At 43.9% G+C, this 138774-nt stretch overlaps 1 protein-coding gene across 1 annotated transcript; it reads right to left on the bottom strand.

Annotated features, from left to right (window-relative positions):
* Nucleotides 1–17856: 17856 nt before the first annotated feature.
* LOC145354503 (ectonucleoside triphosphate diphosphohydrolase 4-like) lies at nucleotides 17857–101926 on the bottom strand. Its single transcript, XM_080205927.1, has 13 exons — nucleotides 101843–101926; nucleotides 97396–97568; nucleotides 91053–91232; nucleotides 69794–69999; nucleotides 62008–62158; nucleotides 58081–58184; nucleotides 51227–51286; nucleotides 43462–43616; nucleotides 38817–38983; nucleotides 35705–36029; nucleotides 31754–31839; nucleotides 20441–20602; nucleotides 17857–18584 (listed from the first exon to the last, which is right to left on the bottom strand). The coding sequence occupies exons 2-13, from the start codon at nucleotides 97419–97421 to the stop codon at nucleotides 18377–18379; spliced, it is 1830 nt and encodes a 609-aa protein (XP_080062053.1). The 5' UTR covers nucleotides 97422–97568; nucleotides 101843–101926; the 3' UTR covers nucleotides 17857–18376.
* Nucleotides 101927–138774: the final 36848 nt, after the last annotated feature.

Raw genomic sequence — 138774 nt, 5'->3', positions numbered from 1 at the left:
TGGTGCTGTTAGCAAGAATATTCAGCTATGCCCTGTTGATCGATATAGTGAAATATCTACCTTTTGTCTACACTATTTCATGTATATACAGAGACAACCAGTCTACAGTGAAGGTACTGCTAATTTTTTGGGCCCCCTCGCCAACCCCTAGCTGAGTTCAGTTCTCCTCTCCCACTTGTGTCATTGCTGCATTTAGCATTTGTTTATGTTGATCAGTCTGGAAGAGACTTGCCTTCTGGGGACTTACCTTCAGATCGGAACCCTGCATAATTGAATAATTCACTCTCCAAGCGAATACATGATCGATGTCAGGCTCTGGGAGATGTGAAACTGCATCCTAGAAATTACCATCAATGAGGAAGGTTAGGCTAAAACTTTATTTATCCATTGTTGATCAGGCCCCAGCTGGACTATAAAAGCAAATGGATGCTGGAATTGGAAACAAAAAGAGAAAATGCTGGAAAATTTCAGCAGATCTGTGAGGAGAGAATAGAACCAACGTTTCGATGTCTAAGATGATCCTTGGTCGGAATTGGTTGGGCACCAGACCTTTAAAGGATGGCAAGGTTTTGGTGAGGGTGAAGAGGAGATTTGCCAGAATGATATTACCAGGGCTGGTGCAAGAGTATAAAATGCCCTCAGCGAACTGTCAACCTAGCCCCCATCCACCACATCCCCACCCCTTTTCAAAATGAACATTGTGCATTAGTGTGGATAAAAATTCTGCGCCTATAATTACAGCTTTATCTTACGTGACAAAGGGGAATATTCTGATAATACGTTCTCATTATTCTACACATTTTCACAGGATGTATACTGGAAGAATGTGTAATAAGCAGCTGGAGTACTGTGTGCAGTTTTGGGCACCGCACCTGCGCAAGGATATTTTGGCCTTGGAGGGAGTGCAGAGGAGGTTTACTAGGCTGATACCGGAGTTGAGGGGATTGAGCTATGAGGAGAGGCTGAATAAACTAGGCTTGTACTCGTTAGAGTTTAGAAGAATGAGGGGAGATCTCATTGAGACGTATAAGATGATGAATGGGATGGATAGGATAGAGGTGGAGAGACTCTTCCCGCTCAAAAAAGACAGTAGGACTAGGGGGCACAGCCTCAAGATAAAGGGGAGGCGGTTTAGAACGGAGTTGAGGAGGAACTTCTTCACTCAAAGGGTGGTGAATCTCTGGAATTCTCTGCCCGTTGAAGTGGTGGAGGCTGCCTCGCTAAATATTTTTAAGAAGCAGGTTGATGGGTTCTTGATAAGAGAGGGGATTAAGGGTTATGGGGAGAGGGCGGGAAAGTGGAACTGAGCCACGACAGATCAGCCATGATCTTATTGAATGGCGGGGCAGGCTCGAAGGGCTAGATGGCCTACTCCTGCTCCTATTTCTTATGTTCTTATGTTCTAAGACTCCCATGTTGCAATACTATGTATTCCAGATGATTTTATGTGCAATTTATTCAAACGATAACCATTACAATAGCATGGGCAAGATTAAATTACATTCTTCGATATTACTTACTGGGTCACAGTTTGGAATAATGTAGATATACAATTGTTGCATAAACAGAATGAGGAATATAATAGGGAATTTTGGGAAAGATTGCAATGTAACTACGTGGAAATCAATGTGCATGTCAGTACATGTATAGCGCAAAACCTTTCATTCCCGTTGCTTAAGCCTTTTAGTTCACTTATGGGGCAGCACAGTGGTTAGCACTGCTGCCTCATAGTGCCAGGGAATACGGATGCAATTCCGGCCATGAGTCACTGTCTGTGTGGAGTTTGCACGTTCTCCCTGTGTCTGCGTAGGTTTTCTCCAGGTGCTCCAGTTTCCTCCCACAGTCCAAAGATGTGCGGGTTAGCTGGATTGGCCATGCTAAATTGCCCCTTAGTGTCAGAGGGCTAGCTGGGGTAAATGCGTGGGGTTATGGGGATAGGGCCTGGGTGGGATTGTGGTTGGTGCAGACTCGATGGGCCAAATGGCCGCCTCCTGCATTGTGCAAGTTAGGTGGATTGGCCAAGCTAAATTGATCTTTAGTGTCCCAAGATTAGATGGATCAATGGGATAAATGCGTGAGGTTATGGGGATAGAGCAGGAGGGCTGGCCACAGTGGAATGCTCTGTCAGAGCGTCAATACAGACTCAACTGGCCAAACAGCCGCCTTCTGCACTGAATGGATTCTATTCTATAATTGAGTCCTTTGCACCCCATACCCTCCACACCCCCATCCACAATTTGTTGCTCTAGACAACTGCTTAGTTTGCCTAGTGGTTGCACCCAGCTCTACGATACCAGGGAGTGACAGGAGATGTTATGATTGCTCTTTGAGCACAGAAGGTTAAGGGGAGATTTAGTAGGGTTTTAATAGAGGAACTGCAGTAGGGTTTACACTCTGTGCAATTCCATCTGATATTGGTGTGACCTACGCAAAATATCACATCGTTCTAATCAAAAATGGGGAAGCTGTGGTGAGGAGAGATTTCTTCACCCAGAGGGTGGTGAATGTGTGGAATTCACTACCACAGGAAGTAGTTGAGGCCAAAATGTTATCCGATTTCAAGAAGAAATTAGATGTAGTCCTTGGGGCTAAGGGGATCGAGGGATACGGGAGGAAGGGGGATCAGGATATTGAGTTCGATGATCAAAATGAATGGTGGAGCAGGCTCGAAGGGCCAAATGGCCACCTCCTGCTTCCAGTTTCTATGTCTCGATGTAAAAATCACATCAGGGTTAATAGATTTTCTGTGACCCTATTTTCATTGTTTAGAAAACCTGATACTGGACCCTATCCCAGGGTGAATTAATCACTGTGTGGAGTTCAACTGCTGTTTCTTCCTTGATGGTAGATTAGAGCATTTTCCCTTCTATAGAAGTTAAGCTAAAGTAAGCTATAGTTACCCGCCTTTTGTCGACCTCATTTTTTTTAAACAGTGGCGTCACATTTGCTGTTTTCCAATCTGTGGGAACCATTGCCAGAGTCCAGCAAATTTTGATAAATTACCACTAGTGCATTTGCTATTAGCCCACCATCTCCTTTAGTACCCAGGGATACATTCTATCAACACCAGGAGACTTGTCTACCTTTAGCCCCATTAGCTTACCCAACACTACCTCTTTAGTGATAATAGTTTCTAGGTCCTCACCTGCCATCATCCTCCAGACATCAATTTTTGACACTGAACTAGCCATATTGTTGGAATTAAATCTAGATTTAAAACACATGCAAAAAGACATTAGAATATCAAATAATTTAGTAAGGGGACAGGTCTGGAGATTGATTCCCTAACTTTTAATCAAATGAAGCTTGGGTTTATGAATAGGACGTGAACCTTTACAACAGAAGGTTGAAGTTTTAGTTACAGAGGCTAAAGCATAAAATCAAGGGAGGGAGTGCTGCACTGTCACAGATGCTGTCTTTCATTGTGCAGCACTGTGGTTAGCTCTATTGCCTCACGGCGCCAGGGACCCAAGTTCGATTCCTGGCTTGGGTCACTAACTGTGCAGAGTCTGCGCATTCTCCCTATATCCATATGGGATTCCTCCGGGAACTCCAGTTTCCTCTCACAGTCCAAAAGACACGGTGGTTAGATGCATTAGCCATGCTAAATTCTCCCTCAGTGTACCCAAACAGGTGCCGGAGTACGGCAATTCAGGGATTTTCACAGTAACTTCATTGCAGTGTTATTGTGATCCTTGTGACAATTTTAAAATAAACTTTAAACTTAAACTTTCAAACCAAGGCCTTTTCAGTTGAAGATCCCATGGCAATAATTGAAGAAAAGCAGGGGAGGTCCATATTTCCCCTTCACCAATACAATCAAAATAAAATAACTGGTCATTCATCTGATTCCTATCTGTTGGAGCAATATCAACAGTAATTGGTTGTCATGTTTAGTAATTTGCAAAAGTAATTCATTGACTATGAAGTTCCCCAAGATGACATGAGGATGAATCTACATTAAAATAATTTCTAAAATTACATACGAGATTAAGAGTCAACAAAATATTTTTAAATTAGGAACAGGATGTGGAATGCCTGTAAGGTTGCATTTGTAAGGGATAGGAAACACTCCAGATATAATACCTGGTCAATGTTTAATTAGCTGATCTCTGCCAAGGCAACATTGGGTTATAATTGTGCTTGGGGGAGTCAACCTAGTTACCATTCTTGATCGCTATCATGTAATTGCCACTGGAAAGCCAATTATAAAGTATTTATAAACACGGAAAAAGACCATTCAGCCCTAAAGGTCCAGCCTGATGCTGTACTCCATACCAGTCTCTTCATAGACTTTTTTTCAAATAATTCATGGGATGTGGGCATCGCTGGCAAGGCCAACATTTTTGCCCATCTCTAACCCTTGAACTGAGTGGCTCGTTTGGCCATTTCAGAGTAATGTTAAAAGTTAAGCACATTGCTTTGGGTCTGCAGTCACATGTAGGTCAGATCAAGTAAGGATGGCAAATTTCCTTCCCTAAAGGGCATCAGTGAACCAGGTGGGTTTTTTACAACAACTGATGATATTTCATGTTCATCATTACTGAGACTATCTTTCAATTCCAGATTTCCTTTACCTGAATTCAAATTCCATCAACTGCCATGATAAGATTTCAGCCCGTGTCTCCAGAACACTAACCAGAGTTTTTGGATTATTAATCCAATGGCATTGCCACTGTCTCCTTCTAACCCCAGTCACATGGTGTTCCACTCCATTTTCCCTTAAGTGTTTATCTAGCTTTTCCTTAAAAGCATCCATACTATACACTTTAACTACACCATTTAGTAAGAAGTTCCACATTCTCATTATTCTCTGCACTGAATTTATATTGACTGTATAGGTGCTAGTTCTGCTTTAGCTGTGCAGATGGAAGCATCTTCTCTGCGTCTACTCTAACAAGCCCTTTCATAATCATGAAACCACTACTGGGTCACCCCTCAATTTGCACTTTTTCAGAGAAAACTGCCCCAGCGTTTTCAATCCTTCTCAATAGCTACAATTTTCAGTTTCCTTATCATTCTGGTCATTTTTTTATTTGCATCTTCTCCAGTGGAGAAGATATGGAGAACAGAACTGTTCACAGTACTCCCAGTGTGGCCTAACCAAGATCTACATAAATGGAGGTTAGTGAAGCACAGGAGAAGCCCTCTCATTGGAACATTCTAATGATCTTCTATAGTCTATGATTGATAGTCTGTGTGGAGTTCGCATGTTCTCCCCATGTTTATGTGGGTTTCCTCCCACAGTCCGAAAGATGTGCAGGTTAGGTAAATTGGCTATGCTAAATTGCCCCTCAGTGTCCCCAGATGTATAGGTTAGATGGATTAGACATGATAAATGTGTGGGTTACGGGGATAGAGTGGGGTAGAGTATCTGGATAAGATACTCAATCTAATCTACTAAGGTACTCAGCTACTCTACCCAGAGAGTGGATGCAGACTCGATGGGCCAAATGGCCTCCTTCTGCATTGCAGAGATTCTATGATTCTATCTAGGCCAATCTGTGAAGAATGGCCTCTCAGTTCCCTGCATTCTAACTTGTCCTCTCACCCATCATTCTGATGTTCACAGTCCAACATTAGCTCCCACCTCCTTCAAATTTAGAATTCTCTACTTGTTTTTAAATTCTTCTTTGGCCTTGCTCCAACCTCTCCTCCATCTCTACAGATGTGATGTGGAACGAGGAATGTGGCCTCCAGTTAGATCCTTTGTTGCACGCCCACATTTTTCACCCATTACTGGGGGCCATGCCTTCACCTGACCAGACCATAAGCCCTGGAATTCCCTCCCTAAACCTCCCAATTTAAAAGCCTCCTAAATAACACTTGGAGCATGCTTTTATTTCCTCTCCTGATATCTCCTACTGTGGCTTGGTGTTTATTTTTGTCCAATTACACTTTGTGAAGCATCCTTGGGACAGTTTAGTATGTTACAGGCATTATATAAGTAAAGTTGTTGTGGATGAGGTACTGGAAAGTAGCTACTGCTTTGGAATTGCACCCTGGATGGTAAGTACCCTCTGAAGATAAGAATAGAAAACTAGAAGGGGAAAATAACAAGCCAACTCTTTATTTTTAATGGCCACTGTCTATTCTCTGAAATCTAAATTGCCCAATTCAATGTTTTTTGGCATTATAATTCTACTTGGATGCACTATTTATGTATTTATTAGTCACGTTAACACTGCAGTGAAGTTACTGTGAAAATCCCCTAGTCACCACACTCTGGTGCCTGTTCGGGTGCACTAGATAGAATTTTGCATGGCCAATGCACCTAACCAGCATGTCTTTCAAACTGTAGGAGGAAACAGGAGCACCCGCAGGAAACTCATGCAGACGTGGGGAGAATGTGCAGACTCTGCACAGGTAGTGACACAAGCCAGGAATCGAACCCGGGTTCCTTGGCGCTGTGAGGCAGCGGTGCTAAACATTGTGCCACCGTGCTGCTAATATGATACCTGAGCGTACAGAAAGGTCTTTGATTTATCAGTAGACTATACACAATTGATAAAATGTCAACCAACAGTAGAGTTAGAAATCTGGCCACATAAAATTGGCCTTTAATGATCAGTAAGCGAATATTGCAGTTTTGGAGGAAGCTTCAAATGTAGAGCAGGCAGGATTTGCAAATGAAAAATGCATGAGACATTTGGCTTCCTTCTCTAGTGAGAATCATTTCAATTCTGTGTATGACACCTATCTTAAATGGAAATGAAACAGCTGCTGAACCAATAGCAGCTGTGCTTATTTGAGTCTACCCCATCTTGACACAGCTCACAAACTAGTATGAAATGCTAGGGAAAAATGGGCAGACAACTTAGATTGTATGGTTGTTTTGTTATCCTTAAAGGTGCATTGCCTTCTTTGTATTGTCTTGTAATGTACTTCAACACATTTTTAATGGATGACTGTGTGCATCCCTTATTATTAGTATCAACCCATGGATCAGGGCCAAGACTCCCTCCAGTGCACAATAAGGGAGTGCTGCATTGCCAGGGATACTGCAGCGTAAGACCATAAGCCATAGGAGCAGAATTAGGCCACTCAACCCAGCGAGTTTGCTCCACCATTCAATCATGGCTGATACTTTTCTCATCCCCCATTCTCCTGCCTTTTCCCCATAACCCCTGATTTCCTTATCAAGAACCTACCTATCTATCTCTGTCTTAAAGACACTCAATGCCTGGCCTCCACAGCCTTCTGTGGTAGCGTTCCACAGATTCACCACTCCACAGCTGAAGAAATTCCTCCTCAACTCTGTTTTAAAGGATCGTCCCTTTGGCCTGAGGTTGTGCTTTCTGGTTCTAGTTTTTCCTACTAGTGGAAACATCCTCTCCAAGTCCACTCTATCCAAACCTCGTGGCATCCTGTATGTTTCAATAAGATCTCCCTCATCCTTCTAAACTCCAACAGGTACAGACCCAGAATCTTCAGCCATTCCTCATATGACAAGCTCTTCATTCCAGGGATCATTCTTGTGTGTTGAGATGTTGAACCAGGTCTCTGACTTATTCCCAGAGTGTTATTGAAGAAAGAACGAGTAGATGTGCTTTAGTTGCAATATGTTCCTTCAGATGATTGACAATGAGGATTACAATAAGGTTAAAGATGCTGGAAGTATTCAAATTCAGATCCAATTGGAATGAGCCTTGTGGCCAGAATTCTCCCAAAATAAACCTAAGTGCCCAACAAGTGGGAAAAGAGGAGATTTTATCACTCTTTTTTTGGGCATACTTAGTTTCATGACTCTCCCGCACTTTATGTTCCAGAGTGCCTCACAGAGATTCAAACTTTACAGGATACCACGAGGCCTGGATAGAGTGGTCTTGGAGAGGATGTTTCCATGAGTTGAAAATTGTAAGTTGACGGCCTGGCACGCTGGCACTGCTTACTGGGCACTGTGGTTTGAGGTAGGACTGATTGGTGATGAGGGGGAGGAACCCGCTGTGCACCCTGCAATGGGATTGGTGGGAGAGGAAGGGGGCTGAACATTGGGATGGGGGGGGGGGCGCAATTGGGGCTGGCCGCAGGGGTGGTGGTGGTGTGGTAGAGTCAAGACTGGCCATGGGGGGTGCATTTGGCAAGCAATGGGGGGAGGGGTGGGGTGCAGTTGAATAGGCCACTGATCGTGGTGTGGGGGGGGGTGGTGGGTGGTTTTGGGGAAACAATTGGAAGACCAGCAATTGGGAAACAGGTGATGGGGCAGGGGAGGGTTGCCAAAGGGCAGGTGCCAATCTCCCCACTGGCATTTGTGCAATGCCCACTCATTTCTGCCTCACTCACAGGAAGAGATCCCTTCCTCTCTCTCTACACTCGCATAGCGCAGCAAGCTGAGAGAACCTCGGTTATTATTTTCGAGGACTGTAGGATTGATTCCCTTGCTGCGACTGCAGGCTTTAAAAACCTCAGCCTGACATCAACCAAACATTACTCATTATTTATAGATCCCCTTACGCACCTTTTACTGTTTGTGTTTGTTATACAAGATATGGTTGCAGCCTGAAGAGTGGTGAACTCCTTGTAACCATGTATCTTGGTCATGAGTACCTCCTCACTCTGACAGCACTGTCTTTAAGGCCAGATCTGTGGTGATCACACAGTCAGTGGTGATTGGGGATGTCTGCCATGGCTCAGTTGGTAACAAGGAGTCTCTGAGTCCCAGTAAGCACAGAATCTGGGCTGGCACTGCAGCATAGCACTGAGGCACCATCGGGGGTAGTCGTTCCAATTCGATATTGAACTGAAATCGTTGAGAAAGTGGGTGAGATTTTCCGCCACATGCTTCTAATGGTGGGAAGCAGTGCACTGTTTGCCAGTGACAGGATCTTCTGGTCCCTCCTCAATCAATGGAACTTCCCACTGAATCCAGTGCACAGCAGCAGTAACTATATGGCAGAGGGTGTGCTGTTGGCAAGACCTGAATATCCCACTGGTGTGAATGGGCAGAAAGTTGTGGCCCTTGTTTTGAAAAACAGCTGGGAAATACGCTGGCCATTAACCCTCAATCGGAATTGTTTTTAAAAAGTATCTGATTATTTATTTCACTGCTGCTGCTTGTGGGAGATTGCTTTGCAAAAATTAGTTCCTACATCACAAGTGATGACATGTCAAAAGTACTTTAGTGGCTGACAAGAACTTTGACAAGATTATGCTTTATTTTTCTTTGAATGTAAATGAAATGTGTTGCCATGTTTAGGTTAAAAATGGAACGGTAAGGTCACTTGCCTGTTAATAATGGAGCGATGAGAGAGCCTGGAACATTCTGTTCTGAACACAGAAAGTCAAGGGAAGATTGAACAGTAGCATTAAGAACTATTAAGAGCTTTAATACAGCAAATGAGGTAGTGAAGGAGGGTCACAAGACAGGTTTCAGATAATTAGCAAAGAAGCCAGTGGGACAAGAGGAGAAATTTGTTTTTATGCAGCTAGTGTTACGATCCAAAAATGCAGAGCTTGACAGGATAGAGGAAACTGACTTAGTTGTAACTTTCAAGAGGGAATCGGATACACCCCTTGCGCAATGGATATAAATGCAAGGCTATGAGGAAATCATAGAATCCCTACTGTGCAAAAGGAGGCCATTTGGCTCATTGAGTCTGCACCAACAACAATCCCACCCAGGCCCTATCCCTGTAATCCCACATATTTACCCTGCCAATCCCGCTAATCTACACATCCCAGGACACTAAGGGGCAATTTATCACAGCCAGTGCACCTAACCCATATATCTTTGGACGTGGGAGGAAACCAGAGCATCCGGAGGAAATCCACAGAGACATGGGGAGAACATGCAAACTCCACACAGACAGTCACCCAAGCTGTGAATTGAACCTGGGTCCCTGGAGTTGAGGCAGCAGTGCCACCCGTAAGAGCAAGGATTTGGGACTAACTGGATAACTCTTTCAAAGACACATGGTAGAGTGGTGTTGGGCGCTGTTGAGTGTAGAATTCTTTCAGCTTTCCCTGTGGGGTTAAGGCCTTCAGCTTGCTGTATTTTTCAAAAGAGAACATGTTTACTAAAACAGAACCTGTTGTTTTGGAATCAACAAATGTTAACCTGGATCTTTTATTTGGTCACTTTTTTCTTCAAAATTTTTTACAAATGTACATCATTAATCAGACTGGTTGATCAGGCCCAACCAAACAATTAATACAAATCAAAAGGAAATGATTTAACCTAGGAATCAACCAGTCTGAAGACTCAACAGAGGTAGGATAATCATTCAGAAACCTAAAGCACATTGCTTAAGGCGGAGCTAGCCAAGGGATATAAAAAGCACAGCAGGGCCACCAGCTCGGTGGTCTAGGGATATAATTCTCACTTAGAATCTTTCCTTGAGTTAATTGGCGAGTTATCTCAGGTTCAAATCCTAGACCATCACTCACTGGGGGAACATCTGATTTGTGATGTGAAGTGACTCCAACAGCGTGGGTTCAATTCCCACAAAGACCTCGCCTTCTCAAGCTTGCCTTTCAGGTTAAATCACCTCCACTCAGGTATCTCTCTCTCTCTCTCTCGAAAAGGTGGAGAGCAACCTATGATCTGCTGGGACAATGGTGACTTCCAATCAATAATTGGCGTAGTTGGTTAAGGTACCTGTCCAGTAAACAGGCTTGGGTTTGAATCTCAGCATTGCCTTGATTGATTTGGGTGGCCATTTAGCTCAGATGGTTAGGGAGTGGTGTTAATAATGTGAAGGTGGCTGGTTCAATCTCACCTACTGGCCAACAAATTGAGTCCATGTGAAGCAGTTATGTTCAGTTGCCACTGGTGGATGTGCCTCAGCAAGAGGTTTTCTATCAGGGACTTTTAGGAAAAAAACCCAGTGTGCAGTGGTTTGACTGGAAATACTTTGTACTGCCTTGGCTTTGCATATTGATTAGCCTGTAGCAATAGTTACAGATGAAATGGGGTACACTTTGAACCAAAAATCAACTGGAAACATTTCGGGTATCTGCAAATTTGGTTCTCTATAGGGTTGCCATGATGACACTGTTATGAAATAGAATCCTACAGTGCATGAGGCCATTCAGCTCAGGCACTGTACGATCTCATCAAGGACCGATCTCCATAACCTCATGTATTCACACTAGCTAGTCCCCCTGACCCGAAGGAGCAATTTAGCATGGCCAATCCACCATCTTTTGGACTGTGGGAGGAAACCGGAGCACCCGGAGGAAACCCACACAGACATGGGAGAACGTGCAGGTTCCACAAGGTGACCCAAGCTGGAAATCGAACCTGGGTCCCTGGCGCTGTGAAGCAGCAGCGCTAACCACTATGCCCACTGTGCCATCCTAGACAGTAGCCTTTGGATATTTAACTTCTGGAGACAGGTCCTTAAATCTTGCTCCTATCAACTGAGGAGGACTGAAATGATAAGACTGGCACTGAAGAATGATAAGAGAGTTGGGGGAAATCCCAGTGCAAAATTTGAGCGATCAATTATAGATGGGCAATAGATGTTGGCCCCCAGCTGACACCTACATCACATTAATGAATTTTTTTAAAAAAATCAAAGAAAATGCATTGTTTGTTCAATAAATACATTATTTGATGTAAGACTAAATACATTTCACATTTCAAATAATTTCATGACCCTTGATCCAAAATATGCACATGTAATTCTTATACAACTAAAGCACACCTGTTTGACTTTACATTGAATCTCAGTTTCAGAATCAAGGGCAGCATTGCATAATGCTGGACTACATACAGATGTGGGTTCTGTTGAGTTGGAATCTCAGACATGTGAGTGGACACACTTGTATCTAACCAGTATCCTAATATATATACATACATTGAACACACTGAGAAACATCAGAATTTGCCATTTATCTTTCTTTGAGTGCTAATTGGGTGGAGGTTTGCTCTCAGCAGGAGAGATAGTTCTCTCTTCCGCAGATAGTTCTATCTCAACAGGAGAGAGAGTTCTCTCGTCTGCAGAAAATACCAAACGGTGAGCTGGATTCAAAGGAGAAGCAAAATGTAGCCCTACAACATAGCATTTACAGTCCACCACTGACTGTTCAGTGAATCTTGTGTTAACTCCCACTGAATTTCAACTACAAACCCAACCATCAACACAACTCAATGACTGGAACTGTTACTTGTTTGGGCTGTTATGCAACACATTAACAGTAGGAGTGGGATCTATGCTACACAAAAGGAACATTAGGCTTTGGAACCATTCAAGACTGCCTACTGTTAGGTCAATTAAAGAGCCAGCATGAGCAGTGGTCAATTGCATGGAGAACTCAAAAGCATCCAATTTATTAATGAGATATAGTTTAGTAGAGTGCACTGGGAATAAAAAATTGGAGTTGAGTAATGCTTTTTAAACCCTCCCCTCACTCACTATCTTCATTCCTCTCCTGCAGCTTGGGGCTCTAGTGGGACGCGGATCCATCAAGCTTTTAGATGTCCAAATCATCAACAATCTGTCCTGGTTTCCGCCCCCCCCACCCCCATACCCATATTATAGTTAAGAAAGCCCAACAATGCCTCTACTCTCTCAAAAGACAAAGGAAATTTGGCATGTCAGCTACGACTCTCACCAACCTTTACAGACGCACCACAGAAAGCATTCTTTCTGGTTGTATTACAGCTTGGTATGGCTCCTGTTCTGCCCAAGACTGCAATAAACTACAAAGAGTCATGAATGAAGCCCAATCCATCATGCAAACCAGCCTCCCCATCCACTAACTTTGTCTACACTTCCCGCTGCCTTTGAAAAGCATTAATTAAGGACATCATGCATCTCGGGCATTCTCTCTTCCACCTTTTTTCCATCGGGAAAAAGATACAAGGTCAGGTACAACCAACTCAAGAACAGCTTCTTCCCTGCTGCCATCGACGTTTGAATGGACCTACCTCGCATTAAATTGATTTTTCTTTCCACCCCATAACTGTAACACTACATTCTGCATTCTCTTGTTTCCTTCTCTATGAACGGTATGCTTTGTCTGTACAGCGCACAAGAAACAATACTTTTCACTGTTTACTCATACATGTGACAATAATAAATCAAATCATCAGCATGGCATATCTTCACACGAACGGACATTCATGTGAGTTTTGGCAGCAGCCATTAAAAGATGCAGAGCACCATAGCTGAGTGTAATCCTTTCCTGCAAGGGGTCTACTGCCTATCAAGCAGAACCAAGCCATTTCCTTTCCCCAGTCCCTTCCCAGCTTCTAGGTCCAATTATACTGCTGACTGTGTAGATTGGACCATCCTGATCTGAATGACTTAGTGCTCTTGATACTTCATTCATCAACAGAACTAAAGAGGAAGTCTCCAAATGGTCTGCAGCTGACCTCTAGCAGGTTTGGTAATTCCAATTGGTTTCCAAGAACAAACACTACCATACAATTTCTCCATCTAGTTGTTACAGTTTAAGCAGGAAAGCAAATTTGGGTTCTTTGACAGTAGCAGTATAATGCTGCTTTTGCACAGGTTAAGAGGACGAGGATATTCTCCAGTTTGGTGAGCTCCTGAGGTCAATAGCCATGGGGCATGAGAAAGCAACAAAATGTTTTCTCACTGGAATGTTGAAAGGGAGAGGAAATACCTCAGAGCCAAGCTTGACTGTTGTCACTGGTACACTTTGTACTGGCTGGACAGAGAATAACCATTGGGAAAACACAGCATGGGTTCATGAAAGGTAGGTCATGTTTAACTAATTTAGTGGAATTCTTTGAGGACATTACGAGCGCAGTGGGCAACAGGGACCCAGTGGATGTGGTGTATCTGGATTTCCAAAAGGTATTCGGCAAGGTGCCACACAAAAGACGAGATAAAGTTGCAAGGTAATGTATTAGCATGGATAGAGGATTAATAAAGTAACAGAAAGCAAAGAGTGGGAATAAATGGGTGTTTTTTTTCTGGTTGGCGATCAGTGATGTGCCTCAGGGATCAGTGTCGGGTTTGCAATTTACAATTTACATAAATGATTTGGAGTTGGGGACCAAGTGTGGTGTGTCAAATTGCGCAGCTAACACTAAGGTGAGTAGCAGAGCAAAGTGAGCAGAGGATGCTGAAAGTCTGCAAAGGGATATAAGTAGTTTAAGTGAGTGGACAAGGGTCTGGCAGATGGAGTACAATGTTGGTAAATGTGTGCGCACCAAGAGCACAGTCTGCCTATGGTGAGAACAAAGGTTGCCAACAGGGATTTATACTTATTACTGCACTGTACTTTGCTTCAAGAGGCAAGCAGTGAAATCAATGGTCCCTACATTCTGGCCTCTTGTGTAACAAACAAGGGATTAATAGCTCCACTTTACATAAGGAGGAAAGAAAAGAAAACTTGCATTTCTATAGCACGTGCCACAACCTCAGGATGCACCACAATGCTTCACAGTCTTTGAAGTGCTTTTGTTACAAAGCAGGAATTGGGGCAATCGATCAGTGCACAGCAACATCCCATACACAGAAAAGCAGCAATGATCAGAAGGTCCTTATGTTTTCAAAGTGATAGTGCTTGAGGGATAAATATTGGCCAGGACTTGAGGGAGATCTCACCTGCTCTTCTTTGAAGAGTGCCACTGGGATCTCTTTGATCTGTCTGAGACACTAGGCTGAACCTCAGACAGATTAACATATTATCCAAAAGACGGCAACTTTGACAGTGCGGCATTAAGTACTGCATTGCAGTTTTGGCCTGGATTGTGCGCTCGGGTCTTTGGGCTGGTATTTGTAACCCCAACCTCCTGACTCGGTGCCAATAGTGCTCCCAACTGGACAAAGGCTGACACCCAACGTCAGCATTCCGTACCTTGTTCTAAACTCCAACGTCCTCTGGATGGTTCCCAGTAAGAGGAGAGATAAAATGGGAACTAGTGCCTGCTGGGAAATCTCCCGTGTAGTGACCCAAGTAGAAGAATCCACAGATAGAGATGGAGCAGTCCTAACCGTATGTTCACACAGAGTCTCTGCATGGAGTGGCCTTGTTAAACTGCAACTCGGACATAGTCTCTTCCACCAGGAAAAAGGTACAAAGGTCTGAGATCATATAGCAACCAACTCAAGAACAGTTTCTTCCCTGCTGCTATTAGACTTTTGAATGGACTACCTTATAATAAATTGATATTTCTCCACACCCTAGCTATGGCTGTAACACTACATTCTGCACCCTCTCCTCCCCTATGCACTCTACGAATGATATGCTTTGTTTGCATAGCACGCAAGAAACAATACTTGGCTCTGTATACACGTCACAATAATAAATCAAATCAAAATGGGGGAATGATATCTTGGCAAACCAGCCTGCAGGAAGAAGGTGATGAGCTCCAAATCATAATTACTCTTCTGGTTAGAAGGAGAAGGTTGGAGTGGGACATCTGTGCTGGGGGGTAGGGGGGGGGCAATGTAAAGACTGGTGTTTGCCTAGCTAAGGATGATTGTGCTGTAGGATGGAACAATGCACATCAAGCACTCTCAGACTAGATAGAGCAGAGGTTAGATGGAATATAAAAAACTTCAATCACAACATTAAACTATCATCCCTTTCCTGCATCAGTTCAGCTTATCTCCTATGGGTGGCACAGTGGTTAGCACTGCTGCTCCAATGCCAGGGACCTAGGTTCGTACCAACTTGGGTCACTGTCTGTGTGGAGTTTGCACGTTCTCCCCCTGTCGGCATGGGTTTCTTCTGGGTGCTCCCATTTCCTCCCAGTCTGAAAGACGTGCTGGCCCGGTGCACTGACCCGAACGGGTGCCAGAGTGTGGGGAATTTCACAGTAACTTCATAGCAATGTTAATGTAAGCCTTACTTGTGACTAATAAATAAACTTCACTCTAACGGTAACTACACTTCAACAGTACCTCATATTTCTATGGCGTGCTTTGGGATGCAGATTCTTTCTTTATAATTTGTTTTTAATATGCTTCACCCTGTAGCTGAACTGGGAAGTTTAGTGCTGTGGAGAGAACAGCGGGATTGTAACTGCCCCAAACTCTCTTCACACAGGAGTCTTAGAGAATGTACATTCTCATCCTATCTTCTTTGGCCGCATTCAGGAACTCGAGTCCCAACCTAAATGCTTGATTATAAATTCCTAATGCACTAAACCTCCTCCACTGACAGAGGTGCTGCCTTTCAGATGTAATGCAGAAAAGATACACTGGGTCTAAAGTGAAGAAGGGTAGGGAAGCAATCTCCAGTGTGCTGGTAAATATTCAGCAGCCCTCAGTCAACATAATCACCAACAGATTATCTAGTCAATATCACATTGCTGTTTGCTGGACTTTCCTAATGAGCAAATGTTAAAGTTTATTTATTAGTCACAAGTAGGCTTGCATTCACACTACAATGAAGTTATTGTGAAAATCCCCTAGTTGTCACAATCTGGCACCTGTCCGGGTACACTGAGGGAGAATTTAGCCTGGCCAATCCACCTAACCCATGCATCTTTGGACCAAGAGAGGAAACGGGAGCACCCGGAGGAAACTCTCACAGACGTAGGGAGAATGTGCAAACTCCACACAGAGAATGTGCAAACTCCACACTGAGCCAAGCTGGGAATCGAACCCAGGTCCCTGATGCTGTGAGGCAGCAGTGCTAACCACTGTGCCATCATGACGCCCCAAATGTGTTATCTACCTTGCAGCCCTTCACCAGTACTTAACTGGCTGAGAAGCACATTGGGATGTCCCAAGAACAGGAAAGTCATTTGATAAATACAAATCCTTTTCTTTCATTCAGATCCAGAAAATGCTCTGTACGATGAACATTCACAGATTTATAAAAAAAACCTTGAGACAAATCGCCATTTGGTTAGCAGTAAATTTTCTTAAAAAAAAGTCTAATTCCTGGAAGAAAAATGACGCACAATTTAGCGGCAGCAGCAACTGTAAGTGTGCAGTGTTATCTCAGATCACACACACACTGCAGGGGTCAAATCCAGAACAATGGAGTACTGGATCTGTACGGCTCTCGCCATTCCATCACAGGAAGTTTCAAAGTAACCAGAGCTTCTGTGATGTGACAATCTTGAGCCTGAAGTAGAGAAATCATTTCAGGAAAAACAATGTAGAATGGTTCTGTCAGGCTGTGATAACCTCCCTGCAAGATTGTGCTTATGTGTGCTAGGATGATTTCCAAGAATGATACGGCAATAGTTTAAAAGGAATGCCCGGTCCTAGAATTCTTCAAATTTTAAACAGCTGCTCATAATTCACACTGCAAAGGCTTGTGACACTTGGAATTGGGCCAGGGCTGTGAGGTCGCAAACCCAAATCCCACCCCCCTTCCTCTGCCGCCTCCTCCCCAACATGAGTTGCTCAACATCTCATCTGTTAACTTGGCAGCGATGGGAGCCGGCAGCTGCAGGCTGAGCCTTTGGATTACATTCTCCTCCCAAGCCCAGGGTCCTCAACTTTAGTGCAGAAATCGAGCAGGGATCAACAGCAAATGTAACTGCCCTCAGACAAGAGCAAGATACCACAGTCTTAGCTCTGCGCACTGTTGCAACTCAAGGCACCAATTCAGCATTGATGATTGTCCCTGGCTTCTGAGATTGCACATTTAAATGGGAGACATTTTTATCAAAGATCTATCATGGTCAACAAGAGCACTGTATTGTGGGATTGAACGAGTCAGATTCTGATTTATTCAGGAGTTTTCACCAGTAATTTGGAAATCATCGTCCAGAATTCTGAAATTTAGACCCCTTTGTGAAAATTATAAATCAATGGTTTTATTGATTATGGACATTGGAAAACTTCAGTCCATTTCCTCAGTTTTATTCCATGTTAAGTGGCTCCCTCATTGCAGCTGCAGCGTGTCCCCTCTTAGACTAACTCTGACAGTGTGAGCTTGGCTCAGTCAGAAGCGCTGAGTCAGAAAGTTCAAGCCTCACCCCAGGGCTTTGGAATTGGGCCAGGGCAGTGAGGTCGCAAAGCCAAATTCCAAAATGAAGAGGATATGGTAGACATTTTCCCAAAGTATCTGTGAGAATCTGAGCACCATCTCCTCACTCTTGCTATGGAAGGGAATCCCAAAACCTTGTTGCAGATAGTAAGGACAAGACCAGGAAAAAAGCCCCAGTGATTCATACAAATCATCGGAACCTCCAATGCATAACTTAACACCTCAAAAGCATACAGTGAATGAAAATACATATATATTATTGTATCTGCCACTTGTTCTGGCTTCAGAAAGGGAGGCAGCTGATTAGAACAGGACTAAAACATCCAAGTTAAGTAATGGGAGGAGCAGACTCCAAATGAAATATAAATAACTGAGGTATCCAAGATAAAATGATGGTCCACGTGCGATTTGACCTGGAAAATGAAGAGGATATGGTAGATATCTTCCCAAAGGATCTGTGAGAATCTGAGCACCATCTCTCCACCTCTCGCAGTGTTACAAGTCAGGGTCCCTCAGTCGACAATTCACCCTCCTCCAACCATAGCAGTTCCCGCTGCGCCCTCCGGTGAATCCGTCGCAGTCGCAGGATGTACAAGACAATGGCCAACAGGACCACAAAGAAACAAGCAAAGAACAGGTAGTGGTTGTAGACGAAGGAGATACGCAGCCAGCTGGAATGATTTGCTTTGCTGGATTCTCGTTGGAGGTCCCTATCATTGTTCGGAGGGAGGGGGTGGCGGGGGAGAGAAGAAAATCATCATTATTATTTCCTAAAGAATCTTGCACAACAAGAGAGAGAAGAGAAGCAGTGAGGGAAGATGGGGAGTGACAGAGAAGAAGTGAGAAGAATTTAGAAAGAGATCGATAGAGGGTGAGTGAAGGAAAGAGAGAGAAAAAGAGAAACGAGGTGCAAGGTTAGAGCTTAAAACTTGATGTGTTCTATATTCAGCAGGGGATTCACTCTACCAGTTTACTAACCAAAATTAAAATTATCCCAAGGATACTCTGATGTATAATGGGCCAGATGTTGACAACAGCCACTCCTTAGGCTTACAAGTGCCAGCAGGCTTTTGCATTGTAAGTTCCTATTTGATAACGGCATCGTGGCGCAGTTGTTAGCACTGCCGCCTCAAAGCGCCAGAGACCTGAGTTCGATTCTGGCCTTAGGTCACTGTTTGTGTGGAGTTTGCACGTTCTACCCATGTCTGTATGGGTTTCCTCCAGGTGCTCCAATTTCCTTCCACAGTGCAAATATAAAGTTTAAAGTTTATTTATTAGTACCACAAGTAGGCTTACATTAACACTGCAATGTGAAAAAGATGTGCAGGTTAGGTGGATTGGCTGTACTAAATTGCCCCTTAGTGTCAGGGGACTAGCAAGGTAAATATGGGGGTTACAGGGATAGGGCCTGGATGGGATTGTGGTTGGTGCAGGCTAAGTGAGCCGAATAGCCTCCTTCTGCACTGTAGGGATTCTACGATAAGTATCCACACGGCAGTGGTCTCTACAGGGCATCTGGGATCACGGCTAACAGGGCAAGCAATTATATAACACTTTAATGAATCAGACAGAAGAACTATTAATGAGCAGAGTCTGAACCAGGAAATGTCTGTTGGAATACTGAATTTGATGTCAAATTAGGTACAAGAAACAAAATATAAGAGAAGAAATGAAAGATTGGATCAGAGAATAATATATGAAACAATAAAGATGTATTTTTTAAAAATCTCCAACAAATATTAAAATTTTAGGCAATGAGACTTCATTCTTGCAAGATGTAATTTTTAGCACCAGAGAGGTTGCTTGGTATTGAAAAGGTACTTACCTTTGAATGGGCAAGTCCTAACATTATCTGGTGAGTTCAGAAGCTTCACGCCATTCTATGTATTTCAATGGTGAGTCTCATATTGGCTTTTGGAAGTGCAGGGTAAATCAAACAGAAACTTCCTAATTTCCACAGTTCATGTACAGTCATGGGAGTTGCTGTTCAATTTTTATGTTCAAAATGGGAAAAGTTGTTAGCCCCATATCCAGCCCACAGCATGCACAACATGTCCCAAGATGTGTAGGTTAGCTGTATTAGTAATGGTAAATGTGAGGGGTTTCAGGGATAGAGTTGGGGAGCAGGTAATACGCTCTGTCAGAGTTGGTGCAGACTCAACGGGTCAAATGGCCTCTTCTGCACTGTAGGGATTCTATGACAAAAATATCTGGAATTAAGATTCTATTGATGACCATGAAACCACTGTCGATTGTCGGAAAAACCCATTTGGTTCACTATTGTTCTTGAGGGAAGGAAATCTGCCACCCTTATCGGGTCTGGCCTACATGTAACTCCAGAGACACAGCTATGTGGTTGACTGTCAACCACCCTCTGAAATTTCCCAGCAAGCCACTCAGTTCAAGGACAATTAGGGATGGGCAATAAATACTGGCCAGCCAGTGATGAATATGTCCCGCGAATGAATATAAAACAAATATAGCATTCAATTCTCATATTCAAACTTTTCAAAGCCACTCTGAGTTTTAATTATTATTCTTTTGTTGATGTAATGAAGCCACATACCTAAGAGGTAGAAAACGAGTTTTATAAAGAATTGCCCCCAGCGTCCATTGTACTTCCTTGTCATAGACCAGTTGGGCTGTCTTCAGGTTGGAATAGTCAGCTGGAAAGTTAAAACCACTGTGCAATACCTCATACATCCACGCAGACTTAAAACATTGATATCTGCAAGATTAGAGAAGGACGGACAATGAAATGCCATCATAACCATACACCATCTCCCCTCAAACAACAACAGTACCTTGCATTGTTACAGCTCCTTTAGTGTAGTAAAACATCCCATGATTGTTTAGAAAGATTGGTCTTTTTCACAGAAGTGCTATGAGAGTTTGACACAAAGAGAATGTGGGGACAGGTGAATAAAAGCTTGGTCTCAGCCTTTTGGCTAAAATCAAGTGTAGTATCGACATGCTGTGCTTGGATGAAGTCATTAGGTTACATTTTAGCTTCATTTGAAGCAACTTTTAAAAGTGGCACCTCGGCCTTTTGGCTAAGATGCAAATGAGATAAAGCCTTGGAGGAGGGGCGATGTCTACTCCAATCAGCTTGGATCATGTGGGTCAAGCCCAAGACAGGAGGTGAGAGCCCTGTCTTGTCAGCTTGGATCAGGAATGTCTCAACTTGTTGAGACTCTGAATTGGGTTTGATTTGATTGAATTGGAATAAAAACAAAAAAAGTCAGGTTTTAATGAACGTTTCAATGGAGGTGAGAAGGGCCTACAGGGGGATTCCAGGGCTTCAAGAAACAATAGAATAAAGGACAGTAATGCTCACAACTGTAGACATGACTACACTCCAAAGATGCTTCATGGAAGCATTTGAAACGTACCACGGTTGTGAAGGGTGCAACCTAAGTACAAGTACTTCCTTTAAAAAGAAGCTTGCTGTCTACTACAATCTGACTTATCTCATCTCCCCCACCCTCTCATTCTAATATTGGTGGACAATAAGACATAGGAACAGAATTAAGCCATTCGGTTGATCAAGACTGCCAGTCAATGAGATCATGGATGACCTGATCTGATAATCCTCAACTTACTTCCCATAACCCTTGATTCCCTTACTGATTAAAAAATCTTTCTATCTTAGGTTTAAACATACTTAGTGACCCAGCCTCTACAGACCCCTGCAGTAAAGAATTCCACAGATTCACTTCTCTCAGAGAAGAAATTCCTCCTCTTCACTGTTTTAAATGGGCGACCCCTTACTCTGACATTATGCCCTCTGGTCCTAGATTCCCCCATAATGGGTAACAACCTCTCAGCATCTATCCTGTCAAGCCCCCTGAAAAACTTATGTCTCAATGAGATCACCTCCTCACTCTTCTAAACTCCAATGAGCATATGCCCAATCTATTCAACCCCTCCACATCTGGGATCAACCTAGTGAACCTTTTCTGAGCTGCCTTCAGTTCCAGGATCTCTTTCCTTACGGAAAGAGATCAAAATATGGGGCTTTGATCCTTATTTTTTATTTTTTAAAGAAAAATCAGTACTCAAGATTCCTCTTGCAATTTTGTCCGTGCCTACTTCAAAATCTTCCATTCAATTACGAATTATTCTCCGTTTCTTGCCATCTATCTGCTTGCATGAATATAATAACCATAGAACAGAACACTCCGACAAAGAAATAATTTCTGCACCAATGCTACTCTCCAAATGAGTCACTGAGTTTAATCTTACTCTCCAGCACAGACAGTCACTGCACAAAAGCAGAGCATTCAGCCCCTGTAGAGTCTTATCACTTATTAATTCATTTCCAGGCACTTTCACAATGCAGTGCAGTGACTTGTAATCTTGGGAGATGTGGCAGCAACTCAGTGCCAGCAGCCATTAAATGACTCACCAATGCGGTGTGTGCTGACGGAGAGCAGATTTTGGCCAGGACACTGAATGGAGTGCCTGGAGACCTTCGAAGCTAATCAGGCAGACAAGACTTCAGCTTAAAAGTCCCATCCATGCACTGGTCCCCATGACAGTGCAGAGTTACCACAGACTGGCTGAGATTAGGAATTCACTCGGAAGAATATTGGACGTAAACCTTCACCTGTTGTCCTTCTGTCAGTTTTGAGGGTTAAATGTTAATTCATATCAGATTTGGATGAAATATACGCTGCGCTTCTCAGAAAAAGAAAACAGTAAATGAAAATAATCAGTCCTCTAAAACTCCCACAGAGAGACAGCTTATGTAACAGTCATGGCAGAACCAAGACAGGAGCTGTACAAATATTCAGAAAACCATCTCCATGGTCTGGAAACAAAAGGGAGAGGCCAGGACCATCCCAGGCAGCTAGCGGACGATTGAATGGTCACCTTGTGTCGAATCTGTGGAAGCCTCTGTGCAGTCACACGATAAAAAGTCTGACAACACCAGGTTTTAGTCCAACCTATTTATTTGATAATATACTCGCAAGCTTTCGAGGGGTTACCCTCTTCGTCAGGTGAATGGAGAGAACTCTCCATTCACCTGACGAAGAGGGTAACCCCTCGAAAGCTTGCGAGTATATTATCAAATAAATAGGTTGGACTAAAACCTGGTGTTGTCAGACTTTTTACTGTGTTTACGCCAGTCCAACGCAGTCACACGATATGCAGCTAAGGAAGTTGTTATATTACAGTTACTGCTGTCCTTATTATGCACAGAGTGCAATTCTCAAATGGTAGGCCCAAATTAAACTGATGATTGTACTTTGTTCCAGATTGCACTCTTAGCCTCAGCTGCGAAGAAGCCTTGCACACTCATTCTGGGATTGCAGATAAAGAGCTCTTTTCCAAGATGACAAATCTTTTATATTTATAGAGAGCACAGATGGGGGGACTGTTAACCTGATTCCTCTACCTAAATACAGGTAGAGTTTTCACCTGCAGTTGTTTTGTGTCAATGTGAAAGCATCTGCATAACTGGAGCCTAATGCTTAAAAAAAGCAAGAATCAAAGAATCCCCACAGAGCAGAAAGAGGCCATTCAGCCTATCGGGCCTGCACCAACAACAATCCCATCAGCCCCTATCCCTGTTATTTACCCCCCTAATTGTCCTAACCTGCACATCTTGGGACACTAAGGGACAATTTACCAAGGCCAATCTACCTAACCTGCACATCTTTGGACTGTGGGTGGAAACCAGAGCATCCAATGGAAACTCAGGCAGACATGGGGAGAATGTACAGACTCTGCACAGACAGTGACTCAAGGCCAGAATTGAACCTGAGTCCCTGTTGCTGTGACTCAGGTTCAGTGCTAACCATTGTGCCACCCAGAGACAACTCTAACTTGTCTTTCCCTCACAGAATAAACGTACTTGCCTCCATTCAATATCAGCAGTTTAGTGATGGGCACCAAGGCCAGCGCTGACAGGTAATATCTATCGAAAAAGATTTAGCAGGTTGGGGCTCCTATCTCCGGTAAGTAAAAGTGAAGAGAGGCCTGGTAGAGATCTTCAAGATTAGGAAAGAGTTTGATTGTGTAGACACAGAAATGATACTTCCGTATGTAGACACGACTAGAACGAGGAACCCAAATATATAATGACTAGTAATGAAATCTTTAGGGAATTCAGAATAAAGATCCTTACCAAGAAAGCAGTTAGAATGTGGAACCCGCTAGCACAAGTTGAGGAAAACAGCATTGATGCATTTCAGGGGAAACTAGATAAGCACATGAGCGAAAACGGAACAGAATGATATGTTGATGGAGTGAGATGAAGATGACTGAGAGGAGGTCTAATTGGGCTGAATAGTTGGTTTTTGCTTTGTAAGTACTTTACCGTACAAAGACATTGAAAATAACGCCAGTCCTAGGACATGGGTCTTACACAGCTTGGCATAGGTCACACATGCCACTGCTCTCCTTGAGAAATTTACAATTTTCCTTTTGTTTTTCAGCTCTAGCATGTAGGACTGTGCAGAACAAGATATAATTTTAAAATTGCAGGCTGCCAGTCAGAGGACTTATGTCAGCAGGCACTTCCTCTGGAACGCTCCCTCTTCAACAACTGGGAGTCATTTGGAAATTTCAGAACTGAAATTGATGGGCATTTGGTAGACAGAGTTATTGAGGAATATGGAACCAAGACAGGTAAATGGAATTTAAGATATGGAATAACCAACATCTAATTGAATGATAGACTAGGTTCCAGAGTCTGGTTGATCAGGTCATGTTCTTTTGTTTTCACCTGATATTGAAGCTTAACTATTGTATGAACATAGATTTCCTAGACACAGTTTCAGGAGGGATATGGGTCCAACGCAGGCAAATGGGACTAGTTCAGTTTAGGAACTCTGGTCGGCATGGACAAGTTGGGCCAAAGAGCAGCATGGTGGCACAGTGGTCAGCATGGAACAACACTTGAACTCTAGAAAATCAAGGGGTATGGGGATTGGGCAGGAAAGTGAAGTTTGAGGTCTGGGATCAGTTTTGACCCTATTCAACATGGATGGAAGTTTGAGGAGCCGAATGGCCTACTCCTGCTCCAATTTCTGGTATAACAGAGCCTCTCTATGCACAAACAGGAGTATTTGTTAAATTTTGAAATAGTGTTCAAATCTTTCAACATTTTAACTGAGTTTCAGCATTTTGTACACGGTAAAATGGTTCAAACGTATTCAAACAGCATCAACATGTTCTTGCTCTTGGAACTGTATAAAAGATTATGGTGTAGAGGCTTGTTGGTATGGCTTTTGGACACAGGACTCCAGATATACTTGGGTACTGCCAAAATGTTGTTAAACAAACACTATTTAAGAGACTTTTATTCTAATTAAATAAAGCTTCACAATGTGAGGCAGTTGTCGTTCTGCTGACACACTGATTCATTAGAGCTGCCAGATTAAATTTACTGAAAATGAAAATTAAAAGGATACGTATAAAGGTTACTTATCAAAGCAACTTCATTAATCTGACACCTACACAGCTCACGAACGTCATTGCAACAATTAAGTTCATTTTTCTCTACACCCTAGCTATGACTGTAACACTACATTCTGCACTCTCTTGTTTCCTTCTCTATGAACAGTATGCTTTGTCTGTATAGCGTGTAAGAAATAATATTTTTCACTGTATGCTAATACACGTGACAATAATAAATCACATCAAATCAACAATGGCTCACCTCTGATCTGTAAGAATTTTGGACTCTATATATCATTGGTGGAACTGACAGCCCCGGTCATTCCTACTCACTGAACAACTCAATCTTCTCACAGTGAGAGTTTCAGGGATGCCATCTTATCTGTTCAAAACCGATTGGGGGAAGTCGGTGGGTCACAGAATTTACAGGATGCAGTGACCTCTCAATCCACTGTTCTTGTGGCTTTTCAAATGGGTCACTTGTTTAAAGAAAAAGAACTTCACCACCTCTTATAACTTCAGGATGCTCCTAAGCACTTTACAGTGAAGCACACCATTGGAATGTCATTGGAGTATCTGCCGAGACTATTTGCTCAAGTCTTTAGAGTTGCCTTACAACTTTGGGGTGGGACAGTGGTTAGCATTGCTGCCTCACAGCGCCAACCCGGGTTTGATTCCAGCCTCAGATCACTGCGTGTGTGGAGTTTGCACGTTCTCCCCGTGTCTTACCTCTGGGTGCTCCAATTTCCTCCCACAGTCCAAAGATGTGCGTTGATTGGCCATGCTAAATTGACCCTAGTGTCAGGGGATTAGCAAGGCAAAAGTGGGGTTCCAGGTACAGGGTCTGGGCATGATTGTGATTGGTGCTGATTCAATGGGCCAAATGGCCTCCTTCTGCACCGTAGGGATTCTAATAATTTGCCTTTATTCTTTTTTTTCAAATACTAGTGCAATTTCCTTTGAAATGTTAAATCTCTGCCTCAATAGGACCATACAATATAGCGTTCCATGTTCCAAAATGCTTAACGTGCAGAACAACTATCCTTCCTAAAGGCTTCCTCAGTTAATGAGCCCTTTTTACGGATTTTCCCACCAGTTGACAGGTTTGAATATAGGGAAGCATACAAGATCCAACGAGTGGCCTCTCCTACATCTACCTGTTTGCCCCAGCCTGTCTGATTTTTTCTGGGGAATAGAGGTGGTGTTTTGGAACCTGCCCACTTGTGGCCTAATGAGGCCCTTACGTAGCCCACGACAATTTCCCCAAGGCAGGTGGTGGGTGGGATGTGGATGAGTGGAGGGAGGCCCATGCCATGCAGAAAATCCAGCAGCTTTAGCTGCACAAGCTGGTATCATGCAAGAGAGGTGAGAACCTCCATTGTTGGTCCCTTGGATCCAAAGTTAGGCTCTCCCTTCTTGAACCCACCCCCCTCGCCCACTGCCTTCACCACTGAGTTCCCCCAACCCTAGGCTTACCCAGGCTTGGCATGCTGGGACTGCCTGCATAGTACGAACTGGGACTGCCTGTATAGTACGAGCCCTGACCACTGCTGGCTGGCACTGTTGGGACTAAACCGATTGGCTGGCAGGTCTCTAAGGTGGGATTTCAGAGATAAGTATTGCCTTGAAGCAATTTACACAGCATTAAATCATTAAATTGCTGCAAGCAACTCCCCACCAACAGACCATCCAGCCAAACCCTTTAGTTTAGGGGGACGGGAGCATGGAGGTCGGCGACCAAGTTGTGGGTGAGCCCAGTAAACTACAGCCAATCTTTTCTCTGTACTCTCAAAATGTTTCATAATTTTTAAAATCTCAATTACATCTTCCCTTAATCGTTTTCAGAATGAAAAAGTCCCCATTTGTTCAACTCTGCTTTCACATTTTATTGATTTTAATGGCCGCTACAATTCTTGTCAATCATCATGGTGCCTGTGCTGTGGCTTTAATGCTCTAATTATTGTCTAACCAATGTCATGTACAAGCTCAATGTTACTTCCCTTGGGGCGGCATGGTGGTTAGCACTGCTGCTTCACAGTGCCAGGGACCTGGGGTCAATACCTGGCTTGGGTCACTGTCTGTGTGGAGTTTGCATGTTCTCCCCATTTCTGCATGGGTTTCCTCCAGGTGCTCCGGTTTCCTCCCACAGTCTGAAAGATGTGCTGGTTAGGTGGATTGGCCAAATTCTCCCTCAGTATACCCGAACAGGCCCCAGAGGAATTTCACAGGAACTTCATTGCAGTGTTAATATAAGCCTACTTGTGACTAGTAAATTAACTTTGACTTTATTTTAGCTTCTTTGTGTAAGACTCAGAATCTCATTTACCTTTATGATGATCTTTACTGCTTGTATTTATAGTTCAGTTAATCAGAAGCCTTGGATGTAATCTCAGTTAGAAATTCACAGTTTCTATCCCTGTAAGCTATTATTTCACTTTTCTCTGCATTGATCTGCATCTGTGGCCTATCTGAGCATTCTGACAATGAGGCCACATTGTTATGTAAATTCCCACACAATTTACCATTAAACTGGCATTGTTGGTAATCTTAAGATATTATTCATCCATTTAAGTATGCTAATATCATCAATTCAAATCAGAAACAAAGGTGCAGCACGAAGTCTTGGGGCATGGCAATACACCTTTCTGAAAAATATCCATTGCCTTACCCCCATGAACGAGACCTTTCTGTCCCTTAGTCATCTGACTATATTCCCCTTCAGACCACATGTCTTCAGTTATATAACAATCTCTCATGGGGCACTTCATCAAAAATATCCTGAGTTGCTACGAGTACAACATCCATCTCATTCCCTCTATTCATGCACCGATTTTCTCAAAAAATCAAACATTTGTCAAGTACGACCTAGAATCACAGAATCCTACAGTGCAGAGGAACGCCATTCGACCCATTGAGTCTGCCAACCACAATCCCACCCAGGCCCTATTCCCATAATCCCATGCATTTACCCTAGTTAGTCCCCCCTCACACTAAGGGGCACTTTAGCATGGCCAATCCATCTAACCCGCACGTCTTTGGACTGTGGAAGAAACCAGAGCATCTGGAGGAAACTCATGCAGACACAAGGAGAATGTGCAAACTCCACACAGACAAAGATCCAAGCCAGGAATCAAACCTGGGTCCCTGGCGCTGTGAGGCACCAGTGCTATCCACTGTGCCCCTGTGCAACCAGTCCTTTACAATGAGTGCTCCCTCAGCCATTCTGTAACACCTCTGTAAGTGTTAACTAATGTCATGCTATATTATGGCTACCAGAAGTTTATTTACAATTGAGTCAGGCCAACTGTGCTATAATGTCCTGTATTGTCCTCTACTTGAACAGAGGTGCTGTGTTTACTAAGTCCTAGTCTTTCAGCACAAATTTTGTTACAAAGATACTTGTAAAGTATTTATTGTGTAGAATTTTAGTTAGGCCACATTTGGAATACTGCATACAGTCATGATTGCCAAACCACCAGAAGGATGTGGAGACTTTGGACAGGGTACAGAAAAGATTTACCAGGATGTTGCCTGGTTTGGAGGGTATTAGCTATGAGGAGAGATTGGAAAAACTTAGTTTGTTTTCACTTAAATGTCAGAGGCTGAGGATTAACCTGATACAAGTTACAAAATTATGAGAGGCATGGGTCTTCTTCCCAGGGTAGAAATGTCAATTACTAGGGGACATGGGTTTAAGGTAAAAGGGGGAAAGTTTAAAGGAGATGTGAGAGGCAAGTTTTTTTTACACAGATGTTAGTAAGTGCCTAGAATGCGCTGTCAGAGGAAGCAGTAGACACAGATACAATAGCAATGTTTAAGAGGCATCTTGACAGATACATGAATAAGCAGTTAATAGAGGGATATGGACCACATAGAGGCAATAGGTCTTTAGTTTAGAAAGGCATCATGTTGGCAGAAGCTTGGCGGGCTGAAGGGCCTGTCCCCGTGCTGTCCTGTTTTTTATTGTTATTCTTTCACTGGATGTGTGTGTCGCTGGCTAGGTCAGCACTTATTGCCCATCACTAATTGCCCTTGAGAAATCTGAGCACTAACAACACATTTGGGATAATGTGAGTTTATGTGTAGCATTCCTCCATGATTCATGTTATCTTGATTTGGTAACCAGAACTAACACCACACCCCTCCCATGTGGATTTGCAGTTTGAATTCCAATGTGTCCCTTTCAGTTGAAGAATAACTGAGAATCTTCACTTGAAGCAACATTGTGGGACAGTGTTTACATTTGTAAAAAAACTTATAGCATCTAGGATTTTGGTGTCAGGTTTGCAAGTTAGAAAATTTGGAATAGTTTGTTCCAACTCTGGACATTGAAGCTCTGTTGGTAGCACAATCAGCTGTAAATGGCAACCAGGGCTTTATCAATAGAGATGTAAAGTACAAAAGCAAGGTAATTATGTTAAACTTGTATAAAGCACTGGTTTTGCCTCAGTTGGAGTACTGCTTTCAGTTCTGGGCACCAGACTTTAGGAAGGATGTAAAGGCGTTAGAGGGCAGAATAGATTCATAAGAATAGTTCCAGGGATAAGGAATTACAGTTACTTAGGCAGACTAAAGAGGTTATTTTCCTTCAGAAACAGAAGGCTGAGAGGAGATTTGATAGAGGTATTCAAAATCACAATGGGGTCTGGATAGAGTAGACAGGGAGAAACCATTCCACTGGCGGAAGGATCGAGAATCGGAAGGCACAGAGTTAAGGTAACTGACAAAGAGCTCAATGAGAAAAATCATTTTCATGCCAAGAATAGTTAGGATCTGGAATGCACGGCCTGAGAGTTTGGTGGAAGCAACATTTAAGAGGCATCTTGACAGATACATAAAGAGGCAGGGAGTGGAGGGACATTGACCACGTAGACGCAAGAGGTCGTTAAGATCTTGATCAATTGGGCTAGTGGGCTGACAAATGGCAGATGGAGTTTAATTTAGCAAATACGAGGTGATGCATTTTGGTACATTGAACCAGGGCACAACTTAGTTAATGGTAGGGTGTTGGGGACAGTTACAGAACAAAGAGATCTAGAGGTACATGTTCATAGCTCCTTGAAAGTGGAGTCATGGGTGGACAGAGTGGCGAAGAAGGCATTCGGCATGCTTGGTTTCATCGGTCAGAACATTGAATACAGGAGTTGGGACGTCTTGTTGAAGTTGTACAAGACATTGGTAAGGCCACACTTGGAATACTGTGTACAATTCTGGTCACCCAATTATAGAAAGAATGTTAAACTAGAAAGAGTGCAGAAAAGATTTATTAGAATGCTACTGGGATTTGATGGATTGAGTTATAAGGAGAGGCTGAATAGATTGGAACTTCTTTCTCTGAAGCATAGGAGGCTGAGGGGTGATCTTATAGACGTCTATAAAATAATGAGGGGCACAGGTCAGCTAGATGGTCAATAATTTTTCCCAAAAGTAGGGGAGTCTAAAACTAGAGGGCATGGGTTTAAGGTGAGAAGGGAGAGATACAAAAGTGTCCAGAGGGGCAATGTTTTTCACACAGAGGGTGGTGAGTGTCTGGAACAAGCTGCCAGTGGTAGTAGTAAAAGCGGGTACAATTTTATCTTTTAAAGAGTATTTAAATAGTTACATGGGCACGATGGGTATAGTGGGATATGGGGCAAATGCAGGCAATTGGGATTAGCTTAGGGGTTTTAGAAAAAAGAGCAGCAAGGACAAGTTGGGCCAAAGAGCCTGTTTCCATGTTGTAAACCTCTATGACTCTATGGAAAGGTGTTGTGTTGATTGGCCGAAGGGCCTGTTCCTGTTCTTTGTTCTTATTCTTTGATTGGATGTGGGTGTCGCTGGCTAGACCAGTATTTATTTAATGAGAATTGGATCACTATCTGGGAGGACTTTGGGGAAAAGTCACTCGGTGAATTGCTCCTGCAGACAGCCAGCACAGACATGCTGCGCTGAATGACCTCCTGCTGTGCAGTAACCATTCTAAAAATACAAGACAGCCTACACTACATTTGTCAGTACCACTCTCCAAACAGATAACTGGGGGGTGGCTTATTGTTCAGGAACATTCCAAATAAAAAATTCTGTTTTTCTTTCTCCTTTTTTCCTCCAATAAAAGGACTGGGACAAACACAGCGAAGGAAGAAAGGACATACTTAGAGCATTTTTTAAATATTTGCTGATGGGACATAAACATCGCTGGCAAGGCCAGCATTTGATGCTCATCCTTAATTTCCCTATCAAGTCATGTCCTTCTCTATTCCTGACTCGAAGTCTGGATTTACCCAATTGTGTTGGGGGGATTTGGAAAATAATCTTTATATGTTTTCATTTAATACAGTTTCTCAGTTGATATTCTGGTGCGTACACACACACACACACACACACACACACACACACACACCATCCAGAGTCCTTGAAAGTTTACTTGGGCAGAGATTTATGTCAATCTGCTCAAGCTTCTGCACCATTAAGATAAGTCTTTGGCACAACTTACTTCAATCTGTGAAGGTCGGCGTGGGATGAAAACAAATTGAGATCAAACCGCTCTTTTAGCGTCATCCATTTGGTAGCACAGTAATCCTAAAAAAAAAGTTGGGGTGAAATAAAATTAATCTTAAAGGCTGTCAGTTATCACAAAAATTTGTCATGGAACACACTCCCATCAGGTTTGCATAGATGATAATCCACAACTATACATTCAGTACAAAACTGTTGATGTATTTGCAGATACAATGGCAAATTCAATTTGTTGCTTTACTGTTCCCTGCTTTTCTCAAATGTCAAATTTGGAACTGCTAAATTGTAGTCAACACAATCTAACTAGCTCATCCTTGCCAGTTGCAGGCTAATTCTCAAAGTGATGAATACAAAGTCACAGGAAATAAATACCTTGCCACTTTCATCCACATTCAGAGGAAAAAAAAAGCAAGACTACTGCCAGTGAGGCTCGGTAAGGAGGCCGTGCCTTGTCACCTATTCATTGTGGTACAAGCCTCATATTTATTTCACACCATCTTCACCCAAGAGAATGAGGACAACGGTATGGAATTCAGGGAGAGATACTGTGAGGTTCTTAAGCAAATTGACATAGAGAAGGACAAGGTATTGGAGGTGTTGACAGCCTTAAAAATGGATAAATCTCCAGGTCCAGGTGAATGTGTCCCAGGCTGCTGTGGAAGGCAAGGGAGGAGATTGCAGGGGTTCTGACCCAAATTTTCAGCTCCTCTCTGGCCGCAGGGGAGGTGCCAGATGATTGGAGGACAGCTAATGTGGTTCTACTATTTAAGAAGGGTTGTAGAAAATAAATCAGGGAACTAAACCATCAATGATAGGGAAACTATTGGAGAAACTTCCGAAGGAGAGCATCTATCTCCACTTGGAGAGGCATAGCTTAATCAGGAACAGTCAGCATAGCTTCGTCAGGAGGTCATGCCTCAAATTTGATTGAATATTTTGAGGTGACCAGGTGTGTAGACGAGGGTAGTGCAGTCGATGTACTTTATATGGATTTCAGCAAGCCTTTGACAAGGTCCCATATGGGATCTAGGGTAATTTGATAAATTGGATTCAAAATTGGCTCAGTTGTAGGAGACAGAGGGTGATGACAGATAGCTGCTTTAGCGACTAGAAGCTAGGGTCCAGAGCTTATCAAGGGATCTGCGTTGGGCCCCCTATTATTATCTGACAGTCCAAACATATGTGGTTAGGTGCCCTGGCCATGCTAAATTGCCTCTTAGTGTCACGCGATGTGTAGGTTAGAGACATAAGTGGGGTAAATATATGGGGTTACAGGGATAGGGCCTGGGTAGGATTGTTGTCGGTGCAGACTTGATGGGCTGAATGGCCTCTTTCTGCACTGTAAGGATTCTATGATTCTAACCTGTCCTATTGATGAAACGTTACCCATTTCTGTTCAAGAGGGTTGGTTAGGAATGTGGAACTCTCTATACAAGTGCAGTTGAGGTAGATAAGCATACAAGGGAGGAAAGAATAGAAGATGGTGCTGATGGGTTGACGAAGAGGAGTGAGAGAAGGCTCATGCGGACCATATGCTTCAATGACTTTCCCTCCAACATTAAGATCAGAAGTGCATTTTTCACTGATCACTGCACAATGTTCAGCACTATTTGTGATTCCTCAGATACTGAAGCAATCCCATCCATATCCAAATGCAGCAAGATCTGGACAACGTCCAGGCTTGGGTTGCTAAGTGACAACATTCACACCAGATAGAAAGCAGGCAATGACCAACTCCAACAGGAAGGTATCTAACCATCTCCTCTAGACATTCAATGGCATTACTCACTGATGTGGGAATGCCGGCGTTGGACTGGCGTAAACGCAGTAAAAAGTCTGACAACACCAGGTTTTGGTCCAACCGATTTATTTGATAATACTCACAAGCTTTCGAGGGGACTGCCTCTTCGTCAGGTGAATGGAGAGTTCTGGCCTCAGACACAGTGCTTTATATGCTGTGTCTGAGGCCAGAACTCTCCATTCACCTGACGAAGAGGCAGTCCCCTCGAAAGGTTGTGAGTATTATCAAATAAATCGGTTGGACCAAAACCTGGTGTTAGAACATAGAACACTACAGCACAAACAGGCCCTTCGGCCCACGAGTTGTGCCGATCACATCAACACCTACCAACCTACAGACCTATCTATAACCCTCAATCTCATTAAACCCCATATACTCATCCAGAAGTCTTTTAAAAGACCCCAGCGAGTTCGCCTCCACCACCACTGACGGCAGCCGATTCCATTCACTCACCACCCTCTGAGTGAAAAACTTACCCCTAACATCACTTCTGAACCTCCCTCCCCGCACCTTAAATCTGTGTCCTCTCGTAGCAACCATTTCAACCTGGGGAAATAGCCTCTGAGAGTCCACCCTATCTATTCCTCTCAACATTTTGTAAACTTCTATCAGGTCGCCTCTCAACCTTCGTCTCTCCAGGGAAAAGAGTCCCAGCTCCCTCAACCTAACTTCATAAGGCATGCCTCCCAGTCCAGGCAACATCCTTGTAAATCTCCTCTGTACCCTCTCAATAGCTTCTACATCTTTCCTATAGTGAGGCGACCAGAACTGCGCACAATACTCTAAATGAGGCCTGACAAGGGTCTTATAAAGTTGCAGCATTACCTCCCGACTCCTAAACTCAATCCCTCGATTAATGAAGGCCAGTACACCATACGCCTTCTTGACCACCTCCTCCACCTGCGAGGCCGATTTAAGAGTCCTGTGGACCCGGACCCCAAGATCCTTCTGCTCTTCAACACTACTCAGACTTCTGCCCTTGATAGTGTACTCGTTCATCCCGTTGGTTCTGCCAAAATGGACGACTACACATTTATCTGCGTTGAAGTTGTCAGACTTTTTACTGTGATTACTCACTGAATCGCCCACTATTGAGGCAGCACGGTGGCACAGTGGTTAACACTGTTGACTCACAGCACCAGGGACCCGGGTTCGATTCCTGGTTTGGGTGACTGACTGTGTGGAGTTTGCACGTTCTCCCCATGTCTACGTGGATTTCCTCTGGGTGCTGCGGTTTCCCCTCTTAGTCCAAAAGGTATGCAGGTTAGGTGGATTGGCCATGCTAAAGTGATCCTTAGTGTACTTGAACAGACACCAGAACGTGGCGACTATAGGATTTTAAGTTAATGTAAGCCGACTTATGACTAATAAATAAACTTCAACTTGATCAATGTTCTGGGGGTTACCATTGACCAGAAACTCAAATGGATTACAAAAATAGGCTAGATCTATGCAATGAGTAACTCATTTCCTGACTCCCCAAAGCCTGTCCACTATCTTCAAGGCACAAGTTAGGAGTGTGATGGAATACTTCCCATTTGCCTGGATGGGTGCAGCTCCAAATACACTCCAGAAGGTTGACACCATTCAGGACAAAGCAGCCCACTTCACTGGCACCCCATTCACCACCTTAAACATTTATTCCCTCCACCGCTGATGTACAGTGGCAGCAATATGTATCATAGACAAGATGCACAGCTGTAACTCACCAAGGCTCCTTCAACAACACCTTCCAAGCCAGCAATCGTTATCATCTTAGACAAGAGCAGCAGATGCTTGGGAACATCACCGCTTGTCCTCCAAGCCACATACCATCCCAACTTGGGAATATATCGCCGTTCCTTCACCGTCACTGGGTCAAAGTGCTAGAATTCCCTCTCTAAGAGCACTGTGGGTGTACTTACACCTCAGGGACTACAGTGGCTCAAGGAAACAGCTCAAAACTATTTTCTTAAGAGGCAATCAGAGATGGACAATAAACTCTGGCCCAGCCAGCAATGCTCCCATCCCACGAAAGAATAAAAAAGAATGGCTTCTGATCTGTAAATTTTATATTTTAGAACATTGTATATTATTTTATAAAATTAATTTTTCTGACCATGTAAGAGAAGCACTGGATTTCCATACCTGGGCTGCTTTCTTGTACTTAACACCATCATATTGACCTCCTATCCGCAACACGTCTTCAGTACAGTAATAAAACTCAGAGAATCCATAGAATTCACTATTATAGAAGTCAATGGGGGACTGATACATCCCATTGAGCGAAGAGTTTGCCTCATTCCCTTTGCTCAGGAATGGTTTCATTTGCTTGCAACACTCGTCAAAGTTCCCGGTTCCTTTCAGGAAGAATGTCTGTTCATCCTTCTGAATGGTGTCAGTTGTTTCAAGAGACAAGCAGGGATCGAGATAGGGGCTCTCTGCGCTCATACCTATACGGTGGCCAAGTAATCTGCAAAACAAAAGCAACCGTTCTGTATTCCAACATATATTTCCACTGAGTTAAACAATCTTTCTTTCCCCTGTCATTTGTTCCAATTAATCTGTACCTGAAAAAGTGACATCCATCTACATATCGATTTCATGTTTATATCCTGTTTTGCTTTTGATTTGATTTTTGAAATCAGTTTTACATATACTTAGCTTGCCCTGACAACATTTTGGCAACGATTAATAAAAAAAGCTGTCTAAACTGTAATTACAGTGCTACTTTGTCATTGTCCTGGTATTCGCAATTCTAATATATAGGTATTAATTTTAATATTGAGACAGGGGCGTGCACGGTGGCACAATGGTTAGCGCTGATGCCTCACAGTGCCAGGGACCCGAGTTCAATTCCTGCCTTGGTCACTGTGTGGAGTTTGCATGTTTTCCCCGTGTCTGCGTGGGTTTCCTCTGAGTGCTCCGATTTCCTCCTGAAATCTGAAAGACGTGCTGGTTAGGTTCATTGACCCGAACAGGTGCTGGAGTGTGGTGACTGAAGGAGCTTTACGTAACTTAATTGCAGTGTTAATGTGTGCCTTTCTTGTGACTAATAAATAAATAAACTTTAATATATATACATTAATTTAAATACATACACACACGGGTGACTGTCTTTGTGGAGCTTGCACGTTCTCCCTGTGTCTGTGTGAGTTTCCTCCTGATGCTCCGGTTTCCCCCCGCACTCCAAAGATGTGCAGTTTAGGTTGATTGGCCATGCTAAATTACTCCTTAGTGGCCCAAATGTGTTGGCCATGGTAAATGTGTGGAATTACAGGGATAGAGCAAAGGGGTGGGCCTGCTCTTTTGGAGAGGTGGTGCAGACTTGATGGGATGAATTGCCTTTTCCTGCACTGTAAGGATTCTATGATTCTATGACACTCATAGATCCAGCCTGTAGGTCAGCCCAGGTATCCATTATTATTCTGTATTTAAACCGTCTGAACCACTCGACTAATTCTTAAGTCATTCATTTGTTTGCTGTTGTTCCAGACATCATTTGCACAGAAGACAGTAAGAATTATAACCAGTGCACAATGTGGTGCCAATTTCAAAATATATAGCTTTATGATAAATACTTGTCCTGAAATAACAAGAGTTATGTTAGCATTTTGGTGCAGCAGAAATCAAATTTAAATAATATCCACTTAAACCTAGGCAAACAAACAAGTTTATGTTTATTTGTGTCACAAGTAGGCTTACATTAAAGCTGCAATGAAGTTACTGTGAAAATCCTCCCAGTCATCACACTGTTCGGGTACACTGAGGGAGAATTTAGCACAGCCAATGCACCTATCAGCACATCTTTCAGACGGTGGGATGAAACAAGAGCACCCGGAGGAAACCCATACAGACACAGGTAGAATGTGCAAACTCCAACAGACAGTGACCCAAGCTGGGAATCAAACCGAGGTCCCGGGCTCTATGAGGCAGCAACGCTAACCACTGTGCCACCCCAGCGCCTTGAGACATCCCGAGTGTATGAAAGATGCTATCTAGATATAAGGTTCATCCTTTCCCTTCTAGTGATATGTGGCAAATGCATCATTCTGCTTTTCAGTATTGTTTTTAATCAGTTCCAATAAAACCTGCCCACTTCCCCCCAATTTTCTGCTCTTCCTCTTTTAGTGCTGACCATCCTCTACTGTACTAGCCAGTAAAAGTGAGCATGAACAGCCAACGTCTGACCACAAACAGAGGAGTGAATACATTGTGAGAGATGCGTACAGAAACAATCTCTTGAATACTTGCTCTCGTCCCTAGGTCACCAAAATAATACCCTCAGAAATAACCCCTTACCCTCCCTTACAGAAAAAAAGCCAAAAGAAATAAAAGACAAATAAATCTCCTTTTCTGTGTGTTTTGGATGAACTGTATTCTCAGAGGTGAAATCTGTCAGTGTTGGGACTGGAACAATTTCTCAATCCTTCCATCCAGCCTCACCCAAAAGCTATGCACAGGAATTTAAAACAAGGAATGCTGGCCAGGAATCAGGAACATGAACACAATGCGATTCCCGTGCCCTAATTTGGGGCACTGAAGCCACTGCCAACCATCTCCCAGTTCACAACAGATAGCCCCGACCTGCACGGTGAACCACTGCCATGCTTGGGTTGCCGACCATAAACTACCATCCTATGGTATGTCACCTTAACACCATAAGACATTGGAGCAGAATTAGGCCATTTGGCCCATCGAATCTGCTCTGCCATTCAATCATGGCTGATATTTTTCCCATCCCCATTCTCCTGTCTTTTCCCCATAACCCCTGATCCCCTTAACAATCAATAACCTATCTATCTCTGTCTTAAAGACACGCAATGATCTGGTCTCCACAGCCATCTGTGAAAAAGAATTCCACAGATTCACCATTCTCTGGCTGAAGAAATTCCTCCTCATCTCTGTTTTAAAGGATGGTCCCTTTAGCCTGAGGTTGTGCCCTCTGGATCTAGACTTTCCTACTAGTGGAAATGTTCTCTCCACGTCCACTTTATCCAGGCCTCCTGTAAGTTTGAATAAGATCCCCCCTCATCCTTCTAAACTCCAACGAGTACTGACCCAGAGTCCTCAACCATTCCTCATACTACAAACTCTTCATTCCAGGGATCATTCTTGTGAACCTCCTCTGATTCCAGGCCAGCACATCCTTCCTTAGGCACGGGGCCCAAAACTGCTCACAATATTCCAAATGGGGTCTGACCAGAGTCTCAGAAGTACATCCCTGCTCTTGTATTCTAGCCCTCTCATAGTCACGTACCTATTTGTATTAGTGGTATTATTGAAAATGAGATCTTCATAGCGTTGCCGGGCATAATTACCACCGAATCCCAGGAAAGTAGTGACATAAACCCTGTACACGTGCTCAGTATGATGCAAGTCGCAGCCGAGGTTGAATTCAGCCAGTAAACCTTTTGCAGCTTCTTCCTGCAATGATAAACCTGCAGCTTAGCCAGAATGACATGTTTTATAAAGTTAAATTAATACAATCCGGAAGGCACATACAGTCTCTTGAATACTTTTTCTCTGCACTACAAAAGCCTCCACAAAACAAAATCCACAGAAATAATCCCCTATCCTTCCTTACAAAAAAAAAAGCCAAAAGGAACGAAAAATAAATAAATCTCCTTTCATGTTTTTTGGATGAACTGTCTCCTTCTCAGAGGCGAAATCCATCAATGCTGGGGACGAAACAATTTTTCAATAATTCTATCTCGCATCAGAGTCAGTCAGTCCCCAAACTGAAACTCAGATTTGATTTATTATTGTCACATGTATGAGTATACAGTGAAAAGTATTGTTTCTTGCACATTATACAGACAAAGCATACCATTCATAGACAAGGAAAGGAGAGAGTGCAGAATGTAGTGTTACAGTCATAGCGAGGGTGTAGAAAGAGATTAACTTATTGCAAGGTAAGTCCATTCAAAAGTCTGATGTCAGCAGGGAAGAAGCTGTTCTTGAGTCGGTTGGTATGTGACCTCAGAATTTTGTATCTTTTTCCCGACAGAAGGAGGTGGAAGACACTACATCCGGGGTGTGTGGGGTCCTTAGTTATGCTGACTGCTTTTCCGAAGTGTTAGACAGAGTCAATGGATGGGAGGCTGGTTTGCACGATGGGACTGGGCTTCACTCACGACCCTTTGTAGTTTCTTGTGGTCTTGGCAGAGCAGGAGCCATATCAAGCTGTGATACAACCAGAAAGAGTGAAGACTGCCCATGTTGTGATTGGATTGGGGGGCAGGGGTAATCAGGATATTGACTTTGATGATCAAAATGAATGGGCGGACCAGGCTAGAAGGGCCAAATGTTCTACTCCTACTTCTAATTTCACTGGATCACTACCGGTCTCAAAGCTCTTCTTAAAAGAAAAGTTCAGTTTCTATAATATTAAAAATTCTACTCAGAATTGGTGTTAACACTTCTGTAATGAATTCCTTTGTTTATATTTATACTGAAAAGTGCCTGTGTAAACTTGTGCTGTAATTATACCCTCCTGCCAAAGGCAGCACTGTGGTGCCTTCTCTTTGCATCTTCCAATCAGCTGTCTTCAGTCTGATGAGTCCAACATTCTTACCAGTTCCACTGGTTGCTTCCTGAACTGCTGTGTTTTGCTATTGATTATATTACAACAAGAGGCTACACTTCATGAGACATAAAAATACTTTGGGGCCGTCTGAAATCATGAAAAGCACTATGATCAAAGTATTATAGAAGAATAAGGACAGAATGTCAGGCTTTAGAACGAGGCTTGAATTACGTCTCCACGCCCTAGGGCGATTAGTGTTGACACAATGTGTGTAATGCCACAGGAATTTAACCAGTTTTATATAGTGTCAGCTGTGTGACCATATAACCTTCATTACCAATGCTGCCCTTCCATCTTTCCCTTGTCTGTTGGAACTTTGTGTTTAGTACATTTGACTAACAACCAAGTCTGACCCTCGACAGAACCTTGAATTGGAATGTTGTTATCTACAGACAAACAGGTCAAAACAATAGCAAAGGAGCACGGGCTGTAACTGGTCAGGCAGCAGCTCCTATCTCGTCTGGCAAAAATCGAGAGCCATTATAAAAAACATCCCTTTCATCCGACTGACAGCAAATGTCGTTCTGCTGAAACTTGCCAAGTACAAATAGATACAAGGCAATCCTTGGTGCTTCTAGTTTAAAGTTTATTTATTAATCACAAGTAGGCTTACATTAATACTGGAATGAAGTGATTGTGAAAATCTCCTAGTTACCACACTCCAGCACCTCTTCGGATACATTGAGGGAGAGTTTAAAATGGCTGATGCATCTAACCAGCACGTCTTTTGGACTGGGGGAGGAAATCCACGCAGACACAGGGAGAACAGGCACACTCTTCACAGACAGTGACCCAAGCTGGAAATCAAACCTGGGCCTCTGGCGCTGTGAGGCAGCTGTGCTAACCACTGTGCCACTCCGTAATGGGCTCCCTCAAGAAGCGATGCGAAGCTGTACAAATTAAATCTCAATGATAAAACCCTGCAAATAATGCCTGAACAGCACATTCAAAAACAAGCCTCAACCCTGTTTTAAATTTTATTTCAGCCCTTACATCTTATCCCACCCTGGATCAAGGTTGAAGCTAAAACGTAAAGGCTGCCTGGCCAATCAGCCTGCCTGCCAACCATAAAAATAGACAGCCCATGTCAAATTGCTTTCAATTGGCCCCTTAATGGGTTAAGTTGTCTAAATGATTGTTAGCTGACATGCTTCTGGCTCTCACAAACACCCGCCACATAATTAAGGACTCCACACACCCTTAATGTGCTCACTTCCACCTTCTTCCATCGGGAAAAAGATAACTAAAGTCTGAGGTCACGTACCAAATGACTCAAGAACAGTTTCTTCCCTGCTGCTATCAGATTTTTGAATGGGCCTACCTCGCATTAACTTGATCTTTCTCTACTCCCTACCTATGACTGTAACACTACATTCTGCACTCTCTCGTTTCCTTCTCCATGAGCAATATGCTTTGTCCAAATAGCGCGCCAGAAACAATACTTTTCACTGTATGTTAATACATGTGATCATAATAAATCAAATCAAATCAATTGAAATTTCAGCGAGTGTGCAATGATAGTGGCACAGTGCAGCGGCACCAGGCTCACAGGTTCGATTCCCAGCTTGGATCACTGTCTGTGAGGAGTTTGCATTTTCCTTGTGTCTGCGTAGGTTTCCTCCCATAGTCCAAAAGTGTGTGGATTAGGTTGATTGGCCATGGTAAATTGTCCCTTAGTGTCAGGAGGACTAGCAGGGTAAATATGTGGTGTTACGAGGATAGGGCTGGATGGGATTATGGTCCATGCTGACCTGATAGGCCAAATAGCCTCCTTAGGTACTGTAGGGATTCTATGATTCTATGATAATGGGACAGCAGCCAAGGTCTTCCCGCAAGATTTCATGCACTCCTAGGTCAGGCACTCATTGGCCCAAGCAATATAAAACTCCAGCCTTGGTCATTAAGGCAGGATTTAAGGAAGGTCAGTTAGAGAGTTTTAGAGAGGGAGTTTTGAAGCATAGGGCCCGGACAACCAGGGAGGTGGTGGGGCAAGGAAAGTGAAGATCCAAACAATGACTGAGTTACAAGAATGTAAGATTTTCAGAAGACTGTAGAGCCGGAGCAGGTTTCAGGAAAGGGAAGGGGCAATGGAGGGATTTTAACAAGGTAGAGATAAAAATAAAATACCACAGCTGTGGGAATTCCAAAACAAAACCAGAAAATTCTGGAAATACTCGGCAGGTCTGGCAGCATCTGTGAAGAGAAACTCAGTTAATGAGTTCAATGTGATTCTTCCTCAGGACTCAAGGAAGATAGAAATTTGATGGATTACATATCATCTAATGTGTGGGGAAGGACAGGAAGTACAAAGAGGAAGGTTTGGAGTAGGGTAGAGAAAGGGAGAGATTAAATGATGAAGATATAAGGGAGAAATAGACAAAAAGGGTGGTAACAATTGTAGTAAAGAAACAAGGCGTTAGTCCAGAGTGAGTGTAAATGCTCAACTACTGAACAGCTCTGTCTGAAAACAATAACATTAAAAACAAAATTTGAACTAGCACATGCCAAATTAAGAACCAAAATGGGGGACGGGGCTGCACAGTGGTACAATGGTTAGCACTGCTGCCTCACAGGTTCGATTCCTGGCTTGGGTCACTGTCTGTGTGGAGTTCGCACATTCTCCCTGTGTCTGCGTGGGTTTCCTCCGGGTGCTCTGGTTTCCTCCACAGTCCAAAGATGCGCTGGTTAGTTGCACTGGCCATGCTAAATTCTCCCTCAGTGTACCCGAACAGGCACCGGAGTGTGGGGAGAAGGGGATTTTCACAGTAACTTCATTGCAGTGTGAATGTAAGCCTACTTAATAAATAAACTTTAACTTTAGGGTTCATAGCCTGAACTTGTTGAATTCATTATTGAAGGCTATGGAGTACCTAGTCAGACAATGAAGAAGCAATACCTTAACTGATACCCATGGAATACTAAGTGGTATGTTTCTATCATTCCCTTGCTAATAGCATCAACTCACTAGAAGATAGTTCAACATCTGGAAGTTACCTTCCAGTACTTTCCAGTGTGTCTATTGTTCAGGTGTAAATGCCATCTAACTGCATACGGAAATCCCAACAGAGCTCACTTCAGCCTTGACTTTTGCTCATTGATTAAATACTTCCCAGTGGAAATCCACACAAAGACTGAAACCGAAAAACATTGATTTTGATTACTTTTTTAGATTGGAAAGTGGCTTCGTGCATTGGTCAATGAGGGGATCAAGAAAGAGGTGTCGATGTAACTCATTCCTCAAACAATGAGATCATCTAAAAGGAGCCATCCTCAGTAAATACCCTTGATAAAAATTCAAATGAAGTTAGCTACTGACCTGCTCTGGTGAGACGTAGGTTACAGGATTTGTCACCTCATAGGCAATTTGAACAGATGCTCCACCCATGTCCAGTATGCCAACAGTGCGTTTGCGAATCACAGGGCCTTGGTTAGGATTGCTGGACACAGTTACGGCAACACGGGCGTCATCATCTAAAAACAGATCAGAACAGAAGCATTTTGGTAGACTGAACCAGGGTAGGACTTACTCAGTTAATGGTAGGGCACTGGGGAGAGTTACAGAACAAAGAAATCTAGGGGAGCGGGTTCATAGCTCCTTGAAAGTGGAGTCACAGATGGACAGAATGGTGAAGAAGACATTCAGCATGCTTGGTTTAATTGATCAAAACACTGAATATAGGAGTTGGGAGTCTTGTTGAAGTTGTACGAGACATTGGTAAGGCCACACTTGAAATACTGTGTGCAATTCTGGTCACCCTATTATAGAAAGGATATTACTAAATTAGAAAGGGTGTAGAAAAGATTTACCAGGACTTGATGGTTTGAGTTATAAGGAGATGTTGAATAGGCAGGGACTTTTTCCTCTGGAGTGTAGAAGGCTAAGGGATGATCTTATAGAGGTCTATGAAATAATGATGGGCACAGATCAGCTAGAAAGTCAATACCTTTTCCCAAAGGTAGGGGAGTCTTAAACCAGAGGGTATAGGTTTAAGGTGAGAGGGGAGAGATACAAAAGGGTCCAAAGGGGCAACTTTTTCACACAGAGGGTGGTGAGTGTCTGGAACAAGCTACCAGAGGCAGTAGTAGAGGTAATACAATTTTGTCTTTTAAAAAGTGTTTAGGCAGTTATATGGGTGAGATGGGTGCAGAGGGATATGGATCAAATGCCAGCAATTGGGATTAGTTTAGGGGTTTAAAAAAAAAGTGTGGCATGGATAAGTTGGGCTGAAGGGCCTGTTTCCATGTTGTAAGCCTCTATGACTCTATGAAAACAGGAAAAGAAAGGGGCTTGATTAGATCAGTAACCTGTTCAAATCTGATAAGCTTTATCAGCACAGCATCAATGCAACTTCTAAAAAAGTTGTTCTGATGTGGGTGTCACCAGTGAGATCAGCACTTTTTGGCCATTCCCTCAGTGCTTTTGAGAAGGTGGTGGCCAGCCACTATCTTGACCCACTGAAGTCCATGTGGTATGTGATGTAAGTCCAGCCAGAATGCTGTTGGGAAGGGAGTTCCAGGAGGTTGACCCAGCAACGTTGAAGGAACAGTGATGTAGTTCCAAGGCATCATGGTCTGCAACCTAGAATCCCTACAGTACAGAAGGAGGCCATTTGGCCCATCATATCTGAGCCGACAACAATCCCATCCATTCCAATACCCCACACATTTACCCTGCTAACTGCCCTGACATTAAGGGGAACTTAGCATGGCCAATCAACCTGATCCGCACATCTGCAGTCTGTGGGAGGAAACCGGAGCAGACATGGGGAGAATGTGCAAACTTCACATTGACAATGTCCAGGGCCGGAATTGAACCTGGGTCTCTGGTGCTCTGAGACAGCAGTGCTAACCATTGTGCCTCCCACAGTGGAGGGAAATCCACAGATGTTGGTGCTCCCATGCATCTACTGCCCTTGTCCTTCTAGGTAGTAGAGGTTGTGGGTTTGGAAGGTGCTGTTGAAGAAGCCTTAGCAAGTCAAATATGGATATGCTCTTGGTTTTAACCAGATTCAGATTCAAAGTGAAGGATACATTGGGAAACAATTCAATTCTGGCTGCTTTTATGGTGCAAATGGGGTGTTCAGTGGTGACACCAAAGTTGGAGGCTACAACGCTAGCAACATTTTGAGCCCATTCAAATACAGGGCTTGCACATCTGTACAAAAGAAGAATTACAAACAAAAAATTATAGGATAGAAACCTTTTGAGAATTATAACAGGCTGGGAGTTGGGCAATTATGGAGTGACCAAGGGCTGGTTAGAGGTGCTTTAGATGTGACTCGAAATATCATCAAAAAATGTTAAAAACAGTTTTTGAGACAACATGGAAAATACGGAGGTGAGGAGTACGTTACTAACCAATCGGAAAGAATAATCTTGGTCACCAGTCTGGTAATGAGTTTCCTGTACTGATGTTATATCGAGCAAAATATTTCTACTATTAAGGTTTTTTATTCATTCAAGGGCCTCAATAGCTGGGCCAGTTTTTATTGCTTGTTCCTCTTGAACTGAGTGGCTTGTTGGGTCATTTCAGAGAACATTGTAACAGTCAACCACATTACTGTGACTCTGGGATCAAATGTCAGCCAGACCAGGTAAGGACGGCAGATTTCCTTCCCTGAAGGATATTAGTGAACCTAATGGAGTTTTATTCCAACTGACAATGGTTTCTTTATCAACAGACTTTTAATTTTGGGTTTTTATCGAATTCAAATTTTGCCACCTGCTATGGTGGGATTCAAACTCAGGTTTCCAGAGCTTTATTCTTTGGCTGGAATTTTACCACCCTGCCCATCAAGGGAATCAGAGCAAGCGAGGGATGGATCATGGAAACATCCGTTAATCTTGGTCAGGATTTTATGGTTTTGGGACAAGTGAAACTGTAAAATCATGCCTTTTGTTTCTGCACTACTAGTCCAATGATAATATAACTATGATAATACACCAGTAATAAGGTGACAATGCCACTGCTTCTCTTAAGTAAACCTTCAAAGGCAAAGATCCACATGCAGCTGAACATGGAACATAATGAAGCGATTATCTTTTGATAGATTTACAATTTACACTGCCTGGACATCATCGTACACCTTTAATGTCTATTATCACTGGACAGAATGTTAAAGAGGTATTAATGACAGCTGGGAAAAGGAGCTTAAAGGGGAGGAAACGAATTATTGCATCCCTCTGGCTGTGGGTTGAAGATTCTGTTGAAGGATGCAGGAATACTGGATGAGGAATACATGAGTGAGTCTTGTCGAGGATTTTAGTGAAAAATGTGCAATTTCTAAGGAGTAAAGGAGCATGCCATCGTGACCAGTAGCAAGTCTTCTTTTCGCGAGAGACTTTAATGGAACTGTGAACATGGATATCAAAGTATGGAATAAAGTATAAATATTTTTCTCCTACAATTTAGAGATGTAGCGTCCGCCAACAGTGATTTTTGGAAAACCCACCAAGTGATTATCGATAAAGTAATGGAAAGTTGGATAGGAATGGGGCTGTGAGCACAAGCTAAATTCTTCATGGACAGTGGAGGACTATTTACCAAAGACGAATTTGGGAGTATGTGTAAAAATATGAATATTGTCCCATAGATCTTTGGGCCTATAAATGGATATGGAAACATAGAAAGATAGCAGCAGGAGGAGGCCATTTGGTCCTTCGAGCCTGCTCCGCCATTCATCATGATCATGGCTGATCATCCAACTCAATAGCCTAATCCTGCTTTCTCCCCATAACCTTTGACTCCAATTGCCCCAGGTATGTACAGAAAAAGTACCTCCTGATGGTATGTGTGAAACTGAGATCAGATCTCAGCTCAGCGATTTGAGGAACAACTGAACAACCAAAAAGTTAAAGTAGACTGCCCAACAGTGCCCCAATGGGAAAAGCAAGGTTTGAGAATTTTCCTAGCAATTGTAGAGACAATGGAATATAAATCTATTGATGTGAAAGCAAAAATGCAAGGGGAACAATTTCAAAGAGAAAATTTCTTAAAGCCTCCAAAGGAAGATAGAGATATGGGAAATTCTGGAGGCTGAACAAGTGTGTTTATGTGCTGAACGATGCATTGGGGTCTGGTATTTTTCACAGTAAGAAGTCTCACAACACCAGGTTAAAGTCCAACAGTTTATTGGACTGTTGGAGAAAACAAATTATTGCATCCCTCTGGCTGTGGGTTGAAGATCTCCACATCATGGTATTTTTCAGTTAAGTCTGTCCTAAAAGCTGGGTTAAAAGCAGATCCAGCAATGTTTTACTAGTACAATATAGGAAGACTATTTTCTTAAAGATGATTCCTTGTGGGAGCAGTGGTGGCATTTCAGGGTTTTTGGGATAGATAAAATTATAAAGGAGTTCAAAATTGAAAGTCAGGCTCCTGGAATTCCTACGTGCATAGGGTTAGACATTAAAGTTGGGAATTTTTATAAAGTTTATTTATTCATGTCACACTTAGGCTTACATTAACACTGCAATGAATTTACATGAAAATCTCCCAGTTGCCACAATGCGGCGCCTGTTCGAATACACGGGGGAAGAATTTAGCATGGCCAATGCACCCAACCAGTACATCTTTCGGACTGTGAGAGGAAAGTGGAGCACCCGGAGGAAACCCACGCAGACATGTTGAGAATATGCACAACTCCGCACAAACATTGACCCCAAATGGGAACTGAACCCCGGTTTCAGGCACTGTGAGGCAGCAGTGCTAACTCTGTGCCACCCATTTCACTCACAATGGCAACCTGTAGGATGTTGCTAGTGACCATAAACATATAAGGATAAATAAGGCCATTCGAGCCATCTCAGGTTGTTGCTTCTAACAACCCACCAATAACCAGCACCATCAAAGATTCTCCCCTGCTTAGCTGCTTGTGGTGTGGGGATGTAGGACTGGTTTATAACCACAACTGAAAATGCTCACAATAAAGTTGTCTGTATCATCTGCGGCAAGTTAAAGAAAACTGCCAGAATTTCTATCTACGTTTTGTTTGTTATTCAGTTCCAACCCTCTGCTGAAGTTTCCTGTGACCCAGAACAATGGAAACCATAACAGTTCATCTTAGCCTGTTCTTGGAACATTCAGTTCCTTTCTCAATCAGATATTTGTCCAGTTATTTTAAAGCCAGGGTGCAACAAACTTTATGTTGCTCCAACTAACTTCAAATTCAGACTGTATACAGACCGAAGGCAGCTGTCACGTCCAGCCTGGTTAAGCCGACTAATGGAATGAAACTGTCCTCTCTCTCCTTCTCCAGAGGGGGCTCTGGAGCCTAAATTAGGAGCAGAAATTATGTAATATAGGCTAGAATTCCTTGGATTATAGCTTAAGCGATTAAGTAAAGGTTATGAATGAAGCCCAATCCATCACACAAACCGGCCTCCCATCCATTAACTCTGTCTACACTCCCCGCTGCCTCGGAAAAGCAGCCAGCATAACTAAGGACCCCAGGCACTCCGGACATCCTCTCTTCCACTTTCTTTTAATGTAGAATTTTAAAGTTTATTTATTCTTCAGAAGTAGGCTTACATTAACACTGCAATGGAGTTACTGTGAAATTCTCCTAGTCACCACACTCCAGTGCCTTTTCGAGTCAATGCACATAACCAGCATGTCTTTCAGACTGTGGAAGAAAACTGGAGCAACTGGAGGAAATCCATGCAAACACGGGGAGAATGTGCAAACTCCTCACAGACAGTGACCCAAGACTGGAATTGAACCTGCGTCGCTGGCGCTGTGAGGCAGCAGTGCTAACCACGGTAACAGCATGCCCGCCCCACCTCTTACATCGGAAACCAGACACCTAAGTCTGAGGTCACGTACCAACCAACTCAAGAACAACTTCTTGGATTTCATTTGATTTATTAATGTCACGTGTTAGCACACAGTGAAAAGTATTGTTTCTTGTGTGTCCTACAGACAAACCATATCGTACATAGAAAAGGAAAGGAGAGAGTGCAGAATGTACTGTTACAGTCATAGCTAGGATGTAGACAGAGATCAACTTAATGCAAGGTAGGTCCATTTAAAAGTCCGATGGCAGCAGGGAAGAAGCTGTTCTTGAGTCAGCTGGTACGTGACGTCAGACTTTTGCACCTCTTCCCCTTGGATTATAGGTTAAGTGATTAAGTAGGGGTTGTGAACAAAGCCCAGTCCATCACACAAACCAACCTCCATCCACTGACCCTGTCAACACTTCCCATTGCCTCGACAAGGGGCATGATGGCATAGTGGTCAGCACTGCTGCTTCACAGTGCCAGAGACCCGGGTTTGATTCCCGACGTGGGTCACTGTCTGTGTGGAGTCTGACTGTTCTCCCCGTGGGCTTCTTCTGGGTGCTCTAGTTTCCTCCCAGAGTCCGAAAGATATGCTGATTAGGTGCATTGGCCATGCTAAATTCTCCCTCAGTGTACCCAAACAGGCGCTGGAGTGTGGCGATTAGGGGATTTTCACAGTAACTTCACTGCGGTGTTAATGTAAACCTACTTGTGAGACTAATAAGTAAACTTTAACTTTATCAAAAGGTGGGAGAAGTGTGGAACTCTTTTCCACAAACTGCAGCTTGGTTTATTAACCTTCAATTTGAAGTCCATTGATTTTTTGCTATTTGAGAAGATTAATGGATGTGGAGTTAAAATAGGTAAATGGAGTTAGAATCATAGAATCCTACAGTGCAGAAGGAGCCCATTGGCCCACTGAGCCTGCAACGACCACAATCCCACCCAGGTCCTATCCCCATAACCACATGCACTTACCCTAAGCTAGTCCCTCTGACACTAAGGGGCAATTTAGCATGGCCAATCCACCTAACCCGCACAACTTTGTAGTGTGGGAGGAAGCCCACGCAGACACGGGGACGATGTGCAAACTCCACACAGTCAGTGACCCAAGCCGGAAATCGTACTTGGATCCCTGGCACTGTGAGGCAGCAGTGCTCACCACTGTGCCACCGAGTTGGAATAAGGATTAGCCACGAAAAGTCTAATCGAATGATCAAACAGGATCGAGGGGTTAACTGCCTAACTGCTATGCCTATGTTCCTGGATCTAAGCTTTGCTCATCCTTTTGAATGGGGAGTCCTAATGGGCTGCTCACAGTTGCTTGCCTTTTAATGATCTGAAGGCTTTTTATGTACTCTTCAAATCAGACACGTGTGAAATTAGGGGATTCTTAAAGGATGTTGGTGGTTGTGCAGACATTTCCTGCAAAAATAACTTTTTGGAGACTAAAATAAAGCAGTAAACATGAAACAGAAACTGGCCAAGCCAAAATGAGGAAGAAAAACAACTTACACTGAGGTAACACTTGGGCAGAAAAACAAGCCAAGAACACTTCAGAGGAAGACCAGGACAAATGGCAGAGAGAAGAGGAGAATCCTGGCAGCCAACAGCACGGCTGGTTTCCAAATAGTTTCAGAAACAGGAAAGAAAACTAGCCAAGCAGAGAGGTTTTGGGAAGAAAACTCCAGAGGAAAGGGGCTGAAATCTGTCAATAGTGAAGAAAAGAGGAGGCAGAGAGAGAGAGAGAGAGAGAGAGAGAGAGGGGGGGCACTGGAGTCAAGAGTGGAGTGTTGGACATAGACCAGAATAGATAGCAGAGATGACACTGGGTTAATTTGATTTGATTTATTATTATCACACATATTAACATACAGTGAAAAGTTTTTTTTTGTGCACTATATAGACCAAACATACCATTCATAGAGAAGGAAACGAGAGAATGCAGAATGTGATATTACAGTCATAGCTAGGATGTAGAGCAAGATCAACTTAATACAAGGTAAGTCCATTCAAAAATCTGATGGCAGCAAGGAAGAAGCTGTTCTTGAAATGGATGGTACGTGACCTCAGATTTTTGTATCTTTTTCCTGATGGAAGAAGGTAGGAGAGAGAACGTCTGGGGTGCGTGGGGTCCTTAATTATGCTGGCTACTTTGCCGAAGCAGCGGGAAGTGTAGGCAGAGTCAATAGATGGGAGGCTGGATTGTGTGATGGACTGGGCTACATTCACGACCTTTTGGGCCAGAGGGATCCCCACCCACCTGATGGACAAATTTGAAATGTATTATCAGGCGGACTTACCATCTTCAATGTGGTCAAATCGCCCAAGAACAAAGTTGATTCCAATCCAGGCATAGACTCCTGTTAACATAATTCTACAAGTCAGTAACAAGATTGAATAAGTAAAATAAGACATCAGAGAAGATGCTTCGGGAGACAACGCGCTGACGGAGATAAAAGCAAAATACTGCAGATGCTGGAATCCAAACCAAAAACAGAAAATGCTGGAAAATCTCAGTAGGTCTCACCGTGTCCGTGGGGAGAGGATAGAGCCAACATTTCAAATCCAGATCACCCTGACGAAGGATCTAACAAAGGGTCATCTAGACTCAAAACGTAGGCTCTATTCTGATGCTGTCAGACCTGCTGAGACGTTCCAGTTTTTTGTGTTTGTATGTGACACTGATTGGAGAAGCTGGGATTGTTCTCCTTGGAGCAAAGGAGATTGCCAGAGCATAGGGGATGGGGGAGTGGGTCGGGGTAGAGATATGATAGTGGTGTAGAAATTACGACAAAAACCGTTCCCATTGGCTGATGGTACAAGGACACGGAGACACAGATTTAAGGCTTTGATCGAGAAATGTAGTGAGGGGATATGAGAAAGAACTTTTTTATGCAGAGAGTGGTAAAAGCCTGGAACTCTTGGTATGTGAGAATGGCAGGAGCAGAGATGATCATTGATCTAATAGGGAATTAGATAGGCACGCGAAGGGCATATACTTGCAGGGTACAGGACAGGACACAGGATTGGAAATAACAGGACTTTTCCACAGAGAGACAGCATAGGTCTGATGGACTGAATGGCCTCCTTCTGAGTCACAAATGATTCCATGACCTCAGAATTAGTAACACACTCTGTGCTGGATCGGCAACTTTAGGCTTTTGATTATGAAGGGAGTAGATGAGATAGAAGCAGGGAGGTTGTTTCCACTGCGGGGTGAAACTAGAACTAGGGGGCATGGCCTCAAAATAAAGGACAGCAGATCTAGGACTGAGTTGAGGAAGAACTTCTTCACCCAAAGGGTTGTGAATCTATGGAATTCTCTGCCTAGTGAAGCAATTGTGGCTACCTTATTTTTTAAGGCAAAGATAGACAGATATTTGAAGACAGATCTTTGAATTAAGTGTTACGGTGAGCAGGTGGGTAAGTGGAGCTGAATCCATGAAAAGATCGGCCATGATCTTATTGAATGGCAGAGCAGACTCAAGTAGCCAAATGGCCTACTTCTGCTGCTAGTTCTTATGTTCTTTGTGTTATTTTTTGAGGGTGGGGAAAATGGGGGCCTTCCTTAATCGCAGTACAATTGCTTCCTTTTGTCATGGCTTGCTTATCGCACAACATGCACATCATGAAGTCTGATAAGAAGGCTGGAAGATGGCTGCGAATAGCAGAATGCTAACACAAAGCTTGGAGAGACTGACAGAAGCCATCTGAATAGCCCGCTAACATTACTGTGAAGGTTTGAATAAGGTGGATGGTTGAAGCCTATGGAATTGTACTCCAAAGAGTCAGCATCTTGACAAGAGGAAGGCAGTGAAGAAATCAGACAGATGAAATAAAATGCGAGGGAAATGAAGCCATTTAACAATGTGCACTGCAGACACGATGGGCCAGTGGCCTTCTTCGCTACTAACAATTCTGTGGTTTGTAGAAGGCTCGCGTGCTACAATTTTAGCTGGACTCCAATGAAAACAATCCTAACCTAGTCAATCTCTCCTCATACATCAGTCCCACCAACCCCGGAATCAGCCTGGTAAATCTTTGCTGCACTCCCTCGAGAGAAAGAACATCCTTCCTCAGGAGACCAAAACTGCACATGAATATTCTCGGTGTGGCCTCACCAAGGCCCTGTATAATTGCAACAACACATCCCTGCTCCTGTACTCAAAACCTCTCGCAACGAAGGCCAATATACCATTTACCTTCTTTACCGCCTGCTGCACCTGCATACTTATCTTCAGTGACTGGTGCACAAGGACACCCAGGTCCCACTGCACACTTCCCTCTCCCAATTTACAGCCATTCAGATAGTAATCTGCCTTCTTGTTTTTGCTAGCTTAGCTTATTTTTGTCCTAGCTTAGAGTGTAAAGTACGCTATCTTTGTGCGGCTGACCCAGAAACTGATTACACTAACACTGAGGTGCAGTGACACTTGCGATTGTCGGGTTTATTTGGATCAGCACGGGTGCACAGAGCCGCTGTAGCTGCTGATTGCAATTCTCAGCTCACTAAAAATACGCAATTACTCGCTGGATGTCACAAAATCACAAATTCAAATATTATTTTTTTAAAAAAGAACATTGCAATGTATGTATTTTGCTGCAACAAAGCTCAAGACCTCTGAAAACCACAGAAGAACACCAAGCAAGCTGGATCAGTGCCAGACCCATACTGACACCCGCATGTGTTAGCTCTGCAGAACACTTCACTTCTTCACTTCTCTGTCCCCGTCCTTGGCCAAACTCTCAGACTCGGTGCCACAAGTTCTAACCATCCTGCCGCTGTTTAATTTAAGTGATCACTTCCCATGTGGGAACCTAGATACAGTGACTGAGAGATTAGTGGTCGACTGGCAAAAGAAAGAACAAACTTGCACATCAATAGTGATTTTCATGACCTCTAGATGTTCCAAAGTGATTTATGGTCATAAAGGTACTTTTTAAAGTGTCGTCACTGTTTTAATGTAGGAGACGCAGCAGTCAATGTGTGCACAGCAAGACAGCTGTGTTGACCAGGTAATCTGTCTTAAAGAGACATTGGTGCAGTGCCAAATCCATAGAATCCCTACAGTGCAGAAGAAGGCCATTCAACCCATTGAGTCTGCACCAACAACAATCCCACCCAGCTCGTATCCCCGTAACGCAACATATCTACCCTGCTAAGCCATCTAACCTTTACATACCAAGACATTAAGAGACAATTTAGCATGGCCAATCAACCTAACCTGCACATCTTTGGACCAATGTTGACCAAGATACTGGGGATTCTTTCTATTTTAGAAATCGAACCATCCGTGGAGTTTTTCTCATTAACACCCGAGAGGGCAGAAAGTGCCTCATTTTACTGTCTCAAGGGAAAAAGTAGCACTGAGAGTGTCAGCCCCGATTTTGTGCCCTAGACTCTGGACTGGGCTTGAACCCTCAACCTTCTGGCTCAGAGGTAAGAAAACCCCCTGAGCTGAGCCCATGCATATCCTCAGCTGGTATCCACATCTGGAACCAGCAGAAAATTAAACAGAGGGGCTTTCAACAGCTTTTCAACTGGGATCACCTAACTCAGTAAAGGCTGGGAGACGAACTTGGGGCCTGTTTATCTGCAGTGATTTGAGACTACGGCACATGGTGAATCTAGCCTCTCTGCCTTTAGCAGGGCATTCAGTAGTTTGTTAGAGAGCGCAGTAAAAATCCAGAGCTTGCCTTGGGCTAACACTACACATTGCACAGACACTGCAAGTGTTCATAGTCTCACCTACAGAGCTGTGAATTGACACGTACACTACTACAGCGCCGTGGTTCTGTACTCTATAAATATAACAAGCATACACATCTGCATTTTAAATTATCCAAACAGACACAAGTTCAACCAGAGAACTTTGCAAACTGGTTAATTTACAACAACTAATTTAACAAGTCAAAAGCAAAGCTAGCCCGGAACTCCAATTTCATGCTTGGCTAATTTTGACCTGTGCTCCAGCGTCACGTGAAATATTTACAATTCTTCAATTTTAATGATTCAGGTGCAGAATTTGTGCACATTTCCTGACCTGTAATGTGTCCAGTGAGAAATGTAAGCATCACAGCGACTCTGTGTGGGAGAAGCATTAAGTTCAGTCACGTCAAAGCTAAGGCTTGGGAATTAAGTGCGTTTTATAGAGTAGTCATAGAGTCAGAGGTTTACAGCATGAAAACAGGCCCTTTGGTCCAGCTTATCCATGCCGCCCTTTTGTTTAAAACCCCGAAGCTAGTTCCAATTGCCCACATTTGGCCCATATCCCTCTATACCCATCGTACCCATGTAACTATCTAAATGCTTTTAAAAGACAAAATTGTACCTGTCTCTACTACTACCTCTGACAGTATGTTCCAGACACTCGCTGCCCTCTGTGTGAAAGCATTGCCCCTCTAGACTCTTTTGTATCTCTCCTTCTCACCTTAAATCTACGCTCCCCCCCGCTAGTTTTAGACTCTCTCACTTTTGGGAAAAGATATTGACTATCTAGCTGATCTATGCCCCTCATTATTTTATACACCTCTATAAGATCACCCCTCAGCCTCCGATGCTCCAGAGAAAAAAGTCCCAGCTTAAATACTGTTAGAATCATGGAGCAATACAGCACGGAAACGGGCCCTTCAGCCCATGCTGACCACTGTGCCCTCCCGTGTTTGGCCCATATCCCTCTAATGCTTTCCCATCCATGTACTTATCCAAATGCTTTTTACATGTTGCTATTGTACCTGCCTCAATCACTTTCCTGTAGAATTGTAGAATCCTACAGTGCAGGGGGTCATTTGGCCCATCGAGTCTGCACTGGCCACAGTCCCACCCAGGCTCGATCCCCATTTACCTAGCTAGTCCCCCTGATACTAAAGGGGCAATTTAGCATGGCTAATCAATTTAACCCACGCATCTTTGGACTGTGGGAGGAAACTGGAGCACCCACAGAAAAGCCACGCAGACACAGGGAGAACGTGCGAACTCCACACAGACAGTGACCCAAGCCAGGAATTGAACCCGGGTCCCTGGTGCTGTGAGGCAGCAGTGCCACTGTATCATCGTGCTGCCCCAAGCTGCCTGCCAAACTAGCAGCTCATTCCATACACCCTTCACTTTCTGCGTGGAGAGGTTGCCCCTCAGCTGCCTTTTAAATCTTTCCTTTCTCACCTTAAACCTACGCCCTCTAGTATTCAATTCCCCTTCCCTGGGGAAAAACAGCATTTTCATTCATCCTATCGGTGCCCCTCATGATTTTAAACACCTTCATGAGGTCACCCCCTTATTCTCCTACATTCCAAGGAATAAAGCCCTAGCCTGGCCAACCTCTCCCAATAACTCAGGCCCACTAGTCCTGGCACCATCCTCGTAAATCGTCTTTGCTCTCTGTCCTGTTTATCAGTGTCTTTCCTATAACAGGGTGACCTAAACTGTACACGATATTCTTCAAGTCATTGGCCTAGGAATTGGAAAGTCAGAGGCAATTTCCTAGGGTGAAAGTGTCAATTACAAAAGGGGCGCGGTTCAAGGTGAGAGGGGAAAAGTTTGAGGGAGCTGTGCGGGGGAAATTTTTCATGCAGAGAGTGGTGGGTGCCTGGAACACACTGCCAGAGGAGGTGGTGGAAGCAGACACATTAGCAACAGTTAAGAGGCATCTGGATGGGTACATGAATAGGGAGGGAATAGAGGGATATGGACCGAGTAAGGGTGGAAGGTTTTTCTCTTAGTTTAGTTAGGGTATCATGATCAGCACTGGCTTGGAGGGTCGAAGGGACTGTTCCTGAGCCGTACCTTCTTTGGTCTTTGTATTCAGTACCTTAAGCCCGTGCTGCCATTCAATTAGAATGTGACTGATCCGTTATCGCAATTCTATGACCCTCACCCCATTGACTTAAAGAAACACGACGATCAGAGCTTTGAAAGTTTCAACTAAACTCCCAGCTCCAATAGCTTATTAGAGAAAAGGGGATTTCCAGATTCCCATCACCCTTCAGGTGACTGAATCAGAAAAAGCTAAAATCTACAGAAGGCAAAACAAGAACTGTTGCTACATCCTGAATTTCCCTCCCACCGATGCTTACTCATATGCTTATCATTTATAGCTTTTTTCTTTCCTTGTCTCAGATTTCCAACGTTATCAGTTCTTTTTCACCTTCTATTTGTACTTGACACTGAGAACCTGAAATATATTTCATTTGTTTTCGATTGCGCTGCTATCTGACACAACTGGAAACTCACACAGGAAGCTACAGAAGAAGCTTCAATTCCCCTAGTTTGGAGTGGTGTACACACTCTCTCTCTCTCTAAATACTACATTGGCTCAAGGACAAAGAAATTAAGAATAGGCTAGCAAGGCCCAGGACTTAGTGTTAACTGGCTGAAACTGTGTAGATCATTGATGAGTAATTTGTTGTTGGTCCAACAAAGGTGCCCTTACAAGCTGCTTGTCCAATGAGAGTGACCCTATGTGCTGTTTGTCAATGTGCTGTTTGACCCTGCATGCTGGTCGTCCAATGAGGATGGCCCCACATGCTGTTTATCCAATGAGGACGGCCCTACATGCTGTTCATCCAATGAGGTGGCCCCACATGCTGTTCATCCAATGAGGGTGGCCCTCATGCATTTATCCAATGAGGATGGCCCTACATGCTGCTTGTCCAATGAGGGTGGCCCTCATGCATTTATCCAATGAGGATGGCCCTATATGCTGCTTGTCCAATGAGGGTGGCCCTACATGCTGCTTGTCCAATGAGGATGGCCCTACATGCTGCTTGTCCAGTGAGGGTGGCCCTCATGCATTTATCCAATGAAGGTGGCCCTACATGCTGCTTGTCCAGTGAATCTTTTGTTTGGCTGTTGGTAGTGAGGGATTGGAACGTAACACAAAAAAAAATGTATTCCTTCCTCAGAGTTACAAAGCCAAGGCACAGAGAGGACAGGGCAAACCTTTAATCCACCTTCATGCTTGCTCCAAAAATCAAGTCAAATTCAAATTCAATCCAATTCATGGTCCCCCAAAAGGGGGACAAACAAGATCCAAGCTGACAAGCAAAGGCAGTGCACCCCATCTCGGGCTTGATCTTAACCAAAAGGTCCCGCAGCGTTGTGGATAAGAAGCCAGTTTTAAGCTGTGATGTAGAATGAACGAACTGTAATACACACCTTCTTGTTTACCGGAAATCACCTCTGCGTGGGACTCTGAAAACAGGAAGTCAAATTCGACTGGCACATCAGTGTACAGGTCTTCGAGAATGGCATTCTGTTGTCTGCAGAGATTCAACATATATGAATTCACATCAGATTTTGCGCTCAACATTATTTTAATTATAGAATTTATTAATTAATTAAGTGTTAATTACCCTGAGTAATGACAATCCTTCTGGTATACCACGCTGGAGCTTTAGTAGCAAGGCCTGGGTATACTGTGCCCTAGTCTTCAATCAGGACTTTCAGCTGGGAGGCAATAACTTGCTCTAATGGGAGACTCCACTTTCCCAGCCCTCTGCAACATCAGCGGACTGACTCAGCTATACCCTCCTGTGAAAGGTAGATGTGGAACTAAACTGACCAGGCTGATATAATTTTACAGAGAAACATTTTAGAACATGGGGGTTGCTGCCCCCCCTCCCCCTCTCCACCCCAGATGCTACCCTCCATCCCCCCTCCCCACCCCAGATGCTTCTCTACCCCTGTTCCCCAATAACCCCGATGTGGGTATGCCGGCGTTGGACTGGCGTAAACACAGTAAAAAGTCTGACAACACCAGGTTTTAGTCCAACCTATTTATTTGATAATATTCTGTTGTAAGAATATTATCAAATAAATAGGTTGGACTAAAACCTGGTGTTGTCAGACTTTTTACCCCAATAACCCCCCCATGGTACCTACACACCCATTATTGGACAGCAAAGTGGAGAATCTCCCTCCGATAAGGGGAAATCTCCAGAGTTCCTCAGCGTAGTGGGAGACATGCCCCTGTCTACATCAATGGGGACGAAGTGGAATTGGTCGACAGCTTCAAGTTTTTAGGTGTCCAGATCACCAACAACTTGTCCTGGTTCCCCACCATGCCCCACCCCCTATGCTGACACTACAGTTAAAAAAGCCCACCAACACCTTTACTTTCTCAGAAGACTAAGGAAATTTGGTATGTGCACTCTGACTCTCACCAACTTTTACAGACGCACCATAGAAAGCATCCTTTCTGGCTGTATCATAGCTTGGTATGGTTCCTGCTCTGACCAAGACCGCAAGGTTCTACAAAAGGCTGTAAACGTAGCTCAATCCATCATGCAAACCTGTCTCCCATCCATTGACCCTGTCTACACTTCCTGCTGCCTCGGCAAAGCAGCCAGCATAATTAAGGACCACACATCCCAAACATTCTCTCTTCTACCATCTTGAATTTGTCAGCTTGTTAGCTTGGATTTTGTTTGTCCCCCTTTTGGGGGACCATGAATTGGACTGATTTTGAATTTGACTTGATTTTTGGAGCAAGCATGAAGGTGGATTAAGATACAAAAGTCTGAAGGTCAACTGACTTAAGAACAGCTTCTTCCCTGTTGCTGTCAGACTTCTGAATTGACTTACCTTGCATTAAGTTGATCTGTCTCTACACCCTAGCGATGACTGTAACACTACAGTCTGCACTTCCTCCTCTCCTTCTCTACGAATGGTATGCTTTGTCTGTATAGCGCCCAAGAAACAATACCTTTCACTGTATGCATATACATGTGACAATAATAAATCAAATCAAAATCAGAGTTTATAGACTGGTACTTGCATTGAGCAGGCCATGATGAATTTTCAGAGTCTGTGTTAGGTTCTTAATTAAGAGGAAGTTAAGAATATTTGATTTGATTTGATTTATTATTGTCACGTATTAACATACAGTAAAAAGTATTGTTTCTTGTGCAGTATACAGACAAAGCATACCGTTCATAGAAAAAGAAACAAAACAGTGCAGATTGTAGTGTTACAGTCGTAGCTAGGGTGTAGAGAAAGATCAATTTAATGCGAGGTAGGTCCGTTCAAAAGTCTGACAGCAGCAAGGAAGAAGCTGTTCTTGAGTCAGTTGGTACGTGACCTCAGGCTTTTGTATCTTTTTCCCAACAGAAGAAGCTGGAAGTAAGAATGTCCTTCTCACCTCCTTAATTATGCTGGCTGCTTTTCCAAAGCAGTGGAAAGTGTAGATAGAGTCAATGGATGGGAAGCTGGTTTGTGAGATGGGCTAGGCTACATTCATACCTTTTGTAGTTTCTTGCAGTCTTGGGCAAAGCAGGACCCATACCAAGCTATGATACAACCAGAACGAATGCTTTCTGTGGTGCATCTGTAAAAGTTGGTGAGAGTCATAGCTGACATGCCAAACTTCCTTCGTCTTCTGAGAAAGTAGAATATGTTGCATTGGATTCCACAATGAAGACTTAAACGCAATTAGCACCAATAAAAGCTAAATCGCTGATCTAAATATATATCTAGAAGACAGCATACCAGAGGGGCAGAGTTTTATTTAAACAGGAGTGCGAGTCTAGGGGAAGGAGGGGGTGAGGGTTTTGTTTTGCTCAAATATCATTCATCAGCTCACAATGTGGTCTCATCACCCAGACAGCTCCAGTAAAGCCCCCAGCCCCGTCTGCAGTTACAGGCTCCTTGTGTTTGCAGTGGGGCTGCTCCAGGAACACTCCCCACAACTCCAAAGATGTGTGGGATAGGCTGATTCATCTTGGGTAAATTGCCCCTTTGAGTCAGGGAGATTAGCAGGGTATATATGTGGGGTAATGGGGATAGAGCCTGGATGGGATTGTTGTCGGTATAGGCTCGATGGGCCAAATGGCCTCCTTCTGCACTGTAAGGATTCTAGGATTCTGTTCTATGAAATGAAATCACCAGGAAAGTCCAGCGGGGACCTAACATAAGGATTTTCAAGTCAGAAATTAAAATTGATATGCTGGTACAGAAATTTAACCCCTGCTGTAGTAAAGGCATCTTTCAAACAAAAACCTATAACTCAGGATTTCTTTCCCTTTTTAGGTCGGAATTCAGAGCTGATCTGATTGAGTAATTAGAACATTTTCTCCCTTGTAAAAATGTTCAGTACGCGGTGACGAGGGAGGTCTGTACACTGCAGGGAGTTCTCTGTTTTACTCCCTGGTCTTCTGAACATTATTATTAGCTGATTTCAGGCAAGATGTGGAGATGCTGGTGTTGGACTGGGGTGGGCACAGTGAGAAGTCTCACAACACAGGTTAAAGTCCAACAGGTTTATTTGGAATCACAAGCTTTCAGAGTGCTGCTCCTTCATCAGGTGAGTGACTCAAATGAGGAAGGAGGGCAGCACTCCGAAAGCTCGTGATTCCAAATAAACCTGTTGGACTTTAACCTGGTGTTGTGAGACTTCTTACTGATTTCAGGTAAGGTGGCGATAGTGGACCATGGCCCGCCAGTCAAAATGGTGATAATGTTGAAAAGTAATCTAGAAAGCCAGGCTATGGGTTCGAATCCCACCATGGCAGCCGGTGGAATTTAAATTTAAATTCAATCTGGAATTGAAATCTTGTCTCGATAATGTTGATCATGAAATTATCACCAATGGTTGAAAAAAAAAATGCCCTTTAAGGATGGAAATCTGCCATTCTTACCTGGTCTGGTCTACTTGTGACCCATAGCACTGTGAAATGGCCTCACAGTTCAAGGGCAATTAGAGATGGCAAGATATGCTGGATTTGCCACTGTCACCCACATCCCTTGGGGAATGGTTCCACCTCCAGTTTAACAGAGACGGATGCCGGAATACTGTGCAGGCATGACCATAATGCTAAACAACTTTCAAACATTTGCAGGGATGTGGCTGACGGTGAGGTGCACTTTGGCAGGACGTTGGAGGAAAACTACACCTGTCAACCTAACAAGAGTCAACTCAGTGGGAGATGTTGGAACTTTTAAAAAACACATACATGACCAGCATTGGTCTCATTGCAAAGATCAGTACATCCTATGAATGGTAATTGTCAAAGTACTTTTCAACATGTCAGAAATTTGATTTACTGAGAAATACCAGTGAAACTCTTCTATCTGCAATTCCAGTACCTTTCCGGTAACAGCCTCATTCCAGCAGTGCAGAGGATGTACAGCGGTGTCTCTTTATGTTTCACAACAGGAACATGTCCAGCAGCAAACCTCAGGAGAGGATGGAGATAATCCGTGGCTTTCTCTGGGGAGGTGGCCAGTGTTGAGATGCCTGAAATAGCAGCGCAACGAATGTGCATTAAAATATTAATTAACTTCCGAGACAACTCTTGTGAGACCACCACACGAGGCAGGGCACACACTCAATGACGTTCAACGCCTTTGTTGCAGATTCACAGAATGGTACAGCAAAGGAGGAGGCCATTCAGCCCATCATGCCTATACTAGAAAGACAATGCACCTGTCCACTGATACCCAATGTAGCTTTCCTGCATGCTCCCTCCCACTGGAACACAATCACTTCGCCAGACCTTTATCAATTTCACCAGAATTTATTCCAAGTCTCTGGAATGTCCCCCCCTCAACACATACACAAGTCACTGTTCACCTCTCCGTGTCCTTTATGACCTTGGTGAGAAAGTATCTTCTCAACTGTGCATTTAGTCACCCCTTGCTGTTACTCCTGAAAGTCCATTTCTCTTCTGTAAGTGACATAGACAGGCTTTGAAACAACGGAGACAATATAAATATAGGTTCCAGGTATGTAATATTCTTACATTGCTTTTTTTCCCCCTTATTGGATGGACCATTAGGCATTTACTCCTCTAACTCCCCTAACATGCACATCTTTGGAGGAAACTCAGCAGGCACGTGGAGAACATGCAAACTCCATACAGTCACCAAAGGCCGGAATCGAACCCAGGTCACTGGTGCTGTAAGGCACGGTGTTGTCCACAAAAACAATTTTAGCCACAAGCCCCAGCAAGATAGTCTCGACCTCACAATCTTTCTAGGCTGCTGCACCAGCACAGTACTAACTGAGTGCTGCACGGTTTTCAAGGAGATATTAAACTGAAGCTTTGTCTGCAGTCTCAGGCAAACTGAAAAAAATTCCAAGACATTATTTTGAAGATCAGCAGACGCTCCCTGGAGTCCTGATCGATATTTCTCCCAAAATCAACATCACTAAAACCGATTATTTGGTCATTTATTTCACTGCTGTTTGTGGGAGTTTGTTGTGCGTACATTAGTTACCATGTCTCTTCCCACTGATTCACTGAGTATATTTCAAAAGAATTGCATTAGCTTTGGGATGTCCTGAACAGGAGAAAGACGGATTTCTACAGCAAATTTCGGGGTCACAGTCTGAGGATTCTGGGTAGACCATTTAGGACGGAGGTGAAGAGACATTTCTTCACCCAAAGAAAGATGAGCCTGTGGAATTCATTACCACAGGAAGTAGTTGATGCCAAAACATTGAGTGTATTCAAGATAGCACTAGGGGTGAATGGGATCAAAGGTTATGGGAAGAAAGCAGGATTAGGCTACTGGATTGGATGATCAGCCATGATCGTGATGAATGGTAGAGCAGGCTCAAAGGGCCAAATGGCCTCCTCCTGCTCCTATCTTCTATGTTTCTATGTAATGTTCCAAAGCCCTTTACAGTTAATTAAGTGTTTTTTAAATGTAGTCTGTGTTGCAACATAGGAATCTCCCACCATCAGCAATGTGATAATGACCATACAAATGTAGAACTTAAGGGCAGGAGCAGGCCATTCTGCCCTTTGAGCCTGTTCTGCCATTTTTAAGCTATGTCCCCTGGTTCTCGTCTCCCACAAGTGGAAACATTCTCACACTATCCACCCCAGGATCTTGTATACTTCAACAAGATCACCTCTCATTCTTCTAAGCTCAGGTGTATATAGGCCCAACCTGCTCAAGTTTTCTTTATCAGTTAACTCTCAACTCTCCCCGCACTCACTCCCTCTCCCATCTCCCACACTGTTCTTCAACATAGTGACTTACACCCACTTGAGAGAGCAGAGGGTCTCAGTTCAACATCTCAAACGATATCTGAGTTTGTGATAGGTGCAATTCTCTCAAATTGGCTGAGTTGAGAAAGAGGGTCGCCCAGTATAACACAAAGCCATACAGTCTCTCAAATCCGTACCGAGTTACCTACTGTCAGCCAGAGTGCGGGCTTGAGGGAGGAGCAGCTGATACCAGAGGCCTCAATGGCTATTCTCAATCTTGCCAGCTCCTTGCTAATCTCTTGTCTCAGCCTTGTACCCTCTCCAAACCCTCCAGCTTGGTGTCTAATTCTTTCTGTCCTCGTTGGACTGAGGAGTTTTTCTGCGCCTGAGATGCATGGGGCAGCACGGTGGCACAGTGGTTAGCACTGCTGCCTCACAGTGCCAGAGAACTGGGTTCAATTCTTGGATTGGGTGACTGTCTATGCAGAGAACATAAGAAATAGGAGCAGGAGTAGGCCATCTAGCCCTTCGAGCCTGCCCCGCCATTCAATAAGATCATGGCTGATCTGTCGTGGCTCAGTTCCACTTTCCCGCCCTCTCCCCATAACCCTTAATCCCCTCTCTTATCAAAAACCCATCAACCCGCGTCTTAAAAATATTTAGCGAGGCAGCCTCCACCACTTCAACGGGCAGAGAATTCCAGAGATTCACCACCCTTTGAGTGAAGAAGTTCCTCCTCAACTCCGTTCTAAACCGCCCCCCCTTTATCTTGAGGCTGTGCCCCCTAGTCCTACTGTCTTTTTTGAGCGGGAAGAGTCTCTCCACCTCTATCCTATCCATCCCATTCATCATCTTATACGTCTCAATGAGATCTCCCCTCATTCTTCTAAACTCCAACGAGTACAAGCCTAGTTTATTCAGCCTCTCCTCATAGCTCAACCCCCTCAACTCAAAGTCTGCACATTCTCCCTGTTTCTGTGTGCGTTTCTTTCGAATACTCCCACAGTCCCAAAGCTGTGTGGGCTGGGTAAACCAGCCATGCCAGATTGCCCCTTAGTGTCCTAAGATGTGTAGGCCAGGGGGATTAGCGAGGTAGATACGTGGGGTTACGGGGATAAGATGCTTTGTTGGAGAGTCGGTGCAGGCTCGATAGGCCTCATCCTGGACTACTGGGATTCTATGATTCCATGCTTTGCAGATACAAAATCACAGAATCCTTCCAGTGCAGAAGGAGGCCATTTGGTCCACCGAGCCTGCTCTGACTGTCCCCGTAACTCTATGTATTTACCCCACTAATCTCCCTAAACTACACATTTTTGAACACTAAGGGGCAATTTAGCATGGGCAATCCACCAAACCTACACATCTTTGGACTGTGGGAGGAAAAGTTAAAATTTATTTATTCATCACAAGTAGGCTTACATTCACAATGAAGTTATTGTGAAAATCCCCTAGCTGTCACACTCTGGCGCCTGTTCAGGTACGCTGAGGGAAAATTTAGCACGGACAATCCACCTAATCAGCACAGTCTTTTGGACTGTGGGAGGAAACCGGAGCACGCGGAGGAAACCTACGCAGACATGGGAGAACGTGCAGACTCCACACAGGCAGTGCCCCAAGACTGAACCCAGGTCCCTGGCGCTGTGAGGAAGCAGTGCTAACCACTGTCCCACCCATCACCATGTTGTGGTTTAGTCACCAGACTGGGGGAGAATACATTTTGAAGGGTCAGTAAAGCCCTGGCTAGTGAACGGTAGCCACTACCTCTGCTTAGAACTAGCAGGTTAATGAAAGCAAGGGGAAATCAGCAATCAGGTTTGATTTAAAAGCCTCTATAGTGGAAGGAAGAACCAACAAATTTGACTTCATTTAGAAAAGCACGGCCCTGAATAGTCAATCTACTGTTAGCACCAGCAGACTTGGAAACGACAGCAAAGGACTAGGGTTAAGCGTGACTGATGGATCTAAGAATCAGACAAGGCGGTATTGTATTAGAAATCCGGCAACATATGTTTAGATGCAATATAGATTCGCAACCAGAGGGAGGCAGCAGAGCTCCACCAAAACAGTCAGTGCAGATCAGTTACACTCCCCTTGGAATCAAGTGCTTAATGAAAAAGAAACTTACATTTATGTAGTGGCTCATCACATAACTAGTTCTTAAATACTTAACGTGATGTATTATTGAGTCAGTGAAATGAAGACAAACCAGCTGCGTTCAGCACTTTTCCAACAGCTTGCACCAAGATGAGTAACCAATGTATTTCTCTCTTTGGTGTTGGTAGCTGAGGGAAGGTTGCAGGTGAGGACACTGGGAGAACTCCCTGGGCTTCAAAGTGTGACACTGACTCTTTAACCTCAGCAGGAGACAATTCTTTCACTCAGAGGGTGGTGAGTGTCTGGAACGAGCTGCCAGAGATAGCAGTAGAGGCAGGTACAATTTTGTCTTTTAGAAAGGGCGGCACGGTGGCACAATGGTTAGCACTGCTGCCTCTCAGCCCCAGGGACCTGAGTTTGATTCTCGGCTTGGGTCACTGTCTGTACAGAATCTGCACATTCTCCCCGTGTCTGTGTGGGTTTCCTCCAGGTGCTCCGGTTTCCTCCCACACTCCAAAGATGTGTGGGTTAGGTGCATTGGCCATGCTGAATTATCCCTTAGTGTCCCGAGACAGGGACTAGGCCTGGTTGGGATTGTTGTCGGTACAGACTCGATGGGCCGAATGGCCTCCTTCTGCACTGCAGGGATTCTATAAAAAGCATTTAGACAGTTACATGGGTAAGATGGGTATAGGGGTCTATGGGCCAAACGCGACACCTGGGACTAGTTCAGGGGTTTAAAAAAAGGGGCAGCATGGACAAGTTGGGCCGAAGGGCCTGTTTCCATGCTGCAAACCTCTATGACACTATTTGGTTATCAAGAACATCAGCTGTTGAGTTTCTGCTCGCACCTTGGCCTCCGAGTTAGAAGCTTGTGGTTTTCAGCCACACGCGAGCTTGAGCTCATCACCTAGGCCGACACACAGAATCCCTACAGTGTAGGGAGAGGCCATTCAGCCCATTGAGTCTGCACCAACAACGATCCCACACAGGCCCTATCCCCATAACCCCGCCATTCTCTTCACACTGAGCGGGCAATTTAGTACGGCCAATCAACCTAACCTGCACATTCTTGGCGTGTGGGTGGAACACCCACGCAGACACGGGGAGAACGTGCAGACTCCGCACAGAAAAGGCTGGGATCGAACTCCCGTCCCCGGCGCTGTGAGGCAGTGATGCTAATGGAAAACGCAGGAGGAACAGCAGCCACTGGGCATATCTAAAAATGAGGTGTTAACCTGGTGAAGCTACAACACAGGAGTACTTGCATACCAAACAGCATTAGCAGCAAGTGACAGACAGAGCTAAACAATCCCACAACCAATGGATCAGATCTAAGCTTTGCAGTCCTTTCACGTCCAGCCGTGAATGGTGATAGACAATTAAACAACTCACTGGAGGCTTCACAAATATTCCCATCCTCAATGATGGAGGAGCCCAGCACATCTGTGCAAAAGATAAGGCTGAAGTATTTGCAACAATCTTCAGCCAGAAGTGCCGAATGGATGATCCATTTCGGCCTCCTCCAGTGGCCCCCAGCATCTCAGATGCCTGTCTCCAGCCAATTCGATTCGCTCCACATGATATCAAGAAAAGGCTGGAGACACCGGGTACTGCAAAGGCAATGTGCCAAGATAATATTCTGGTAATAGTACTCAAGAGTTGGGCTCCAGTACAGCTACAACACTGGCATCTACCCAACAATGTGGAAAATTGCCCAGGTGTGTCCTGTACACAAAAAGCAGGACAAATCCAACCCAGCCAATTACCGCGCAGTCTACTCTCGATCATCAGTAAAGTGATGGAAGGGATTATCAACATTGCAGTACCTGCTCAGCAATAACCTGCTCAGTGATGCCCAGTTTGTGTTTTGCCAGGGTCACTCAGCTCCTGACCTCATTACAACATGGACGAAAGGAACTGAATTCCAAAGGTGAGGTGAGAGTGGCAGCCCTTGATATCAAGGCCACATTCGACCGAGTGTGGCATCAAGGAGACCTCACAAACTGGAATCAATGGGTATCAGGGGGTAAACTCTCTGCTGGTTGGAGTCATACCTAGTATATAGGAAGATGGTTGAGGTTGTGGAGGGTCGGTCATCTCAGCTCCAGGAAATCTCTGCAGCAGTCCCTCAGGATAGTGTCCTAGGCTTAACAATCTTCAGCTGCTTCATCACTGATCTTCCCTCCGTCATAAGATCAAAAGTGGGGATGTTCGCCAATGATTGCACAATATTCAGCACCATTCGCGACTCCTCAGACACTGAAGCAGTCCATGTTCAAATGCAGCTAGATCTGGACAATATCCAGGCTTGGGCTGACAAATGACAAGTAACATTTGCGCCACACAAATGCCAGGCAATGACCATCACCAATAAGAAACACTCTAACCACTGCCTCTTGACATTCAGTGGTGTAATCATCACTGAATCCCCCTCTGTCAATATCCTTGCAGTTACCTTGGACCAGAAACTCAACTGGACTCACCACATAAACACAGTGGCTACAAGAGCAGATCAAAGGCTAGGAATACTGTGGCAAGTAACTCACCTCCTGACTCCCCAAAGCCTATCCACCATCTACAAAGCACAAGTCAGGAGTGTGATGGAATACTTCCCACTTGCCTGGATGGGTGCAGCTCCAACATTCAAGAAACTTACACCATCCAGGACAAAGCAGCCTGCTTGATTGGCACCACATCTACAAATATCCACTCCCTCCACCACCGATGCTCAGTAGCAGCAGTGTGTACAATGTGTACATTGACCCAAATAGGCGCCAGACTATGACAACTTGGGGAATTTCACAGTAACTTCGTTGCAGTGTTAATGTAAGCCTTACTTGGTGGCTAATAAATAAACCTTACTCTACTTTACTTTTACAATCTACAAGATGCATCGCAGCAATTCACCTAAGATCCTTAGACAGCACCTTCCAAACCCACAACCACTTCCATCTAAAAGGACAAGGGCAGCTGATACATGGGAACACCACCACCTGCAAGTTCCTCTCCAAGCCACTCACCGACCTGACTTGGAAACATATCGCCGTTCCTTCACTGTCACTGGCTCAAAGTCCTGGAATTCCCTCCCTAATGGCATTGAGGGTCAACCCGCAGCACATGGACTGCAGTGATTCAAGAAGGCAGCTCACCGCCATCTTCTCAAGGGCAACTAGGGATGGGCAATAAATGCTGGCCAGCTAGCGACACCCACGTCCCACGAATGAATTTAAAAAAGCCACTGTGCCACACAGCCACCTCTAGGTCACTGGAAAGTTCTGATAAAAGATCAATCTGACCTGTGTTTGCCCACAGATGCTGCCTAATCTCCTGGGTGTTTTCAACACATTGAGTTCAACATTGCACAGCCTTTGCAAATTGATGCTCTGCGCTGGCTCGACACATTGAGTGTCAAATCAAATATGACTTCCTGACTCTTACTTTTAGGCTTTCATTAAGCTTGGCAGCCTGTTTGAAGGGCAGCATCCCTGATAAAGCAATGTTGCCTTAGTGCTGCCTGGGAGTGGCCACAGAGATTGTGTGCCCAAGTCTTTGACAATGAACTTGAACCCACATTCCTTCGACTCACAAGGTTAACAAAGCGAATCAAGCTATCATACAGGACGTGATGAATGTTCGTAAAAAAGGGGGTGGAGACGGGAAGCCAGTTGCCAGTCTGTCAGAAAGTGCTGGAATTACATGAAAAACCTCTTTGCTGTGCAAAGATCTCCTTCACCGTGGAAATACTGAGTTAGACTCCTACCATGACGTGTACGCTAGGTTTGCTCATTGACACTTGCAAAGCCTCTTCCTGTTCCTTGCCCCATGATTATCACCTGGTTTGATTTTCTTAACCACTGGCTTCCTGTTTTTGTCCTTCATCTGCTTGATGTCGAGCAGGTCGTGAGGGTTCCCGTTGTGCTGCGGCCAGAAGTACACAAACACCCTGGACCCACTGCTTCCACAGTCTATCACCACTCCATAGTTCAACTCCTCATCATTGGTATCTGTCGCTTCCATGTCTTCAATCCTGGACATGTATCTACAAAAAGAGAGACTGATTTAAAAACAATACGCAACTTATTAGCTCAGCTAGGTGCCGCAGGGGCGGCAGTCTACTGCGCTGACAAGATCATGTGATTCTTGTCATGCAAAGACAAATAACATTTTTCCTTCCTTATAAAACCAACCAATTTGATCTATTCACTTGTCTGCAGGTTTGCAGTGTCTCCCTTGACAGAAGGGGACACCTGTATAAAAGCTGAAGACAGATTGGTAACTGGCCCTCCCTAACTGACAAGCCAGCAGAGACCTGGAGAAGTTTATTTATTAGTGTCACAGTAGGCTTATATTAATGCTATAATGAAATTACGGTGAAAATCCCCTAGTCGCCACACTTCAGCGCCTGTTCGGGTACACTGAGGGAGAATTTAGCATGGCCAATGCACCTAACCAGCACATCTTTCGGACTGTGGGAGGGAACTGGAGCACCTGGAGGAAACCCATACAGACAAAGGGAGAACGTGTAGACTCCACCCAGACAGTAACCCAAGCCGGGAACTGAACCCGGGTCCCTAGCACTGTGTATCACCAGTGCTAACCACTGTGCCGCCCCACACATTCAGCTCCTCTTCTCAATCGGTGGTCACGAGGCCCAAAATGTCCTGTACACGAAGACGAACAGGGAGAAAGGAGGACAGAACCTCACTCATGATGCTGCAAATTTGACAAAACATTTCTTCTTAAAGTTACAATTCTTTTGGTGTAGCTCATAAAGAACAAAGAGCAGCACAGCACAGGAACAATCCCTTCAGCCCACTAAGTCTGTGCCGATCATGTTGTCCCACCTAGACCAACCACCTGTACCCCTCCACTCCGCGCCTGTTCATGTGTCTATCCAGATAAGCCTTAAATGTCCCTAATGTATGTGCCTCAACCACCTCACTTGGCAATGCATCACAGGCCCCATCTCATGCTGAGATTTTAACTTTCAAAGGTTCTCCTCCCTTTTGGAGGAGATTCTGGTCATTGTTTTGAGGGCACACAACAGGAGAGATTTATTGGGTAGAGCATCGACACGTTCTGCTGCTCTCCCTACAGGCCAAACTGCAGGCCCTGCAATCTCTGGCCAATCAACACTCTGGGCCAAAGCCTTCACTTGGCTGATGGAGGTAACGTCACAAACACAACTTAACAGTGCCTTGAAAACAGCAACAATGCCCCATTCAGAATGAAGACGGACGGGGATGGGGGGGGGTGGCGAGACAAGCAGCAGCAACACAAAGGAATTAGGGTCCAGCTGAAAAGGTGGGTCTTCAATCTGAAACTGCTGCCTTTGGTCTGATATGTAGTCACCATGATTGTGGACTTACTGTTAAAGCTGCAGGCAACTGAGCAACTGTTGTCTTCAATTTAACATCACACTAACTATTTACAAGGAATCTCTACATGGAACCATCTTTCTCCGTGTCCTGTTATGATGTGATTTGCAGCACTGGTGAAAAGTCTACGGGCGGAATTTTCCCATTATTTATCGGTGTCAGACTCTGACTGAAGAACAGCGTGTATTTCTCCCGAGAGACTGATATCAGAAGCACTGCTGAGCTTTCAAACCAGATCTTCAGCCATTCTGAAGGAAAAAAACCGGGGAGGGTGCTGGGAAAGGACAGGATCTGATAGGCTTGGCAAGGCCATCTCCACAGAGATCGGGGCACCATCTTTAAAGGGTACCCTGATCAGAACTGATATTAAACTGCCCAAGCACCCACTATCCAAAGGCATCGGAGCCCCTCTCCACCCACTGCACCATTATTGGGGTCTCTCCTACCTGCTCCCACAATCATTATGATGGTATCACCCACCCCCCCCCCCCCCCCCCACACTGCTCCCCTCCCTCCCCCCCCCACCGCCGGTGTCCACTACCTCCCTCAATGCCAGGCTCCCCCCCCCTCTCACTGGCCCCTTCCCCTGTCACTGCCAGGTTCCCTCTTTCACAGGCCTCAGCACTCCCATTCTCCTATCCCACACAACAGGAATGTCATGCGATTGGGCTCCCCAGAGGGCCTGTCCTTGGCACAGATGGTCACAAGCGGGCACTGCAATGCCAACCTGTGGTCCTCACCCCCAGCCAGGGCACTGCACTTATCCTGGCGCTCTTGGTGGGATCCCCTCGACTGCTTCACCTCCTCAAATAGCGGCTGGAGCCTTGTCGATGTGCAATATGAATATTTGGTGAGGAGGGACATGTGGCTAGGAAGCCCTTTAATCATATTTAAATTTAGTGAAATTTGTTATGTAACTAGCAAGTGGCGAACATAGGGGAAAAATCACCCCTGATATATTTATATTTATATTTAATCTTTATACTACGATCATGAGCCTTTCAAAGGTTAGGAAAGGACGATGCTGGTGATAAGGGTTCAGGGAGAAAGTTCTACGTAGCCTATCCAGCAAAAATGAACATTGTGCATTTGTGACGATCAGACATCTCAAAGGGCTTTACAGCCAATGAAGTCTTTTTGAAGAGCTGTCAATCTTGTGGAAAAGGTGGCAGCTAATTTGCACAAAGCAACTCCCACAAACAGCAATGTGCTAATGAGCAGACAATCTGATGCTGACTGAGGGATAAATATTGGCCAGGTTCTCCGGAGTAACTCCCTGGATCATCTTTGAAATAATAATTTTATACATCCACCTGCAGAGGGGGACCGAGCTTCAGTTCACCATCTGATCTGAAAGACGGCATTTCCCATCAGTGCGGTACTGCACCCAAGTGCCAACCCTTAAATTTGTGCTCCAGCCCTAGCGTGGGCTTCGATGAGAACTTGAGACATCATAGCACGCAATACAACCAGGGAGGTTATGTTGCAGCTATATAAAGCGCTGGAGAGACCACACATGGAGTACCCCTTATTTGAGAGAGGATATACTGGCACTGGAAGGGGTGCAGAGGAGATTCACTGGGTTGATTTTGGAGTTAAGCAGGCTGGCTTATAGGAGAGACTGAGTAGACTGGGACTACACTCATTGGAATTTAGAAGAATGAGGGGAGATCTTATAGAAACATATAAGATAATGAAGGGAATAGATAAGATAGAAGCAGGGAGGTTGTTTCCACTGGCGGGTGAAACTAGAACTAGGGGACATGGCCTCAAAATAAGGGGGAGCCGATTTAGGACTGAGTTGAGGAGGAACTTCATCACCCAAAGGCTTGTGAATCTGTGAAATTCCCTGCCCAGTGAAGCAGTTGAGGCTACCTCATTGAATGTTTTTAAGGCAATGATAGATAAATTTTTGAACAGTAAAGGAATTAAGGGTCATGGTGAGCAGGTGGGTAAGTGGAGCTGAGTCCACAAAAAGATCAGCCATGATCTTACTGAATGGCGGAGCAGGCTCAAGGGGCCAGATGGCCTACTCCACTGTGCCACCGTGCCACACTAGTTGTTATGCTAAAACAAAGGGTAAATGATGAAAAATCAGAAGGTAAAGCATTTCAAGAACCCCAAACATGCGAAGAAAGAAAGAGCTATTGCTGCTATAACTTGTCAATAAGAATGGTGCAACAGACCAGTGGACAATCCTTAACTCTTAAATTACCTTTAAAATAATTAGACAACGCCTGGCTAGATAGTGTATTGATGTGGAGATGCCGGCGTTGGACTAGGGTAAACACAGCAAGAAGAAAGAAACCTGGTGTTGTCAGACTTCTTACTGTAGATGGCACATTAACAGGACTGTACTAAATCAGAACTGGATGCTGGCTCTCAATTGGGGTGGGCTAAAATTAACAACAGGAAATAAAGTATCAATGTGCCAATTCCACTACACAGTGGATGCTGTGGGAACATGCACAACGCAGAGTGAGAACAAGGTCAGGCTTGCTGCGATGTACTCTGTAGTCAAATACCTGCCAATATGCACTGCGCAGGCTAGCAATGTGAAGAGCACTCACAGGTGAGAGTGTCAGAGGACTGGCAGTCAGCCAGCAGACACCTGTAGGAGTGCTGAGGTGAAATTGGGAGTTGTGGGGTTTGGAGGGCAGGGGGAGCAGGAGCGATGGGATGGTGAGAATGGGGTACAGAAGATTCAGATGCCTGGAGAAATTGAAAACTGACAGGTTAAACAACAACGTGCCAAGGATTTTCAGCTCTTGCATGTTGCCTGGCACTGCGGGTGCCAGCTCCTATTGAGTAGCAAGTGGTGCAGAGATTTTGATAAAGCTGTAAGAGATAGGAGCTCCTGCTGAAGCACACCATCATGATAACAGCATCTGAAGGGCTTGTATTAACTAGAAGACAATTGATATTGAATATTGCTTATGGCGTAATAAGTTTAAATCTCCAAAGATTGCCAGCTTTCACATTCGTAAGTGGTGTCAAAAGGTGACGAGTCGTCTCCAGCCCCCTGCCAAAGAACTAAATTGCTGCATTACCCTGTATTAAATTTCAAACAAAAGACAATCCTGCCCTTCCAAGTTGTTGGTTCAACACCACGTCAATTAGTATCTGCTGCCGACAGACTGCAAAATGAGTGGGAATTGCTTCCGATTGCTCCCTATAGATCATTAGAAATCGAGTGTATGTTCGCTGGTAACGCTGTTTATAGCCGCCGTAATTTGTTTCTGTAAGCAGAAATTTTCACTTTCCTGTTGTGGCATGAGAAATTCTATACTCTTTGGTCATAAGATGTTGTGCAATATTGAAGTAAATCATATTAGGCGCGTGGAGATTGACCCTTATCTGCACATTTTCCTTCAATTTGGCCAAATTATCGCACATGAGCTCTGAAGCACGGCTTCACTACAAAGTGCGTAGCTCATCATACTCAAGGAGCAAAGTACTGTTAAGTATGATGTGCATTAGCAAGAAACCAAGAATAATCAATTCAATTAGTCTTCTGGATTCAAATTGTTGAAGGGGCAATGTGGGATTAAATCAGACAATCCTGGCAGCAGAGCAAAATCTCTAAAAATGCAGAGAGCAGTGAGGTACTTATTTTAAAGTAAAGTTTATTTATTAGTCACAAACAGGCTTACATTAACACTGCAATGAAGTTACTGTGAAATTCCCCTAGTCGTCACACTCCGGCGCCTGTTCAAGTCAACGTACCTAACTATTTGTTCTTATTTCCATCATACACTTTATTGGATTGTCCCTCCAAGACTACAGTATCAGCATTTTTCTATTCTGTCCCTTCCAAACTCAAGATACACCCCCTTATTCTGATTTACAATGAAGAATCCTCCAGTCAACTCCTAAGAATTGTCAAACCTACCTGGTTTAAGTCTTCACTCAATCCAAGCTGGGCAGCTATCTAACCTCAGTCTCACTTTCTCCCCACTCTTTACATCCTTGATATTTATTCTACATTATGTGCCACACCCCAATGCTGCACGATCGGGGCAGCACAGTGGCACAGTGGTTAGCACTGCTGCCTCATAGCCAGGAACCTGGGTTCAATTCCCAGCTTGGATCACTGTCTGTGCGGAGTCTGCATGCTTTCCCCATGTCTGCATGGGTTTCCTCCTACGGTCTGAAAGATATGCTGGTTAGGGTGCATTGACCTGAAGAGGTGCCGGAATGGAGCGACTAGGGGAATTTCACAGTAACTTCATTGCAGTGTTAATGTAAGCCTTACTTGTAACTAATAAACAACCTTTAAACTTAAAATTAAATCGAGAAACTACCGGTTGTCAGAAGTTAGGTGGTCACATCTGCCTTTTGAAGTTGGTCAAAATCCTTACTCTAATTGCAGTCTATCTAATAGTAATGGCTCTAATTCCAGTCATGACACAATCAAATTCTCAGACATTAACCAGAGTACATGAGAAAACTCAGCAACAATGACTAACGAAAAATACTTAACATACGATTGCATACAGCAGCAGCACAGTTAACAATTTACAAGTATGAATTTGGCATTCAATAAGCGACGTTTCCAAGATATGCACACAAAGCTCTGGAATGTTCCTTTTAATCATTTTTTTTAAAAATCAAACAAATAAAAACAATTTGAAAATTGTCATGTTTGCAACTACTGGCTCCGTGATATTTAACCCCAACACAGACGCAGAATAAAAGCAGCTGAAGATTTAGTGAAAGCCTATTTTAAGATTGCTGAACTGCTGAATGAAAAAGAAAGAAGTCATTGCGTCAACCCCTGGGTGCATACATCAAAATTTCCAACTTGCAACAATTTCAGAAGTACACATTTGATCAGAAGGGTCCACTGCCAGGCTGCTGCTTGTGGAGACAGTGAACACGGTACCATCCGAGTCTGCGTCACCTATAACTGAGAGAAGCCTCCCCTCAGATTAGCCACTGTGCTGCTTCCATTAGTACAATTTTAGCTCAAAATATCACCTACAAGCACAGGTAATTGCTTTATGCATTGCAAGGCACATTTCAAACAACTGACCGACTGATCGGAAAAGCCAGGCGAATCACCAGAAAGCAATGCTTCCACAGGCAGTGACATGCTTTTGTGACTCATTTTGCTCCTGTTTTGAATCTCACAGAACTGGTTACTGATACTGAAATACACGACATTTGAAACAGAAAATTTGTGACTTGCTTTCCTGATCAAAAGCCTCTCACAATTAGAACTGGAAAATTTAACAGAGAATGACATTAAATACATCATTCTTCCTTTAACAGATGCCCAAGGAGGGGCTCCTTGTTGGTCCAATTAATAAGTTTGTTGTTTAACGTAGAACGACTGTGGAAACCATGGAGGTCCCATGTTTGTTCCTCCAGTTCATGCACGAGTTAACTGATCTCACCCAGGCTATGCAAACGTACTCAGTTTCCCCTAGCACTCCAGGTTAGGGAAGAATTGAGGTGAAAGAAAATCACTAATGGGGACAAATAATGATTCAGCAAATGGACAGCACAGAGGTTAGCACTGCTGCCTCACAGAGACCTGGATTCAATTCCAATCATAGAATTCCTACAGTGCAGGAGGAGGCCATTCAGCCCATTGAGTCTACACCGATCATAATCCCCCCTATCCCCGTAACCCCACATATTTACCCCGCTAATCTCTCTAATCGACACATCGGGCACACTAACGGGCAATTTAACATGGCCAATCAACCTAACCCGCACAAGTTTGTACTGTGGGAGGAAACCAGAGCATCCGGAGGAAACCCATGCAAACACGGGGAAAACGTGTAAACTCCACACAGTCGGTGATCCAAGCCAGGAACTGAACTCACGTCCCCGGAGCTGAGAGACAGCGGTGCTAACCACTGTGCCACCGTGCTGCCCTTGGGTGACTGCCTATGTGGAGTTTGCACATTCTCTCTGTGTCAGTGCAGGTTTCCTCTGGGTGCTCTGGTTTCCTCCCAGAGTCCAAAGATGCACAGGTTAGGTGAATTGGCTACGCTAAATTGACCCTTAGTGTCCCAAGATGTGTAGTTAGATGGATTAGCCATGGCAAGTGTGTAGGGTTACCGAGATAGGGTGGGGGAGATGGCCTGACAGGAGTATCTTACCCAGGCAGACTCAATGGCCCAAATGGCCTTTTTTTTGCACTGTAGAGATTTTACGATTCTACGTAACATCACAGTTCACACTGAAAAGTTTCCTCTGAAGTGGGATTGGCACGTCAGTGAGAAGAAGCGACGGGATGTTCTACGATGTGTGGCATTTGGCGGTTGGAGGGCGCAAGAGCTTAAAATAGAAAAATGAAGCATACAGAAACAATGTGAGATTTTTATTGAAGCAGCTGGACATCAATCATTCCTGGAAACACGCACTTGAGAGCAAACTGGTACTTCCCTACACTGATACCCTGGGCACAGGGTTGCCTTCTCAATAGGAGGAAGCCGTTTCCATCAAAACACATCAAGAAGGTCAGTGTCAGATGGAACAATAAATTGCGATTATACATAAACTGTCATATCTGGGAAAGAAAATGAACAGCAGAGCACAATGTGCGCCGATGGGACCAGATTACATGAGGAAACGTTCTCTGGACACAAACTTAAGATGTTCAAAAATAGATCATTGCTTTTGCAAGAGCGGGGGAGCTAATAATAGTTAATCCTTAATCTTGCAAAGCCTCTCTCTGTGCTTACCTCTCAAACATCAGGACAACCTAAAAGACAGTATGCAATTCTCTGAAGCGGTCAGAGATGAATTCCTTCGTACATCAAGGGTAGGGATAAGCAGAAACGTTTTTAAAGCAAGCTTACAATTTGCAGCTTGATATCACTCCATCATATAGCATTATCTACTGCATCAATGTGAGTAACTTGGAGGTGTTCATTTCTAAGAAGGCAGTTGTTTGAAATGCAAGTCGATTTACTGGATTAATGAGAGACTGGGTCGAGGTTACAGAGATAATCAATAAAAGATTTTTCCACTTGGGAAATTAGGTGGAGGACTATTTTAACACACAAGCATACAAGATTCTGAAGAGGCTTAGACTGGATAGACATTGAGAGGTTGTTTCTTCTGGCTGGGGAAATCGAGAATGGCCTCAAGATAAGGATTGATAAGGCCTGGTACAGTGGCTGGCATTGCTGCTTCACAGGGCCAGGGACCAGGGTTCGATTCTCGGCTTGGGTCACAGTCTGTGTGGAATTTGCACATTCTCCCTGTGTCTGCGTAGATTTCCTCCACGTGCTCCAGCTTCCTCCCACAGTCCAAAGATATATGAGTTAGGTGGATTGGCCATTCTAAATTGTTTCTTAGTGTCAGGAGACTCGTTAGGGTAAATATGTGGGGTTATGGGGATAGGGCCTGTGTGGGATTGTGATTGGTGCAGACTCATTGGGTTGAATGGCCTCCTTCTGCAATGTAGGGATTCTAGGGTTTAGGACTGAGGGAAGAAGATATTTCTTCACTCAAAGTTGTGAATCTTTGGAATTGTCTACCCCAGAGTATTGTGGTGTCCACTGTTGAGTTCATTTCAGATTGCGATCTATAGATTTTTTGAAAAATCTCTCAGGGAATCAAGAGAAATGGAGAGCAGGAAGAAAAATAAAGTTGAAGTGGATCAGCTTTGATTGTACTAAATGGCAGAGCAGACTCAAGAGGCCAAATAGCCTACTCCTGCTTCTATTTCTTATGTAAACATTGTGAAAATTGTGCATTTGGCTCACACTTGGTGGATTAGTGCAAAGCTTTCCAAAATGTGCACCAAAATTTTAAATCAATTAAAGCCTGCTTCAAAGGACACTACCAATAAGCTGTCTGTGTGGACTTTGCACATTCTCCCTGTCTCTACATGGGTTTCCTTCCGGTACTCCGGTTTCTTCCCACACTCCAAAGATGTGCAGGTTAGGTGGATTGGCCATGCTAAATTGTCCCTTAGTGTCAGAAGGGCTAGCTAGGGTAAGTGCATGGTGTTATGGGAATAGGGCCTGCGTGGAATTGTGGTTGGTGCAGACTCGATGGGCCAAATGGCCTCCTTCTGCACTGTAGAATTCTATGATTTTCTTTCTTCTCTGAAGCAAACAGCCACAAAGCCCTAACTGCTTTACTGTAATCCTTTATCAAAATAAGGGCAGCATGGTGGCACCTTCATTACAGTGCCAGGGACCTGGCTTGGGTCACTGTCTTTGCGGAGTCTGTACGTTCTCCCAGTGTGTGGATTGCCTCCGGGTGCTCTGGTTTTCTCCCACACTTCAAACGATGTGCTAGTTAAGGGCACTGGCCTTGCTAAAACCTCCCTCGGTGTACCTGAACAAGCGCCAGAGTGTGGCGACCAGGGAATTTTCACAGTAACTTCTTTGGACTGTTGATGTAAGCCTACTTGTGATAATAATAAATGAATTAAATCGTTGGCAGCGCAAAATAAGGCAAAGTGTTGATACTCAAGAGTATTTTTTTGTCGGTGGGTCAAAATCTTAGACCCTATATCGTCATGCAGATACCATCAATCCACAATTGACCCTCTGTTTGTGAATGAAGCTGTAAAGTTATAAAATTCATCCTCTTGCTGTAATTTCTATCATTGCCTCTCTTCTTCTGTGAGAACAGAAGTAGAGGCCAGGGGTCCTCTTGGAAGTCAGATGGAAAGCTTTTGCCTGTCAGCTATAGACTTCAGTGAGCCCCAGGGATCAAATGCTCCGAGGAACCATACTGCAGCAGCAGAATCAATAGCTTCAGGAGATGATGGAAGGGGACAAACACTGCAGAGCAAAAACATTGATCAAAAATTCTTGAACTCCAGTTATTTTGAAGAGTAAAGCTTGTGTGGCAGCCACTTTGCAAGGTAGCCATTTCACACAGTTCAAGATCCCACCAGCAACAATGACTAGTTTCTGCAATTCTGGTGCTGTTGATTAAGGGATAAATGTTGGGACAGGGCAACCAGGAGAATTTCCTGATTGTTTTCATATAGTGCCATGGAATCTTTTAACATTCAACTTGAAACACTAAAGGAAGTAGACAGGATTTTGATGCAATGTCCCATTCAGGAGATGGCACCACTGACAATATAGCACCTCCTCAGTGCTGCATTAGAAAGTCAACCTAGATCAACTCCTGAATAAGAACAGATCAGCTTCAGGTGATTCACTAAAGTACATCAATACCTACTGCCTAGATTCGCCAATGAAGGACAGGATGAAGTGCCAGGGAATTTCTGGCTGCGCAGAATTTTAATGAACATGAATTTTCAATCACAGGAAAACATTTGGAAGATTTCTGATCCATAAACATTTCTTCTGGATTCATTTAAAACAAAACTTATCACAAATTCTTCCTTGAGCATAAGGCATGTGAGAGCAGAAAAATGTTCTACTTAGACTGATAGGTGGACTGACTGGCCTTCCTCGTGCTCTATTTTTAAACAAAAGTGACCTTCAGAGGTTATATTTCTGCTTTACTCCTTTCCCAAGGTTAAATCTAGTCATATTTTTCCAGTCAATGTAAAGTTGACGGTTTTGATGGCCTTGAGCTCCCTCCCTGCCCCTACAATTAATTAATGGCCCACAGAAAGTGTGTACTGTGCGTGCTATACCACATATTGTCCCAACCCTTTGCTGCTGTGCATGAGAAACAAAATTATACCGAACTTGCAGCACTGAAACAGGTTGTTCGGCTCACCTACTCCAAGTGGCTGTTCATGGTCCACAAGAGTCTTCTTCCAACTTAAATCACCTAACCTCATCAACATAACCATCGATTCCTTTCTAATGTATTCCTAATCTATTCCTTTTTAACGTATTCCTAATCTATTCCTTTTTAATGTATTAAAAGAGAAGCTGGATAAACAATCAAAATTGATTGCATTTGATACCATTTGGGATCTAGTGCTTTCATTAAAGCTAGGGTTTAGAGAATTTGAACCAGATAACAAGGGAGATATAAGTGTCCTGTCATGGTATTTAAGAATTTTTGGGAGGGGGGGGATAAAGAAGAAAGAATGTGCTTCTTTCCTGGAACATACTATGCTCCAACTCTGTCACAACGGCCTCACAAGAATTTGTCATCCTCAAAATGAATTCCAACCTTAATTTTGAAGCCCAAAATGTCACTAAATTTTGGTCTGTACTATTTTCATAGCTTTCAACAACAACTTGCAGCCTTTAGGATGGTAAAACAATTTGTCAAACAACATTTAACATTGAACAGACATTCTGGGGCACATGATCAAAAGCTGATAGAGTCATAGAACATTTATAGCTTGGTCAAAGACATAGGTTTAAAGAAGTATCTTAAAGGGAAAGAGAGAGGTGGAGACACTTTGCGAGACAACCACAGGGCTTAGGCAGTTGAAGATACGGCCACTGGTGATGGTGATTGAAATTGGAAAAATGTACAAAAGGCTAGAAATGAAGGTGAGCAGAGATCTCAGAGGGTTGTAAGTAGGGGTGCTAACTGTGATTAAATATATTCCTGGAGGTTTCATCACATGATTTGTCCAGCCATTAGTCAGACAAATCATCCATCCTTGTGATATACTGCCTTCCCATGTCAATGGAAAACAAAAAGGCTTATTACCCGATTGGATACTGATTCACTGTAAAACAGTCTTTTTCCTGTTTTCAATTTTTTTTATATCTGGTAAAGATAAATGTTCAAAGAAAATTACAAGGAAAAAAAACAATCTTTTTAAACATCCTGATTATTTTTCTCCAGGGTTATGCACAGAAGTGTCTTGGATTAATCTTGAATTCCTGGAAAATTCCTTGAATCTGAAAAATTGAGACATTGGCAGACTGAGGACTACTTTAGATCAGTAAGCATGGAGGGTGAATATGTGAGGACATGGGCAGTAGAATTTTGGATGAGGTTAGGTTTCTGGCTCATGAGAATTCAGACAGAGCTACAGCCTGTCCCTCACCCGAAAATACTGGAGAAAATATATATTCAGTCACACCTGAGCAAGCTGCTAAGTGACCAAATGGCAACTTGCCATGTCTGATTCATACAGTTCAATTATCCAAGTCACACTTCTCAGTTTCTAAGGGCAGAATTTTGCATTTCACTGGAGTTCCTGACACCTGGATAGTAAAAGTTGACGGTGAGCCCTTCCCAGATCTACTGGAGTTGCCCCACACTCATTAAATGCTCAGAGGGTTAATTGGCTCAGGTGAGACTTTTGCCCCCATTTGGAAAGTCCCAGCTGCGAGAGATGCCAGCCATTTGCCGCCCCAGCACTGTCACCAGGATCAGTGGCCACGTCCGGGTTCTGTAGCCAGGCCCTAAAAGCGATCGTCACTGAGGCCGGATAGGGAGGCATGTTCCGTGGGCTATTCAAGCGAAGCTCAGGAGGCCCCAGCGGACACAGTGGGAGCCAGGGTGAACAAACAGGGGGTGAGGATCCTCCCCCTCCCCCCATTACCAGATGTGCCAGATGGAGGACACAACACTCCAACGAATAGTTCTTCTCTTTCCCCCAGTGCTGCTGGACTAGCTGAGTATTTCCAGCATTTTCTGTTCTTACACAGATCTGTTTGAACTTCAAGCAAATTGATTCCGACTTCAGGCATAAGACCATCTCATGGATGTTACACTGTGGCATTATAAACAGAAAATTCTGCAAATACGCAGCAGGTCAGTCAGCATTTAGAGACAGGGACAGAGACATACACATTTCAGGTCCAGAGACTTCATAATTGGAAGACATTGAGCCCCAAATAAGGACTAAACAAAATGAAATGGAGGAGAGAGAAACATAAAATCTAGAAGCAGGAGTAGGCCATTCGGTCCTTCGAGCCTGCTCTGCCATTCATCTTGATCATGGCTGATCCTCCCCTTCCTCCCCTATCCCTTGATCTCTTTAGCCCCAAGAGCTATATCTAATTTCTTCTTGAAATCAGACAATGTTTTGGCCTCAACTACATTCTGTGATAGTGAATACCACACATCCACCACCCTCTGGGTGAAGAAATTTCTTCTCAGTTCTAAAAGGTTTACCCGTTATCCTCAAACTATGACCCCTAGTTCTAGGCTCCCCCACCATGGGGAACATTTTTTCTGAATCTATCCTGCCTAATTCTATTTGAATTTTATAAGTTTCCATTGAATATAATCCTAACCGACTTAATCTCTCCTCATATGACAGACTTGCCATCCTAGGAATCAGCCCAGTAAACCTTCGCTGTCGTCCCTCTATAGCAAGGACATCCTTCCTCAGACACTTTATTCACTCCATCAGAAGCTTTCATCATTTTAAAGTAAGAAGTCTCACAACACCGGGTTAAAATCCAACAGATTTATTTGCCATCACAAGCTTTTGGAGTGCTGCTCCTTCATCACCTGATGATCACTCACCTAATGAAGAACAGCACTCCAAAAGCTTGTGATGGCAAATAAACTTGTTGGGCTTTAACCTGGTATTGAGAGACTTCCTACTGTGCCCACCCCAGTCCAACGCCAACATCTCCACATCATCATGTTAAAAACCTCTATCAGGTCACTCCTCAGAAAGGAAAGCCAGCCTGCTCATTTTTATCTGATACTTACACCACACTATTCTGCTCTCTCTGTTATCAGTGGCCAGCTGGTTGTACAAGGCAGAAGGATCGCAGGTTTAACTCTCGGTCTATGGCATTAGCTGATCACATTAGGGATGAAGTTGGAGGCACAACAATTGGCCACAACAATGCATGGTTATAAAGGTTAAAATACGCTACCCACTCTGAATCTCCGTCTGGTGTGTATGTATTCCCACATCTTTGCCTGGATGTTGAGCAAGGATAAGATCGGCCTTCACTACGACGTGACTGTTTGAAAGGCCTCCCAACCCACACAATACTTAAGGCCAGTGAGATGAAGCAGTGGAAGTCAATCCGCACCCTGGGAACTATCCTCAGGAAGAATCAACACTTTACAGAGCACATTGGGACAGAAAGGGAACGGGGGTGGGGGGAGGGGGGCAGTGGTGGTGGTGGTGAAGGGAACTTAAAAATATTCACAAGTGCAAGCATATTTAAAAAAATAATAATCTTATGACCAATAACAAAACGGATTATACAATTTACAAATGATATAATGGCCTAGCCTGTCAACAGGTCTAGGCTGAAGTCAGATCTGGACCAGGACCTTTTATATATCAGTGGCATCACGCTCAGTCTTGCCTCACAGATGAAGCAGTAATACATTCAGCAATTACTGCAAATCATGCCAAAAGGAAACAAAGTTTGTAAAAGATTTGAAAAAATTGTGACACACGAAAGCTGAAATATGGCTTTTGGCTCACCCGATTATGGGAAGCATTACAGGAAAAAGGAAGAATACCAGTGACTTTTGATAGAGATCACTGATTGAATCTTCTTTGATCGGATGGTTGGTCCTTGTGGTGAATAATAAATAAGCTTGATTGACTTCCTGTAAAGCGGGAGATTATGATGGGAACCGAATGGCTAACAATGACTGCAAGGAATGGCAGGAGCCTGTCTCTGAGCTGTAGACTGAGCAGGATAGTTACAAATCTTCTCTGACAGGTTATGGGCAGAGATCTGAGTTATCGCTGTGATGTTTAACTCCCACTATACAGCGCAACAAAAAAAAACCCTTCTTACTTGGTCAAGATTCAAATCCATTCAACTCGCTACTTTAACAATTTTTGTCATATATTTTGTATCGATTTCTTTTTCAATATAAATTACAATTACAATGATGCAGAGATGCCGGCGTTGGATTGGGGTGGGCACAGTAAGAAGTCTCACAACACCAGGTTAAAGTCCAACAGGTTTATTTGGAATCACAAGCTTTTGGAGCGCTGCTCCTTCATCAGCGGAGTCCTTTCTCCACTCACCTGATCCTTCTTTAACCTGGCATTGTGAGACTGTTTATTATGCATTTATAATGGCAAAACGATATATAGTCATCCACAATCTGGCCATCGCATTCCTACAATTCTCTTAAAAGTGCTTTCTTAAATTTATTTCACTCATAATTCTTTTCTTCAAAAACTGAAATTTCTAATGGCTAAAATAGGGTCTAACCAAAATAAATAAGCTTTAAAATTGCACATTCTAAAAGACAATGATTACACTTACAGAAAGTCCTTTCTGTCTTTTAATGCCTTCATTAAAATTTGTGTCAAGGCTGAAAGCCTGGGGTCCTGGCAGATAGTTTTGTCCAGAGCTATCACACTGTGTTTGTGCCTGCACGGTCTAACTCATTTCCCAAGCTGCCGCTCCATCAGCTACACCAATTAGTTTTTCTTTAGTATCTAGCTGCTTGCGTTCAAACGTTTCGCAAAATGATTTGAAGCAGTTAAAGACAAATATCAAAAGCTAAATTGAGGCCTTTTTCTTAAAGTATGTTGCGCACACATTAGATAGGAGAGATAGAAAGAAAATGTCTTTCCTTCTGCAATGTTACTTCAATTTTCAGAAAGAAAGCTAGATTCTGCAGACTGCTGATTTTCTTGCCTGCTTTTAGAAGTCAAATAAGGTCAAAGTCAAGAGTTAAACTGGGTGACAGAGGAGATAGAACGTGAGGAAGACAAGAGAGAAGAAACAAAGACAGAAAGAAAGGCAAAGAGGTACTCTCATTCCAAATTCTAATTTTTTTTAAGTTGAATTTTGAAGGCAAATAAAGTGTTGGCTAGAAACAGAAGATGGAGTTAAGGGGATGAAAGGAGAAACAAGCCTCTTTTTTTTTTACCATTTGCAATTTGGAGTAACAAGTTTGAGCAGAGGTAGATTTTTTTTAATTCACTTGTGGGACACGGACGTTGCTGGCTGGGCCTGCATTTATTACCCAGTCCTAGTTGCCCTTGGAGAGCAGTTGAAAGTCAACCACATTGCTCTGAGTCACATGAAAGCCAGACCGGGTAAGAAATGATAGGTTTCCTTCCCTAAAGGACATTAATGGACCAGATGGGTTTTTCCAACAATCGACAATAGTTTCACAGTCATCAGTAGACTGTTAATTCCAGATTTTTTTTATTGAATTCAAATTCCACCATCTGCCGTGGCTGGTCTCGAACCCAGGTCCACAGAATATTAGCTGATTTTCTGGATCAATTGTCTAGCAATAATACCACTAGGCCATTAAGTGAAGGATAATCAAGACATTTTGCATCCTAATTTGCTGTCCATGAGAATACTTCAATGCAATTGGTTGCTTTCCCAGTCTGATGCCACAATTTATTGTGGATGCCTCAAGATCCCCTGGCTTGGTGCCAGATTCAAACTGACATTGGGAAAGGGGAAATCCACTCTGTAAAAAACTGACTTGAGGTCAGCAGCAAGTGCTATTGCTTTCCCTCTACCATAAAATCTGGGCCGTAAATTGGACATTACATTCTCCCACCAGTGGGAGCGCCGCCCCATTACAATTGGCAAGAGGATGTGATTATAGCACGGTAATCTTACAACAGCAATTTCCATTATAAAAGTGGATCACAAAATTTCAGAATAGAAAAATAAGAACAGGATACATGAGCGAATCACATCTCTGTACTCTCTAACCCAATCTCACTTGAAAACTACGTCACCTTAACTCTCCATGCACAATTTATCCACTAATATTATTTATATCTGTATTAATTTAAATGGTATTTAACCCATTATTTACATCTTGTTATGAAAATAATTGACTTCCATCTGTACCTTTGACCTCCTCCGTCCTATAAAAATTGCTGTTACTTCACAGTGCCTGTCTAATGAAGGTTCCTTCTTTGAACGTTAAACTAGATTTTAGAATCATAGAATCCCTACAAGGCAGATGGAGGCCATTCAGCCCATCTGGTCTGCATCAACTTTTACTCAGGCTTACCACATAACACCACGTATTTACCCCACCAATTCCCCTAACCTATATATCTTGGAACACTGAGGGGCAATTTAGTATGGCCATTCCACTTTACCCTGCACATCTTTGGAGTGTGGGAGAAAACCAGAGAACCCGCAGGAAACCCATGCAGACACAAGGAGAACGTGCAAAACTCCACACAGACAGTGATCTGAGGCTGGAATTGAACCTGAGACCATAGCATTGTGAGGCAGCAGTGCTAACCACTGTGCCACCCACATTTCCAATGACTGGCTGATCTTCTGTGCAGTTCCAGATGTAAAGGTACCATTATGGTCAATAGTTGTCAAATCAAAATCTATAGTGTGCACTAACTATACCCCAATGTCATGTTGTCACAAGCCTCACTCACCAGACTGATTTATAAAAACACCATGAGGACAAAACTGCTCGAGCCAATGCACTTTATCAACACATAATTCGGGATTTTATATTGGTCCTATCTCAGTAAAGTCCTTCCATTCGTGAAGGTTGCTCTCCTAAAAATGTTGCCGAGGACAAGATTGCAAATTGTGAACATACTTTATAATGGGAGTGGATTGAGGGCGGTATGGTGGCACTGCAGCCTCACGATGTCAGATTGCGGCGATGAGGGGATCTTCACAGCAACTTCATTGCAGTGTTAATGTAAGTTTACTTGTGACTAACAAATAAACTTTAAACTTTTTAAAATAGGCTCCAGCCATCCCAAAATTTGACTTTTTGAAGGCAAAAAAAAGTATTTTTGAGTAAATACAAGACAATTTTTCTGGAGAAATTGTTGAACAAAGTAAGAGGACAAGGATAATATAAAATTTATCACTTGCTGTGCAAATTATTTATTTGAGTGTGAAGGTGGAAGGTGTGAGTGAAGTGTCTGCTGTGAATATTTACATGGATTAAAAAATGTTACTCTCAGTGATTGCCTTTTGCTTTTCAATTTTGTAAAGTTCTCCAGCTAATCTTATGTGATCTGCCATCGTTGCGATTGTAAAATGAGCCACCTTAGGGTTTTCTTCCTGATCCTGTTCAACTTAATCATTTCAACCAATTCTTCTGGAGAGTTCCTTTTGACTGAAGCAACTCATTTACTTCATCTGTGATCATGTCTTCAAATCCATCCTCTGTAATGTATTTTGCCAACTCAGCCATCCTGGCCACTTTACACAGGGGAACCCTGTGAAAAAATTCTCAAGCCTCAGGCAAAAGTGTTTTCTAGCAGGCATTTATGATTGAAGATCGAACCTCATCCCTCGAGTCCTTAATTACACCGGCTGCTCTAAAGATGTTGAATCACGGACCGTGATTGAAGGGTTTGCTTCCATACAATGTAGATGTGGCAGAAACTTTGTCAGGTGCAGCAGCCATGAGGGATACAATGACCACCTGGTCCATTGACTGGAGAAGTGAGGACATATTTTGGGATCAAAGCAAAATCTCAATATCTGGATGGCTCTCTGTGAGAGAATGTGGATTTACAGGTGTATTATCGAGGATAAGAGGATCTTGAAAGATGGCTCCCTCTGACAAATCCTGCCCTCTGGCAGAAAGCAATTCTCAAATCTGTCTTCAAATACTGCTGCTGTAACTCAGGCATTGCTATTAGCCTTCCAAAGTCTGGCACACGAGACTTACTTTTCCCTTTAAGAGCCCGAGGGTTTTCTGACCTATAAACCAGCATTGGTTCACATACCAATATATAAACAAATTAGGAACAGGAGTAGGCCACGCACCTCCTCAGGCCTGCTCTGACATTCAATAAGATCATAGGTGATCTAAATTGAACCTCAACTTCACTTTCCTACCTATCCACAATAACCTATCATCCCATTGTTTACCAAGAAATTATCCATTTCTGTCTTAAAGATTTTCAAAGACTCTGCCTCAATCATCTTTTGGGTAACAGAATTCCAAAGCCTCACAATCCTCAGAGGAAAAAAAATGTCCTTGTCTCTGGCTTAAATGGGTGATCATTTATTTTTAAAAGAGCGGTTCTTAGTTCTAGATTCTCCCTCAAAAGGAAACACCTTCACCACATCTACTTTGACAAGTCCCCTCAGCATCTGAAATGTTTCAATCAAGTCACCTTCTAAAGTCCAGTGGATACAAGTCTAGTCTGTCCAGCTTTTCCTCATAAGACAACGTGCCCATTCCAGGTATTAATCTGGTAAACTTCTGTACTGCTTCCTAACACCTTTCCTTAAATAAGGAGATCAGTATTGCACGCAGTACTCCAAATTTAATCTCACCAATGCCCTGTATAATTGAAATATAATTTCCCTATTCTTGTGTTAAATTTCCTTTACAATAAACAATAACATTCTATTAGCTTTGCTAGTTACTTGCTGCACCTGCACGCTAACCTTTCGTCATTCATGCACTGGGACACCTGGATCCTTCTGCATCTCAGAGCTCTGCAATCACTCACTATTTACACTGGTTCACATTTAAATCTAGCCACACTGGCACATAGTGGAAGTGTTAGCCTCTCCTTTGCAGCTTAAAAACCAAGAGCCATTCTTTCTTCTTTTCAGATGTCAGGCCTATTTGGCATTTTCTTCCAGAACAGACCAATTTTGTTTGCATTGAAGATCTGCTCTGCCTGGGTAGCCTCTCTCCCCGTGTATTCCTGCAGCACCTTGGAAAACTCAGCTGCATGGTCGGCTGAAGCAGCCTCCCCCAACAACTCCATATCATACAGTCCAAAATGCTCTTTAAAGTGATCAAACCATCTCGTACAGTTGAGAATCCATCAGAAGACAAAGGAGAAACACCACTTTCATTGTCATAGTTATTACTGGTGACACCAGCACTACTGATACAATTCAAGTGCCTTATTTCTAATGACTGGATCATTAATCTTGGCTGCTGCTTCTTATTTTCCCTTGTGGAACTACTGTGCCTTTAAGAAATGTATGTTTTAATTATCTCTGCAGTTATAAGCAGGTGCCAGCTGCCTGATTCAATGTCCTTTTATTGCTGCTTCAACAGTTTAAACGGGCTTTTGTTTATTTGTAATCTGGGCCTAATGCACTTACAAAGGAAGAATGACTGTGACTCAGGTGGGACAGTTTTTTTTCCTCTCAAGTGTTCTATACTTTCAGTTTTGGCTGTTTTTTAGTTAGAAGGTGTGTGGAGTCCTGGCTTAAGGCAATATATGTGTGTCTCTCTCTGTTATTAAAAAATCTGCTGTTTTTTTTGCCTTCCTGGTGTGTAAACTTTACTTTAAGTGGGTTGCTAGCCAAGAGCTGGAGGCCAGCAGTGGCAAAGCCACATGAGCATTCTTATTTTTCTATGTGAAACCTGTGGCAGGTGTATATTTATAAGGTTTGTTGTATTGGAACAGTGCATTTAGTTGTTAAGGTTTATACAATAGCATGGATTTTTTTTTTGTTTGTAATTGGTAGAAGTTATTGCTAATTTTCTGTGTGTTAACTGTATTCTTAATTAAACTTTTTTTGATAAAAACTCCCTAGTGGGTCATTCGAATCATACCTGCAGTAAAACATCTCATGCTTACCTTAGCCAAATTTAAAGTGCGAATTTTATGGTCTGGGCTGACTTCAAAAAATACATTGGAGTTTCTGTCCTGGATTATAACACCCTAGACTGTGCAACCTCATGTACAACAATCCCAACCTTTACAAATACTGACTCCTGGGGCAGGCAAATAAACTCAAAGCATTCTACACACCACGAGGTGTTATTGGCAATAAGCGGGCACAGGATTTGAGCACACGTATGCAACATTTCATTGTTCATTATTTTAACAGAACCATTCACAAATAGATTAAAGCCTCCGCTAAATAAAAACGGACAGGGGGGTGTCAAACAAATTTGCCTGCTATAGTCAATAGTAATTTGCAGCCTTACTATAGATTTGACTTACTTTTCCAGCTCTTTGTCCCTGAATGCTGGCCTCCAATGCCGATATTCCATAAAAATGAGGAAGAACAGTAGACAGAATGTGAAGAGGACACCAGCAAACACCACTTTCTGCCGGGCTGTGGTGTTTAAGGGGGGCAGGCTGAAGTGCCAAGATGCAGGAAACAAACAGGAAAACCAAACTCTGAAAGAAAATTCAAAGGCAACATCTTAATCCTATAGTAATTACTGCCTGTCATCACATAATGAAAAATAAAAGACTTGCGTTTAGATGGCACTTCTCACAATCTCAAGACTTTGTGACCAACTAAATACTTTTGAAATGGTAACGCAAGAAGCCAGGCAACCAACTTGTGCGTAGCAATGAAATAAATAACCGGATTGTCTGTTTTAGATATTAGTCGAGGGATAAATATTGGTCAGGACACTGGGGGCTAGATTTTTTGGTGCTCCGCTGACAAGCTTGCAGACCGCAGGGCACGGAGGCTTTCCATCTCCTACCCAACCATCCCCAGCCTGTCTGAAATTTTACAGGTGCGAAGGGGAGATATTGGGCAGCAAGCCACTTTTGGGCCCACTGAAGCCCTGAAGTGGCCAATCATTGGCCACCCAAGGGCCTCATCCTGTACTTTACCTTTGGCAGAAGGGGAGGCATATACCAAACCAGAAGCCTAGCAGCTTTAGCTGCACAGACTGGAGTTGGGCAAGGAGGGGTGTCTTTCACTGGGGTTGGCCCATCTGAGGGTCCCCATACATGGTCATTACCTCCCCAGCAACTCTCCCCCATGTTCTCGTGGCCCCCGCCCCCCACATCACTGCTCAGCTGCCTCATTGTGACCCCCAACCACACATCTACCTGTAAATCCAGGTTCCTCAGCATTAGGTACCGCCTGCAGCCCCAGTAATTGCTACTGGAACAGCAAGGATTAAGGTTTTCCAGTAGCTTTCTAAAGCGGGGTTGTCTCCTGAGGAAGGACCATTAGTATTGCCTTAAAGCCATCAGCTGTCTCAGCATTAAATAGCTGCAGCGCAGCCACTGGGATTATGGGTGGGTTCTGCATCCCTGACATTTTAGCTAAGGGTGGGTAGGTCACATAAAATCTGACCCCATGAAACTCACCTGCTTTTCTTTGAAGTAGTGCCATAGCATCCTTAACATTTCCTGAGACGGTTTCAGTTTAAAGTCTCATTGAAAGACTGTATCGCCAACAGTTGTACTGCACTGAAGGGCCAGGCCAGTTAATCTGGAATTAATCTTGAACTCATGGCTTTCTGATTCAGAATGTACCATGAACCAAAACACGGCACTCACTGGGGAGGCATAGCGTTTAGCGCTGCTGCCTCATAGCGTCAGGGACCCCGGTTCGATTCTTGGCTCGGGGTCACTTTCTCTGCAGAGTCTGCACGTTCTCCCTGTGTCTGTACGGGTTTCCTCCCGGTGTTCCAGTTTGTTCCCACAGTTCAAAGACGTGCAGATTAGGTTGATTGGCCATGCAAAATTGCCCCAGGGATGTGTGGATTAGAGGGATTAGTGGGGTAATTGTGTGGGGTTGTGGGGATTGAGCCTGGGTGGGATTGTTGTTGATGCAGACTCGATGGGCTGAATGGTTTCCTTCTGCACTGTAGGCTTTTTGTGATTTCTACGGGGCCCATGGCTGTCACCTCTCATAACAAATTTTCCTGAGTACATTCTTAATATTGAATATTACATAATGTTATCATATTTGTTTACTGAAGGCACTCATGGTTGCTTGCAAGCATATCAGCTCAATGTATGTTTCACAGTTTACAGCATGCAACAGAGTCTCAAGATTCTGAAGCAGTTAACATCCTATGGATAACAACAACATGTGCTGCAGAGGAAGTAGGAATATCATCCCTAGAACCCAGCTGGTTGGGGTTGAGTGAAGTTGGCAGTACTATTAGATTGCCAGCCTGATGTTTTGCCAGATTATCTTGCAGGGAAATTCCACTGTGCTTGGCCATTTTTACCCACGGTTAGACACCTCCTTCAAGAGTTTGCCTTTGACTCTTCTTCTCCTCATTGGCCATTATCTCCCTTTGGCTGCATTCCAATTCTAACAAGGGGCCCAGCTGGGACCTTCTATTATTCTTCGCAGCTTTAGATCAAACCACTTAGTATTTGTTCTGACATGCCGTGCCAAACATTCATTCTCAGCAATGAGTTATGCTTACACCTCTGCAAAACACAGGCACAACAGCAGCAGTGGCCAAGGCCAGTAGATAGTTTCTACAGCCAGGCTGCTGAAGGATGCATTGCGTGTCAAGTCAGAATAAGGGGGAAAAGAGCAATATGAGCAGAAAGAGGAACTCCAGATCTTGAAAGTAAAGGACAGATCACCAGCAATATTCTCGTCCTTTAACTTTTCATTCATTGCATTTTACGTTGGCAGTTTATTCAGAATTTCAGTTATCCAGGCTTCTGTTTCAAATACAAAGTTTATTAGATCGATTTGTTTTGGCACTGCCTTTAATTTGAGGTAACATGAAGCAATGAAGAGGTCCTGTCATCTTCCCTGAATTCTGCTGGCAACAAGCCAGGGTGACTTGGTTGTTAAAGATTAAAGAGGACTGGGTTGTTTTAATGGCCCAAAGGGACAAGATATTCACATCTGTAGCAATAACCTGAGCAGCTGTGCTGATAATGGATAAACTGTTAGTTTCCAGCTCCCTGGAACATGTTAGGATTGTCAGGCTCTGTAATTGGTTATACCTCAAACAGGGTATTCCATTAAGTTAAGGGTCAGGTGGGGGGGGGGGGAATTTCTACCTTTTTTTATTCATTCATGGGACATGGACGCTGGCTGACCAGCATTTATTGCCAGAGGGCAGTTGAGGGTCAACCACATTGCTATAGGTCTGTAGTCACATGTAGGCCAGACCAGGAAAGGATTCTCTCCCCTAAAGGGCGTTAGTGAACCAGGCGGGTTTTTCCAACAATCGACAATGGTTTCACGGTCATCAGTAGATTCTTAATTCCAGATATTTTTTATTGAATTCAAATATCTGCCGTGGTGGGATTTGAACCCAAGTCCCCAGGACATTAGCTAAGTTTCTGAATTAATACTCGAGTAATAATACCACTAGGCCATCGCCTCCCCATGCAAGGGATACAAGACCTATGGGATTCACAGTTCCATAGAGGGGGAAGAGTCCATGACAAGCCATGGCCAGATTAGGCTGCAGGTTTTCCTCAAAATATCAGTGAATCTCAAAGACAGGGTCAGTGTGAAAGAACGTAAGAGCGAGCAAGATTGAGGCAGCAGTTCTTTAATGTTCACCAGACAGGATTCTCAGATTAAAGAAGCTAAGCTAGTGAGAGTTTAAGTAAAGTTAAATGATTTACCAAGCTTTGGCGAGAGAGACTCAAATTCATCCCTCACCTTGAAAGCCAATTTTGGAAAATCAAAGCTTTCTCACTGGAAAAGGGAGCTGAGGAGAGCTTTGAACAAATGAAGTATCCACTTAAGGGACAAAGTAAAGTAGAACTACAGCAGGGGGATTTTTATTCATTGTAAAAGTTAAGTGCAGGATGTTTTCTGTACTTTCTGTAGGAGGAAGTGTCCATTCGCAGTTCAATGGGCTGTTAGTCAGCTTGAGAATCCTTTCACCACTTACCCTACTATTCCCCAAAATAGTGTGGGTGTAAAAATGTGCTAAGAAAAGGTCTAAAGACAACACCACCAAAAAAAGTTGAAATAATCATTGTCTTGGGATCGTGTTGACCAAAATATGGTTGGCACATTTGTTTACCTAAATGGTTGGCTCTGAACTGAGCTCTGAAGAAGCTTAGAAAGCCAATTAACTGTATCAAACTGAGGAAGGTCGTGCTTCCCAAACTTTTCCTGATGCTGAGAGGCAGCAGTGCTAGCCACTGTGCCACCATGCCTCCACAGTGAGAGGCGATTGGAGTCCATCCCTCACCCCAAAGCTAGTCTGGGGACTTAGTTCCAAGCAGAGGCAGTACCTGTTGTGGCCACTGCAGCTCTGTACTTGGAGAGGATTGGAGAGCTATCGGCTCTATGATGGAGTATAACGTTTTTAAGTGTGAGGTTATCCACTTTGGGAGGAATAATAGTAAAATGGACTATTATTTAAACGGTGAAAAATTACAACATGCTACTGTGCAGAGGAACCTGGGGGTCCTTGTGCATGAATCGCAAAAACTCAGTCTGCAAGTGCTGCAGGTAATCAAGAAGGCAAATGAAATGTTGGCCTTTATCGCCAGAGGGATGGAATATAAAAGCAGGGAGGTCGAGCTGCAACTGTACAAGGTACTGGTGAGGCTGCACCTAGATACTGTGTACAATTTTGGTACCCTTATTTAAGAAAGGATATATTAGCTTTGAAGGGGGTACACAGAAGGTTCACCAGGTTGATTCCGGAGATGAGGGGTTTGGATTATGAGGAGAGATTGAGTAGACTGGGCCTGTATTCATTGGAGTTTAGAAGGTTAAGGGGAGATCTTATAAAGGCATACAAGATAATGAAGGGGCTAGACAGGGTAGAAGCAGCAAGGTTATTTCCACTTACAATGGAAACAAGAACTAGGGGGCATAGCCTCAAACACGGAGGAGTCAATTTAGAACAGAGTTGAGGATGAACTTCTCTCACAGGGTAGTGAATCGTGGGCCGAAGGGCCTGTTTGTGCTGTAGTGTTCTATGTGTTCTATGAATCTCCGGAATTCTCTGCCCAATGAAGCAGTAGAGGCTACCTCTTTAAATGTATTTAAGTCACAGATAGATAGATTTTTAACCAATAAGGGAATTAAGGGTTATGGGGAGCGGGCGGTTAAGTGGAACTGAACCCACTATCAGATCAGCCATGATCTTATTGAATAGCGGAGCAGGCTCGAGGGGCTAGATGGCCTACTCCTGCTCCTATTTCTTATGTTCTTATGATAGATAGAAGTCCTGCCTACTGCCAGTTAACGTTCAATTGATGCATAATGTGCCCACTTTGCCAAGATAAGACAATGGGCAGCACAGTGGCACAGTAGTTAGCACTGCGTCAGAGACCCAGGTTCAATTCCAGCCTCGAGTCTGTGTGGAGTTTGCACATTCTCTCCATGTCTGCGTTGGTTTCCTTTGGCTGCTCTGGTTTCCTCCCACAGTCCAAAAATGTGTGGATTAGGTTGATTGGCCACGCTGAATTGTCCTTTAGTGTCAGGGGATTAACAATGTTAATACGTGGAGTTACGGGGATAGGGCCGGTGTGGACTGTTGTCAGTGCACGCGCGATGGGCTGAATGGCCTCCTTCTGCACTGTAGGGATTCTATGTTATCTTTCTTTATAAGATCAGAGCAAGATACTTTGATTGGCACTGTAGTTGTGTGCTGAAAAGCCCTGCATTGTATTGCGAGTTCTCAACGGTGCTAAAATAAGCAGGCAATTGTAGTTGGCAGGCTGCCGCCCTATTATCCCATGGAACTTCCTGCGAGCATGGGAAATTTAAATCCTTATTTTTAAAAAAAACCACATAGAGTAAAACAAAACTTAGTCTCATGGCCCAAATTAATTTAAAATAATTGGATTTGTTAGCATCCTGCAAAGAGATACCAACAGTCACTTTGGCCCATAGTAGACTGCAATAGACAGGCTCCACTGCTGTGAGCTGGCCATTGAGTTGTACCTATTGGTAAGCTGTCATAGTTATTGTTACGCTGTTTTGTCCATTGTACTTGTGACAGTTTAAACTTTCTATCCCTTTTCATCATCTTTTGAGATGTTCCTGAACCTCACTTTTCATAAATGTTAGATAATCAAAGTTCCAATGAGATTACTTATCCTGCATTGGCACCTTCAATTACAGATCATTACCCCTTCAAAAATGAACAGTTTCATCATTTCCAGACCTGCATAAGGCCATCAAATAAAATAAGCTCCTTAAACTGAGGAGAAGGGGCAGAGGATGGCATGGTGGCATAGTGATTAGCACAGCTGCCTCACAACACCAAGGGCCCATGTTCGATTCTTGGCTTATCTGTATGGAGTTTGCACATTCTTCTTGTTTCTGCGTGGGTTTCCTCTGGGTGTCCCGGTTTCCTCCCACAGTACAAAAGACGTACTGCTGAGGTGCACTGGCTGTGCTAAATTCTCCCTCAATGTACCAGAACAGGCGCCAGAGTGTGGCAACTAGGGGATTTTCACAATAACTTCATTGCAGTGTTAATGTAAGCCGACTTGTGGCACTAACAAATAAACTTTTAAAAAAAAATCCTTTCAATCTTTAGTTATCAAACCCAACTTGTTAAATCATGAAGAAAATGCTAAATATTTTGAGACTGCATTTATGTGAGATTTATGAAGGAATTGCATAACTTACCTAGCCATATGGTAAAGGCACAGCATGTAGGAGGAAAGGACCTTGACAACACAGCTTCTATATTAAGCTTCTTGCTGCTGAACGTCACCTCGACATCTTGAGTTGATAGGTGCACGCTGCTGATAGCGTGGATCAGACCTGCCTCCTTTTGCTATGCACGGCTCAAAGGTCAACTAAAAAACACATTGAGAGAGGGAGATAGACAGAGACTGAGGGAAAGTTAGGTAGACAGAGCAAGTAATCAGCAGTAAAACACATCAATAAAGATCTAAGCACTGAACAGATTCACACGACCTCCCCATTTATTATTTCCTACCTGTGATTCTGCATGACCGATGCAGGCTTTAAGACTGATCCATCACGAAGCCATTTTCTGTAAGCATATGGTAGCTGAGCTGCGGCACTTCTCGCACCATCGCAATAACTCAGCTACATCAACCCTTTTAGTGAGTTAGACATTTCAGAATTTCTATCTTCAACCTGGTGTATGAATGTTATACTCAGTACCAATACATCAATCACTAAAAGGTGTGCCACAAGTTAGCAAGGCAATAGAAAAGTAAATTAAGCAAAACTGGTTTTAGTTCTAAAGGAATCGAATTAAAACAAAGGGAAGATAAGCTAAACCTATATCGAAGTTTGGTTAGTTCAGACTTAGACTGTGAGTAGTCCTCATCACCATATTATAAAAAGGATGTAAAAGCACTGGAGAAGGTGCACTGGAGAAGGCTGCCTTTCATAATCAAGGACCCCATGCACCCTGGACATACTGTCTTCCACTGGGAAAAAGATACAAAAGTTGGAGGTCACATACCAACTGACTCAAGAACAACTTCTTCCTTGCTGCCATCAGACTTTTGAATGGACCTACCTTGCATTAAGTTGATCTTTCTCTACACCCTAGCTATGACCATAAGAATACAATCTACCCACTCTTTTTTTTCTTTCTGTATGTATGGTATGCTTTGTCTGTATAGCGTGCAAGAAACAATACTTTTCACTGTATAGTGACAGGTGACAATAATCAAATCAAAAATCAAGATTTACAAGGATGATATCAGAAATGCTTGGCTATAAATATCAGGAACGTGTTGGCAGATTGGGTTGCTTCTCTCTTGAAAAAGTGCTGAGCAGTAATTGAATAGAGGTCTAAAATTATGAAGGGCTTTGACAGAGTGTATACAAAGAGAATAATATGGGAAAGAGTATTGCTAGGGGCAATCAATAAAGGATGGTCATTGGCAAAATCCAAAGGAAACATTTTTACCCAAAGAAAATGTGGAACCCGCTACCACTGAGAGTGATTGAAGAAAATAGTCTAGATGCATTAAAGAGGAAATTAGAGAAGCATATGGATGAGAAAGAAATATTGATGGTTAGGATGGAAGATTTAGATGAGCAAAGATGGAGAAGGCTCAAGTGAAGCATAAACAGCAATATGGACTCAATGGGCCAATGACTTGCTTTTGTGCCACTAGGAGCAGGAGTAGGCCACTGAACCCATTAAACCTGCTCTGCTACTCGATAAGATCATTGGCTGACCTAATTGTAACCTCAACTCCACATTCCCCTCTATCCCACCACAATCTTTCATCCTTTTTTTAAATTAAGAATTTATTTATCTACCTCTGCCTTAAAAATATTTAAGGCAGATATACAATATATCTATATATACTGCTTTTGAGAAGAGTTCTAAGGACTGACTAACCTCTGAAAAAAAATCTCTTTATCCCTGCCTTTAATGGAAGACCCATTATTTTAAACAGTAAATAGTATGTTCTATGTAATTCTACGCAGTATAAAGGATGTTGGTGCTGTGAAATGGAAGAACTTCCATTGTAGAATGCCCATTACAAGCCTCAAGTGCTGTGGTAAGTAAAAAGCCGCCTCCACTGGGACTCAAACGTACCTCCACATAATGGCTTTCAGTTGCACCCACACTCAAGGCCCAGTGGATAGCAAAGCTGCCTCACAGGACCTGGGACCTGAGTTCAATTCCCAGCTTGGGTCACTGCGTAGAGTTTGCATGTTCTCCCCGTGTTTGCATGGATTTCCTTCGGATGCTCTGGTTTCTTCCCACATTCTGAAAGACGCGCTGGTTAGGTGCATTGACCCAAACAGGCGCTGGAATATGGCGACTAGGGGAATTTCACAGTAACTTCACTGCAATGTTAATGTAAGCCTTACTTATGACTAATAAATAAATGTTAAAAAGAAAGGGCTTGTCAGCCTTTCTGAAGTGCTGGCAATTCAGCCTACTGCAGAGTTCCCATGTCCAGGCAGTAGAACTACCATCCCATCTCCATCCTATTGCATTGGGAAATTGGAGGCCAACTTAAAAATCATGACCGATCTCCTTTATCTGCCACTAATAAGGCTCTTAACAAGCCTGACAGACTACTTATCAAGACAGTGCCGAATCTGCACACAATGCTGGGAAATCGGAACAGTGTCGTTATTTTTGGACTTTGTCTGCCTCTGCACCAGACCCTGATGGAGCCAAAAGATCTTGCCCTGTTCACTTAAGGTGATTAAACCACTGCACCCCAGAAGTTCTCGTTAGGTTTCTTTCACTCGGGTAGTCAATGCAAGGGCAGATGCCAAAATCCATTTCAGGCCCTTGCAGTTGATGCACTGTGACGTGATCACCGCAAGCTTATTGAACTGTAGTCAGCATTTCTCATACGGAGATAAAAGCTAGCATACAGTGCATGATCAATAGATGGGCTTTCTTTTACACTGTCCTAATCAAATCTCAACCATGAACCACATCATGAACATGACTGCTACACATTCTGAAATGGGAAACTGGGATTAAAGTGATACAGAAGCTAACAGCCCTGATTCAAAACCAGTGTTTTTTTTTTAAGTTTATTTATTAGTCACAAGTAAGGCTTACATTAACACTGCAATGAAGTTAGTGAAATTCCCCTAGTTGTCAAAGTCTGTTCGGGTCAATGCACCTAACAAGCACATCTTTCAGAATGTGGGAGGAAACTGGAGCAGCCGGAGGCGTGCAGACATGGGGAGGCCATGCAGAATCCACACAGACAGTGACCCAAGCTGGGAATCGAACCTGAGTCCCTGGTGCTGTGAAACAGCGGTGCTAATCACTGTGCTACAGTGCCGCCCTCAAACCAGGTTTGACAACCTCTCAATGCAATATTATTCCTTACATTTAAATATATCTTGGAAGCACTGAATTGTTTGGACACAAGTGAAAACGAATTTAAATATTACTGAAAAGTCAGACGTGTTGCTGAAGCTTTTCATCCTGCATTCATCAGGAAGAATATTTTCCTTCAGTATAAATTCTTTGTTTGAAATTTGACATTCTTGCATTTATCCTGATGAGTGCAACTCAAAAAACTTCACCACACGTCTCTCTCACCAGCAATATTCAAGTGAAAAATAATTATGCCGAGCTGCTCTCCAACCTGGACTGCATCATTCCTTGCCCTGCTATTCGTTCCTCATCTCAGCATTCTCCCCTTCCATTGTTTCCAGACTCAATTCTGCTCTTCAATACTAGCCCTTCCGTCAACTCAACCCATCCAATCTTCCAACACAAACACAGAAAATGCTGAAAAATTTCAGCATGTCTGGAAATTTTCCAGCATTTTCTGTTTTTGTTTCAGGTTCCAGCATTCACAGTAAATTACTTCTATGCTTCCATCCAATTTTTCCTTGCCCTTCACCTCTCGATATTTTTCCCCATCACCTCATAGCCCGTGATTATCTCACGCTCACTTCCCACCCTGCCATCATTCCCAACTGCCTCCCCCATGACCATCTCCTTCCCTGACCATCACCCTCTCAGTGACCCTCTAGCCCTTTGCCACTGATCATCCCTCCACCTACCACACTCACCCTCTCTCCTTCTCCCCTGTGATTTCCCCACCCCAGTGACCATCTCCCCCATTGATTTTCTCCCCATGACCCTCAATCCTTCCCCCAGTGATCACCCATCATTGATCCTCTTCCTCCACCGATCATCCCTCTAACTGAATATCATCAGTCCCCTGAATAACCCTCGCCCTGGGCTGCACTCCTGCCCCCCCAGTCCTTTTCCCCATGACTCCCTCTCCCTCTGACTTGACCATTCCTCACGACCCCTCCTCAATGATTCCCCTACTCCAGACCTCTCTCCTTCCACTGGCCCTCACTCCTTGCCTCTCTCCCTCTGATCTTTGAACCCTCCCCCATGTCTCTCTTTTCCCCACTGACTTTCTCCCCATGACTCTCTCTAACGTGACCATTCCCCGTGTCCCCTGTTCTCTCCCCCTTTGACCATTCCCTGTGACCCCCTCCTCAAAGGCTCCTATCTCCAGAGCTCACTCCTACCCCCACTTCCTCCTCGGCATAACCCTTCCTCCATTGACCCTCTCTCCTCTGACTTGGCCTCTCCCCATGACCTTCTGCCCCCTGACTCTCAAACGTCACTCACCGGGCAGGGTCAGTCGGACCGCACAGCGGTCCCGAGCCGCCGCGGACGTCATCGCCTCCCTCCCGTTACCAGGGCACCGGAAAACGGCAGCCACGTAACCAGGGTGACAGCGCCAGCTCCTGTCGTAAAGTGTCGCGCACCGCCCGGGAGATCCGCCTTCCGGCAGCGGGGTTGCTATGGGTTGTTGTAGTTCAGAGGCAGGGCTGAGGGATGTCCTGGTTCTGTCAGTGAAACCTCACAGTGAAGACCTGCTCACGGTCTTGGTGAGTGCGAGTTGTTGATAGTTTTTTTGGTTTTACAAACCGCCCCATGACATTGGAACCGTTGATTCACTCATTGCATTGATGTGGCGCCTTTAACACAGCGCAATGTCCCAAAACATTAAGGCACCCAAGCACTGAAGGACATGTTGAGGGCTTCGAAGATGCTTGACTCACCGATTGACAGTTCCAACGTGCCACAGTGAAAAACCGCCACCAACGCCCTCACGAGACAAACACAGGACACGGTGGACAGAGTACCCTTCATCATCCAGTACTTCCCCGGAGTGGAGAAGCTACAACATCTTCTCCGGAGCCTTCAATGTGTCAATGATGGCAATGAACGTCTTGTCAAGGCCACCCCACATCCCCACTACTTGCCTTCAAACAACTGCACAACATCAAACAGACCATTGTCTGCAGCAAACTACCCAGCCTTCAGGAGAACAGCGACACCAACACTATACAACCCTGCCACAGCAACCTCTGCAAGACGTGCCAGATCATTGACATGGATACCACCATCACATATGAGAACACCACCTACTAGATCTACGGTGCATACTCTTGTGACTCAGTGAACATTGTCATACACTGCAGCAAAGGATGTCCCAAGGCGTGGTACATTGGCAAGACCATGCAGACGCTACGACAACGGATGAATGGACACCATGCAACAATCACCAGGCAGGAGTGTTTCCTTCCAGTCAGGGAACCCTTCAGTGGTCAAAGGCATTCAGCCTCCAGTCTTAGGGTAAGCATTCTCCAAGGCATAAGACAACGCAGAATCGCCGAGCGGAAACTCATAACCAAGTTCCACATGCATGAGGATGGTCTCAGCTGGAATCTTGGGTTCATGTCACACTACTTGTCACTCCCACCATACTGCCTAGGTTTGCAAAACCCTGTGAACTGTCCTGACTTGAGACAATTCATACCTCTTTAATATGTGATTATCCATCTCTCCATGCACATCTGTACCTGTAAAGACTTGAATACCTGCAAAAACTTGCTTTCAACTATTCTTCACATTCCAATTTGTAATTATCTTGCAATCATGTCTTGCCTATATATGTCGTGTTTATGAAACCTACCTCTCCACTCACCTGATGAAGGAGCAGTGCTCGAAAGCTCGTGATTCCAAATAAACCTGTTGGACTTTAACCTGGTGTTGTGCAACTTCTTACTATGCCTATCCCAGTTCAACACCAGCATCTCCACATCATGAATTACCAGCCTTCACTCTCCACATTGCCAGAAGTTACCAGTGGATCATACCCTTCATAGACTGAGGCTTCCAGTAAGCATTTTGAGTCTTGATTGCTCTAAATGTATTAATTTAAATCAGGTTATTAATACATCCGATTTAACCCATGTTTCCATTGTGAGCCTTTCAACATCAGTAGAATGTGGTACACAGACACAGGAAGAACATGCAGATTCTGCACAGACAGTCATCCAAGCTGGCAATCAAACCTGGGTCCCTGGAGCTATGAGGCAATAACCACTGTGTTGCCAGGTTTTAAAATGTATCTGAGAGGAGAAAGGGTAATGAAATTTAGGGAGGGAATTCCAGAGCTGAATCATAGAATCACTGAATCTCTACAGTGCAGGAAGATATCATTCAGCCCATTGCATCTGCATCAACCCACCAACAGAGCACCTTACCCAGGCCCTATCCCTGTAACCCCATATATTTACCCTATTAATCCACCTCTGCAATATGGTGAGAATGTAGAGAGTCTGGAATTGTTCTCCTTAGAGCAAAGATGTTTAAGAGGGAATTGAATGGAGGTGTTTGAATAAAGTGTTCAAAATTATGAACAGTTTTGACATCTGGAATCAGCAGGTTGTTTTACGATGATTGGTTGGACAGGCTGGGTTTCTTTCCACTGGAGTTTAGAAGGGTGAGGAGTGATTTGATTGAAGTCTATAAGATCCTGAATGGTCTTGTCAGGGTGGATGCAGAAATGATGGTTGGAATTCTACATTGGTGGGAACCTCCAGTCCCATTGATGGAGTACCCAGAAGATCTTGCCACTGCCAAGCAGCAGACTCCCACCACAAGAAACACACGGCCAGTGAATCCCAGCCAGTGTTTTCTCTTGTTGATGAGCTCAGTTTACGAGTTGTCCTTTTAGGACTGAGATGAAGAGAAATTTTTTCTCTGAGGGTTGTGTGACTTTGGAAACCTTTGCCTCAGAAGTGGAGCAGCATCACTGAATATTTTTGAGGCAGAGGTAGATAACCTTGACTAATAAGAATCTATCAGAGGTAGGTGAGGAATGTGGAATTCAATACAAACATAGGGTAGCACAGTGGCACAGTGGTTAGTACTGCTATCTCACAGCTCTGGGAACTCGGGTTCAATTCCAGCCTTGGGTCACTGTCTGTGTGGATTTTGCAAGTTCTCCCCATGTCAGCATGGATATCTTCCAGGTTCTCTGGTATCCTCCTACAGTCACAAAGGTGGACAGTTAGGTGGATTGGCCATATTAAATTGCCCCTATATTAATTGTCCCTTGTTAAGTGTTAGGGAGTATAGCAGGGACATGCATGGGACTACAGGGATAGACAAGGTGATGGGGTGGGCCTGGGTAAAATGCTTGGAGAATAGGTGAATTCTCCAAGCCGAATGGCCTCTTTCTTCACTGTTGGCATTCTGAGATTGGCCGTGATCTTATTGAATGGTGAATCAAGTTTGACGGGTTTTCTGATCCTATTTTGTACATATTAAATAAGAATTTATTTCCACTGGTGGAGCATAGGTAACCAGGGACCAAAGATGGAAAGGTAATTAGTAAACAAACCAAAAAGATGATGTAAAACAAAATGTCCATGATCAAGAATGCGGTGCTTGAAACGATTGTGGAAGTCGATTCAATAACAACTTTCAAAATGAAGTTGGATATCTACTGTACATGTTAACAAGAACTCCGTAAGACTGAGGGTTGGAGGGTAACAGGACAGTGAGACTTATTGGATAGATGTTTTAAAGAGCTGGTACAGTCATGATGAGCTGAATGGCCTCTTTTGTGCTCCTTTCAAATCTTGCCGGAAAAGCCAGTGTGAAAATTTATTTTCCCTTTGACTGTCCTAACACACCTAATCATTAGGCACAATAAATGTTGATATAGATGCCATTAACTCAACTGAGATTCAAGACTTTAAACATGCATTCACTTGAATAAAAATTAATAGAAAATTTTGAGAAAAAGTTCCATCAGTTCAATTTTCAAATTTCTTTTCATTAAAATTAAAAGGTGCACTTAAGATGTTAGTGAGCAAAAGGACTTGAGTTCTATTAGTGTCCAAAATGAGTGAAAAGTACAGGCCTTCAGAAGGTAGCTACCTTTAGATACGCTGCCTAAGATGCTACTTTTCATAAGAACATAATAAACAGGAGCAGGTATAAACTATTTGGCCCTTTGAACCTGCTCTGCCATTCAACAGGATCATAGGTAACCTGCTACCTCTTCTTTCACTATCCCCATATCCTTTGATTCCCAACTTCTCTATAATCTATCAATCTTTGACTTGATTATATCTAATAAATCAGCTCCTACAGCTCTATGGGGTCAAGAATTCCAAAGCTCCATAATTCTTTGTTAGCTTAGTAACATGCTTGTCTCTGAGTCAGAAGATGGTGGATTGAAGTTCCAATCCAAGACTTGAGCGCAAAAAGCAAGGCTGGCACTCCAGTGTAACATGAAGAAAATGCTCCACTGTCAGAGCTGCCTTCTTTCAAATGAGATGTTTGCCTTCTCAGGTGAGTTCAAAATGTCCCATAATACTATTTTGGGGCTATGCAGGTCTGTCATACAATCAGTGGGATGGCGCTGGAGCAGGCTGACTTCTTGCAATCTGTCCCCAGTGTACTCTCTAATTCTAACTTTTACACTCATTCTATGCTCTCAAAACTGTGCTCCAACTCTTTCAATCTCTCTAATAATGTCCTATTTAATGGACCAACCATATATTAAGTTAATCTTTCTCTACATTCTAGCAATGACTGTCACACTCTATTCTGCACCCTCTGCTTTCCTCTCCCCTCTGTACTGTATGAAAGTTTTGCTTTGACTGTATAATGCACAAGAGGCAATACTTTTCATTGTATCCCAATACATGTAACAATAATAAATCAAATCAATGTTCCTAAAACAAATAATCTTGTAATTGTCACATTGTAGGCAATTGTTGTGTGTAAATTCATAGAGTAAATCCCTACAGTGCAGAAAAGTCATTTGGTTCATTCAGCTTGCGCCAACTCTCTGTTAGAGTATCTTACCCAGGCCCTCTCCTTTGCCCTATCCCTGTAACTCTACACACTTACCTTGCTAATCCATCTAACCTATACAAGTTGGGACACTAAGGGGCAATTTATCATGGTCAATCCGCCTAACCTGCACATCTTCGAACTGCTGTGTTCCTAAATTACAGAAATGACTACGCTTAAAAAGTACTTAATTAGTTGTAAAGTGCTTTTGACACATGGTAGTCATGAAAGAACCTATTGAAATGCAACTTTTTTTCATCTTAGATCCTAAATGGCCAGCTGAGGTCGCTAGTTTTAGCCTCTTCTGCTCGGGGAAATATCCTCCCAGCATCTTGTCTGGTGTGCTCCTTAAGACATTTATATGTTCCAATGAGTTCACCTTTCACTTTTCTAAATTCCACAAAATATAAGCTTAGTGTTCTCAATCTCTCCCAGCAGAATAATCCTCTTATTCCAGGAATTAATCTAATGAACCTTCATGCATGAGTTTAGAGTGCAGTTAGCGATGAGGAACCATGCCTCGTCAGTGTAACAGGAAATAAGGTGACCTCTGTATTCACTGGTGAATAGCAGCCGCTATATTTATTATAGTGATTTGCAAATTCTCAAGGTTTGAGAGTGAATAGCAGCCCCTTGTGTATGTTATGAGAATAGCCGTACTTATGTAATTATCATGAACGGAAAGGAGCACTCTGTATGGCAGTTCCTTTGTATATAATACCAAAGGTTGGCTCCATAAGGTGATTTAGTGAGTATCTCAATTGGGCTGGGCAATAAATATCAGCCTCTCGCCGCTGGCATGTATACCTGAAGAATTTTTCAAAAATTTGTTCTCTTATGGGATCTAGGCTTCAATGTCAAAACCAACATTCACTTCCCCTTAAAATGAGTGTCTTGCTCAGCTGTTTGAGAGAGTACCTAGGAGTCAGCCACATTGCTGTGGTTCTGGAGTCACGTGTGAGCCAGACCAAATAAGGATGGCAGATTTCCTTCCCCAAAGGGCATTAAAAATAATTTATAGAGAACTTTTTCATCCCTTCAGTAGCTCAAACCTGCACACGCAATTTCAACCACATCCTGAGGCCTTGCACACTCAACATTTGCACCTCATTTTTGTTTTCTGTCCCACAGTTAAAAATCTGGGATTTTTTAAAATGCCTTTATCTAATTATATTGCCAACTTGCATGTGTTTCAGCATATCACGGTTTCTCTGCTCACCAATATATATAAAATTTACTATTGTTTCTTATTCTTACTTTCAAGTTCATTAATTTACATTTTGAATTCAGTCTGCTCCATTGCGTTGTCCTGTAGATTTTCACAAACCAGTGAAATAAAGTGACAAAAATTTAAAAATTAAGATACATGTAAACTTGTATGTAGTATGTAATCTAATATCTTGTATCTAATATGTAGTAGACTTCTGTGGTTGTTCCAGTGGGTATCATGCATAATATTTATAGCAGACTATTGAGTGTATTTTAGACAATAGTGGCCCTTCTCTATTTAACAAAGAGCATTAGATCTCTGCTTGTAATAGGAAATGATACAGATGGCCGGAATTTGATGGAGGAGGCATGAAGGTGGGTCCAGGAAACTTCCTGGCCAACCCAGTCCTTTACAAAAGTTCCTGCCTGCTTTTTTTTGTTCTCAGGAGGCAGACGGATGGCCAGGCCAGCTGATTGGAATTCCAACCTCTGTTTGAATCAGTCCAGTTTTAATGATGAATGTCAGGACCTGAAATACTCATTCCTGCCCACCCAACATGTCCCCTCTAGGGCCTTGAAATATGCCCCTCATTTATTCTCCAGTAATTGGCAGACCTCAGGATCTATTTGAAATGGACATTAAAAAAGTAAATATCTGTCAATTTAACAGAGTATGTCATATTCAAATACATTTCATGAAAATCACACCTATAAAATCCAGCCAAAAATATCAGTCCTCACAAGTAGTCAATCTGTTACAAAAAAACTTATCCATTTACACAACATCAAAGACAGAGAACCCTTCAATATCTCATAATTGCCCATCAAAATGCAACCATAATTCCCCTGTTGACCTTTTGAAACTCAGCTGAGCATTCATAAGCTCCAGATATCAGAACAAATCTTGGGAAATGTCAACACTGGAGCCCATTGAAACCTAAATACAATGTGGTCTTTTTTCAGGCTATTTACTATTTAATTTCCATTTCAAAGCAAATTACTTGTCAAGATTTTTTTAACATTCAACATCAGGGCCATTGTTTTCAAAGCTAATGATTCCTGGAGTGTCAAAAAGATGACAGTAATTTTCCACTACATTTTTCTCAGTTTTGAATGAATTATAGCACTTTATCCATTGGGAGAAATGCATGTAAACACAACATTATGGTGGTCAATGTGATGGACAGCCTGATAGTCATCTAATTTATGATAAAGCATCTAACTGTTAAAACGAAAAGAACAATTTGCTTTTGTTTCTCAAAACTTGTCAGTGAATAGATTCCAGGAGCAAGTGGCTGTTTTTCTTTTGGTTCCCCAATGAGACTAGGATTCCCCTGTGTTTCCTAGCTCCCCTGAGGTGCTGTGAACCACATCTCATACCAAAACATGCGTGACTGCGTGAAAATATGACCAGCACTCCCTCCCTTCACCACAAACCACCCCCGTCTGGGATTGCTGAGTGTGGTCCTGCTACCTGCACCAGTATTCCAGACCCAGAGAAATCCCATGTGACAAGAATTGGGTCCCATATACCATTTTTAAGCCCCACCCCTAACCCCCTCTGTTCTGATGCAGACGGAGACATAATCCAGGCCAAAATGGTTATATGATAGAGAACAGCAGAATCTGTGCACATTATAGGGAAAAGCAGGATATCTACAATTGTTCTAGTGAACAGCTACCTCTCTGTAAATGATACAAGCTACCATACCCTGTGTGTTATAGTCAGTATCAAAACCCATGTGTTTTATAGTCAGTTTCTGACTTTGTATGTTTACAGTGAATATGTGTATATAGCAGCTTGCATTTCTTACAGAAGAGCAAGCCCTATGTATTAAAAGAGAGAAATAGGGAATGGAAGACGCTCCATATATATTCAGGATTAATAAACCCTGTTCAAATGAGAAAGAATAGGGAAACTTTATTATTTTAAGATAGAGAATGACATTCTTTGCATATATTAAAGGGAACAGCTCCTACATACATGGAGCTTATAAAGCCTGTGAGTAATGAGGTAGCAGATGCAGTATAATGTAGGAAATCTGAAGGTATTCACTTTGGTCATAAGAATAGAAAAATAGAATATTTTTTTAAAAGGTGTGAAATTTGTTAGTGTTCATGCTCAGATACACTTGGCTATGCTTGTTCAAGGAATGCAGAAAGTTAGTATGCAAGAGCAACAAGTTAGGAAGGCAAATGGCACATTGGTCTTTATTGCAAGGGGACTGGAGAAGAATAAAACAATCTTGCTACACAGTGGCACTGCTGCCTCACGGCGCCAGGGACCCAGGTTGCATTCCTGTCTTGAGTGGCTGTGTGGAGCCTGTATGTTCTCCCCATGTTTGCATGGGTTTCCTCTGGGTATTCCGGTTTCTTTCCACATTCCAAAGATGTGCAGGTTAGGTTGACTGGCTGTGCCAAATTGCCCCTTAATGTCCCAAGATTTGTAGGTTAGTGTGAGACTCGATGGTCCAAATGGCTTCCTTCTGCACTATAGGAATTCTATGGTTCTATATGCAATTTTAAACCTTGATGGCTTTGAATGCAAATGAGAAAGGAACTCTAATTGAGTTTCTCTTGATACATTTTTCCTCTCGCAAACAGTTGATTTTCTGCTCATAGCTGTTCTAGACTTCCATTCTTCCAGCCAGTACACACAGGTCACCTATTTCCACTGTCACCAGTTTCAGTGGCTGAGCGACACACTCATTTCACCAGCACAACAAAATTAACAATATTAACATAAAAATATTTAATTTACGCTTTCAAATTCCATTTACAGTTTTCTTCTGTCATATGAATGTCCAATGTTATTAAAGGTTAAAATTACACAGAACTTTATAAACACCCTGGGCGTTTATAAAGTTCACCCTGGGGAGAATTGTGACCACAACACCACCCAACCCCATCACAGCAACCTCTGCAAGATGTGCCGGATCATTGACGTGGATGCCATCATCTCACGTGAGAACATCATCCACCAGGTACACAGGACATACACTTGCAACTTGGCCAACGTTGTCGACCTGATATGCTGCAGGAGATGATGTCGCGAGACATGGCACATTGGGAAGACCATGCAGATGCTACAACAACAGTTGAATGTTCACTGCTCGACAATCACCAGGCAAGAATGTTTTTTTCCTGTTGGGGAACACTTCAGTGGTCATGGACATTCAGCCTCTGACTTTGGGTAAGCGTTCTCCAAGGCTGCCTTCACAACACATGACAACGCAGAGTCGCTGAGCAGAGACCGATAGCCAAGTTCCGCACACATGAAGAAGGCTTCAATCGGGATCTTGGGTTCCTGTCACACTGTCTGTAACCTCTATGACTTGCCTGGGCTTGCAAAATCTCATGGACTGTCCTGTCTGGAGACAATACATATCTCTTTAACCTATGCTTAACCCTCTCTCCACTCACATTGTCTGTACTTTTAAGACTTGATTACCTGTAAAGACTCGCATTCCAACCATTATTTTATAAATTGTGTCTTTATATGCTCTGTTTGTGAACAGAACTCCCGCTTACCTGATGAAGGAGAAATGCTCTGAAAGCTAGTGGCTTATGCTAACAAATAAATCTGTTGGACTTTAACCTAGTGTTGTGGGACTTCTTACTGTGTTTAACTTGACCCAGCCAGGGCTGAGGAGGGCAGACCAGCCAGCGAGGTGCTGGGGCTGCATGAAAACCATGGGGTGGTGAGCCAGCCAGTCGGGCTCAGCTGAGGGGCCACTGGACCCAACCAGGGCTGAGGGCAGGCCAGCCAGCACCAGCGAGGTGTAAGGCGCCAAATCAAACTTTACCAGCATGAGGGGAAAATGAGTGAGGCAGGAAACTGCCTCAAATACCTCAGGCGAGCGAGGTCCATGAGAATGGGAGAGTGTGAGGGGTGGAGGGAGACAGTGAGTAGATGGGGGTGTTGGGAGAAAGGGTGTGAAGGAGGGGGACTGTGGGAGGAGAGTGTGTGGGAAGGGTTAGCCAGGACAATATTGACCATCTGAGGTCAAATGCGAAATTATTCATATCGACATGTTTCTACAAGTTAAAAACCACTAAAGCAGTGATCAATTTGTATATTTGTGTCTTCCAGAGTTTATTAGTGTCACAAGTAGCCTTACGTTAACATTGCAATGAAGTTACTGTGAAAATCCATTCGTCTCCATACTCCAGTGCCTGTTTGGGTATACTGAGGGAGAATTTAGCATGGCCAACACACAAACCAACGTGTCTTTCGGACCGTAAGAGGAAACTGACCACGCAAAGAAAACTCTTGTAGATACAGGGAGAAGATGCAGACTCCGCAGAGATAGTGACCCAAGCCAGGAATCAGACCTGGGTCCCTGGTGCTGGGAGGCAGCAGTGCTAACTACTGTGGCACCAACCACCCACAAGTGCACCCTTGCGTGCTGTGGGGTGAGGCTGGCCAGGATCTGGGGGGCATGACGTCATGGGGGAGCAGAAATGAAGGTGAGTGCAAAGCTCCACTAAGTGTAAATCAGTAGCCATGAGTGGGAGAGAGGCAGTAATGATGGAGGAGATGGGGAGAAATTTTTTGCACAAGGATATGAGTTTTAAATTTCACACTTTTTGGGAAGAGATCGAGCTTAAATGGGCTGGTGCGGATAGAGAGGGGGATATTGGGCAATGGACAAGTGAAAAACTCTGCTGCCTGCATAATATAATATGCTGGTTGGATCAGTTTAGATAATAGCTGGTCATTGTGGCTAAGACAATATTCCAGACAAACTTCTTCCATTTTTGGAGGAATGATTCAGCCTGTCACATTTGCCAGATCATTCCAGCTCCTCTCCAGATGATACTGACAGATAATCAGGCAGGAAATGTCAATGCACCAATTTGAGCGAGATACTGCAGACAGGGCTCCCATGCCAAAAGGTCCATTAGGGCCTGGGACAGAAAATCCCTGTTTTAATGTGATCCATGTGTGGGTGTGGACATTGACGTAAGTTGACAATATCTATGAGTGTATTGCATTGAAAGCAAGGAGGAGGGAGGGGAATCTCATCTTCTCCAATAACAGAAAGCTTTATTTAATAAGAGGCTGAAATCCCTGGATGAAGATAATCTTCATTTTAATCAAAAAAGAACTTGTATTCATATTTGATTTGATTTATTAGTGTTGCATGTATTAACTTACAGTGAAAAGCATTGTGTCTTGCGCGCTATACAGACAAAACATACCGTTCGTAGAGAAGGAAAGGAGAGAGTGCAGAATGCGGTGTTATAGTCATAGCTAGGGTGTAGAGAAAGATCAACTTAATGCAAGGTAAGTCTATTCAAAAATCTGATGGCGGCAGGGAAGAAGCTGTTCTTAAGTTGGTTGGTACATGACCTCAGACTTTTATAGCTTTTGCCTAAAGAAAGAAGGTGGAAGAGAGAATGTCCGGGGTGTGTAAGGTCCTTAATTATGCTGGCTGCTTTGCCGAGGCAGCGGGGAGAGTAGACAGAGTTAATGGATAGGAGGCTGATTTGCACGATGGACTGGGCTTTGTTCACGTCCCTTTATAGTTCCTTGCGGTCTTGGGCAAAGCAGGAGCCATACCAAGTTGTAATATAACCAGAAAGAATGCTTATATATAAAGCCTTTCACACCCAAAAGCACTTTTCAGCCAATGATGTACTTTTGAAGTGTAGTTATTGATGTGATGTAGGAAACATTGCAGCCAATTCGCAGACAGCAAGCTCCCCATAAGCAGCAATGTGATAGTGACCAGATAATCTGTATACTGATGTTGATCGAGATTTAAAGATTGACCAGGACCCTGGGGAGAATACCCTTGCTGTTTGAAATTTGAAATAGAATGGGACATGGAATCCTGATATAATGTCTCATCTGAAAGTGGCACTTCCAAAAAAGCAGTACAGACTTATACAGAACTGAATAGCTACTGTTACACTGCTACTCTTTTACCTGTGTCATGTATTTTTTTAATTTATTCTTTCATGGGATGTGGAAGAGGTCACTGAGAAGGCCAACATTTGGTGCCCATTCCTATTTGTCCATGAACTTAGTGGCTTGTTAGGCCATTTTCAAGGGGAGAGTTAAGAATCAACCACATTGCTGTTTGGAGTCACGTATCAGTCAGACCAGGTTAGGGTGGCAGATTTCCTTCCCGAAAGGACATTCATGAACCAGATGGGATTTTGCAACAGTTGACGACACCGAGCTGGGCCACTGTTCCAGTCTCATTAGCCCGATTCCACCAGCACCTATCTCAGGGTTATTGGTAGAGTGGGGTCCAGCTGGGAGAAAGTGGACTACCAAAATTGAGATGATGGAACTTCACATGAGAAAGCTAACCGGAGGCGTCAGCGGTGAGGAGACTGTGATAGCAATGCCTCGCTGCTCCAGAAATCAACCTGGTCATAATTATGAAGAACCAACAGATCTACTGACCCTGAAGGGATGCAATGGCCCTTTTACTTAAGCAGATTGCAAACATGCAGTCTCAACACCCCTAATTAAAGCAACTAGAGTCATAGAGTTAAAGGAGTTTACAACATGGAAACAGGTCCTTTGGCCCAACTTGTCCATTTTGTTTTAAACTAGTGGCTTAAAACCCAGTGCTAGGTGAGCATATGCATGTTACTTTTAAAGGTTAAAGATTTTTAAAGTTTTTATTAGTCACAGATAGGCTTACATTGACACTGTAATGAAGCTACTGTGAAAATCTCCGAGTCGCCATACTCCAGCACCTGTTCGGGTACACTGAAGGAGAATTTAGCTTGGCCAATGCACCTAACGTGCATATCTTTGGACTGCAGGAGGAAACCAGAGCACCTGGAGGAAAGCCATGCGGATACAAACAGTGACCCAAGACGGAATTGAACCTGAGTCCCTGGTGCTGTGAGGCAGCAGTGCTAACCACTATGCCGTTGTGCCATCCTCAGCACCTTAGAAAGTGTCTTTGGATCCCCAGGATCCATAGATCCCCATTTGAGAAACACTTGCCTACAGCACAGCCCCTTTCTGCCTGCTTGGGTATTTTCTGTCTGTGCCATACCTGTCTCTTCCTTTATAAGATTCCAGGTTAATGGTGTACGGAGGCCTTTAAACAGAGTAACACCAACACTTTCTCTAGAACAGGGCTAGGGTCCAAAATAACTTACAGTAATCTCAATAGATCCTGCAATTCCTGGTTTCTAGGAAGGTAAAATCAAAATGGGACAAAGGTTTAACCCAGTCACAGCACTGGTAAGCAAGATTGACTGGTTATTATAGAAACTTTCCAATTGTAGCTCCATTAATTTCATTGGCCTGTTCCTGTATTAGGTTATCAATCCACAACAAGACTTTTGTGCGAGTAATTAGAGAATTCAATTGGCAAAGTGGAGAGAGACTATTTTGTCTGGTGGCAGGAGCACAGATAAAGTGGTGGTAACCATAAAATGAAAGGTCCTTCAGGAATGATGTTGGAAAACATTGCTTCATGCAAAGGTTGTGAGATCTGGAATTCTCTCCCCTGAAAGTTTGTTGAGACTTTTGATCTTAGAATATAACCGGTGACAACTTTGTATTGGATGTAATGTGGTCAATGGGAACAAAATGTAAGGGTCAGCTGACCCAGTAAACCATGGAACCAATTACAGAGTGATGTAATAGTCAGCTGACCAGCTGATTCACTATAAACAAGGAACTATGTAGAATTGTGGAGAGCTTGGAGTAGTCCAGGGTGAGGCTTCAAGTTTGGAATAATTATGTTTCTTTATTAAATCCTTCCTTTGATTTATAAGTTGGAGTAAGTTTTTTGTTGTATTTTCATTAGCTACATTTTGAAGAGTTCCTTCTGAAGAAACATTTGAAGAGTTGAGTGTGGTAGGGTGTCAGTCAGAAATGTCAGTATATTGTCCTTGTTAAGCAAGAGTGTTAAAGGTAACAGACCAAGATAGACTTAACATACAGATTAGACATGATCTAATTGAATGACAGCAAAGCAGGTTTAACATTTATTTATTAGTCACAAGTAGGCTTACATTAACACTGCAATGAAATTACTGTGAAAATCCTCTAGTTGCCACACTCAGGTGTCTATTCGGATATACTGAGGGAGAATTCAATATGGCCAATGTACTTTACCTGCACGTTTTTCGGACTGTGGTGGGAAACTGGAGCACCCAGAGGAAACCCACACAGACATGGGGAGAACGTGCATACTGTACAGACAGTGACCCAAGCCGGGAATCTGACCTGGGTCCTTGGTGCTGTGAAACAGCAGTGCTAACTACTGTGCCACCCAATGAGGGGATGAATGGCCTCCTTTTGGTTCTTCTGTTCCAAATGCACTCAGTTGAACTGTGACCATCTAATAATGTTAATATAATCTTTCACTTTTTTGATTCAGACAGGAATTCTGTGAATTTACAGACCTTACAACTTCCATTTCCAAATTTCCAGCCTCTCTTCAAGGATAAAATGCACATCAAATAATTAAACCATGACATTAAAAGCTAAATTGTGTGTGCGCCAGACAGAGGTCTGACTCTCAACTTGAATAAATGACAAGATTCTGACAATCATAGGGGCAATCTTCAAATCCTAGATGCAGGTACTTGACAATATGTCAAGTGGTGAACTTATCAAATCATTGCCATGTGCAATGAGGTTGATACTCATCTTTACGTGAACCGTGGACAGGGCTTTTCCTGGTAAGACTATTTTATTTAAGTAGAAAATGCTCATGTGTCCCTCATGTGTCTCACACTTGGTTTGTTCTTTTCTTTGGTTACCAGGAATATAAAAGAAAGAAGCTTTCAAATAGATTACAGTTGTCCTGTCACCTTCAAAGGCCTAACTCATTCGACACGTAATAGCTGAAAAAAAGTATAAAGGATTCAGGATTTGACCAAATAGCATAGTGAACAGCAGTAATATAATACTTAGCATGCAGCTTTCCAGCCCCAAGTGGTACTTTTATACTTCAATGCTATCTTTTCTCGCATGTGCTGTTTTCCTGTGGTCATAGAACACAAGTAGTAACTGACGGCCAGGATTTTCCAACCTCACGGAGCCAGGATTATCCAGTCCCGCTACTACGAACGGAGATCTGGCTGAGTGCCGGACTCTCCATTCTCACTGGCAGCATAATGGAGGCATGCAAAACTGGAGAATTCAAGCCAACATTTCGCATTGCCATTCAAAGATACCCCACAGAAGGATAGAATAGCAAGCTAATTATTGCATATTTACAATGTGCAAGTATTACAAATATAAATATTGCAAATATAATGAGATATGCTTAATCTGTATAGCAAGAAACAATACTTTTCACTGTATGCTAATACATGTGACAATATTAAATCAAAATAGTGTGCAAGATACACCAATTATACAAGAAGAAAGGCTTGCACTTGATGGGCCAAGTGGCCTTTTCATAGAATCACAAAGGCAGCACGGTGGCGCAATGGTTGGGTGGCACAATGGTTAGCATTGCTGCCTTACAGCTCCAGGGACCCAGGTTCAATTCTCAGCTTGGGTCACAGTCTGTGTGGAGTTTACACACTTTCCCCATGTCTGCGTGGATTGCCTCTGAGTACTCTGGTTTTCTCCCACAGAGCAAAGATGTGCGGGATAGGTGCATTAGCCGTGCTAAATTTCCTCTTAGTATCCCGGGACGTGTATGATAGAGGGATTAGCAGAGTAAAGATGTAGGGTTTCAGGGCTAGGGCCTGGGTGGGATTGTTGTTGGCGCAGGCTCGATGGGCTGAATGGTCTCCTTCTGTACTGTAGGGTTCCTATGAGGCCATTTGGTCCACCATGTTGTGCCAGCTCTTTAAAATAGCTATCTAGTTGATCCTACTCCCCTAATCCGTACCCATAGCCCTGCAAATATTTCCTTTTCAGCTATCTATGCAATTGTCTATTAATTGCCAATAAGTCCGATTCCACTGCCTTTGCGAGCAGCATATTCCAGACCTCAACAATTCATTGCATCAAAAAACAGGAAAACTAGCTTGCTTGATATTCTGGTAGCACTCTCAGGCTTCACAATACTGTACAGGGAATAAGAATAGAAAATGCTGGATAAGCTCAGCACATTTGGCATCATCTTTCTGGTGAGAAACACAGTTAATGTTTCAAGTCTTCACAGCTGAAGAGAGGTCGAGATGTGATGGATTATATAGTTGGAGAGGAGGTGGAGCAGAATAGAGTGATAGAATCCCTACAGCGCAGAAGGAGGCCATTCGGGCCATTGAGTCTGCAATGACCACAATCCCACCCAGGCCTTGTCCCCGTAACCCCTCATATTTACCCTGCTAATCCCCCTGACACCAGGGGCAAGTTAGCATGACCAATCAACCCAACCTACACATCTTTGGCCTGTGGGAGGAAACTCACGCAGACATGGGGAGAATGTGCAAACTCCACACAGATAGTGACCTGAGGCCGGAATTGAACGCGGGTCCCTGGCGCTGTGAGGCAGCAGTGCTCACCACTGTGCTGCCCAGCTGTGCCACCAGGCCACTCCTGGTCAGGGATAGGTCAGAACTAAGGACAGTTTGATAAAGATGTCATGGACTAAAGGCAAAGCAGTGTTAATGGGAGCATTGAGGACTAACAAAGGTGCTGATAGTGGAACAAACAGCATAGAACATAAAACCCTACAGTGCAAAAACAGGCCCTTCAGCCCATCGAGTCTGCACTGACCACAATCCTGCTGCCTCGTAGCGCAAGGGACCCGGGTTCGATTCTCGGCTTGCGACACTGTCTGTGGAAACTGCATGTTCTCCAGGCGCTCCGGTTTCCTCCCACAGTCCGAAGGACATTCAGGTTAGATGCGTGGCCATTCTAAATTCTCCCTCAGTTAACTGAACAGATGCCAGAGTGTGATGATTAGGGGATTTTCACAGTAACTTCATTGCAGTGTTAATGTAAGCCTGTTTGTGATGCTAATAAATAAACTTCATAAACAAAACTGAGCTCTTTGCCATTCAAGGATAATAAGGACAATGTAACCAAGGCAGGTTGGTGGAGTTCCGATATATATGAGCCATGATCTAACTGAATGGTGAACTGAGGGTGGCACAGTGGCATAGTGGTTAGCACTGCTGCCTCACAGCTCCAGGGACCTGGGTTCAATCCCTGCCTTGGGTCATTGTGTGCAGGTTGCACGTTCTCCTCATGTCTGCATGGGTTTCCCCTGGGTGCTCCTGTTTCCTCCCACAGTCCAAAAATGTGTGGGTTAGTTGCATTGGTCATGTTAAATTGCCCCTTAGTGTCCTGGGATGCGTAGGTTAGAGGGATTAGTGGAGTAAATATGTGGGATTACAGGGATAGGGCCTGTGTGGGGTTCTTACTGTTGCAGATTCGATGGGCTGAATGGACTCCTTCTGCAATGTAGGGTTTCTCTGGCTCTGGGGGCTGAATGGTCTCCTGTTTCTTTGTCCCTGATTTGAGACCATTTCAGATTGTGTCAATATTTTCAGGCCCGCTTCTATCGCACAGGAAGCTGCCTTGTGGATTTCCCAATGTTCAGGCACTTACTGGAGTAAACCTTCGAGTAGATTTTTTTTTTGTTGGATTACCTAATCCCAAAGCTACTGGGAGGCCAAAAATAGATTCAGTAAAAAAATAACCAATAAGATAGTAACCAGCAGTTGTTTGACACATACGTCCGCATGTGAAGCTGCTGTCTGCATTCCTCAAGGGGCGAGTAAGAAATACCTCGACTCACTCTTCAGATCCACAGCCAGATAGGAACAAGATCCAATATAGCTTCATGCAAACAGGCGCGATTATACACCGGCCTGGGAAATCTCAAACGGCACTGAGTTTCTGTTTCAAATCATCCAGTTATTTTGGGAGAGATCAGGGTAGGCCAGATTTCAGCCTCCTCTGTCAGTTCATCTCTTCCTTCCAGCCTAGCGCCATCAAGCCCGATCTTAGCTGTACTGTGCAGAGGCTGAAGTGACTGCCTCCCCTCCAAGTGGGGGTTTGGAATGAGGAGAGGCGCCTTACCGACCTCTTTGATCGCGTTTTGGCTTGATATTTAAAATCTTATGTGTGATTTGTTTTTGTTTAGGGTAGTTCCCACTACCCTAGTGGCCGTTCCCCCCCAACAAGCTGCTAAGGCTAGAATCTCACTTGAAAATATCAAATGGGGCGGCACAGTAGCACAGTGGTTAGCACTGCTGCTTCATTAGCTCCAGGGTCCTGGGTTCGATTCCTGGCTTGGGTCAATGTCTGTGTGGAGTTTGCACATTCTCCTTGTGTCTGTGTGGGTTTCCTCCCACAGTCCAAAGATGTGCGGGTTAGGTTGATTGGCCATGCTAAAATTGCTCCTTCGTGTACTAGGATGCTCAGGTTAGAGGGATTAGTGCGTAAAATATGTAGGGATATGGGAGTAGGGCCTGGGTGCGATTGTGGTTGGTGCAGGCTCGATGGGCCGAATGGCCTCTTTCTGCACTGCAGGGTTCTATGATGATTCCCCTTTAAGGAGCCGCCCCTTTTACTTTGTCCCTTGCTTCGTTTTATTTGGCTTTTATTGGTTGACTCAGAAGAGTTGGAACAAGGCAAGGCGGCCTTTTGAGGTCTGTGGGGCAGCACAGTGGTTAGCACGGCTGCCTCATGGTGCCGGGGAGCTGGGTTTGATTTCTGGCTTGGGTCACTGTCTGTGCGGAATCTGCACGTTCTCCCCATGTCCGCTTGGGTGTCCTCTGGGTGCTCCAGTTTCTTCCCACAGTCTGAAAGATGTGCCGGTTAGGTGCATTGGCCATGCTAAATTCTCCCTCAATGTATCTGAACAGGTGCCAGAGTGTGGCGACTAAGGGATTTTCACAGTAAACTTCATTGCAGTGTTAATGCAAGTCTACTTGCATTAAACTTAAAAAAAACTGTTCAACTGGAACCACTCTAAAGAGGGAGTGTGATTTAATGAGTGAACTCGTCGAAAGGTGGTTTCTCCCTGACAGCACCTCATTTCAAGACAGCATCTCTCACCGGAGCCCCATTTTCAAATGTAGCACTTCAGATAAACCTGTTAAAGATTTCATTGCACTATTTTGAAGTAGAACAGAGCAAATTTCCTTGTCTCCTGGCCAGCCCACCCTCATTAAAGGGTGTAGAGAAAGATCAACTTAATGCAAGGTAAATCCATTCAAAGTCTGACAGCAGCAGGAAAGAAGCTGTTCTTGAGTTGGTTGGTATGTGAACTCAGACTTTTGTATCTTTTTCACAAAGGAAGAAGATGGAAGAGGGATGCGTGGGACCCTTAATTATGCTGGCTGCTTTGCCGAGGCAGGGGGAAGTGTAGACAGTGTCAAAGGATGGGATGCTGGTTTGTGTGATGGATTTGTCTAAATTCACCATCTTTTGTAGTTACTTGTGGTCTTAGGCAGAGCAGGACCCATACCAAGCTGTGATACAACCAGAAAGGATGCTTTCTATGGTGCATCTGTAAAAGTTGGTGAGAGTCGTAGCTGACATGCCAAATTTCCTTAGTCTTCTGAGAAAGCAGAGGCGTTGGTGGGCTTTCTTAACTATAGTGTCGGCATGTGGAGACCACAACAGGTTGGTGATGATCTGGATATCTAAAAACTTGAAGCTTTCGACCCTTTCTACTTCGTCCCTGTTGATGTAGACAGGGGCATGTTCTCCTTATGCTCTCAATGGAAGAAGGTGGAAGAATGTCCAGGGTGCGTGGGCCAGATTGTCTGGCTGTGATCACAATATTATTTATGTAACCTTGCTGTGCATAAATTGGCAGCTATCCTTGCTACATCACGTCAGCAACTACACTTCACATGTTCCGTGTTGGCTGTAAAGTGCTTTACAGTCAGAAGGGCACTGTGGAAATGCAATTTATCCTAAAGATAAAATACCGCAATTAGAACGGATTTAAAACTGTTCGCATTTCTGATAAATAGACAGGAGCAGCCTGACCTGTGGAGTATTTCTTTAGTTGAGTGGTATTCCTGAGATCAGTGGAGGATAAGGCAGGAAGTTCAATGATAGAGATGCAGCAATGATATCATAAAAGCAAAATACTGCAAATGCTGGGATCTGAAACAAAAACAGAAAATATTGGAAAATCTCAGCAGGCCTGACAACATCTGTGGAGAGAGAATAGAGTCTGGATGACTCTTCGACAGAGCTCTGACTTTAGACTTTCTCAGAAGACTAAGGAAATTTGGCATGTCCGCTACGACTTCACCAACTTTTACAGATATACCAAAGAAAGCATTCTTTCTGGTTGAATCACAGCTTGGTATGGGCTCCTGCTCTGCCCAAGACTGTAAGAAACTACAAAAGATCATGAATGTAGCCCAATCCATCACGCAAACCAGTCTCCCATCCATTGACTCTGTCTACACTTCCTGCTACCTCAGCAAAGCAGCCAGCATAATTAAGGATCCCACGCGTTCCGGACATTCTCTCTTCCACCTTCTTTCATCCAGAAAAAGATACGAAATTCTAAGGTTGTGTACCAACCGATTCAAGAACAGCTTCTTCCCTGCTGCCATCAGAGAATGGACCTACCTTACATTAAGTTGACCTTTCTTTACACCCTAGCTATGACTGTAACACTACATTCTACACTCTCTCCTTCTCTACGAAGAGTGTGCTTTGTCTGTATAGTGCACAAGAAACAATACTTCTCACTGTATGTTAATACATGTGACAATAATAGATCCAATCAAGTCAAAAATCTCTATTCTCCCTCCACAGATGCTGCCAGACCTGCTAACATTTTCCAGCAATGATAACAGTTGCACATGTTGTCAATTTCTGCACTATTACACACTTTGGGAGTCACACTAGCCCCCTTCACAGGGAGGAAGAGCAGCTAGATAAATAACTAACTCACCGTGAGCAAGTCAAATGAGCAATGCTGGAAATATACCACAGATTCGTCAGGATCTTCAAACCATATAAAGAGGTGGTTAACGCAGGAGGAAATTGCTGCTGAAACTGGAAATCTGTGATAGCAACAGAAAATGCTGGAAACACACAGCAGGCCAGACAGCATCTGTGGGGGAGAGAAACAGAGTTAACGGGCAGGATTTTACAGCCTCACTCAGGCGAGACTGGAAATTCCTGCCCAAGGTCAGAGATTTCTGTTGTCAGCCCGTGCTGATTCTGCGGCAGGCGAGGTGGTAGAGTTCTGGCCAATGTTTCAGGCCCTGATTTCTGATGGAAGATCTGAAATGTTAACTCTGTTCCTCTCTCTGCAGATGCTGCCACACCTGGTGAATCCTTCCAGCATTTTGTGCCTTTATAACAGGGTTCGTGTTCCAGGAGTGAGATCTGCGTCAAATCTGGAGATGGCCAAACTCCTTTACAACAACAACCACTTGGTGACATCTCAGTGTCAAATGAACATAAACATAAGCAGATACTAGCATTGGTGAAGGTAGATTTTAAAAAGTGTCTTTAGATAGGAAGGCAGAAATGTTTAGGGAGGGAATTCCAGAACCTAGGACCACCAGTGTTGAAAATTAGGAATGGACAAGGAATTCTTTGACACAAAAACATGGAATAATGTGGATAACTTGCTGGATTGTCGAGCTGCAGGAGGTGAGGAAATAAACTTTATGACTAAAATTTAAAAGGTGTACGCTGATTTTCTTTTTAAGAAGTTTATTTATCAGTCTCACAAGTAGGTTTACATTAACACTGCAATGAAGTTACTGTGAAAATTCTCCAGTCGCCACGCTCCGCCTCCTGTTCAGTTACACTGAGGGAGAATTTAGCACGGCCAGTGCACCCTAACCAGACTGTGAGAGGAAACCAGAGCACCCGGAGGAAACCCACGCAGACATGGGGAGAATGTTCAAACTCCACAAAGAGAGTGAGACCCAAGCTGGGAATTGAACTTGGGTCCCTGGGGCTGTGAGGCAGCAGTGCTAACCACTGTGCTGCCCCAGGTGACGCTTAATACGTTTCGTAGTCTGCAAATTGAATTTAAAATACCGTAAAAAGGTGCTGGACAATAAAAGAATGATCATCTCTCTGGTGCTGAGGTTTATTTGAAATTGCAAGCTTTCAGAGCACTGCTCCTTTGCCAGGTGCAGTGGAGCGATGTATGCAGGCACCTCCGCCTGCGCACTTCGCTCCACTTTATCTGACGAAGGAGCAGCTCTCTGAAAGCTTGTGATTGCAAATAAACCTGTTGGATCACAACCTGGTGTCCTGTGATCTCTCATCTTGTCCACCCCAGTCCTGGTAAAGCAGCTACCTAGACAGTGATGACGCACTATCACTCTGAAATGATAGTGACATAGGTGGCAAAGTCCACACCAGGTAATCTACACCTTGCCCTCACTTATACGGCTTTCAGTTACAACACTCTGTTAGACTACGCTCATTGCGAAGCTGTTACAACACTCTCTCTCTCTCTCTCTCACACTCAACCCTCATTGCAAAGCCATTGTAACACTCCCTCACTTCCACATCATGGTTTTGACTGGCAATTGATTGGGTGGCAGCTAATATTAACCTAACCTGGATTGGCAGAAAACTGATTTTCTGCTGACTGAATTCAAACAGGAGCAGAGAAATAGTTTAGCCTCTCCAATCCCTTCAGTTTACTGTCAGGATAGGTTAGGTTAAATATACCCAGAGTATTTTAAATATGTATGGCACATGTTGGCCATACTAGCAGTGTCCACCAGGGGGTGGAATTGTACTGCTAATCTCTTCCTGTGCTCATTGCACATTGATATCACTGAACAGATAGTTGAAGGGGAATAGTTTTATCATCTGGCTGGCTGCTTCTTGCCCTTTTACAAGCTGCCCTCAGTAATTTCTACAGGCATAAGAAAAAACAGTAGTGGAAATTCAAAATACAGTTTAAAATAACTATAACATTTTAAGAGAAGAGGGCTAATATCTTCAGACCGGAAAACCCTGGAGAAAGAGTAGAGTGTAACAGAGAGAGCATTGTAATAGCATTACAACGAGGGTGGGGTGTGAGAGAGAGAGTTGTAAGTTTTACAATGAGGGTTGAGTGTGAAGAGAGAGAGAGAGTGTTGTAACAGCTTCTCAATGAGTGTCGTGTAACAGAGAGAGTGTTGTAACTGAAAGCCCAATAAGTGAGGGCAAGGTGTAGATTACCAGGTGTGGACTTTGCCACCAACGGCACTATCATTTCAGAGTGATAGTGCATCATCACTGTCTAGGTAGATGCTTTACCAGGCAGTGGGTAGGATAGAGATCTAATAAAACAATTCATTCTTTGAACTAAGCCCTGAGCAAAGCCTCAAATTTGGTCTGACCTGGTTGGCTGGGAACCAGATTTCTGCTTTTGTATCCAGCTGTGCCTAACAGCTGGATCCACTTATGAAAGACACCTCTTAAAAATATTCCCCTGTGTCCCTTTGAGTTTTAAAGTGGAGAATGTTCATGAGTTTAGCTTGTGTCTGACATCTTGGGGGAATTTACAATGCGCATATAATCCAGGCTGACACTTCCCAGTGCAACATGGCTGGAGGTGCTGTCTAAATAGGTGAGACTTTAAACTGAGGCCTTTGTGCCCCCTCAGTTGGATGTGGAATATCCCTTGGCATTATCTCAAAGAAGAACATGGGAGTTCTCCCCAGTGTCCAAGCCAATATTTATCCCTCAATCCACATCTGGCAATGGCCATCACCAATATGACACATATTAACCACTGCCCCTTGACATTCGATGGTGTGACCATCACTGAATCCCCCACTGTCAACATCCTTGGGGTTACCTTTGACCAGAAACTCACCGGACTCGCCACATAAACAAGTGGCTACAAGAGCAGGTCAAAGGCTAAGAATCTGGCAGTGAGTAACTCAACTCCTGATTCCCCAAAGCCTGTCCACAATCTACAAGTAAAGTCAGGAATGTTATGGAATATTCCCCACTTATCTGGGTGGCTGCAGCTCTAACAACACTGAAGAAGCTTGACACCATTCCAGGACAAAGCAGCCACGTCCACAAACATCTACTCCTTCCACCAAGATGCACTGCAGCAATTCAATAAAGATCCTTAAACAGCATCTTCCAAACCCACGACCACTTCCATCTAGGGCAAGGGCAACAGATAAATGGGGATACCATAAATGGGAGCAACTTCCCCTCCAAGCCACTCACCGACCCGACTTGGAAATATATCACCGTTCCTTCACAGTCACTGGGTCAAAATCCTGGAATTCCCTTGCCTAATGGCATTTGGGTTAACCCACAGCACGTGGACTACAGCAATTCAAGAAGGCAGCTCACCACCACCTTCTCAAGGGCAACTAGGGATGGGGTAATAAAGGCTGGCCAGCCAGCAACACCCATGTCCCACAAATGAATTTTTTAAATAATTTATTAAATTAACTGGTCATTATCACACTGCTGCTTGTGGGGGCTTGCAGATTGGTTGCCATATTTGCTACTTCTCAACAGTGACTATATGCGAAAAATACTTCATTAGCTGCAAAATCCTTTCTGACACCTTGACTTTCCTGTATAAATGTCTGTCTAAGCAGGGACACTCATGTGTGGATGAGTGAGAATACTCATCCACTATCTAAGTTCGCATATATCATCAGTACGTGGGATTTAATGGGATTGAGGGTTATGGATAGGCCTGGTAGGTAGAGATATGATCAGCGCAACTTGTGGGCCGAACAGCCTATTTGTGCTGTAGTGTTCTATGTTCTATCTCTGTAACAACTCCACGTCACGTCACGTCACGTCACGTCACGTCACGTCACGTCACGTCACGTCACCCAAGTTACTTTATTTGCACCATACCTCTGTACGCAGCCAGCTCTCCAGTTGACACACCTGCTTTAAATAGGGAGCATGAGGGTCCGTGACTTAACCATCAATTAGGACTCATCAGGTTTCTCTTTTAAGGTACCAACAAATTAAACTAACTCAAATTAACTTAAGGACAAATTAAAAGGGACAGCTCCCCAAAAGGAGGGGGAACAGCCTGAACAAAAGACAAAGTACAAAGGAAACTTAAAACATTCAATCAAAATGTGATTGTCGGGGCACCCCAGCCCCTGCAGTGCCCAGCGGGCACAGAAGGCATCAACTGCGCCCTTGGACACCACATGCTCCCTCTCCAGGAATACCTGACCATGAATGTAGCCACAGTAGAGGGGCAGATAGTTGGGATGGACGACCCCGTCGATTGCCCACTGCCTGGACCTATTGATGGTGCATCTCGCCAGGCCCAGGAGCTGGTTCACGGGGAGGTCGCCATCCTAACCCGCCCCTAAAGGATTCATTGGGTATCTCTTTTGACATCAACCAAATAAACAAATTCAAATTAACTTAGGGTCAAATTAAAAGGGGCAGCTCCCCAAAAGGAAAGGGGGGACAGCCCAAACCAGAAACAAAGTCGAAAGGGAAACTAAAACATTAAATCATAAAGTGATTATCAGGGTTGATAATACACTCCAGCCCCTGCGGTGCCCAGCGGGTGCATCAACTGCTCCCGTGGACACCACATGCTCCCTCTCACTTTAGCAAGCCAACCTCATTAACTTCATCATCACAATCTCACACCAGCGATGCTCCAAATTATTTGGCTGTCTGGAAAGCACTCTCATTGGTCAGCTCGTTTTCATATTGTTTCTATTTTGACATTTTGGGATGAGGGAGAGGGAGGTTACGTTTCTCCAGCAACATACACCATGGAAGCTCAGAACATAAGCAAAAGCCTTGCTGCCCTCTGGCTCTGCTTTAAGGAAGAATTTGCATTTATATATCACCTTTCACCACCTCGGGGCTCCGTTAGCTCTCCGCAGCCAACAAAGTACTTTAATTGAAGGGTATTCATGGCAGCAATTTCACTCCTAGCAACTTCCCTTGCACAGCACATCATCTGTTTAAGTGAGGATAAATATTAACACAACACTGGTGTCTACTGCCTGCCCCAGGTTGAGGTACCAGAGGGCAGCCATCTTCCATGCCATGGATATCATCAAGACCTTATTGCAAAGGAGAAGGGGGAAGAAAATTGGCTTGAAGGCCCTTATAAACCTCTATCAGCTCGCCTGTCATCCTTCGTCTCTCCAGGGAGAAAAGACCGAACTCCCTCAAGTGAACGAGTGAACTGACTCACAGGTCGGACACAACTTCTCCAGCACAGGAAGGAAGGAAGAAAATGACTAGATCACTCAGAGGATGGTGACTCTTTGGAATTCTCTAACCCAATGAAGCTCCATCATTGAATGTGTTCAAGACAGAAATTAATAGATTTCTGGAGACTAATGACACCCAGGATCATGGGGAATTATTGGTGGATGAATTGGATGATCAGCTCTGATTGGTTTGAACAGCTTCTTCCCTGTTGCTGTCAGACCTTTAGATCTTGAAACCCTACAGTGCAGAAAGAGGCCCTTCAGCCCATCCAGTCTGCACCAAACAATCCCACCCATGCCCTACTCCTCATACCCCTACATGTTATACCCACTAATCCCACTAACCTATACATCCCTGGACACTAAGGGGCAATTTCTTAGCATCAATCAACCTAACCCCACATCTTTGGACTGTGGGGGGAAAAACCGGAGCACCAGGAGGAAACCCACGCAGACATGAGGAGAACGTGCAAACTCCACACGGACAGTGACCCGAGCCGGGAATCGAACCCAGGACCCTAGAGCTGTGAAGCAGCAGTGCTAACCACTGTGCTACTGTGCCGCCCTTTTGAATGGACCCACCTCGCATTAAGTTGATCTTTTTCTACACCCCAGCTTTGACTGTAACATTCTGCTCTCTCTCCTAATACGTAGACTAATACATATTCTATTCCATGATATGGTGATAGTGTACGAATGAAGCAGTGGCATGATGGGAAAAATGGTCAAGTAATTGGTATAAAGGAAAGCTGGCCAAGCTATTCCAAATTGCCAGACCCCTGTAAAACTGACTCTGAATAACCTAAGACATGACGAACATCAGAGAATGTCAAGTCAAGGCTGACTCCGCATAACTTAGGGCTGGATGAGTGAGGCGAGATAAGGTCAGAAATGACAAAGTCATCGGCCTTCTTCTGTTCTACCAAAAGGACAAGATAATGATATTATTGAAGAGACAAAGAGGTCTTAGAGGTCACCGGATCCTAATACAATTGATGATGTATTAATGCTTGTATTACTATTTGAACATGTACACTGATAAGAGAAAGGTATAACTATGGAACTGATTCTTGTAGCTGGAGCGGTCTTGGTATAGAATCGGCAGTTTGTAGGGGCGGCTCTCTGTCTCCAAGACTCTGCCATATACTGCATGCAGTTTTGTGATAATAAAAGCCAGTTGTTTTTGCAAAGAAAACTTCGTTTAAGTTTTACTATCACAGCTCGGAAAACAAGAAATCCTCCACTACAACAATATGGGTGGCACGGTGGCACAGTTGTGAGCACTGCTGCCTCACAGCAGCAGGAACCCAGGTTCAACTCTAGACTCTGGTCACTGTCTGTGTGGAGTCTGCATGTTCTCCCCGTGTCTACGTGGGTTTCCTCTGCGTGCTCCAGTTTCCTCCCACAGTCCAAAGATGTGCAGGTTAGGTGGATTGGCCATGCTAAATTGCCCCTGGTGCCAGGGGGGATTAGCAGGTAAATATGTGGGATTACGGGAGTAGGACCTGGGTGGGATTGTAGTTGGTGCAAACTCAATGGGCTGAATGGCCTTCTTCTGCACTGTAGACATTCTATGATTCTTTATGACAATAATAAATCAAATCAAATCAAACTTGTTTCCACTCCCTACCCTTGTCCCTTCTCTAACCCACCTTCTTTCAATCCATCAAATTAACGGACACAGTCTCTCTCAATGGGCTATGCCATGCTTTCCGGCTGGGAATGGGTATATTGCAGTTTGAGGAGGCAGTAGCAGGGAAAGCACGCAGCCAGCAAGCATCGGACAACAGCCAGCGCACATCTGGATTTACTTAGGGGAAAGCAGAGCTGAAACAGGTTAACCCCTTCAGTGATGGAGCCCCTCTCATAGAATCACAGAATCCCTACAGTGCGGAAGGTAGCCATTCAGCCCATCGAGCCTGCACAGACAACAATGCCCCCTAGGCCCTATCCCTGTAACCCCACACATTTACCCTGCTAATCCTCCTGACACTGAGGGGCAATTTAGCATGACCAATCCACCTAACCCGCACATCTTTGGACTGTGAGAGGAAATCGGAGCACCCAGAGGAAACCCACGGAGACACGGGGGGAACATACAGGCTCCACGCAGACGGTGACCCAAGCCAGGAATCGAACCGGGTCCCTGGCGCTGTGAGGCAGCAGTGCCACTGTGCTGCTCTCATGTATTAGTATATAGTGAAAAGTATTGTTTCTTGCACATTATACGGACAAAGATTATTGTTAATAGAGAAGGAAATAAGAGAGTGCAGAATGTAGTGTTATAGTCATAGCTAGGGTGTAGAGAAAGATCAACTTAATGCGAGGTAGGTCATAGAATCATAGAATCCCCACAGTGCAGAAGAAAGCCATTCAGTCCATTGAGCCTGCACCAACCACAATCCCACCCAGGCCCTAACCCTATAACCCACATATTTACCCTTGTAGTCCCCTGACACTAAGGGGCAATTTAGCATGGCCAATCAACTAAGCCGCATACCTTTGGACTGCGGGAGGAGCATCCAGAGGAAACCCATGCAGACACAGGGAGAACGTGCAAACTCCTCACAGACAGTGATCCAAGCCGGGAATCGAACCCCGGTCTCTGGTGCTGCGAGGCAGCAGTGCTAACCACTGTGCCAGTATGCCAGTCTTGGCTGCTATGAGCCCCCAGCTTTCACCCTCATGCAGCGGTGGAGAGGATTGCAGTTTGGGAGACTGGGTGATGTAATGGGTCAGACTCTGGGTGTTTCCATTCTCGGAACCCGGTTGATGGGAAAAGCCAGGATATTGGAAGGAAGAGCCTGACATGAAATATGGTTGGGAGCTTTGAGAGCAGCACAGTCTGGTACTCATTCAGAGAAAGAAAACAATAGTTTTTGTTATAGAAACAACTGAAAGACGTGTCTGTTACAGGCTAATGAACATAAATAGCTGCAGAAACTCAGTGGATGTGAGACAACTCAATTCAAGTCAAATATCTCACTCTGGTCAGATAAAGAAACACATTTTTAAAAAGCAATTTAAAGGCAGGTAAAATAAAGAAAGACTTAGAAAAGAGAGAGAGGGAGGTGGGAAGGGAATCGCAGAGTGTAAGGACTCAGCAACTGAACCAATATTAGACTGTGATCAAAAAGAGGTGTGCAAGAGGAGTCATAATTAGAGGCTGGGGGAGGTTTCAGAAAGAAGGTTACAGAGAAATTGTAGAGATTACAGTGAGGAGATTAAAGACAGGAGGTTACAGAGAGATTACAGAGGTTACAGAGAGGAGACTGCAGAGGAGGTTACAGAGAGATTACAGAGAGAACATTACAGAGAAGAAGTTAAAGAGAGGAGATTACAGAGAGGAGATTACAGGGAGATGTTACAGAGATGAGGTTACAGAGGAGGTTTCAGAGATGACATTACAGAGAGATTACAGAGAGGACATTACAGAGAGGAGGTTACGGAGAGAAGTTTACAAAGAGGAGGTTACAGACAGGAGGTTGCAGGGGGAGGTTATGGAGGAGGTTACAGAAAGGGGGTTAAGAGAGCAGGTTACAGAAAGGAGATTACAGAGAGATTACAGAGAAATTGTGGAGAGATTATAGAGAGGAAATTAAAGAAAGAAGATTACAGAAAGAAAGTTAGAGAGAAGGCCCCTTGCTATACATATTGTACACCGATGAGTGTGTGGCCAAATTCCCCTTCAGCTCAATTTTCAGGTTTGCTGATGATATCACCGTAGTGGGTCGGATCTCAAACAATGACGAGATGGAGCACAGGGACGAGATAGCAAATCTGGTGAACTGGTTCAACCGCAATAATCTTTCCCTCAAAGAAGGAAATAGTTATTGACTTCAGGAAGCATTAACAGGGATGAAGTGGAAATGGGTGACAAGTTTCTATGTGTCCAGATCACCAATAGCCTGTCCTGGTCCCCCCATGCTGACACTATAGTTAAGAAAGCCCACCGATGCCTCTACTTTCTCAGGAGGCTAAGGAAATTTGGCATGTCAGCTAAAACTCTCACCAATTTTTACAGCTGCACCATAGAAAGCATTCCTTCTGATTGTATCACAGTTTGGTATGGCTCCTGCTCTGCTCAAGACCGCAAGGAACTACAAAGGATCGTGAATGAAGCCCAATCCATCACTCAAACCAGCATCCTACCCATTGATACTGTCTATACTTCCCGCTGCCCCGGCGAAGCAGTCAGCATAATTAAGGACCCCACACACCCCGGACATTCTCTCTTCCATCTTCTTCCATCTGGAGAAAGGGACAAAAGTCTGAGGACACATACCAGCTGACTCAAGGACAGCTTCTTCCCTGCTGCCATCAGATTTTGAATGGACCTACCTTGTATTAAGTTGATCTTTCTCTACACCCTAACTATGATTATAACACTACATTCTGCACTCCCCCATTTCCTTCTTTATGCTTTGCCTGTGTGGCGCGCAAGAAACAATAATTTTCACTGTATGCTAATACATGTGACAGTAATAGATCAAGTCAAATCAAATCGAAGCCTAGGATTCAGTCACAGAAGGAGGAACTGAACCCCAGGCCACGGAGTTTGGAGATGAGTTTCATGGGAATAATAGTGTTGAAGGCTGAGACGTAATCAATAAGTAGGAGGCTGACATAGGTGTCTTTGTTATCTAGGTGTTCCAGGGTTGAGTGCAGGGACAGGGAGATTGGCCTTCAAGAAAGCTGTTCTGACACCTACGATGGTGACCCCAGGACTTATCCAGGGCTTCCAGGGTGGAGGGCATGCTCTCGCTGACCTCTTGCTCAAAACGGGCATAGAATGCATTGAGCTCATCGGGGGGAGGGGGGGCGGGGGGTTGCATTGGAGCCAGTGATTTTGCATGCTTTCATCTTGCCGTGTGGTCAGAGGACCTTTGATAGCAGGTGTTTGTTAATATATAAAGCTCTTCCCCAAGGGGGTTGTACAATGTGGAATGTCTCTATACTTCACCATGTTTTCTGTAACTCTGCCTTCCTGAGGGAGATGAAGCAATCTCTGGGGGAAATCTAGGAACAAGACCACACAGGAAGAGGGGCAGCAGGTTTGTGAGGCCTGTTTTGCCTCACATTTCCCTGTTGGGGGGGGATCTGGGTGTGATGTGCCTTATTTTGTGGAATACAAGTCATTGTTTTGAAGGCCTGAGTATATTTTAAGGGCAGATGTTTGAAGTCCACTTCCATTTATAGCATCATTCGCCCATCTGGTAGATTACTAGACACCTGACCATCAGTGCTGTGGAGCAGGGGGAATGACATCACTGTGCACAGAGGTGACATTATCGCAGGTCCCCAATCCACAATTTAGGTGTTTCTGATATCTAATGATACACGAGGCAGACAGAATATGTGTTTATGTCCATTTCCATGGCTCGTATTTTTAACAGGTCACCAGACACTATAGCGTTAAAGGGGCCATTCTGTAACTAGTAGTTTAACCACCACAAACTCCCTGCCTGCCATTGGTATTGGAAAAGGACTTGGAGATTGATAATCAACCTGTTTAACCACATTTACTCTGTATCTAACCCCGCGCTGTACCTGTCCTGGGAGTGTTAGATGGGGGACAGTGTAGAGGGAGCTTTACTCTGTATCTAACCCCATGCTGTACCCGTCCTGGGAGTGTTTGATGGGGACAGTGTAGAGGGAAATTTACTCTGTAACTAACCGTGTGCTGTACCTGTCCTGGGAGTGTTTGATGAGGACAATGTAGAGGGAGCTTTATTCTGTATCTAACCCTGTGCTGTACCTGTCCTGGGAGTGTTTGATGGGGACAGTGTAGAGGGAGCTTTACTCTGTATCTAACCCCGTGCAGTACCTGTCCTGGAAGTGTTTGATGGAGACAGTGTAGACAGAGCTTTTCTCTGTATCTAACTCTGTGCTGTACCTGACCTAGGAGTGTTTGATGGGGATAGTGTAGAAGAAACTTCACTCTGTGCCTAACCAGGAATGAGGGAAAACAGAATGATAATTTAGCAAATTTTATCACATTATTAAGCCTCAGATGTCCCACCTCAGCTCTTCAAACATAGAATCATAGAATGCAGAAGAGGCCATTCAGCCCATCAAGTTTGCACCGACACATTAGAAATACCTGAACTCCCACCTGATCCCTCTGCCAGCACTTGGCCCATAGCCCTGAATGTGATGATGTGCCAAGTACTCATCCAGGTACTTTTTAAAGGATGTGAGGCCAGTCACCTCCACCACCCTCCCAGGCAGCAGATCCCAGACTGTCACCGCCCTCTGGGTAAAAACATTTTCCTCACATTCCCTCTAAACCTCCTGCCCCTCACCTTGAACCTATGTCCCCTTGTAACTGACCCTTCAACTCAGGGGGATTGCTGTTCCTTATCCTCTCTGTCCCTGTCCCTCATAATTTTGTACACCTTGATTCTGGTCACCCCTCAGTCTTCTCTGCTCCAGCGTAAACAACCCAAGCCTATCCAACCTCTCTTTATAACTGTAATATTCCATATCAGGCAGCATCCTGGTGAATCTCCTCTGCACCCCCTCCAGTGCAATCATATACTTCCTGTAATGTGGTGACCAGAGCTGCACAGAGTACTCCAGCTGTGGCCTCACCAAAGTTCCATACAATTCTAACATGACCTCCCTGGTTTTGTAATCTATGCCTCGATTGATAAAGGCAAGTGTTCCACGTGCCTTTATCACCATCCTACTAACATGCCCTTCCGCTTTCAGAGATCTGAGGACAAACACACCAAGATCCCTTTGTTCAAGAGAACTTCCTAGTATCAGGACGCAGAATCTAACATGAGATAATCTGAAAAGGTTTGGGAAGTGTCATCCTTGACCTCTCCCTGAAACCCAATCTACTTCACAACTCAAGCTGTCACTTTCCACGATGCTTTTTTAAATGTTTATTTATTAGTGTCACATTAGTCTTACACTGCAATGAAGTTACCATGAAAATCCCCTAGTTCCCACACTCCGGTGCCTGTCTGAATACACTGAGGGAGAATTTAGCATGGCCAACGCACCTAACCAGCACGTCTTTCAGATTGTGGGAGGAAACCGGAGAACCTGGAGGAAACCCACGCAGATATGGGAAGAACGTATAAACTCTGCACAGACAGTGACCCAAGCCAGGAATTGAACCCAGGTCCCTGGCGCTGTGAGGCAGCCGTGCTAACCATTGTGCCACCATGCCACCCCTGATGCTAATGGACCCAACTGCAATGGTGACCAGCGAGTCAAAAGGGAAAAGCCATAAGCAAACCAGAATGAACTGAGATGATGTGGCTTTCCCTCCACATTTGTTAAATGAACTTTATGGGACAGTTACACAGGAAAGTTCCAACCTTTCAACCTGTCGTGTTCTTTTCCACTTAGACTCACAGCTGGCAATGGAATATTTTAACTGCCTGAGGCTCAAATTAATTAAAGGGCTCCTAATCAGTCCCCAGTCCTCAACAACACATTTAGGAAAACACAAGACACACCCTCACAGTATTCTCACTGATCATTTTGCGTTGCCCTGCAAGATATTTTCAGAATCTTTCTGTCTGTGATGAACAAAACAGGTGGCATAGTGGTACAGTGGTTAGCACTGCTGCCTCACAGCACCAGGGACCCGGGTTCCATTCATTGCTTGGATCACTGTCTATGTGGAGTCTAAATGTGTTGTCTGAATGGCCTGGTGTTGTCAGACTTTTTACTATGTGGAGTCTACACATTCTTCCCGTGTCTGCGTGGGTTCCCTCCGGAAGCTCCGGTTTCCTCCCACAGTCCAAAGATGTGTGGGTTAAGTGGACTGGCCGTGCTAAATTACCCCTCAGTGTCAGGGGGACTAGCTAGGGTAAATGCATGGGGTTATGAGGATAAGACCTGGGTGGGATTGTGGTTGGTGCAGACTCGATGGGCTGAATGGCCTCCTTCTGCATTATAGAATTCTATGATTCTGTAAAAGAAAAATGTTTGTTTTTTCATTCATTCATATTTGTTTGGCAAGCTCACACTGGGTGTATATTTGAACTTGCACAACAGACACCTACTTTCCCGAAGTTTGCATTGCAGTATAAAGTCCACCTGGTCATTGACAAAGGATGGCTTTGCCCTACAACTCTCTGAGATCTATCTCTGTTCTCCTCTAATTCTGGACTTTTTTTATATGATGTGGAGACGCCAGCAAGTGGCTTGTGGTACCAAATAAACCTGTTGGACTTTAACCTGGTGTTGTGAGATTTCTTACTACTCTTTTTATATTGCAGGCTACCTGCTGAGGGCGTCATTGTAACTACTCGAGCCCGAAGCAGTTTGTGCACAAAAGCAGACAACAAAATGTTGGATTGAATATGCATCGCAAATCTAAATGGTCTGCCTCACTGTCAGGAGGTGAAGGATTTGAACCCTGCTCTAGAAAGGCCATGGCGAGTGCAGACGAAAATACGATCTAAAAATATTAGTTTGACTCATGTCTGCATGAAGTAACCTTTGGTTCGACATGCTGACCTGATCCTCTCACTGTCCAGAAGCCAATCCACAACTGGTGAACAACCAAGCTCTTAAATAAAAGCTGCAAGGGACATCATCTGCTCTCAATTCTCTCTGAAGCAAGACCAGGTTTCCTCTTAAAGGGGTCTGCCTTTCTCACACTGTCAATTGATAATACATAATTGCCACAGTGCACAGTGGAACAGTGGTTAGCACGGCTGCCTCACAGCGCCAGGGACCCAGGTTCAATTCCGGCTTCGGGTCACTGTCTGTGTGGAGTTTGCACATTCTCCCTGTGTCTGCATGGGTTTCCTCCGGGTGCTCCAGTTTCCTCCCACAATCTAAAATTGTGCAGATCAGGTTGATTGGCCATGCTAAATTGCCCCTTAGTGTCAGGGGGACAAGGAGGGTAAATATGTGGGGTTACTGGGATAGAACCTGTGTGGGAATGTGGTCGGTGCAGACTCCGAATGGCCTCCTTCTGCACTGTAGGAATTCTATGATTATCCCTCAACCAATATAACTAATCAACAACTACAATTCACACGATAGTAAAATGCCCCATGATACTTCACAGGTCCATTATCTAACAAAAACCAGGGGATACCAAATATTGAGGCAAGAATGGAATCTGAAGATATGTCTTTCATTGGGTCCAGTGTGTCTCCAGCTGGTTGGAAGCAGAGCTGCTCTCATCTGAGTACAATCCCAGCAACAACTTTCTATTACAGAGTTCCTTAAACTCTCCAAAGGAACTTTGTGGGAGCGAGCTGGATTTCAGACCTTTTTGATTTAATTTGATTCTGATTTGATTTATTATTGTCATATGTATTAGCATACAGTGAAAAGTATTGTTTCTTGCGTGCTTTGCCAAGTATACTATTCATAGAGAAGGAAAGGAGAGAGTGCAGAATGCAGTGTTACAGTCATAGCTAGGGTGTAGAGAAAGATCAACTTAGTGCAAGGTAGGTCTATTCAAAAGTCTGATGTCAGCAGGGAAGAAGCTGTCCTTGAGTCGGTTGGCATGAGACCTCAGGGTTTTGTATCTTTTTCCCGATGAAGGAAGGTGGAAATGAGAATGTCCGGGGTGCGTGGGGTACTTAATTATGCTGGCTGCTTTGCCAAGGCAGCGGGAAGTGTAGATAGAGTCGATGGATGGGAGGCTGGTTTGCATGAGTGACCAACAGTGCTTTTGGAATTATGTCCCTGTGTGCGTCAAGACACTTGCTGGAGGAAGGGCTGGGCGGAGGGCAGAAGTAGGTACAATCCACATTTTCTACGATAATTCAATCATTGGGCAATCTCGTTTAACAGTTGACAGAGTAAATTACACTGACTGTTCATTGTGTGCACATAGACCGGTCAAATGCTCAGCAGGAATTTAATTGTTGAACTCATAACTGCACCTTCTCTCCCCTCCCCCCCCTCATCAGTATCTCCCCAACCCTATTCACCTCCCCTCTTGCCCTTCCCCCACCTACCATTCCTTCCCCAACCACCCCCCCCCCCCCCCACCCCCCACTCCCAGCCCCTAAGGCAGGAAACCGATCAGCCTTAAATCATTCTGACCCAGTTTCCAGCCATTGCCACACAAACGCCACCTCAGCGACCACTTAACTGAAAGCAAAACTCAGACAGCAGTGTGTAATACTGGCATTTCCAGCAGCGTTAGTCACAGCAGCACAAAAGGGACAATTTGGCTACCGGAGATTTAGATGAAAAGGATCATTCCGGCTTGCCTGGGCTGGAAAGGATTAAGCAAATCAACCATGGAAATATTAATCTTCATCCTTGTATGCAAACAGTGAACGGAGCACTTCTGATGGGTTTATTGCAGATTAGAAGGGACTGGTTTATGTGTGCCTTCCAGTTAACAGGATTGAGTACAGGAAGTGTCGATGGGAAACAGTGACTAATGCCTGTAACTGGTCAAAGAAGATTGCCAGATATCCTCGTGCGAGACCTTGGTTGAGACCCCGTTTTGAATACTCTGTCCAATCTGATCGCTTCACATGATAGGTCATACTGAAATTTTGGAAAAGATTCAGAGATTAATTCCCAGTTTAAAACATCTCAGTTGTTTATGGGATATAAGCCTATCATAGGACATAACATGAAGCAGGGTGGCACAGTGGTTAGCATTGTTGCCTCACAGTGCCAGGGACCCGGGTTCAATTCTAGCCTCGAGTCACTGTCTGTGTGGAACAAAGAACAAAACAAAGAACAAAGAACAACCCAGCACGGGAAACAGGCCCTTTGGCCCAACGAGCCCGTGCCGCCGCATCACCCTACACCTATTCTACCCTGCATGTCTACGAATAGAACCCCTGACTTAGCCAGATTCAGGGGAGAATAGTGTCAATTTGGTAAAACCAATCAGCCTAAGAGCACATCTCTGGGGTGTGGGAGGAAACCGGAGCGCCCGGAGGAAACCCACGCATCCACAGGGAGAATGCACAAACTCCCACAGACACAGGCCCAAATCCATGTATCTGCACAGCTAGCAGTGCTAGTCACCGAGCTGTTGCGGCGCCCTTCTACCGGTCCAGGATCAAGCACACACACCGACACGAAGTACTAGGCCACTCCTGGAACCTCCGAGAGTAGCCCACGCACGACCCACCGTGTGCATGCCCCTCGTT

Source organism: Carcharhinus amblyrhynchos, chromosome 17, assembly GCF_965287045.1.
Source record: "Carcharhinus amblyrhynchos chromosome 17, sCarAmb.v2.hapA, whole genome shotgun sequence".
NCBI classification, from domain to species: domain Eukaryota; kingdom Metazoa; phylum Chordata; class Chondrichthyes; order Carcharhiniformes; family Carcharhinidae; genus Carcharhinus; species Carcharhinus amblyrhynchos.
This window is presented reverse-complemented; position numbering and strand designations above follow the sequence as displayed.

Excerpts from the sequence above, each read along its gene's own strand:
- LOC145354503 (XM_080205927.1), bottom strand. The coding sequence starts at position 97,421 with ATGCTGTGCCTTTACCATATGGCTAG. Across the intron at positions 70,000-91,052 it reads AGGGACAAAGAGCTGGAAAA|ATACATGTCCAGGATTGAAG; the intron begins GTAAGTCAAATC and ends CTCTTTTTGTAG. Across the intron at positions 20,603-31,753 it reads GCCGACCTTCACAGATTGAA|ATATCAATGTTTTAAGTCTG; the intron begins GTAAGTTGTGCC and ends CTAATCTTGCAG.